The sequence below is a fragment of the Pinus tabuliformis genome, chromosome 1_1 (genome assembly GCF_031772625.1).
Source record: "Pinus tabuliformis cultivar Carrire ecotype Pingquan chromosome 1_1, CPIR1, whole genome shotgun sequence".
Lineage (NCBI taxonomy): Eukaryota > Viridiplantae > Streptophyta > Pinopsida > Pinales > Pinaceae > Pinus > Pinus tabuliformis.
This window is the reverse complement of record NC_142297.1, coordinates 695,262,019-695,406,197: the sequence shown is the minus strand read 5'-3', so window position 1 is coordinate 695,406,197 and position 144,179 is coordinate 695,262,019. Positions and strand designations below refer to the sequence as shown.

The window sequence follows — 144,179 nt, the reverse complement described above, 5'->3', positions numbered from 1 at the left end:
ATAGTAAACTAATGAAGGTTCCTATCCCTGTAGGTGTGAAGTTATCTGTTGAACAATGTCCCAAGATACAAGAAGAGGACGAGGACATGTCCCATGTTCCATAGGCAAGTGTAGTCAGTAGCCTGATGTATGCAATAGTCTGCACTAAACCAGACATTGCACATGCAATGGGAGTATTGAGCAGGTTTATGTCAAAACCATGAAAGGAGCATTGGACAGTAGTGAAGCGGGTTTTTAGGTATTTGCGTGGCACTAGTGATTATGGTTTGTGCTACTAAGGAAGACCAAGATTGGACAGAGTTTTGGATATCCGTGGCTTTGTTGATGCAGACTAGGCTGGATATCTGGATTAGAGAAGATCTACAAGTGGGTATGTTTTTAGCCTATTTTGAGGTGCAGTCAGCTGGATGAGTAAGAAACAACTTGTAGTAGCATTATCAACTACAGAGGCAGAATACATGGTAGCCACTCATGCAAGCAAGGAAGCAGTTTTGTTGCAGAGAATGTGTTCAAGTATGGGTTTAGTACAGAGAGCTATAAAGATAGACTGTGGTAGCGAAAATGCAATTTTCTTAGCAAAGAACCCTGCTTATCATTCAAAGACAAAGCACATTGATGTTCCGTATCACTTTGTGAGGGATATGATGGAAGACAAAAAGGTGTTGCTGGTAAAGGTGGACACTTTGAAGAATACTGCAGATGCATTGAAAAAATCTGTGAGCTCAAAGAAGTTCTCTTAGTGTAGAGAAACAATGGGTGTTTCAAGGCTAGATAAATGACTAAGCTCTCTTGTGGCCCCATGTGGAAAGAAAAAAACAAGTGGGAGAATGTTGGGTTGTGTTATATTCTTTCCACGACTAGCCCACGTAGTTTACGAGGAGGTTAGAAGGGCGGGGGGGGGGGAGCGAAGGCCCCCCTTCGTTGCGCGAACTGTGCAGTGGTGGGGTAGTAGCCCCCCCCTATACAGGGGGTTTGAGGGGGGCGGTTAGCCCCCCTCTACGGGGTCCAAGGCAGTGCCCCGGGGAAATTTTTTTGGACCCTATATTAGGTTGGGCAAACCTACCTATGGTTTTGTTCATGGTTTTTGCACATGGTTTTGGACGCGATGGTTTTCGGTCCATGGTTTTGGACACAATAGTTTTTGGTCCATGGCATCCGATGCTTCGGCATGTATAAATATGTACTGTAACATTGAAATGAACATAATGAAAAATCAAGCTGGTAGTCCCGTTTTGAGATCCAAGGGAAAATATATGTGTATATGTGTTTTATGTGTTATGCTCTCGCATTGTTTATTTTCTGTGTTTTAGAATTCGTATGCAGGTAATTTTTGTACGGGGTTAAAACCTACAACAGGTTGAAAAAGAAGAAATGAATCTAACCCTATCTTGTAATGCATTGGCAGGAATTAATCCTCAAACTCTCAAGAAAGAAGGATATATCAAGAAGAAAAAATTAATAGTGTTGATTGATTCAAGTAGTACTCATAATTTTATTCTTTGTAAGGTTGCCATGGATTTGAAATTCTTTCTATAACCAACACCAAAGTGTCAAGTCATGGTTGCAAATGGAGGAACCATAAATTGCTTAGGAAAGTGTCATAATATCAATCTAACCATGGGGAAATATGTATTGAATATTCTAAAGCTCGTTATTCCAATGGGTTGTGCAGATGTTGTATTAAGAGTCCAATGGTTACAACCCTTACGGATGATAACTTTTAATTTTCAAGAACATTTCTTGAAGTTTCTTCTCGAAAGGAAATGAAATTGAAATAAGGGGCATTGTAGGGAAACCTAAGAAGACAATAATCTCTAATGGCATGAAAAAACTTTTGAAGAAGGAAAAACGAGGGGAAAATGCAAACTTATGTTCAATGTTGAAACATCTAAGTCATCCATTTCTCTAGAGTCTCCAAAGAGTCCTTAACAATCATTCCAAGGTATTTGAGACTCCTGAAGATCTCCCACCCTTTTATGATCATGATCATGTTATTCACTTGATTCCAAGAAATGTTCCTCCAAACATTAGACCTTACAAACATCCTTGATGCCCAAAAGAATGAAATTGAATATATGGTTGCAAAAATGTTAGAGCTAGGTATAATTCAATCGAGCCAAAGTTCATTATCTTCTTTAGTAATATTGTTGCACAATAAATATGGATCATGGCGTATGTTTCTAGATTATAGAGAGTTCAACAAGCTCACTATTAAAGATGTGTTTCCCATTCATGTCATTGATGAATTGTTGGATGAACTACATGGAGAAATTTACTTCATGAAGTTGGATCCTCATTCAAGATATCATCAAATTAGAATGAAGAAAGAAGACATTCTGAAAACAACATTTAGAACTCATGAAGGTCATTATGAATTTTTGGTCATGCCTTTTGGCCTTACAAATTCACCTTCCACATTTTAAGGTTTAATGAATTCCACTTTCAAACCCTTCCTTAAAAAAAATTTGCTAGTATTTTTTGATGATATACTAATCTATAATAGCCTTGGAAAGATAACAGTGTGCTCAAACTATTGGAGGAGAAACAATTGTATGCAAAATCTTCCAAATGTTTCTTTGGGGTACAGGGAGTGGAATATTTGGGTCATATCGCAAGTTTGCTAAGAATTATGGGAAGATAACAACACCTCTAGCAACATTATTGAAGAGAGATGATTTTTTTTGGACTCCAGATGCAAATAAGGCCTTTGAACATCTTAAAGAAGTAATGTGTCGAGCTTTGGTATTAGCTACACCAAACTTCACAAAAACCTTTATTGTTGATTGTGATTCCTGAGGAAATGGCATTGATGTTGTTTTAATGCAAGAAGGAAGACCCATTGCTTTTGAAAGTTGTCCAATCAAGGGAAAGTATTTACATAAACTTATTTATGAGAAGGAAATGTTGGCAATCCTACATTCATTGAAGAAATGGCACCCTTAACTAATGGGAAGATACTTCAAGGTAAAAGCAGATCATGATAGTCCTAAATACTTCTTGGAACAAATATTATCTTCAAAAGAGCAGCAAAAATGGGTCACAAATATGTTGGGTTATGACTTTGAAATAATATGCAAGAAAGAGAAGCAAAATGTTGTTGCAGATACACTCAAAATAAGGGATGAGGATGTAGAAGAATTTCTTGTGCCATTTCTATTATCCAACCTTATTGGATAACTAGCGCAAGGGATGAATTGAAGAATGATGAAGAGGTATGGACACTCATTCAAAAGTTGCAACAAGATCCCAGTGCATCTGATTCATTTATTTGGAAAAGTGATTCACCGTAGTACAAAGATCACTTATATCTATGTAATAACTCCCAAATTAAAGAAAATGCTCTTTTTGAATTGCACACCTCTCCTATAAGAGGGAACTAAGGATTTTTAAAAACTTACCACATGGTCAAGACTTTAATTTTTGGGGGATGGAATTAAATCTGATATTTAGAAGTTTGTGGCGGAATGTTTGGTTTTCCAACAAAATAAAGTTGAGACAATTAAGATCCAAGGTCTTTTAAAACCATTAGCCATTCCAAGTCAACATTGGGAAGAGATCTTGATCAGGTGCTCAAGTTTATGCTCAAAAACCAAAGTGTCAAAATTTTGTTAAACTTAGCTTCAGATCGAAGAGCTCGTCATTCTGATTCTAACGGTGTGAATGGAACTCAAATCCGAGCTCATATGCAGAAGTTAGAGCAAGTCAAAGTTCAGGTTTGACTTAGACACATGGCAAGATTGGATGACGTGGCAGGCCCTTCAGCAAATGAGGAGGCGTCAAGTGGCAGGCCACCATTGGCCACCTTATATCGCAAATCACATGTCACGGGCGGATCGTGCTAAATAATCAACCCCAAGCAAGGCCAGGGTTGTGATGCGATAAATCGCAATCACACTTCGCAATAGGGAAGGCATTGCAAAAATTGGCCCCAGCAGGTATTGGGTTGTGATCTGATAAATCGCAATTGCACTTCACAACAGGGAAGGCATTGCAGAAATCAACCCCAATAGGTATTGGGTTGTGATGTGATATCGCAATCGCAAATCACAATACGTCAAAGTCGTGCAACCTTAAAACCACCGGAACTCCACCGATTAAGATATCTCGAATGTGATTTGTTTATGGATTCCACTTTATAATTTGGTCAAGTTTGCCACATCGCAGTTGCACAATCACTGCTGCATTCACAAATCTTAAGCCCAATGGTCCTTACCGATTGTGATTTTTGTACCCGTCGGGAAGTATGGCTTCGGTGGCCGAAATGTGGCAAATTTGGCGGATTTCAAGCCAAATTTGATGGTTAGTGGCCAGAAAAGTGGAATTTGTTGAACAAATTATGGGAGAACTGGGAGAGGTCATAACTTCTTTAATTCTTGTCCAAATTAGGTGCAAAAAGAGTCAATTCTAGCAGTTTTGGCTATTCTGAACTCATTGAGATAGGTTTCAGAGGAATTTGAGCATTGTAAACACACTTTTGTTGTAATTTTGAGCATAATAGAGAGGCCCAAGCATTGGAAGCTGGACCAAGGAGATGTATCCCAGGAGGGGTGAACTCCTCATCAAATATTTGTGTTGTGTGTTGTATTTTGATGTTCTTTGTTGTTATTTGTTGTTGTCTAGCATATATTTTATGTTAAATTGTTTATAGCATTTTCATAAGAAACTCTCATGGGAAACAGTTAAAACTCAAAAGAGGAGAAGGAAATATGGTTGGAAGCTCTGAAATTGGGTAAAGGGGAAGAAGAGCAAGGTTTCCACAATCTCCAACACTAGTTCAGCCTCAAGTTGCAGTTGAGACTCTAGATATCATGTATCATGAAGGAGAACCTACAAACATGAAAGAGGATGAAAAGACCTTTAGAAAGGATTTTTTTGATACGACAGAGATGGTGAAGGTCCTCTATGAAGAGAGGAAAAGCATGTTGCAAGAAGAAAGTTCCAAACCTCCCAAAGGAGAAGGCTCTTCAGGAGGAGGTAATGGAAAAGGAGGTAATCGGAATGGAGACAAACCTCCACCCTCTCCACCATATTCTTCATATTCTTGTTCACGAGCATCTTCACACTCTTCCACTAATACAACCCTTACTCATACTCATCATCATTCTTCAAAAGGAGTTGGAAAATCACCTCTACTTAAACTTGATGTTAAATTCAAGTTGCCCATGTATAATGGTGAAGTGAATTTAGAGAAGCTTGATAATTGGATTCGTCATTTGGAGGTGTATTGTAGAATTCAAAACTTTCAAGAGGACGACATAATGATTCATTTAGCTTCCTTGAGAATGGAGGGTGTAGCACTTGTATGGTGGGAATCAAGGACTCAAAACGAGATCAAAAAACATGGTAATTACTTGGTCTGATTTTATTTTTGCTATAAAAAGACAATTCTACTCTTTAGCTCATATGCAAAACGATACCATGAATTGGCAAAATTTCAAACAGTTAAAAGGTCAAAATGTGCAAGAGTATACTCAGGAGTTTAGGAGATGAGCTCTTATGCTAGGAGTAGATTTGCAGTCACAAGATACTTTGCCAAAATAAATAGGAGGTTTGCATAGCTATCTTCGACACATCATTTTTATGTTTAATCCCACGAACCTTGATGAGGTCTATGTTCAAGCTACACACCTCGAAGCAAGAGGTAAAAATGTACAAGAAGAAGCAATTCTAGATTGGTGTAAAAGGAAATAAATCTAAAGGAAAGCAGAAGAAAAATGCTTATGTTAAGAAAGAAGGGGAGAAACCCATGTGCAAGAATTGTTCCAAAGAGGGCCATGAGGAAGTGCATTGTTGGAAGCTTCATCCTAAATTAAGACCGAAGAAATTTAACAATAAAGGGAAACAGAAGACAAACGTTGTTGTACAACAAGACTTGGGTTCTGACTCAGGTGATGAAACAAAGATTGCAGCCACAGTCACTAAAGGAAAATCCATGGCAAAAACAAGCAAAGAGGAAGTTGTGGCAAGAACTAACACAAAAAATAACTCCAACAATGCTTCAAATGAAGAAAACAAAATTGAGTTGTGTCATATCAGAGTTATTTCCAAACACACCAAGATTGATATGTTGTTTGACAGTGGATCACAGGCAAATTTAATTTCTACAAACTTGGTCAAGAAGTTGAATCTGGAAACCGTGCCTCATCATAAACCATATTCGTTGGGTTGGATAACCAAGGATACAAATCTTCAAGTCACAAGGAAATGCATTTTCAGGTTTGCTATTACTGCCAATTTCATTGATGAAGTCGAATTAGATGTAGTGTCACTGGATATTTCTGGAATTGTGTTGGGAAGCCCGTATCTGTATGATCGGAAAGTTGTTTTCCATATATTTGAGAACAAATATAATTTGTTCAAAGATAGAGTGGAGTATATTGTGAGAGCCCATCATAGAAAGATTAATATGTCTTTAGTAAGAGCAGGGCAAATGAAGCGACTAGTCAATTCCAGCAAGAATATCGTGCTCCTTATGATCAAGCAGAAGAATGACACAGAGCATGAATCCTTTGCAGGTTGTGATGTGAAGCTGAAAGCCGAATTGGTTGATGTGGTCAATCAATATGGAGATGTGTTTCAAAAACCAAAGGGATTGCCACCAAAAAGGGGAATTTAGTACGAAATTCAGCTACAACAAGATTTTCTACTCCCAAATATCAGTATGTATCAAATGTCAATTCTGGAAAGTTTAGAAATTAAGAAACAAGTCCAGGAATTGTTAGATAAAGGTGTAATTCGTCCCTCTACTTCGCCATGTGGTTCACGAATTGTTTTGGTACCCAACAAAGATGGAACCTGGCGCATGTGTAGATTATCAAGATTTGAATAAAATTACCATAAAGAATCGATACCCACTACCCAGAATAGATGATTTGCTAGATCAGTTGAAGAATGCAAAATGTTTCACTAAATTAGACTTGAGAAGTGGATATCGTCAAGTTAGAATAGTTGAGGAGGATATTTGGAAGACTGCTTTTATTACCAAACAGGGATAGTTTGAGTGGCTGGTTATGCCTTTCGGTCTTTGCAATGCTCCAGCTACATTCATGAGAGTTATGAATGATGTTTTAAGATCCTTTCTTGATGAGTTTGTAATTTTCTATTTAGATTATATTTTGATATTCAGCAAATCACAAGAAGAGCATGTCAAGCATGTGAGGAAAGTGTTGGATGTCTTGAAAAAAGAACAATTATTTCTGAAGATGTCTAAGTGTGAATTCGGGAAAACTTCCTTAGTATATTTGGGCCACATAATCGGAGGAGATAAGCTGAAGATTGAACTCTCTAAAGTTTCGTTCATTGTGAATTGGCCAATACCCAAATCAGTCACAGAAGTAAGGAGTTTTTTGGGAGCAACGCAGTACAGGAAAAAGTTCATTGCCAATTTCTCTTCCATAGCAGCTCCACTACATGATTTGACCGGCGTGAAGGTTGTCTTCCAGTGGGGAGGCAAACAGCAAAAAGCATTCAATGCTTTAAAACAAAAGATCAGTTCAGCCCCAATTTTAGCATTGCCGAATTTGAAACAACCATTTGAAATACAAATAGATGCAAGTGACTACGCAATGGGTGCAATTCTTTTACAGCATGGTAAACCCATTTCATTTCATTCTGATATTTTTAATGGTATTTTTATTAACTATCCTACATATGATAAAGAGCTTTACGCATTGGTGCAAAGTGTGAAGAAAAGGAAGCATTACTTAATGCGGAAAGAAACCATTATTCACAGCGACCAGCAACCTTTGCAATATATGCAATCTCAAAAAAAATTGCATCAATCAAAGCACTTTCGTTGGATGGGATTCTTACAGCAATTCCACTTGGTAATCATGTACAAGAAAGGTATTTATAATAGAGTTGTTGATATGCTTTCTAGACTAGTTGTTAATGTAGCCATTTTACTCAAGAATCATTATGTTTTGCCTGAAAGTTATGTTGAACAATATGCACATGATGTTGACTTTCAATAGGTATATTCAAACTTGATTCAAGACCACCAAGTTGAGGAATTAGACTACCATGTACATGATAAGTTGTTGTATCATTTGGGAAAACTTTGTGTTCCATCGGGAGAGAGAGTAAATGTCACAAGGGAAGCGCACACTTCTCTTATTGTTGGACATTTCGGTGTAATTAAAACAGTGGAAAATCTTCAGAGGTGTTTTTACTAGCCTCGTATGCTTGAAAGTGTGTCACATTTTATCGAAGGTTGTTCATTGTGTGTAGTCAGTAAGCCTAGTAATAGGAAACTAGGATTGTACACACCACTTCCAGTGCCTTCACATCCATGGGAGAGTGTTTCTATGGATTTTGTACGAGGTCTTCCTTTATCAAGAAAAAGTCATGATTATTTGTACGTAGTTGTGGATAGGTTTAGCAAGATGTGCATATTAATGCCTTGTAAAAAACAAATTACAACTGAACAAACAGCTCAACTTTCCTTTCAAAATGTATGGGTTCATTTTGAATTACCTACTTCTATTGTAAGTGATCGTGATTCCCGATTTGTTGGGAATTTTTGGTCAAATTTATGGAACTTGATGGACACCAAGTTGAAGAAAAGTACAGCCTTCCATCCACAAACAGATGGTCAAACTAAAGTGGTTAACAAGATAGTTATTCATTTGCTAAAATGATATTGCAGCAAACATCCTAAGTTGTGGGATGAACAGTTGCATTATATTCAACATGCTTAAAACTGAGAAAAACACTCTTCTACTCTAACTTCGCCTTTCGAGGCATGTCTTGGTTATTTGCCTAAATCGCCTTTGGATTTCATCTTTGAGAAAGATGTAGTTGTAGATGGACATAGCGACATAGACAGAGAAAAGAAATTCATTGAGAAAATTCAGTTGATTCACCAAACAGTTCAAGAACAACTAGAAAAGAGTCAAGGCAAGTATAAGGCAAGGCATGATAAGCATCATGTGGATCATCAGTTTCAAGTAGGTGATGAAGTTTGGATTTACATTAGCAAGGAAAGGCTTCAAGGTGAAGGTAAAAAGTTGAAACCAATCCGTTATGGTCCATTTAAAATTCTGGAAAAGATTGGTAATAATGCTTTCAAGCTTGATTTGCCTTCATATATGCAAATTTATTCCATTGTTAATGTTGAAAATTTGAGATTGTATGAGCCTCCTTTGATTGGAGATCAAGGAGAAAGTGTACAGATTCCATCAATTGAATATTTTTCTCCAGAATTTCTTGATGAGCTTCAGCAAGACACCATACTTGACAGAAGAACGAGGTCATCAAAGAGGGGAAATGTTGATTATCTTTGAGTGGGTCTCAAAGGTACAAATCCATCAAAGGCCAAATGGATTGAAGAGGGGAAGGTGAGGGAATAGTACCCTCATCTGTTCAATAACTGAATATAATATTTTGGGGTCCAAAAACTTCTAGTGGGGAGGAGTGATTAGGTGCTCAAGTTTATGCTCAAAAATAAAAGTGCCATATTTTTGTTAAACTCGGCTTCATATCAAAGATCTCGTCATTCTTATTCCAACGGTGCAAACGAAACTCAAATCTAAGCTCGTATGCAGAATTTAGAGCAAGTCAAAGTTTAGGTTTGACTTAGACACATGGCAGGATTGGATGACGTGGCAGGCCCTTCAGTGAATGAGGAGGCACCAAGTGGCAGGCCTCCATTGGCCCTCGCATATCACAAATCACATGTCGCAGGCAAATCATGTTAAAGAATTGGCCCCAAGCAAGGCCAGGGTTGCAATGTGATAAATCACAATCATACTTCAAAACAGGGAAGACATTGCAGAAATCGGCCCCGAAAAGTATCGGGTTGTGATGCGATAAATCACAATTACACTTCGCAACAGGGAAGGCATTGCAGAAATTTCCCCCGACAGGTACTGGGTTGCGATGCGATATCGCAATCACAACAGGGCAGAGCCCCACGGACCTTAAGACCACTGGAACTCTGTCGATTGCGATATCCCAAATGTGATTTGTTTATGAATTCCAGTTTACAATTTTGTCGGGTCTGCCACATCGTAGTCGCACAATCGCCGTAACGTTCACAAATCTTAACCCCGCTAGTCCCTACCGATTGCGATTTCTAAACCCGCAAGGAATTATGGCTTCAGTGGCCGAAATGTGGCAAACTTGGAGGATTTCAGGCCGAATTTGATGGTTAGTGGCCGGAAAAGGGGAATTTGTTGAGAAAATTATGGGAGAACTGGGAGAGGTCATAACTTCCTCAGTTCTTATCCAAATTAGGTGCAAAAAGAGTCAATTTTAGCAGCTTTGGCCATTCTAAACTCATTGAGACATGTTTCATATCAATTTGAGAATTGTAAACACACTTTTTTTGTAATTTTGAGCATAATAGAGAGGCCCAAGCATTGGAAGTTGGAGCAAGGAGACGTAACTCAGGAGGGGTGAACTCCTCATCAAATCTCTATGTTGTGTGTTGTATTTTCATGTTCTTTGTTGTTATTTTGTTATTGTTCAGCATATATATTATGTTAAATTGTTTATAACATTTTCATAAGATAAGCATCTTGTGTTTTATTCTGAATGGGGAATTAGCACAACATTACTAATCTTCTCCATTTAAGATCAGGTCTCAATTGATTTTATCACAAGTTTACCCAAGTATGAAGGAAAGAGTGTCATCATGGTGGTAGTTGATAGACCTACCATGTATGCACAACTTTGTGCACCATATCGTCCTTTCAAAGTCAGTATAGTCGCTAATGTGTTTGTGAAAATAGTTCAAAATCTACATGGAAACCCAAAGATTATTGTAACTGAAAGAGATCCCATTTTCACTGGAATTTTTTGGACAAAATTGTTTTCTTGTCTTAGTACTCAATTGGCTCATAGCTCATCTTATCATCCTTAATCTGATGGGAAAACTGAGATAGTGAATAAATGTTTGGAATGATGTATTCGTTGCTTTGTATCTAATAAACAAACACAATGGATCAAGTGGTTACCCCTGGCAGAATGGTGGTGTAATAATATCTTCCATACCATAGAAAAAATGATCCCATTTATGGAGTTTTATGGATATTATCCACCATCCATCACGTCATATTTAGGAGACAATTCTAAGTTTCGATCACTGGAAGATCACATCAAGCATCAACAACTAGTTCTCCAAGTCTTAAAGGATAACTTGACTCTAGCGCAAAATCGAATGAAACAACAAGTAGATCAACATTGCAGTGAAAGAAGTTTTAATGTGGGCGATTGGGTATTTTTACGACTACAACCATAAAAATAGATGTCCCTCGAGAAATTTAAGAAGGATAATAAACTATAACCCAAGTATTATGGCCCTTACAAGGTGTTGCAAAAGATTGGTACTATGACATACAAATTGGAGTTGTATGAATCTTCGCGAGTACACCTAGTTTTCCATGTTTCATGCTTAAAGAAAGTTATGGGTGACAAGCTTCTAGTTCAAACTATATTTCCAGAACTTGACAAGGAAGGAAAAATCATATTGGAGCCTGAAGCAATCATAGAAACAAGAATCCGACAGCCGTAGAATAAATCTATTTCAAAGTCTCTCATTAACTGGAAAAACTTACCTGTTGAAGACTCCATGTGGGAGGATGAGTATTTTATTCAGAAGCATCCATAACTACTCAAGCGTTGAGGACAACAATTTTTAGAAGGAGAGGGGCATGTTAGGTCTCTATAATACTAGTGTAGCCCCCATATTGTTATTATTGTGCCCCATAAAAGCCCAATATTGTTATTGTTGTGCCCTTATATTATCCGTGTTATGTAGCCCTACTTACATTTTGACCCCTTAGACTTCTATATATACCAAGGAAGTTTTTTCATTTGGATCATCCAAGAATTGTTCATTTATGTGATGTAAAAGGAGGTTTCCCCCTCGTAGAGGCTTATTTACAAGTCATTTATGTATTTCTTCTTTTGTTTTTGTGATTTGGTTACATAACAAATTTCATTTATGGGAAATGTTGTATCAGGGTAATGCCTTACTAATCTTGTAGAAATTTTGAATAATAAACACTTATTCAAAAGAGATTATCCTGATCATGCACTATTGCGGAATACATGCACAATACATAAGCTCCTCTACTTTGATCATCAATTTAGCAGCATCAATAACAATGAAACATCAACAGCATGCACACATTAACACAGTATGTAACCCGGGGAAAGCTTATAGCTGAAAACCCCACACTATCTGTATATTAATGATTGAGAACATGTAACATTACATAGTACAATACTCCTCACAAGTACGCAGTACTATCTCCACCTGTTACACACAATACAACTCAGATCTGATCTCCAAATCTCCTCCACTGCTTGCCTGCCTCCACTGCACAATCTTGCAAGAGAATGAATTGAATCCAACTCATTCCAAGTTCTTTTTAGCCTTGGAGAATCACTCACACTGGAAATCACATGAGCACATGCTATATCACTGGGCATATGCAATTCTCATGCGCATACTCAATCCTTTGATTGTGGAAAATCTCATGCACAACTATAGTCACAACTGATAGCAATCTAAACCTCTAACACCTGTCTCCACTGAACTGTACATGCACTGAGTTAACTGATGTATTCTTCAGTTGCATTATGAGTTAATAATTAGTGAATTAATTGATAACTAATTCACACAACTCATCACTTAGTCTATTGGCCAGTTAGACTAAATACAACTAGTTCAACTAAGTCAAACTGAACACAACTCCATTAACTGCTCATCCAACTCCACAGAACTCAACCACATGAGTTCTAACTGATGTCCTGCATGCAATAGCTCAACTGACCCACAAAGAAAGCGTATTTCCTTCTGACAGCTGCATGTGCCACATCTGTAGCTCAAACTGAAGTGCTCCAAGAGGATAAGATAAAGTTTATAGTCTAAATATTATTATGAGACAATAATATTTGACTTTTCTATTTTTGACTAGCAGTCTAAAAATAAACTCTGATCACTCATGCTGTGATCCAAAAATAGAAGTCCATCTATTTTTCCCAACATGACCAATCATCCATAAACAGCATCCTGCAACTCATAGACCATGATCCATATGTCTAAAAATAGACTTTGCGCCAAAACTTGCCTGCGGGACCACTTAGTGAAGGCAACTCCTTTCCACTAAGCTCCATCATCTTGTTGCATTCTCAACAAGCATTTCTTGTTGCACACTTTTCAACAAATCCTCTGTAGTATCTTGTATGCCTCAAAAATATTTTGATCTACTTCTGATTTACTGGGGGTTTTATGTTGAAATGCGCAACAAGAAATGCTAAAAATAGCACTGTTATAAATAGCCGGGATATAAATAGCAGTTCAGCCATTGGTGATCTTAGCAACAATGGGGGAAAAGTGAAAGTACTAAAAATAGCTTTTCTAAAAATAGCATTTCGAGATCCCTTCTTATTTTAGTCAATCCCTAGACTAAACATAGGAAGTAAAATTGGAATTTGATATCAACAGCAGTTTCGAAATTAATTAATTAATTCATCTTGAGTTAATTAGTTAAGGAAAATCAAACTTGAAGTCTATGTGAGAACATGCAACAGTTTCACCATTAATTGAGGAATTTAACCTTTAGTTAAAGAGATAAGGATGAGTTGTAATATTGAGTTGTAATCAGTTGACTTAGTTTAACTTGGTCAAGTCCAGTTAGATTAATTTAACAATTTGTTAAATTAATGAGATTTCAATTAGTTAATGCTTGAATGCATGTAACTACTGTATTTCAGATAACTGAGTATTCACTCATGGATAACTCATGCATGTCAGTTCAGTCAGAGACCCAGTTGAGATCAAATGGAGGGACATTTCACTATCTGTTGCTAGGATATTCCTTTGTGAATATTCCTTGCATGCAGAAGGAATATTATTCCTTATGGATTGCGCAGTTGGACCTGAGGTTACAGTGAGTGTGATGAGGCCAATTCACACATGTGATATCATTGGACCCCAATCAAAATTGTGCCAGGAAATAGGAGGCTTGGAGGGCTTAAGGAAGATATATTCTATGTCTATTGAGTCTGTGAGTTGTATTGTTTGAGTACAGAGAGAGTAGGATAGCTTGAGAGCTGATTCTTTTTGTAACTTGAACAAGATTTGCACTTGTATGATAATACAAAACTGGGGTTTTAGGCTAGTTATTTCCCCAGTGATATATCTTCTGTGTTATGGTTGATTACTTCTCATTCTCAGTTATATCTGTTCATGCTTGATGTTGCTCATGTTTGATTAAGATTCTACTAAATTGTTCGTAGAAGTAGATCAAGTGTTTTTCTTTAGTACATTGATCAAGGAAGAATAGTATACAAGCAGGAGAAGTATGAAGTTTGGTTTCTAGATATTGAATTGAGTTCTTATCACATCTATTTCACTAATGGCGTTTAGTGGTTTAAGACTTGAATATGCCCTTGATGGCAGTTTGAATTATATAGCCTGGAAGGATCGCATGGAGGCAGTATTAGAAGATAACGGCCTAAAGGACTTCATTGATCAAGAAGTCTAGAAGCCGGCTGATGCTACTCAAGTGGTGGAATGGAAAAAGTGTGTGGCTAGAGCAAGGAGAATCCTCCTGGAGGGAGTTCGAGATCACATTGTCTCGAGCCTCCATGGGAAGGAGACTTCGTTTTTGATGTGGAAAACATTGAAAGATATTTATCATAATAGCAACGATCAGAGGAAGCTGGCACTGAAGGAGAAACTTCGAAAGCTCAAGTGCGAAAAGGGCGACACAATCTCTACGTTCCTGAACAAGCTCACCACCTGCAGGGATGAGCTTGCAAGTGTAGGGGTTGTGACTGCTAATGACAACCTGGTGAGTCTAGCACTCCTCGGTCTTCCAAAGAGCTGGCATAGATACCAGAACTTGGTTAATGGAAGAGAGACTACCAGATTGGGAACAACTTTGGTCGGACCTAGTGTATGAGAAGATAAGGCGGAGCACCAAGGATGGATCTTCATCAAAACAAGATGATGAAGAAAATCTAGCTTTAGCGAGTAAAACTAAGAAAGGGAAAGGGAAGACGTCCCAATCCAAATCTTCTCATGGTGGGAAGAAGGTTGACAAGTCGAAGGTGCGATGCTTTCACTGTCATGAAGTGGGCCATTATGCTATGAATTGTCCACACAAGAAAGCCAAGAAGGGTTCCTCAAAGGGATCTGATGGTGATGCACTAGCTTCACAGTTTGAGCTGGATTTCTCACTTATCACATGCATGGTTTCATCCATGGTGTGATGTGTTTGGTACCTAGACAGTGGATCTTCTTTCCACATGTCGGGTGACAAGAATCTTTTTAGTACATTGGAGGAGAAGGATCTCCAAATGCGGATCGAGATGGGCAATGATGGAAAGTACTGTGTCTGCGATGAAGGTACAATTGTGTTTCAGAGGGAGCATGGTGCTCCTCTCACCCTGTCTGATGTTAAGTATGTACTAGGTTTAAAAAAGAATCTTGTGTTTGTTGCTATGTTGGAAGATAAAGGCTATGATGTAGTCTTTAGTAAAGGAAAAGTTTTCCTGAGGCATATCGGCACCGGACAAACCAAACGAATTGGATTCGAGTAAAGAATCTCTACAAACTGGAGGTAGATGACTGTGCTGCACTAAGTTCCAAAGCAGAGGTGGTGCAAAGCCAAGATGTTGGCGAGCTGTGGCATAGAAGACTGGGCCACTTGCATCACGGGGCCTTGAAGATCATGCAACAAATTTCTACCGGCTTACCCAAGGGAAAACTGGAGCAAACAGATACATGCAAAGGATGCACCCTGGGTAAGTATGCGAAAGCTTCCTTTCAAGATCGAGATAGTAGAGCTGGAGAAATCCTAGAGCGAGTTCACTCAGATGTATGTGGACCATTCTCTACAGCCTCCACCGCTAAGCAAAGGTACTATGTTATTTTTATTGATGATTTTTCTCGTAGATGTTGGATCTACTTTATGCAAAAGAAGGATCAAACCTTCTTGAGGTTTTGTGAGTTTAAAGCCTCGGTAGAGAAAGAATCTGGGAAGAAAGTAAAAGCCTTGCGTAGCAACAATGGTGGAGAGTATGTTTCCCAGCAGTTTAAAGACTTATGTGCCGTAGAAGGAATTAAACGAGAACTGACGGCACCTCATAACCCACAACAAAATGGGGTGGCCGAAAGGAAGAATAGATCTATTGTGGGAGCAGCTCGAGCGATGTTGCATGACCAAGGCCTACCACTTCATCTGTGGGCTGAGGCATGCAATACAGCAGTGTACCTTCAAAACAGAAGTCCTCATCGTATTTTGGGGATGAAGACACCTATGGAGGCTTTTTCGGGGAAGTGACCAGATGTGAGTCACTTCCGCATCTTTGGATCACCAGTTTTCTGTCATGTGACCAAAGATGCTCGGAAGAAGCTAGACCCAACAGCTGAGTTGGGGATACTTGTGGGGTACATAGATACACCCCACAACTATCGTGTGTTTCTGCCTTCCAGTCAAAGGATCGTAGTGCGCAGGGATCTGAAGTTCAACGAGTAGAGAGCCATGCAAGTGTCACTTGAGAGGGAGCTCAAGTTGCATGGTGATGAGGAACTTTTAGTTCCAAAGGAGGAGGAGCCTCCTAATGATGTGGATCAGCCACATGCAAAGGATACAGTAATGGACACCACCACTCTTGGAGAGTCTTCCAGAGACGGGCGGAAATGCTCGCGGGAAGCTGACAGATTGATGCTAGATGCGAGAGAGAATGTGGGGCAGCCATCCTCTCAGCGCAGATAGAGGAGATCTCCCAAGAGATACACTGGCTACATGGCCCTGGTTGGGGAGTGTGTAGCGACCAAACCTTCTTCTTTTCAGGAGGCAGTGCAACAACCAGTCTGGGTTGATGCAATGGTAGAAGAGTACGATTCTATCATACGGAACAGTGTGTGGGATGTTGTCCCTAGACCTGGGGACAAGTCAGTGGTTAGTTCTCAATGGCTTTACAAGGTAAAGTAGGCATTTTATGGCAATGTTGAGAAACACAAGGCAACGTTTGTTGCCCGAGGTTTCTCACAAGTTGAGGGGATCGACTACGATGAGACCTTTGCTCCCGTAGCAAGGTACTCATCTATAATATCGATGCTAGCTCTATCATCTCAGATGGGCTAGAAGATCCATCAGATGGATGTGAAGACGACGTTCTTCAATGGGAAGATTGAGGAAGAGTTATACATTGAGCAACCCGAAGGATTTGAGACCTTCGATCGCGAGTCACATGTTTGCCGACTCAAGCGAGCACTGTATGGGCTGAAGAAAGCACCCCGTGCTTGGTATACTAGGATCGACAACTATTTCACCGGATTGGGCTTCACCAAGAGTGAAGCAGATGCGAACCTTTACCACATCATGGTAGAAGGTAAGCCATTGATTATTGTACTTTATGTCGATGATTTGATTTTGACAGGTGATGACCAGCTGATACAATCTTGCAAGGAGGACCTTGCAAGAGAGTTCGAGATGAAGGACATGGGCCTCATGCACTACTTTCTAGGCATGGAAGTGTGGCAGAAAGATGGGGAAGTATTTGTGTCTCAAGGCAAGTATGCCAATGAGATACTCGGGCGCTTTCACATGGAGAAGTGCAAGCCCATGCAGACTCCTCTAGCTGGGAACTGGAGGAAGGAGGATGCTACTTCAGGTGAGGTATTAGCTGCTGTTTATCGGCAGCTGGTGGGTTCACTTATGTATTTAGTGAACACACGACCCAACTTATGCTTTGCAGTGAACCAGCTGAGTCAAGCTATGGTTCAGCCTACCAAGCTGTTTTGGAAGGCAGTGAAGCATGTGCTGAGATATCTCATAGGCACTACACAGTACGGATTATGGTACAGACGGACAGAGGGAGTGAAGCTGCAAGGCTTCACGGATGCGGATTGGGCTGGTAGTCCATGAGACCGGAAGAGCACTTTTGGAGAAATCTTCAACCTTGGTTCAGCTATAGTTTCTTGGTATATCAGGAAACAGAGATCAGTTGCACTCAGCTCAACAGAGGTTGAATACATGGCTGCCAGTCAAGCAGCATGCAAGGCCATTTGGATGCGAAAGATTCTAGTGGGATTGTTTGGTCAGATGATGGATCTTACAGTGATAAACTGTGATAATCAGAGTTGCATAAAATTCTTTGAGAATCCAGTGTTTCATGACAAGTCCAAGCATATAGATATCCGTTACCATCATCTACGGGACTGTGTGGTCAAGAGGATCATGAGGTTGTAGTATGTTTTGACCGAGGAGAAAGATGCAGATATTTTGACTAAGGCATTGTCAAAATGCAAGTTCGAGTTCCATAGAGACAGGATTGGGGTTACTGATAATCCCTTTCTTATTGAGAGGGAGTGTTGAAATGTGCAACAAGAAATGCTAAAAATAGAAGATGCTAAAAATAACACTGTTATAAATAGTCGGGCTATAAATAGCAGTTTAGCCATTGGTGATCTTAGCAACAATGGGTGAAAAGTGAAAGTGCTAAAAATAGCTTTTCTAAAAATAGTGCTTCGGGATCCCTTCTTATTTTAGTCAGTCCCTGGACTAAACATAGGAAGTAAAATTCGAATTTGATATCAACAGCAGTTTGGAAATTAATTAATTAATTCATCTTGAGTTAATTAGTGAAGGAAAATCAAACTTGAAGTTTATGTGAGGACAAGCAACAATTTCTCCATTAATTGAGGAATTTAACCTTCAGTTAAACAGATAAGGATGAGTTGTAATTAGTTGACTTAGTTTAACTTAGTCAAGTCCAGTTAGATTAATTTAACAGTTTGTTAAATTAATGAGAGTTCAGTTAGTTAATGCTTGCATGCATATAACTACTGTATTTCAGATAACTGAGTATTCATTCATGGATAACTCATGCATGTCAATTCAGTCAGAGACCCAGTTAAGATTAGATGGAGGGACATTTTACTATCAGTTGCTAGGATATTCCTTTGTGAATATTCCTTGCATGCAGAAGGAATATTATTCCTTATGGATTGCGTAGTTGGACCTGAGGTTACAGTGAGTGTGATGAGGCTAATTCACACATGTGATATCATTGGACCCCAATCAAAACTACACAAGGAAATAGGAGTCTTGAAGGGCTTGAGGAAGATATATTCTATGTATATTAAGTCTGTGAGCTGTATTGTTTGAGTACAGAGAAAGCAGGATAGCTTGAGCGTTGATTCTTTTTGTAACTTGAACAAGATTTCCACTTGTATGATAATACAGAGTTGGGGTTTTAGGCTGGTGCTTTCCCCAGTGATATATCTTTTGTGTTATGGTTGATTACCTCTCATTCTCAGTTATATCTGTTCATGATTAATGTTGCTCATGTTCGATTAAGCTTCCGCTAAATTGTTTTAGAAGTAGATCAAGTGTTTTGCTTTAGTACATTGCATTACCAGGTGATCTACAGTGGGAATTTCTACATTTCAGATATAGACTTACTTTGATTTTTGCCATGTCAACTTTTATTTCGTCCTACGATACTACATATCCTAGTGGTATACCTATTTGTGCTACAAAGATACATTTTTTTTTTTTATGTTTAATGATAAACAAATTTTCCTACATCTCTCCAACGTCAGTCTAAGCCATTGTATATGATATTTAAGCAATGTATAGACCATCCAGTCATCAAAGTAGATTGTATTTTTTTTATAAATATATTCCTGAAAAATATTTGACGACGGTCCTTGAAAACATTGTTCTTGCATTTTTTAGTCCAAAAGGCATTACCCGATGATATGCAAAAGATCCAAATTTAATGACAAACGTTGTTTTCTCCCGATCTTATTTTATGATTGGCACTTGATTGTACCTTGAGAAACCATCTGTAAAATAATTGCATTTGTGACCTACAACCTCATTTATAATTTTGTCGGTGAATGGAGTGGGAAATGGGTCGGTTATTGTAAATCTATTCAACTGACAATAATCGACACATATGAACAACTTGGTTGGGTGATGCTTTTTAGGTTGCACAACCATAAGACTTACTTATTATGGTATTTCAATTAGGTAGATGATGTTGGCGGCAAGCATCCCCTCTATTTCTTTCTGGACAATGGGTTTGTATTTGTGAGCAAGCTTATAGGGTCTATTTTTAATTGGCTTAGCTCTAAGAATGAGGTTGATCTTCATATGCCTTGTTTCCTTTACAAGTCTATTCAAGTATTTATAGTCATGGGCGAACACATCTTGATATTCTTTGAGTAGGTCGATGAACTTTGTTATTTGTTTGTTTGACCAATAGTCACTGACTCTTAGATCTGTCGTCGATCATCATTTGATATGTTGACTTCTCTTATCTTTATTTTTGCATCCATCTAGTTAGGTGCCTTTGACTCATCAAGTCGTTGGTCCCCAACTTTTATCTCTTGATATGCAGGTGGAAAATATGGTTTCTCAAGTTTCTCAATATCCTTCTTTTCAAGTTTGTACATTGATTTTAATCTTTTGTGATTCTCTGGATGATCCTTTTTCCAACAAAAACTTTGGCCAAGAACAAGAGCTTCTTCCATTTCTAAACAACTGGCCATTTTATGTTCTGATGTACACGACACATAATTACAAGTCGATGAGACATCGACTACTGATTTTTTATTAAGATTATCGGTTGATTTTTCCTTTATAAAATCCTTTATTCATTGAACTGCATCAAACAATTCTTGTTCCTCTAGTCTAAACTCAAAATCCTTAATGAAATTTTCTTTCAACTCTTTCCATTGTAGATATTTCCCTCTATCATCTTATAGTTTATACCATTTGTTGGGAAAGTTGTATAAAGTATTTGGAAACATGTGAGGCCAGACTTCTCATCTTTATATCCAATCCTGCGCCACTCTAACTCAGTTCTGTATTTGAAGGATGGGGTCCTATCCAGGGCTAAATATAGGTATATCTACTTGTGCTAAAGGTTACGACCTTTAAAGCATTCAATAAAATATGTTGATGCCATCATCTATGTTTACAGTCAAGATGAATGGGTGTCCCACCATCTTGTTGCTTGACTTGTAAAGGTTTGCACCAAACTTTGCATCATCCTTCCTTATTCTCTAATAGATTTAGTTACTTGTTTGACATGGTTGACATGGGAAGCTTATTCCTTGAATTGAATCATGAAGTTGTAATATTGCTTTAAATAAGTCATTTGTAGTGATGGTGTTCCTTTGCAATTTCTCTCTCTAAGCATAGGCATAGCTTTAATATAATAATAGGGTCAGATTTTTGTTGTTGGGATTGCTTCGAGCATCCAACATTCCTTTGTTTTTTGCTCATAATTTTCAAATTGCCACTCGTAAAGGTCTATATAAGAGTTTTGACCAATGGAAAGAGGTGATCCTCTTAAAAGTTCATAACAAAATCATTAGGTTCCACATTGTCCTGATCTTCATGTAGCACTTGATACAATCTTCTTGTTTTTTATTCTCGTTCACAAGGTCCAACCCAATGTTTTCCTTTACGGGTGTCCAAAGGAATGATGATTTTCTTACCATTACCCTTAAGCTTAATGTTGTATTTTTCTAATGAGATTGTCGCTTTCATCCTTTGACCCCATGGTCTACCGACTAAGTCAATGGCTACAAAATTGACTAAGTCAATGACTGCAAAATTGACTAAGTCAATGACTATAAAATTAGCTATCCTCAGGATTCCCATAACTGAAGTTCTTACAATGCCCCAATGGTTCAATAAATCTTTGATCAACAAGCTTGAGATAGTTAGTTGTCATATGTAGATTTGGTCTTCCCATACTAATTCATGTTTCACGGGGAAGTATATTAACTTGCGACCCAAAGTCAACAACAAATTGTCTTACCATATAGCCATTTATTTCCAAGTCGACTTGTGGATCATGATCTTCCATTTGCTTTCCTTGTGAGCAGTGTCGTACATTTTTACATTTTTCTGAACTTTCATTACAGTTTTTTAACATGTTTAAAAGTTCTATTAGGCGACCAACTGAATGTTCTTATTCTAAAAGCTCCATAAATTCTTCCAGAATAACATCCTTCGACAGACTTTGTTCATCACTTCCTTTGTAAAAAATTCAACCGTTGTTGTCATTGTATTGTTTTGCAACTACATATTTGGATGCCTAGTCGTGTTCTTTGTTGGTTGAATGACTTGTTTATTGCTATTTTATCTTCCAACCCCTAACCTTGTAACAACATGAAGATTTTTTGAATTCAAAATATCTTTCTTTGGGACAGTTTGAAGCAAGTTCACAACTCTTTTAGTCAACATTTTTTCAATGATCTCGGGGCAATCTTCCAAGGAATGATCCCCTGAGATGCACATGTTACAAAAGCGCAGTTCAGTCTTGTCTTTTAAAGGGTAATTATGAGTAGTATGTCCTTCTTGCCAACAAGTAAAGAAATAAAATATTCCTCCACCTCTACCATGACCTTGACCTTTATCATTGTATCATCCTCGTCGGCCACCATATCCTCCTCAAAAATTTCCTCTTCCACTGTGCATTAGCAGCTCGTTATAGTGATCCATTATTTTTGTATGATAGACAACATGATAATTCATCCTTTTATTCCCATTGGGTTGGCATTCTTGCGTTGAATGGGTATTGTCTTCACAAATGACACACCATTTAGGTTTAGAATTTTGAATATTATACTAACAATCTTTAGTGGTTATAATGTCCCCTAATAATAATAAAAATAATAAACAATAAATAATATAATATTAAAATATTTAAAAAAATGATAAACAATAAAGAAAATATAATAATAGTAAATAAATAGTAAATAACGAACAAAATATAACAATAATAAAAAAATAAAATAGTAAATAACAATACTAGAGTTCTAAATAAATATAAATATAAATAAACTATAAAAATAGTAAAAATAAGTAAAGTTAACAAAAAGTAAAATAAAATAAGAAAGAGTTAAATTAAGAGAACTATAAAAATAAGTAAAATTATCAAAAAGTAAAAAGGAATAAAATAAGAAAGAATTATATTAAGAGAATTATTAAATTAAGTTAAATTTAAAATAAAAAAATAAAAGTTGCATGTTAACAGATGGAGTGTGTGCATGCGGTCCCCTTTCCATTGTTTGGTTTATTCAATAGACAAAGAGGAAGATGAGATTCATCATTCCATCATCCATTCTCTAAGGAGAAAAGTGTGGTGAGATAAAGGATTCTCTAGCAGTAATACGTTGATTGAGGGTTCGGGGGTGGCTAGCTATAGAAAGATTATGTGCAGCTGAGCCTAAAGTTGGGTGGAGAGTCGTCCCCAAACTTTGTTGCGGCTAGCGGGATTCCAATAGCATTCAAATCCGAAATTACAAGTAAGGAATATCATAACTTTAGGACTTTGCTCCCATTTCTCAAAAATTCTATGCTATTTAATTAAATAGAGACGTGTTGATTGTAAATCGCATAATTGATCTAATTAGTTGCATGTTTTAATTTCAGGGTTGTTACAGTAGTATCATTTGAAGCAAGTTGACATATATCACAGTATATATCAAATTATACACGTTGAACATCTTGGTCAAAATAATCAACAAATTTACAATTATCCTTAGTATGTCCTTCAATTTGACAATTTATGCACCATAAATTATTCCTTTGAAGGGTTAATGCCAACAACGAATTTTGCAATTGCTCAATTTTGTATTCATGCCTATTGTCAGTCAATGAGTTAGTCGACTTTCCTTCATCGTCAGTTTCAATCCATTGGGCCAACTTGAGAGCTTCTTCACAAGTTGTAACCTTAGGCATTCTCAACGGACTGCAGAGATTTTGAAGGAGACCAACGACATACCACTGGACTAAGAAATTTTCATCAATGATATATGGGATTTGACTCAATAAATCTTTGAATCTTTTATCATATTCATGCACTGTTTCATTGGGTCGTTTCTTGATTTCCTTTAATTTTTGTGCCTACAAGTGCTTTACATCTTGGGCCTTGAAGAAAGTAAGAAAACTGGTTTTGATTTCATCTTTTGATTTTGGTTGATTTTTAGTAAGATTCATGAACCATGTTAATGCACATTTCCTCAAGGTTGTTGTGAATTGTGTCATATGTTTGTCCTCGTCGGTAATATCATTCGAAGAACAAAAATTCTCGCAAACAAACCAATGTTTTTTAGGATCTTCATCACCATCATAGAGGGGTATGTGATTTAATCCCATTTTCTTTTTCAGAGTCCTAGGCATTCTAAATATTCGAGGATTATTGTCTAGTCAATATCGACAGGATTGATGAATGGTCGAGTGTCGAAGGCATGCTACTTCCTTGCTTATCAGCGATGTCTTCAAGAAACAACTCATTGATTTGGCACGCTCTGTCTATATACTCAATAAACTTACTCCAAGTCGCGACACTTTGTTCACCGGATTTGTACATTTGACTTCCTCAACAAATACTAATTGCGGTGGGGAGAGGGGTACGATCATGAGATTTCTAGCCTAGAGAAGTAATTATTCATATTCTTTATTTTCATTTTCCGCTTTATTTTCAATAAGATTTTTTGTTTATGGTTGATTTCTTTGTTCGTCCTCCCTATCCCAAACAATAGGTATTTCTAAGTAAATATGAGATGTTTCCTAAAGGAATTATTTAATGATGGGACTTGATATTGATACAGTTAGTATTCGTCATGTTGTAGGACCAAAGTCATCGAGTTCCATCTCATATACTTGCCCTCTGGGACTTATTTGCAAACCATTATTCTCTGTCATAACAAGTGGTGCTACGCCTCTCAACTCATCTGAGGAGTCTCGTGCATCTTCACTCTCATGCTCTCGAGTTTACATTTTATTCCTATGGTATTCCTCTCTCTTATTTCCTCATGTCATTTTTGTCTTTTGTCTCGAGCTATCTCTTGAATATCGGTCGACTACTTATATTGTCAAGTATGCTTATGTTGGTTGTTAACTTCTAGTTGTTTTTTGGAAATCAACCTCCTTCCTTCTGGCTTTGTTGTTTTTTACTATATTTTATACTTCTCCAATTGTAGTTCTTCTCTTTTCTTTTTCTTTCTCTATTTGTCGCACATCGTTACACCCCCCTCCCCACGCATGTCATCCTGACCTAGTGTTGGAAGGCAAGAGAATATACAACAACCTTGTATATTTACTTAAAAATCAATCCCACTCTTCCTTCGTATTTTTACATTGGGTGTCGATGAAGTTTTCCAATCAATTTGCCTTTGTTGGTGGTCGATTTTATCAGAGTCTACAAAAGTGGATGATATTCGACAATATGTCCAACACCCTTGTCGAGGAGGAACTTATGCAACAAGGTGGGAATCAATCAAAAGAAATTGTTGTGAAGATCGTCAAAGAGCCTAGTTTTGATACACTCAATGGAGGTTCTTTCTTCTACTACTCGTTCTTCACAAAAGTCATCCAGGATCGTCTCAAGTCACTCAAGTAGATTCGTTCAATTGTCGTTTGACAATTTTAGTAATAGTCAAGCATTTATTTCGATTTTTGGTTTTTTCATGAGCAACTTATAGAAATTTCCCACTGTAGATCAATAGATTATGCAATATACTAAAGCAAAATACAAGATCTACTTCTACAACAAACTTACGTAAGCTTAATCGATTTTGAGCAAGATCAAATAGAACACATATAACTGAGAATGAGAAAGCAATCACACATGAACACAGAAGAATACTCTGGGGAAAGCCTCAGCTAAAAACCCCGATCTCTGTATTATCATACAAGTGGAAATATGTTCAGATTACACAAAGCATTAGCTCAAAAGCTATCCTGCTCTCTTTACAATCCAACAATACAGCTCACAGACTGAATAGACACAACATATGCCTTCCCTCAGCCCTCCAAGCCTCCTATTTCCTTGCGCAGTTTCTCTTGGGGTCCAATGTTGCCACCTGTGTGAATTGGCCTCATCACACACTCATCAAACTCAAAAGTAACTGCGCAATCTCCAAGGAATGAATTCCTTCTGCATGCAAGAGATATCCTCCATGGAATATTCTTGCAACTGATAGTACATTGTCCCATCATCTGATCTCAACTGGGTCTCTGACTGAACTGACATGCATGAGTTATTTATGAGAGAATATTCAGTTATCTGAAGTGCAGCAGTTACATGCATGCATGCATTAACTAACTGAACTCACAATTAGTTCAACAAACTATTTGAACTAATATAACTAGACTTAACTTAGTTAACTGAACTAACTAATTACAACTCAAACTACAACTCATTCGGATCTCCTTTAATCAAGGGATAACTTCCTCAATCAATGGAGAAACTTTTGCATGTCTTCACATAGACTTCATGTTTGATTTTCTACAACTAATTAACTCAAGATGAATTAATTAATTATTTTACAAACAACTGCTAAAGATCAAATTCAAATTTTAATTTTCAATTTTAGTTTAGGGACTAACTAAAATTGGAATGTATCCCGAAATGCTATTTATAGCAGTGCTATTTTTAGCGCTTCTATTTTTAGCATTTCTTGTTGCTATTTTCAACATTCCTTCTCAACAAGAAAGGGATTATCAGTCACCCCAATCATGTCTCTGTGGAACTTGAACTTGCATTTTGACAATGCCTTAGTCAAAATATATGCATCATGTTCCTCGGTCAAAACATACAGCAACAACATGATCCTCTTCACCACACAGTATCAAAGATGATGGTACCGGATATCAATGTGCTTGGACCTGTTATGAAATACTGGATTCTCAGAGAGTTTGATACAACTCTAATTATCGTAGTAGATCACAATTGGATACATCCTTTGACCGAACAATCCCACTAGAATCTTCCGCATCCAAATGACCTCACATGCTGCATGACTGGTAGCCATGTATTAAGCCTCTGCTGAGCTAAGTGCAACTGGCCTCTATTTCCTGCTGTACTAGGAAACTGCAACTGAACCAATGTTGAAGATTCCTCCAGAAGTGCTCTTCCGGTCCGATGGACTACTTGCCCAATCTGCATCTGTGAAACCTTGAAGCTTCACTCCCTTTGTCCGTATGTACCACAATCCATATTCAGATGTGCCTCTGAGGTATTTCAGCACATGCTTCGCTGCCTTCCAAAACAGCTTGATAGGTTGAACCATAGCTTGACTCAGTTGGTTCACCGCAAAGCATAAGTCTCGTCATGTGTTCACTAGATACATAAGTGAACCCACAAGCTGCCGATAAACAATAGTAGCTACTACCTCACCTGAAGTAGCATCCTCCCTCTAGTTCCCATCTAAAGGAGTCTGCATGGGCTTGGACTTCGAATTTTAATTCTCAATTTTAGTTTAGGGACTAACTACAATTGGAATGTATCCTGAAATGCTATTTATAGTAGTGCTATTTTTAGCACTTCTATTTTTAGCATTTCTTGTTGTTATTTTCAACACTCCTTCTCAACAAGAAAGGGATTATCAGTCACCCCAATCATGTTTCTGTGGAACTTGAACTTGCATTTTGACAATGCCTTAGTCAAAATATATGCATCTTGTTACTCGGTCGAAACATACAGCAACAACATGATCCTCTTCACCACACAGTCTCGAAGATGATGGTACCAGATATCAATGTGCTTGGACTTGTCATGAAATACTAGATTCTCAGAGAGTTTGATACAACTCTGATTATCGTAGTAGATCACAGTTGGATACATCCTTTGATCGAACAATCCCACTAGAATCTTCCGCATCTAAATGGTCTCACATGCTGCCTGACTGGCAACCATGTATTAAGCCTCTGTTGAGCTAAGTGCAACTGACCTATGTTTCCTGCTGTACCAGGAAACTGCAACTGAACCAAGGTTGAAGATTCTTCCAGAAGTGCTCTTCCGGTCTGATGGACTCCTTGCCCAATCTGCATCTATGAAGCCTTGAAGCTTCACTCCCTTTGTCCATATGTACCACAATCCATACTGAGATGTGCCTCTGAGGTATCTCAGCATATGCTTCGCTGCCTTCCAAAACAACTTGATAGGTTGAACCATAGCTTGACTCAGTTGGTTCATCGCAAAGCATAAGTCTCGTCATGTGTTCACTAGATACATAAGTGAACCCACAAGCTGCCGATAAACAGTAGCAGCGACTACCTCACCTGAAGTAGCATCCTCCCTCTAGTTCCCATCTAAAGGAGTCTGCATGGGCTTGGACTTCTCCATGTGGAAGCGCCTGAGTATCTCATTGGCATACTTGCCTTGAGACACAAATACTTCCCCATATTTCTACCACACTTCCATGCCTAGAAAGTAGTGCATAAGACCCATGTCTTTCATCTCGAACTCTCTTGCAAGGTCCTCCTTGCAAGACTTGATCAACTGATCATCACCTGTCAAAATCAAATCATCCACATAAAGAACAATGATCAATGGTTTACCTTCTACCATGATTTGATAAAGGTTCGCATCTGCTTCACTCTTGGTGAAGCCCAACCCGGTGAAATAGCTGTCGATCCTAGTGTACCAAGCATGAGGTGCTTGCTTCAGCCCGTACAAAGCTCTCTTGAGTCGGCACACATGCGACTCACAATCGAAGGTCTCAAAACCTTCCGGCTGCTCAATGTACACCTCTTCCTCAATCTTCCCATTGAGAAATGTTGTCTTCACATCCATCTGATGGATCTTCCAACCCATCTGAGCTGATAGTGCCAACATTAATCTGAGAGATAGAATTTTCCCAATGGAGGAAAGCGATGTGTGATTCCAGAAATGTAAGGGAAGGTTTATAAGCCTTACTCAAATTAGCGCTGTGGAGATTGAATCGTTACCAGGTTAAAAGAGAGAGTGAAGGGCTGCATGAAGAGGCCAACACTCTCCCAAAACCACAACCCAACTTCACAAATGGCCTTGTTGTCCTCAATATTATCAAGACCCACAGTGAAGAAACATCATGCCATAGTGTAAATAGTCAACTTGTCCATCAAATGGGGCTTCCATGTCTTAGAGATCCATTTATGCAGATCGACCAGCTGTGACCAGTACATATCAAAGCTGCAAACCAAACCATTATCAAAAAAATATTTTTCACAACAAAAAGCTTCGTCATCCACATGAACATTGAGGGAAGAAATTTCTTGTACCACCAGAAGACCAGAACCAAATTTCAACATAGAGATGTACGAAATCGAAGAAGAGTTAGCTTGACTGACAACCATACCTGCAAAAGAAACAATTTTTTCAACCAAATCACAAGGATTCATCATTGAAAGATCTGCAAAAAATCTATGCAAACAAAGCAAAGATTAGATGACTAAAGCAAAACCCTAACCACCACAAAAATTTCTAAAACTCCTTCCGCTTACAACTCTAAAATTTTATAATAAAATTCTTAACTCTAAATATTTATCCCACATTCAAAAATTTCATATTTTAAATTAAAAAAAAAAATCATTAATTTTATTCAAAATTTTATTATTTCCCTTGAATAAAATTTTATAAGCATCATTCTCTTTCCTAAGTTAGTTTCACGCAATTTTGACGCTTTCTTTATTTTTGGAAATTTTATCATTCTCCGTGGATAAAATTAATTACAAGAATAAACACAAACCCAAAAAAATATCAATTTTGAAGCTCACGCCACTCTGGCTATGCACAGACGCTTGGCTGGGTACATTCTTTAAACTCGAATATTTATAATCATCATTCACATATAAAAAAAAGGCTCACGCAACCGTTTTCTTTCACTGACACTTTCTATACTTGTAAAAAATAAAAACATTTTTTACATTTTTAGTAAAAGTAGTTTTCGTTAACTTTCCTAATTTACCATTGGAATGTAATTATATCTCCGTGGACCGAATCCGATAGGAACTTCTTGCTATAAGTGTATAATTTTTTTTAATACAAAAGCATTACCCGATAGGAATTAAATTTAGTAAATTGCAATAAACATTATCAATTCGAAATTAAACCTGGTAAAATGTAAAAGTACCATCCGTAATGAATTAAACTTAATCAAGTTGCAAAATGCAAGAAACATTACCCATTCTAAATTAAACCTTATCAAAATGTAAAAGCACTATCCATTAGGGATTGAATTGGACTTAAGTTGCGGAGAACTTTATTATAAATTTATTGAATTGTTTTTTGTGGAAGTGATAAAATTATATTGTTTGGGTGTAGAGTATGCTTTAAAATTGTTTTTGTTTGGTTAAGAGTTTGTTTTCTTTGCATATAAAGAAATAGGTTAACAATCTAAGAAGAAGCAGGTTAATGACCTAAGACCAAGAGGCATTTGACATGAGTGAAAGCTTGCCCCCTTATGGATCACCAACAAGTTATTCCAAGTGGCGTGGTTTTCTTTGAATAACGGTGATGAGCCAGGTTAACGATCCAAGACCCAGAGGCATCTGACATGAGTGAAAGCTTGCCCCCTTACGGATCACCAACAAGTTATTCCAAGTGGCGTGGTTTTCCTTGAATAACGATGATGAGCCAGCGTGCATTTGTTGTTAGTAACCAGAGATGGCTGTCCTCACTGTTGGTTTGCCAACTAAGTTATGATAGGTTTCCCACCTTTGAAAAAAAAGTTATATTGATTTTGATTCGTCAATATTCATTCATAAATTTTTTTGTCATTTTATCAATAATTTATAAAAAAATATGATTAAATTTTTTTATAAAGAAGTTTTAAATCAAAATATTTAAAATTATAAGTTATTTAAAATATGTTTTTGAATGTGTTTCTGGGTGCAATTTAGTTGGCAATCGTCTTGATATGAAGTATTGTGTCAACTAAAAGATCCAAGGTTCAAATCCCCCATAAGTAACCCGAATGGTATTGTGTCAACTAAAAGATCCAAGAGTCAAATCCCCCAAAAGTAACCCAAAATTATCTTTCTTTGGTAACCAATGCTAAGAAGAAAATGGACATTCCCAAGATAAGAACTAACTCTCATGAGCTTCAAAGTGAAACCTAGCAATGGACATTGCCAAGATAAGAACTAACTCTCATGAGCTTCAAAGTGAAACCTAGCATTGAACATTGCCAAGATAAGAACTAACTCTCATGAGCTTCAAAGAGAAACAGAGCATTGGTCAATTCCCAAAACACCTCATCCTAATGAGCTTCAAAGTGAAACTGGGCATTGGTTAATTAAACACCATGGGAAGAAAGAGCCTTTCACCTTTGCGATAGTAAGAGGGTCCAAAACACCTCATTCTCATGAGCTTCAAAGTGAAACTGGGCATTGTTTAATTAGACACCATGGGAAAAAAGAGAAACACCTCATTCTCATGAGCTTCAAAGTGAAACTGGGCATTGTTTAATTAAACACCATGGGAAAAAAGAGTCTATCACCTTTGCGACAGTAAGAGGGTTGAAGATGAAAAACACTTTCATATGTTATAATTTTCAAAATCTTTGCCACACTACCAACATTACCAACCTTTTTGAATTGTTAAGTCAGCGAACATCTTATTCTCATGAGCTTCAAAGTGAAACAGACATTGGTAATTCCTAAAACACCATGGGAAGAAAGAGTCGGTCACCTTTGTGATAGTAAGAGAGTTGAAGATGAAAAACACTTTCATCTGTGCTAATTTTCAAAATCTTTGCCACACTACCAACACTACCAACCTTCTTGAATTGTTAAGTCAACAAAATTACTCATCTCCCTTCTTTTCGATCATAGAAATAAAATATTAAAGAATCTCAACTAATCTCTTACATTTTGTATGTCTGATAGATCATATTGGTCTCAGTGGACATTAATCATCATGATCATGATCATTATCACATTATTATTATTATTTTTCTTTTAAAAAGATTCATCATTATCATATTTATTAATTCATTATCACATTTGTTAATTAATAATTTGTAAAAAATATAATTAACTCATTTTTTAAATAAATAATATTATCACATTTCAAATCTTATTACATTTTTTAATAAATAATATTATCACATTTCAAATCTTATCAATTATATTATTATAATATATTTTTAAACTTTTTAATAAATAATATTATCACATTTCAAATCTTATCGAATTATATTATTATAATATATTTTTTAAACTTTTTAATAAATACTATTATCACATTTCAAGTCTTATTGAATGATATTATTGTAACATATTTTTTTAAACAAAAATGATTAGTATTAGAGAAAATTTGCGCCTAGTCGTAACAAAATACACATGGATACATCTTCATAATTCTCAACTGGCCATTGTACTAGGTTGCAGAGACCAATTACCCAGACTCACAGACTTCTGAAGTATCACCGAGGTGAACTGAGGACATACGACACTGATACAATATATATACCAAAAAGAGATTATACATCTTTTGATAAACATACATGAACATAACTAACACACTAAAATCTGAAAGCAATTCCTATTTGTTACCCTATAGGAATTTTAATGCGGCCCCATCTTCATAATTCTCAACTGGCCATTGTACTAGGTTGCAAAGACCAATTACCCAGACTCAAAGACTTCTGAAGTATCACCGAGGTGAACTGAGGACATACGACACTGATACAATATATATACCAAAAAGAGATTATACATCTTTTGATAAACATACATGAACATAATTGACACACTAAAATCTGAAAGCAATTCCTATTTGTTACCCTATAGGAATTTTAATGCGGCCTGACATGGGGCCGCATTAAGGCGATACAGCACGCCGCTAAGTGATTTTTCTCTCTCATCACTTAGCGACGTGTTGTATCGCCTTAATGCGGCTCCATGTCAAGCCGCATTAAAATTCCTATAAGTTAAGAAATAAGAATTTCCAAATCTGAAGGACTGTGAGATCGTACAAAAAAAACCTTCCAACAAACTACACAGAGAGTCATTCATTGGCATTCATTGGCAGGAGCAAGCATATTCAAGTCAAAATCTTGAGCCTCCTTTGCTTTCTCGTGCATGTCTGAGGCCGTTGCATTGTTTTTATTCAACCACAAATCAACAATGATACTCCCGAGGGCATTAATTTCATCCACCAGGTGCGAAAGTTGAGATTGGAGAGCCGAAAATTTATCAGTAAGTTCAATTTTAGTAGGGGATATCTGACATAATTTGATTTGCAGGTCAGAGTCAACTTTATGGAGAACATTGTGGGTTTCCAAGCAAATGCGAGCAAGGGTTGTCTGTAGAGTCCAAATTAGAATAAATTGGAGAAAGCCTTGACCTAGAGGCAGGGAGGAGAAACCTCAAACGATCTTTGCGAGGTGCACTGAACCTTAAGGAAATGTACACAATTTTCAACTTACACAAACTCCGAACTCGATAAACCAAGCAATTTGATAATTCCTTCAAAGCAATATCTTGAGCATAATTGTGTCTTAGGGAAAACCTATAATTCCTGACAGAACCTTCCAAACATAGAATTTCATAGATACAAATATAGAAATTTGCTTTAACTTCATTAACTGTTAGGTTGGCATGCACGAGATTGGAGCCTCTCAGAGTTTTGAAAACTCTGTGTGCTCCAACAAGCCTAGAACACCAATTGACCCACAAACTGGTATGCTTGGGTGCCCTTGTCTTTCAAATAAAGAATTGTGAGAGTTTCGAGTGAAACTCTTTGCAAAGCTGCTAGTCAAAAAGTCGTTTAATCACCACCTTTGAGTGCAGAAACACAACCAATAGAAAAGCAAGATGAGCAGGAACCTCATAACAGAGAGAAACCACACTAAGCGAGTCTGCTTGACCTCCAACTAATTAAAAACCTTCTGAACCATCTTTCCACACGAGTTCATCCTTCTGGACATTTAATTTCCCTGCAAATTGATTGGATAGATTCATAATTGATTTGTGAGAATTGCAAGAATTGCAATTCCAATACTCTGAGGGCAAAAAAATGGGAGTTGGAGCATGCAAAAACAAATTTAAGGACCGTGCATGATGCCCGGTGAGATCATCAGACACATTTCACTTATATAAAATGCCACCACACCATCGCAAGTATATTTTACGACGCTCCGTTTCATCATTGCACTGCAGGACGAATTTCAGAGATGGAAATCTCATGATGAGAATATGTTACTACATAGGGATGAAGTGAAAATGCTCCGAAGGCCTTTAATATTCCCCTTCCTTATCACTTAAGGGATTGAGCACATGAATTTATCTTCATTAATTTCAAGATTTGACTCTGTCAAGGAACAAGCATGAGTTTCCCTTGCGTCAGGCTCCCAAAAAAATTCCATTTAATTTTACAAAATCATATCAGAATTTCCATGGTTTTATGAGCAAAAACAACGAGTCATTATTGTTTTAAAAAAGAAAAATAACACTTTAAGAAGCCGTACATAAAAGGAAACCCAACTTACCATTCTACATTCTACCGACAGGTTCCACACCCTATTCCCCCACCCCATTTGTTCATTTATTGATTGGCCCACTTGGTCTGCCTGATGGAATTATTGGCGGGAGAAATCCAAGATAATGAAAACGATTGAATAGTAAAAAATTACGATATTAAATATTAAGTCAAAATTTGAGATCCTTCCTCGACTTTTCCTTCCATCGTTTTTAATACATACAAGACGGTGGCCCAGAGCAGGAGGCTATTAAGGGTTTCAAGATCAATCTATACAGACCCAATTTCCGCGGTTATTATTCCTCAGCTTGGGCTTCTAACAGGTAAAGTATAAATTTCCATTTCAAGATGTGCGCAAGATCTTTTGTAATATTGTTTTTACAGTTATCAGATGGTTGAACTCGAAAGATTTTCGTGACTAAGGTTGAAGGTTCAATTCTGTTAGAGTAATCTGTCTGCGTAGTTGAGGTTTCGGCTGTGCCATTTTCTATCTAGGGTTTTGAATTCTGTACCCGGTCAACATTTTTTGTTTTCTGTTGTGTCGGTTGGCATCTTTTGATATGGCGAAGAGTGCAATTGTCTTCATTTAGGAATAGATATCTGTACAAAGCGTTGCTTTTATTAATGACAATGGGCTTGGGCTGAATTCGCAGTCCAACATTAGGCTAATTGCTTCCAAAGAGAGAATGCTTCAGATGCAGAGGAAGTACCATAATTCAAAACCCAAATCTGATGACCTTTAGGCTATGCTACCTGCCTGTAAATACAAATGGTGTCTCCATGCGCCCTACAAAATGGCGGGACTACATGCCTTACCTGGTTGTGCAATTTGCCCTTAAAGCTACTCCCGATCGCGAGGTGGTTACACCTGGATAAACTCTTTAGCTCCCTTGTCAGTGTTTGTTGGAATATTATTCCCTTGGCTTTGGGGTTGAACGATGTTCCTGTGCCTTGATTAAGTGTGGGTGAGTAGCCAGTGTTTGACGCCCATTTTCACCTGTTAATGGGAATGACTGGTATGTGTCACTTGCGGTTTTTAGAATAGCTGGGCCCTAAATGAGAAATGATTTTTGCTTCACATTTTCAATGGATCCATCGCTTTTAAGGTTTGGGCTGAACGCTTCCTATTAAGCGGTAGTCTAACAATTATCAATTATGCTTTTTCAGTATTAAGTTGTGGTTTAACAATTATGAGTTTTTGCTCTAAAAGTTATGGAAATTTATATTTTGAACAAATTTGGCAGAAATTTTTGTAAATCTAAATAAAAGTTGTCAAATTTCATAATTTTAGGCGCCTTAGAAGTTTTTGATGGCGCTGAATCCATTTCTGCAATAAAAAAACATAATTTTTGTAAATCTAAATAAACGCTGTCAAATTTCATAATTTTAGGCGCCTTAGAAGTTTTTGATGGCGCTGAATCCATTTCCACAATCAAAAACATGATTCAAACACTGTCTTTACAATAACTTTTGAAATTTTTTTGCGCAGATTCGGACTACTTTTAACCGTTTGCGCAATTCCTCCGCCTTAATAGACGACTTCGTATATTAATGGTTACTCTACTCAAACTCAAGCTATTTCTCTTAATTTTTGTTTAGGTAATCATTGAGAGTCGCTAGCCATTAAATGCCCGAAAGGACATTGACTTTCCCAATATTTGCAACATAAAATGTTTCTTGGAGGGTGTAATTGTGCATTTGTAGTATAACATATGGGACGATCCCTTCACAATGAATGAACTTATGATTCAGAGTACTAACAATGAATTTGACCCTAGTATCTACTGCCCATCTATGATCCCAACCATTTTAACAATCTTCTTATCTAGATATTAAGAATGCTACCTAGGTCAACCATGATGAATATCTCCTTTTTCTGATTGGTACATATGTTTTCATTGTATCAAACCTTTTTGGCTTGTATCTAGTATCTACTTTTCTATTGGCAAGAGGATGTCTTGCACGCATTGCTTTCTTTTGAATTTGTTATGTTGACTATGTCTATTGACTTACTTGGATTCTTTAAATTCTTGGGTTGTTGCTTAGTGTTTATAGGATGTCCATTGTTAGCAATCTATGGTCAATTTGGTGCATAAACATGATTTTCTGAACGTGTTCTTTAGTTGGAGTGTCTTTCAAATGACCCTTTTATAATGTTAATCAAGAAGAATCTTTTTAGCCATTTTTTTTCCTCTACCTACCTATCATATTTAATTTCACTTTCCAAAGTAGCTAGAAGAACATTCTCCCTCTGGATCTTATTTTCGATGTAAGATTAGCAATATAGAACTCTCTTGTATATTGACCTTTGGCTCTTATATTTGAAATTTCCTCAACTGTTAGTTCCTTATGAGTGAGTTGAAACTCACTTGGCTTGCCCAATTCGGAACCGTCATTTAGAAAAAGCCATTTTCAAAATTGTCAAAAGCTATGATATCATTCCACTCCTTATGTAACATCTTTGCTTTCTGTGTATTGCAATTTCATCTCCACATTGCTTTGATATGGGTGCAATATTATCATGGGGAGAAAAGATGTTCACATAGAGGAAAACATAAAGGAACAAGTGTGCAAACAATGATAGAATATTGTTGGAACTATACACTTATTTGTATTAACTAGAGCAAGTGTGCAAAGAATGATAGAATATTGTTGGAACTATACACTTATTTGTATTAACTAGAGCAAATGTGCAAAGAATGATAGTATATTGTTGGAACTGTATACTTATTTGTATTAACTATGTATAGTGTACAAAATTGAGTGATCAAAATTTACGAAGTCTCCTATAAAAAACAATAAATTGGGTTAGTGGAACACAAATAAACTAAAATAAAAGAATGGCTGAAATTTACGATGTGTAAAAGATAAAAAATTCACACACAAGAAAGCACTAGAGAGAGAATTTATGCAATTAACTAAAGAAGATAGCTAGAATTTTAGACTCTTTTCTTCAAAATATTTATATTATTTAAAACAATAAAGTGGGTGAGTAATTGATATATTTCACCTATAGAAGTGAGGTGCATGGTCCAATGGTGTATGGATGAGATGTGCAACACAACACTAATAAGATAAAAGGAAAAAAAAGTTAAAATACACAAATATAAAAGTGGAAAAATAAAAAGTTCCCATTATAATATAATGACTATACACCCCATGTTCTTTTGCAATGTGTCATACAAATCATTGCCGAGAGTATCTCCTTTTGTTGTAAAGGCTAATGGGGAAATTCATATCAGAATAAAAAGGAGGTTTCTTTAAGGGTCATTAAATGGGAGAAAATATAAATATGGTTCAAGATGTGCATTGAAGTTGTTTTGTTGGGGAGAGGTGAAGAGCCTTTGAATTGTACATGGCCAATGCATTTATAGAATAATTTGGATTCTCATTGCACTCCATCAATTGGATGAGCTCTTGTATCAATTTTTGGATTGTCTTGTTTGCTAATCATAATTGTTAGTGATCGAAATCACAAATCACCAAGGAAACCTCAGGTGCAACATTGAAAAGGTTAGCTCACTGTCACCTCAACTTACTTTCTCTCGCATTGGACTAGTGCATGCTAACCTTAGGGGGTCATCCTTGGAGATTTTGATTCAGTTAAAAAGAAGAAAATTCCATGGTTTTATGGGGCAAATGGAGTCATAAGAACAAAATTTGCAAGAAATATTTTTTTGAAGATGATTAGAAGATGTTTATAATAGTGAAAATGTTAATTTTCTTTAACCCCAACAATTGTCAAATTTATTTCTTAGTGAATTTCCTTGACATAACATAATTAAAAATTTCAGTGTTGCTAAATAACCAACACTACTAGTATTTTAACAATAAATAAAATAAATCATTGGAAGCAAAAATTAACCAATCTTAACATGCACACACATAAATTCTACCCTTCAACATTGTTGTTCATTAAATAGTATCTTCAACATACAAAGGCTTTTCCAACTGGGAAAATAAACTGTGCACTAAGAAAAATCCAAGTTACAAGAATCTGGAATTAAAGACCCCTCTTCTTTCTCTAGTGAATTATATCCTTCACATCATATTAATAACAATAATGTTAATAATCATATTAATGGTCAAATTATTAATGATCACATTAATAGTAAAATCATTAATGATCCAATTTATAATCAAAACAATTATCACCATATTAATGATCAAATCAATAATCAAATTAATTATCCTCATATTAATGATCAAATCAATTATCATCACAATTAACCCCCCCATGAATTGTCATAAGCCTAATTCTTCCTTGTATTCTTCTTCACCCCCTATCCCTCCAATTGCTCCCCTTGTTAGCTCTAGACCTGCTTTTGTGGTTAATATTTCCTCCATTGGTCTTGATCCCTCCTCTTTTCATCTCCTGGAGAAAGGGTTTAATTTCGCCTTGGACCCACTCTGAATCCCCAAAGAAGAGGTTCTTTCCTCCATTGAGTTTGTATGCCAAAACCAACCATCTCATTGTGTTGAGGAAATTAAGCAAGAATGTGGTAGAGTTCTATGGTAGGTGAAACCTCCCAAACCTAATTTATCTAAAGATGAAGTCCAAGCCATTAAGCGTCTTAATGATAACCTTGATACCTCGAGGAAGATGAAGGCGATGCAATTGTCATCATGAAATCTTATGAATATGAATCCAAGTTGCTTGTTCTTTCTTCAGGTTCCTGTAAAATCTTGCCCAAAAACCCCATTAATTCCATAGTCACTAAAAGCATTAAAACCTCTTCTATAGAAACTTCCATTCAACAACGACTTATTCCCCTGTTGATGTTGCTGGACTTGCTAGCATTCAAGGGGTCTCTCTGATATGTGGTCCCAATTAGACCTCACACCAGTTGGGATAGGAACCCCATCTGGAATATGGCAAAGTTGTTTGTTGTCTTAAAGATATGCCTTGGCTCTAACTATTAGCAAGGGAGAGGAGTGCAAATGTGTCTTCAAAAAGCAAGGGGGTGTGCCTGGTGAGTGTTCGGTCATAAGTGCGCCAAAGTTCCTTTACTGCGGAGGGGAGGGGAAGTGAGTTCTAAGAGAGAGGTAATAGTACCACCCTAGTAGAAACACACAAACAAGAAGAATCCATACAACATCAAGCAAAATAGTCCACAAAGATGCGACGGTCGTTGCAACCAATGTAACCAGAAAGATCTATTTAATATCCAGGGGAATAGTCCACGAGGATTCGACAACGATAATAACACTTACAACACATTCTCAATATGATAAGTATCAAAATAATCGAAATAGTTCAACTACTTTATCATAGATGAAAGCAAACATGAATTACATACATTCACAAAATAGTCTTACAAATATCCATAATCCATGCATGAAGAACGTGCTAGCCATAAGGCTTCTTAAATTAAGTAAAAGTTCCAAGACACGTGTATACAATGAACACCACTAGCTCCAATAGTGGAGCATTGGAGCCACTCCTTGCTCCTCAAAAGAACTAGTTTGTCTCTCTAATGCTTTGCGGGAGGAGCCAAGGTGAAAAGTCATTTTCTCTTACAATGAGGGTGTATATATAACAATGAGGAGGTGATGCTTCACCTTCCTTGTGACTCTTCATCTACCCTCATGACTGTTTGACTTCCTATGACTTTTCAACTTTACATGACTCTTCATATTCCATACACATCTTTTGGACTTTCACTTTACAATACATTTTCGAAACATGAATTACATAATCCACCATAATGGCGTGGCATGTGACAACCCTTGTTGAAGTCCAACTCCACACAAATGTGGGCATAAGTAGTTTTTTTTTTTAAATGACAACGAAGATAGAATTTTCAACGGATTCCCAATGGAGGAAAGCGATGTGTGATTCTAGAAATGCAAGGGAAGGTTCATAAGCCTTACCCAAATTGGCGTTGTGGAGATTGAAGTTGTTACCAGGTCAAAAGGGGGAGTCAAGGGCTACATGAAGAGGCCAACACTCCCCCAAAACCACAACCCAACTTCACAAACGGCCTTCTTGTCCTCAATATTATCAAGACCCACAATGAAGAAACCTCTTGCCATAATGTAAATATTCAGCTTGTCCATCAAAAGGGGCTTCCATGTCTTAGAGATCCATTTATGTAGATCAACTAGCTGCGACCAGTACATATCGAACATGCAAACCAAACCATTATCAGAAAAACATTTTTCACAACAGAAAGCTTCGTCATCCACATGAACATTAAGGGAAGAAATTTCTTGTACCACCAAAAGACTAGAACCAAATTTCAACATAGAGATGTATGAAACCGAAGAAGAGTTAGCTTGACTGACAACCATACTTGCAAAAAAACAATTTTTTTCAGCCAAATCACAAGGATTCATCATTGAACGATCTGCAGAAAATCTATGCAAACAAAACAAAGAGTGGGCGACTAAGGCGAAACCCTAATTGCCACAAAAATTTCTAAAACTCCTTCTGCTACAACTCTAAGATTGTTGAATTTAAGCTTTTGTGATCCATAAATTTAATGAGAAGATTTTTCGGCAAAAATACTATAATGTGGTTTCTACCAAAAAATCTTCTCCTTAAACTGTAAGATTCTATAATAAAATTCTTAACCATAAATATTTATCCCACATTAAAAATTTCCATATTTTAAATAAAAAATCATTAATTTTATTCAAAATTTTATTACTTCCCACATTAAAAAATTTCATATTTTAAATTTAAAAATCATTAATTTTATTCAAAATTTTATTATTTCCCCTTAATAAATGAATTAAAAGAATAAACACAAACCCCAAAAAAATATCAATTTCGAAACTCACCACTTTTGCCGATGGGTTACGCTGGGCTTGGTACATTCTTTAAACTCGAATATTTATAATCATCATTCTCTTTCATAGGTTAGTTTCACGCAATTTTGACGCTTTCTTTATTTTTCGAAATTTTATTACTCTCCGTGAATAAAATTAATTACAATAATAAAACACAAACCCCAAAAAATATCAATTTTGAAGCTCACGCCACTCTGGCTATGCACTGACGCTTGGCTGGGTACATTTTTTAAACTCGAATATTTAGAGTCATCATTCACATATAAAAAAGGCTCACGCAACCGTTTCCTTTCACCGACACTTTCTATACTTCTAAAAAATAGAAACGCTTTTTACATTTTTAGTAAAAGTAGTTTTCGTTAACTTTCCCAATTTACCATTAGAATGTTTGCTATAAGTGTATAATTTTTTAATACAAAAGCATTATCCGATAGGAATTAAATTTAGTAAATTGCAAGAAACATTATCAATTCGAAATTAAACTTGGTAAAATGTAAAAGTACCATCTGTTATGGATTAAACTTAATCAAGTTGCAAAATGCAAGAAACATTATCCATTCTAAATTAAACCTTATCAAAGTGTAAAAGTACTATCCATTAGGGATTGAATTGGACTTAAGTTGTGGAGAACTTTATTATAAATTTATGGAATTGTTTTTTGGGGAGTGGTAAAACTTATTTTAATTTCATTGTTAATTAATAATCAAAAAGTTATATATGTTCTAAAATTGTTTTTGTTTGGTTAAGAGTTCGTTTTTTTGGATGTAAGGAAACAGGGTAATGACTTAAGCTGAAGTAGCTTAACAACCCAAGACCTAGAGGTATCTGACATGAGTGAAAGCTTGCCCCCTTATGGATCGCCAACAAGTTATTCCAAGTGGCGTGGTTTTCTTTGAATAACAGTGATGAGTCAGCCTGCATTCACGGTTAGCAACCAGAGATGGTTGTCCTCAGTGTTGGTTTGCCAACTGAGTTATGATAGTTTTCCCACATTTGAAAAAAAAAGCTATATTGATTTTGATTTGAAAATATTCATTCATAAATTTTTGTGTCATTTTATCAATAATTTATAAAAAAATAGGATTAACTTTTTTAAAAAAAGTTTTAAATCAAAATATTTAAAATAGTAAGTTATTTAAAATAGGTTTTTGAATGTGTTTTTGGGTGCAACTTAGTTGGCGATCGCCTTGATATGAAGTATTATGTCAACTAAAAGTTCCAAGGTTCAAATCCCCGATAAGTAACCCGAAAGGTATTGTATCAACTAAAAGATCCAAGAGTCAAATCCCCCAAAAGTAACCCAAAATTATATTTTTTTTGTAACCAATGCTAAGAAGAAAATGAACATTCCCATGATAAGAACTAACTCTCATGAGCTTCAAAGTGAAACCTAGCAATGGACATTGCCAAGATAAGAACTAACTCTCATGAGCTTCAAAGTGAAACCTTGTACTAAACATTGCCAAGATAAGAACTAACTCTCATGAGCTTCAAAGTGAAATTGGCATTGGTTAATTAAACACCATGGATAGAAAGAGCCTTTCAACTTGGCGATAGTAAGAGGGTCCAAAACACCTCATTCTCATGAGCTTCAAAGTGAAACTGGGCATTGGTTAATTAAACACCATGTGAAGAAAGAGTCTTTCACCTTTGCGATAGTAAGAGGGTCCAAAACACCTCATTCTCATGAGCTTCAAAGTGAAACTGGGTATTGGTTAATTAAACACCATGGGAAAAAAGAGTCTATCACCTTTGCAATAGTAAGAGGGTTGAAGATGAAAATCACTTTCATCTGTTCTAATTTTCAAAATCTTTGCCACACTACCAACGCTACCAACCTTCTTGAATTGTTAAGTCAACAAAATTACTGTCTCCCTCCTTTTCGATCATAGAAATAAAATATTAAAGAATCTCAACTAATCTCTTACATTCTTTAGGTCTAATAGATCATATTGGTCTCACTAGACATTAATCATCATTGTCATCATTATCACATTATTATTATTATTATTTTTCTTTTAAAATGATTCATCATTATCGTATTTATTAGTTCATTATTGCATTTGTTAATTAATAATTTGTTAAAAAATATGATTAACTCATTTTTTTACATTTCTTTAATAAATAATATTATCACATTTCAAATCTTATTGAGTTATATTATTATATCATATATTTTTTTAATAAATAATATTATCACCTTTCAAATTTTATTGCATGATATTATTGTAACATTTTTTTAAAACAAAAATGATTAGTATTAGAGAAAATTTGCACCTAGTCGTAACAAAATACACATGGATACATCTTTATAATTCTCAACTGGCCATTGTACTAGGTTGCAGAGACTAATTACCCAGTCTCACAGACTTTTGAAGTTTAACTGAGGTGAACTGAGGACATACGACACTGATACAATATATATACCAAAAAGAGATTATACATCTTTTGACAAACATACATGGACATAACTGACACAATAAAATTTGAAGGACTGTGAGATCATACAAAAAAACCTTCCAACACACTGGACATAGAGTCATTCACTGGCAGGAGCAAGCATATTCAAGTCAAAATCTCGAGCCTCCTTTGCTTCCTCATTAATTTCAAGATTTGACTCTGTCAAGGAACAAGCATGATTTTCCCTTGCGCCAGTGTCCCAATTGAGAGCTTTAAGGATGTGAAAGAAATCCTTAGAACGAAGCAAAGTCAAAGTCTCTCGTATTCTCTGGAGAATCCTATTCAAAATATTTTCTTTTGGGTTCTTTTCACTCATCAAATACTAAATTGATATCATAGAGTCTCCAAGGATATATAAATCTAGCACACCTTTACCTTTGACGATTAGCAAGCCCTGAAGGAGATCGTACAACTCAACTTGATTATTTGTTCTTTTCCCAAGACCACAAGTATATCTAGTTTCGATAATTCCCTTGGGATTAATGAGAATCCCTCCCCTCTTGCCACCCCTAATATTATTATAACATATTTTTATTAATATGTAATTGTAATGAAAAACAATTAATATAAAATATTAAAAACATTCTTTCACTATTATCTTTTAGAGTTTTTGGTGAGAATTTAATGATTTCTTTTTTGGACAAATCATAACTTTTTTGTTGTTTAAAATGTTTTTTTGTTTGTATATATAGATTCAACACCGTGAAAATCCCCAAGCATTGTGATTGTGAATAGTTCAAAAGTCAAATTCATGATTCCAACAAAGCCATATCATAACTCAAACTTGTGATTCCAATAAATCCATATCATAACTCAAACTTGTGATTTCAATAAATACATATCAAATTCTGGTAAATTCGACCATAAAATATATCCAAAAAAAACTTCCAAAACATATAAACAATAATCTACAACACTATTGAATATTTAATATTAAAATTAAATTTGTTTTTAATCTAATAACACACTTTAATATACCAAATATATAAAACTTAAAAAACAATTACAATATTTTATAAATAAGTTTTTGAAAATATAAAAACCCAACTTACTACTATACATTTTCAAACATATCTTTTTTGTTTTTCTAATTTACATATCTTTTTTGTTTTTCTAATTTTTTAGAATTATTAATGTAAAAAAGTTTTTATAAAAATATTTTAAAAAACATTATTTTATATTTTTTTTAAAAAACACTTCAATCTTATTTTTATGGTAAAATTAGATTCAACCTTGTTAAAAAACTCCGAACACCTAATATCTTGAAACTGTGAAAACTTTCACCGCTGTACTTTAGATATCAAAAAATTTCCATTTAATTTTACAAAATTAAATATCAGAATTTCCATTATTTTATAGGCAAAAACAACTAGTCATTATTGTTTTAAAGAAAAATAACACTTTAGAAGCGTACATAAAAGGAAACCCACCTTACCATTCTACATTCTACCGACAGGACCCAGGGGCCAGGCCCTATTCCACGACCCCATTTGTTCATTTATTCATTGGCCCACTTGGTCTGCCTGATGAATTATTGGCGGGAGAAATCCAAGATAATAAAAACAATTAAATAGTAAAAAAATCGATATTAAATAGTAAGTCAAAATTTGAGATCCTTCCTCGACTTTTCCTTCACAAGACGGTGGCCCAGAGCATGAGGCTATTAAGGGTTTCAAGATCAATCTATACATACCCAATTTCCGCGGTTCTTGTTCCTCAGCTTGGGCTTCTAACAGGTAAATTATAAATTTCCATTTCAAGATGTGCGCAAAATCTTTTGTAATATTGTTTTTACAGTTATCAGATGGTTGAACTCGAAAGATTTTCGTGCCTAAGGTTGAAGGTTCGATTCTGTTAGTAACCTGTCTGCGTAGTTGAGGTTTCGGCTGTGCCATTTTCTATCTAGGGTTTCGAATTCTGTCCCCGGTCAACATTTTGTGTTTTCTGTTGTGTCGGTTGGCATCTTCTGATATGGCGAAGAGTGCAATTGTCTTCATTTAGGAATAGATATCTGTATAAAGCGTTGCTTTTATTAATGATAATCGGCTTGGGCTGAATTCGCAGTCCAATATTAGGCTAACTTGCGATGAGCACTTGCAATACAAAGAAATAACGTCCACACCAGTTTTATGTAGGGAGAGACAAATATTTGCCAGATAAACCCAAATGGCGCACATAAATGCAAATAAATTTTCGATGACACATGAATAGAAATTAATTACAATGGACAGCAGATTCGTAACTATCGATATTAGGGAAGCTAATTGCTTCCAAAAAGAGAATGCTTCAGATGCAGAGGAAGTACCATTATTCAAAACCCAAATCTTAGGACCTTTAGGCTATGCTACCTGCCTGTAAATACAAATGTTGTCTCCATGCGCCCTACAAAATGGCGGGACTACATGCCTTACCTGCTTATGCAATTTGCCCTTAAAGCTACTCCCGATCGCGAGGTGGTTACACCTGGATAAACTCTTTAGCTCCCTTGGCAGTGTTTGTTGGATGATTATTCCCTTGGCTTCGGGATTGAACGATGTTCCTGTGCCTCGATTTAGTGGGTGAGTAGCCAGTATTTGACGTCCATTTTCACCTGCTAATGGGAATGACTGGTATGTGTCACTTGCGGTCTTTACATAGAATAGCTGGGCCCTAAATGAGAAGTGATTTTTGCTTCACATTTTCAATGGATCCATCGCTTTTGAAGGTTTGAGCTGAACGCTAATAACTGTATATTAATGGTTACTCTACTCAAACTCGAGGTAGTTCTCGTAATTTTTTGTTGGGTAATCATTGAGAGTCGCTAGCCATTAAATGCCCGAAAGGACATCGACTTTCCCAATATTTGCCACAAAATGTTTCTTGGAGGGTATAATTGTGCATTTGTAGTATAACATATGGGAAGATCCCTTCACAAGGAATGAACTTATGATTCAGAGTACTAACAGCAAATTTGACCTTAGTATAAACTGCCCATCTATGATGCCAACCATTTTAACAATCTTCTTATCTAGATATTAAGAGTGCCACCTAGGTCAACCATGACCAATACCTCCTTTTTCTGATTGGTCCATATGTTTTCATTCTATCAAACATTTTTGGCTTGTATCGACCTTTCTGATTGGCAAGAGGATGTCTTGCTCATTGCTTTCTTTTGAATTTGTTATGTTGACTATGTCTATTGACTTACCTGGATTCTTTAAATTCTTGGGTTGTTGCATAGTGTTTATAGGATATCCAATGTTAGCCATCTATGGTCAATTTGGTGCACAAACATGATTTTCTGAACGTGTTCTTTAGTTGGAGTGTCCTTCAAATGACCTTTTTATAATGTCACCCGGGAAGAATCTTTTGAGCCATTTTTTTTTTCCCTCTACCAACCTATCATATTTAAGTTCACATTCCAAAGTAGCTAGAAGAACATTCTCCCTCTAGATCTTATTTTCGATGTAAGATTAGCAATTTAGAACTCTCTTGTATCACATCGTTATTGGCCTTTGGTTCCTATATTTGAAATTTCCTCAGTTGTTAGTTCCTTTGAAAATATGAGTGAGTTGAAACACACTTGGCTTGCCCAATTTGGAACTGTCCTTTGGAAAAAACCATTTGCAAAATTGTCAAAAGCTAAGATATCATCCCACTCCTCATGTAACAACTTTGCTTTCTGTGTATTGCAATTTCATCTCCACATTGCTTTGATTATTATTTGATATGGGTGCAATACTATCACAGGAAGAAAAGATGCCCACATAGAGGAAAACATAAAGGAGCAAGTGTGCAAGGAATGATAGAATATTGTTGGAACTGTACAGTTATTTGTATTAACTCTGTATAGTGTACAAAATTGAGTGATCAAAATTAGCGAAGTCTCCTATAAAAAACAATAAAGTGGGTTAGTGATCACTTTAATGCATCAAGAGAAGTGAGATGTGGTGTACAATGCTACATGGATTAGATATATAGTGCAACACGAATAAACTAAAATAAAAGAATGGTTGAAATTTTCAATGTAAAAGTAAAAAGTCAAAAAATTGCACACAAGAAAGCATCAGAGAGAGAAATTATGCAATTAACTAAAGAAGATTGCTAGAATTGTAGACTCTCTACAAATTATTTATAGTATTCAAAACATAAAGTGGGTGAGTAATTGATATATTGCACCTATAGAAGTGAGGTGCATTGTCCAATATTGTATGGATGGGATATGCAACATAACACTAATAAGTTAAAAGGAAAGAAAAGTTGAAATACACAACGTAAAAGTGGAAAAATAAAAATATCCCATAATAATATAATGAATATTCACCCTATATTCTTTTGCAGTGTGTCATACAAAATCATCGCCGAGAGTATCTCCTTTTGTTGCAAAGGCTAATTGGGAAATTCGTATCAGAATAACAAGGAGGTTTCTTTAACGGTCATTAAATGGGAGAAAATATAAATATGGTTCAAGATGTGCATTGAAGTTGTTTTGTTGGGGAGAGACGAAGAGCCTTTGAACTGGACATGGCCAATGCATTTATAGAATAATTTGGATTCTCATTGCACTTCATCAATTGGATGAGCTCTTGTATCAGTTCTTGGATTGTCCTGTTTGTCAATCATAGCTGTTAGTGATCGAAATTATTCAGTGCTTCACCACAAAATCACCGAGGAAACCTCAGGTGCAACATTGAAAAGTTAGCTCACTGTCACCTCAACTTACTTTCTCTCACATTGGACTAGTGCATGCTAGCCTCAGGGGGATATCCCTGGAGAGTTTGATTCAGTTAAAAAGATGACAATTGCCTGGTTCTATGGGGCAAATTGAGTCATAAGAACAAAATTTGCAGGAAATATTTGTTGGAAGATGATTAGAAGATGTTTATAATAGTGAAATTGTTAATTTTCTTTAACCCAAACAACTGGCAAATTTATTTCGTAGTGAATTTCCTTGCTGTAACATAATTAAAAATTTCAGCGTTGCTAAATAACCAACACTGCTAGTATTTTAACAATAAATAAAATAAATCAGCGTAAGCAAAAGTTAACCAATCTTACACATGCACACACATAAATTCTACCCTTCAAAGCTGTTGTTCATTAAATAGTATCTTCAGCATATAAGGGCTTCCCCAATTGGAAAAATAAACTGTGCACTGAGAAAAATCCAAGTCACAACAAATCTGGAATTCAAGCCCCCTCTTCTTTCTCTAATGAATTATATCCTTCACATCATATTAATAACAATAATGTTAATAATCTAGTCAATAATCATATTAATGGTCAAATTATTAATGATCAAGTTAATAGTCAAATCATTAATGATCCAATTTATAATCAAAACAATTATCACCATATTAATGATCAAATCAATAATCAAATCAATTATCCTCGTATTAATGATCAAATCAATGATCATCACAATTTCACCCCCATGAATTGTCATAAGCCTAATTCTTCCTTGTATTCTTCTTCTCCTCCTATCCCTTCGCTTGCTCCCCTTTTTAGCTCTAGACCTGCTTCTGTGGTTAATATTTCCTCCATTGGTCTTGATCCCTCCTCTCTTCATCTCTTGAAGAAAGGGTTTAATTTTGCCTTAGCCCCCAACCAATACCCAAAGAAGAGATTCTTTGTTCCATTGAGTTTGTATGCCAAAACCAACCATCTGATGTTGTTGAGGAAAATAAACAAAATGTAGTAGAGTTCTAAGGGAAGTGAAACCTGCCAAACTTAATTTATCCAAAGATGAAGTCCAAGCCATTAAGTGTCTTAATGCTAACCCTGACATCCTAGTCCTCAAGGAAGATAAAGGCAATGCAATTGTCACCATGAACTCTTCTGAATATGAATCTAAGTTGTTTGATTTTCTTTCTTAAGGTTCCTATAAAATCCAGCCCCAAAACCCCATTAATTCCATAGTCACTAAAGCCATTAAAATCTCCTTTATAGAAACCTCCATTCAATAATGACTTATTCCCCATACCCCCAAAACTCCCAAAATCTATGGGCTTCCAAAGATTCACAAACTTGGGGTCCCCCTTAGACCCATTGTTAGTGCCATTGGGGCTCTAACCCATGCTCTTGGTCGATACCTAACCTCTAAGCTTCAACAATTTGTGGGATTGTCCTCCTTTTACATTAAAGGTTATGCTAATTTTATTCTTAAAACCAAAGATATTTGTGTTGATAATCACGATATTTTAGTTAGCTTTGACGTTGTGTCTCTATTCACTAAAATTTTGATTCTTGAAGCCATTTATCTAATCTCTAAGATTGTTGATTTTGAAACTCTCAACCTTTTTAACCTTTGCCTCTCATCCACTTTCTATTCTTTCAAAGGAACCATTTATGAGAAAATTGTAGGTACAACAATAGGTTCATCCCCATCTCCCGTCGTCGCAAACTTATTGGAATACTTTGAAACCAAAGCTCTCGACTCTTAGCATCAAAAGCCGAAGTGTTGGTTCTGGTTTGTGGATAACACCATTTTCATTTGACAACACGACATGACTGCACTTAATGCCTCTCTCTCATCTCAACAACATTTCTCCTCATATTCAGTTTAACATGGAGATTGAATCTAATAAATCTCTCCCCTTCCTTGATGTCCTCATTTCTCGGCAATCTGATGGTTCCCTAACCCATCAAGTCTACCGCAAAAAGCCCTGCATTAATTGGTATCTCCATTCCCATTCTCACAACCACCCATCCATCTCCATTCCCATTCTCACCACCACCCATCCCAGAAATCAGTTGTTCTCAAAACTCTCATCTCTTGAGCCCTTAAAATCTCTGCCCCTCAATTCCTACCCTCAGAAAAACCCACTTTTTCCAAGCTTTTAAAGCCAATGGCTATACCTCATCTCAAATCTGTAAAGCCTTTCTTGATATCGTCAATTTTAAATCCCCCTTCGTTTCCCCCTCTCCTTCCCAAGGCCTTCTTCCCTATATTAAAGGGGCCACTGACCTCATTTCTAAAATCTTATAAAAAATGAACATTAAAACCACCTTTAGACCTCAAAAAACTTTGAAGCAAATGTTTTGGTCAACCAAAGATAAGTCTGACCCCATGCTATGTTCAGGGGTTTACCAAATTCCCTATTCATGTGGGAAGTCTTATATTGGACATACATGCCATCCCTTCAAACCTTGCCTGAAGGAGCATATAGGTGATACCAACCATCTCCGTTTATCAAAGTTAGCCATTGTTGAACACTCATTTAATTCAAAACACCTTATTTGTTTTGATCAATCCAAAATCTTAGCCCTTGTTCATTTTCACAACGCTCATATCATCAAGGAAGCTCTCGAAATCTAAAAGCAACCCAATAATTTTGTTGGAATTTGAGTAGCCATGGTCATTTTTATCATGTGAAGAAATAGAAAATTTGAATTTAAATTTTGTCTCCTAAATAGCTCAATTCGGCCTCCTATTGTTTAAGTTTGTTGGGCTCCTTGTAGACACCCATTCGACCCCCCTTTGAAGGCTTTATAAAGAGACCACTTCTCATTTTACACATCGAATTATGTCTCGACTATCTTTGATCCAGAGAAGTTAGAAGAAGAAGAAGGGCGTCGAAAATCGAAAATCAGAAGGAGGGCTTGGCACTTCATCTTGTTCTCGGTCACTGGTTTGGCTATTATCTTGATGTTGCTATTTTTGATGTATTGATGAACTCTGAACTCTTTCTTTCATAAGGAAAGATTTATGGGTTTTCCCCTTGTGTTTTGCCTTGGCCTGAGGCCAAATTTTTGTGTCTTTTGTCTCATGGTTGCTTTCTACTACTCTTTCATGTTATTGGTTGAAATTTTCTTCTGTATAATTGCTTGATGATACTATGTGGAATTAATGCTAATTAAATCATCAGAAGTAGTTATCATTTTGAAAAAAATTGTTCTACCTTGTGACCTAGAAATATCAACAAATTTCAATAGAGAAGATGGATTTAAATTCAACCAATCTTGGAAGTTTGTTATCCATCAACTTCCTCATTAAATTAATTCTCGATCCCCCCTCCCCCTTTCGTCCTTCTCTTTTCATTATCCTTATTGGTTAATCCATTCATTCATTCTTGATTTATTTCTCCTTCTTATCTATATTGATCATCTTGTCCTTTATAATTTAATCTAACTTCCAATTATTTCCATTTTGGTTTTCATCCTTATTCAAATTTTGAATTTTCATAACCTCATGATTCTAGTCTCATAGATATTATCCTTTTCTAGAGCTAGGTCATCATACTTCTATAATACTGTCATCATAAGTCAACAAGAGTGGGTTGTTACCATCACCCAAGAGTATTCATCATAGTCATATAGTATACATTCAGGTCACGATTTAGTCTCTTCTTTCTTATATTGAATTACAAGCCTTAGAAATGTATGTTGGTATCATACGATGTCTTGGGTTATCTAACAGAGATGCCACTATACAATAATACGATACCACACAAAGCTATGCTAGAATAACGATGTTAATACATAGTGAGCCAGGGTATATATGATCCGTTATTTACAACATAGTGAGCTTGTCAAGTAATGCGAATATACCATATGCAAAAGATTATGTCTCAGCAATGCGATGTGATTTGATGCCTTTGAACATTTGTGCAAACCACTATCCGAGCTGTTGGACATAAATAACAATCTCAATTTTCGAAAATATTAACTCATAGGTGACATCATTGTGCCTCTATTCGATCCCACTGTTATGTGTTCCATTTTATATCAATGCCAAAGCTAAGTGATCCACTATATATGATATATCGAGCCCAAAAAAATTAATGCGAGCCCTAATTGTACATAACTGCAAGCCACTGTACACAACCTTCGAGGTACGGGCTTCAGATGCAAGAGTGAGCCATTTAAAAAAACAATGCCACAGAGCATGTTCATGCCAACTTCTGAGGTTATATGGAAGTCATACGAACTTCTGTGATTAACCATTGCCATGTATGTGAACTTTATAACATATACATCGACCCTTAGATATAGTGTGTCAAATGATATAGATATAGGTCAATGCGAACTTTAGAGCGAGACAAGATTTTAGTCAGCGGTTAACCACACGGACATTGATGTTAGGATATTCCGACACATAGGAAATAGTTAAGTACAACTTGGTCTAGTATAGAGTTAGGTAAAGTGTGTTTCTTTACCTTGTACATTTTGTAACTTACAATTCGACGGTCACGATATGTAGTGATCCGACGGTTCATTCTCTCCTCGGTATTACCGACACTTGATTCGTGGCTTGACACCCGATTGGTCCATGATTTCTATTTAAAGCGCATGGAGGGTCATTTGTAGGGTAATCCGTCTATGAGAGAAGCATATGTAAATTTTCATTCTTTTATTAATAAATTCCCTGAAGTGGCTGCGTTGGCTCAGGCCGTGGACTGTTTCCCTCTTTGAGGGTTTTAACCACGTCAAAATACTGGTGTATTGATCTGTGATCTGTTTGTGAACGGTGTCCTTTGGTGTTCTGTCTAAGGAACTTACCCTGCAAATTCCTACATGGTATCAGAGCTATTTGAGGGCCGCGTCCGTTGGTGATCCAAATCTGAAGCTGGTAGAACTGCATCCGACTGTTGTTTCCCAGATCTACTGTTTCTGACTACTTTCGGGCCGAGAGGACTGCTCTATTGTGTTGGGAGCATCTGTTCCAGTGAGGAACCCCTTTTGTTTCATGCGAAAAGGTTTCTGGTAGCCCTTGCTGCGTCATTTTTAAGATCTGGAGGTATACAATGTTTATTTGCAATTTACAGTTATTTTCTCTCTGTTTATTTCGGTTTCGGTTTATTTAGCTTTTTTTATTACCGGATCTATACTTTTCATTTCTGCGTATGCTCTTTGCCCTGTGACTCTGTGCGATCTGGGCAAATCAGAAACAGAAAGGAAGGATTTTTCTCATGCGTATGCTCGTTTCCCTGCGCCTTAGTGTGATCTCGGAAAATTAGAAACATTGAGGAAAATATTTAGTTTTCGGCTAAAGCTAACTTTGAGTCGCAAGGTTCATTTTTGAAAATATTTAGTTTTTCGGCTAAAACTAACTTCGAGCCGTAAGGTTCGTTTTCTTTGCATGTCTGTGTTGGGTTTTGTGTTTTTTGTTTTGTAGGGAAAAAGAGTTTTCTCAAAGCAAGCACGCAACCCAAAGCATCAACCCCCCCTCTCTCTCTCTCAAATTTTTGGTATAGCTCAATTGGTTCAAAGCTATTTTAAGAGAGTAGAGGTCTTGGGTTCAAATCTCCTTTTTGTGAGGGCGGATTTTTCATTTCCGCACATTCTCGCACTTTGTCGGCATTTTCAACAACCTTTTTTTAAAAAGCCATAACTTCTTCATCCGGAAGCCGTTTTTAGAGCCGTTTTTTTTAAACCAGCTTAATTTTTCGAGATCTATCCATTGGAACACTTAGTTTCAGCATCTTTAGCTTCAGTTTCCGTTGAGATGGAAAGTCAATACCAAGTTACCCTTGATAGCACCAACTACTTCCAATGGTTGTCCTACATTGAGGATTTACTTAGAAGTAAAGGTCTCTACAGAATAGTCTCAGGCCAAGAAAAGAAACCGAAGGATGAAGATAAGGCTGCTAAATGGGAAAATAGGCAAGATCAAGCACGTGGATTGATAGGGATGTCTATTTCTCCAGATCTTAGATTCCATATTGCAGAACTTGATACTCCTGATGAAGCAATGAAACAAATCAATAAAGTCTTTGGGATTAAAAATGAACTTAGAGCCCATCAACTTGAAAAGCTTACATTGGACCCTAATAATTTTTCTTGCATTGAAGATTTCTTGTCCAAGTTCAAGACCCTTAGATATCTCTTGGAAGCTGTTAAGGTTAAGAAAGAAGATAGTAACTTTATCTATTCCATTCTTACTAAGTTGAGACCAACCTACTCTGTGTTTGTTTCTACCTTCCATTCTACAAGAGAAGCCTTCATTTCTCAAGGAATAGACTACAAGTCCCCTTCCTTTGACTCTTTTTGTGATTCTTTAATAAGAGAACAAGAAAAACTCTTACACCTTGGTCTTCTTAATCTTGGAAACTCTTCCAAGAAAGCTTAGCCGCCCAGCAACAACCAAATTCAAAGAATCCTAAGAAGTCATATCCTAGAAAGAATGGTCCTAAACCAAACAAGGGTCCTAAGCAATCTCAGCCTCAAAATGAAAATTTACATATGCTTCTCTCATAGACGGATTACCCTACAAATGACCCTCCATGCGCTTTAAATAGAAATCATGGACCAATCGGGTGTCAAGCCACGGATCAAGTGTCGGTAATACCGAGGAGAGAATGAACCGTCTTACAAAATGTACAAGGTAAAGAAACACACTTTACCTAACTCTATACCTAACTCTATACTAGACCAAGTTGTACTTAACTATTTCTTATGTGTCGGAATATCCTAACATTGGGGGGCATTCCGAGAACTTGTAGGAAAACTTCTGTATCTAACCCATACTCGACCTGACCTTTCCTTTGCCGTTGGCCTTGTTGCTCGGTTTATGCAAAACCCACGTGAAAGTCATGGGAAAGCAGCTAAAAGAATACTTCGTTATGTTCGAGGTACATTTCAGTTTGGGATTCATTACAGTGCCGAAGCATCTCCTCTATTGGTTGGTTTCACTGATTTTGATTGGGCTGGTGACCCTGATGATCGGAAGTCTACTGCAGGTTATGTGTTCACTCTTGGTTCAGGACCTATTACATGGGCCTGCAAGAAACAGGGTGCCATTTCTCTTTCTTCAGCAGAAGCAGAGTATCGTGGTGCCGTAGAAGCTAGTAAGGAAGCCTTGTGGCTTCGTCAGATCCTGTTAGAGTTTGGCTTTTAGCAGCAGCATCCGACTACACTTTGGTGTGATAATCAAAGTGCCTTTAGCTATCTTTAGAAATCTTTAGCGAAACTTCTTCCATAGAGAGACCATACGAATTCTTCCAAATCTCTAACGAATGCATCAGATTTTGATTCAAATGCCAGCAGTGTGATCTTCAAGCTGCCAACCATAACTCTGATAACTTGTTGGAGAAATAGGGAGTCTGTAAGATTAATGTAATTTCTCCTTTCTTGTTAATTACTTGTGAATTTGTTGGCATTATTTTATTATGTATTTCTTCTCTCTTCAAGCAAGTACCAAATATAAAAACATGAAGATCACAAGAACACAAGATACAAGCTCTAAGCCAGGGCGAAACTCCTCCAAAGGGAAAACCTAGAAAATTCTCTTCTTTTAGAATCAGATCAAATGAGATATCCAAGACCCATCACCAACTCTCTAGATGCCAAGTCAATCCTTCCTTTTGCACAACAAATCCATCCTCAAGAGACCAGCAACAACTCTTCAACAAGGCAAAACTTTTATAGTTCAGATTTCAAGAGAAAATCTTCTTCAATCTCAGAGTTCGGCCCTCCTCTTCTTTTCTATGCCTCTGCGATATTTTTCAGAACCCAACATGTGAAGTGTGTGTCACCAAATGAGCTCTAACTTCCCTTTATTTATACTTGTCCAGAGGGGTGCGAATAGACATGTCCATTGGGGCAGGGCCAACTTAATAGGTAGGCTGACTTGGCATTTAGAGGTTGTTTTAACTCAATTTACTTCTTTTTCCTTTTTCTTTACAATAGGTCCAAGTAGGACTCTGACTCTTTGACTTTATCAAATCCTAGAAGCATGAAGAACATGCTTAACTAATAAAATAATAATTTCTTTGAGCAAGAAACCGGTGCTTGAAAATAATTTTTTTCTTTTTGTTTTTTTACATAAAATTCATTTTGATATAATTATGAAGACCGAACTTAGTTACATTCTCCAACAGTCATATGATCCATCAAATTTTGAATCTTAAGTGGAGTCAATCTCAACTGCTTCAATGTAATCCATCATGCCATGTCTCTAATAGCATACTTCCCTTAACAACGAAGTCCTCATCACCAATCTTAAGATGATGATCATCTGGGTTTAGAGGTCAGCTCCCTCTGGCACTGAATACTAAGATGATCTGAGCAACTGTTGAGAAGATATGCGAACCACAAAATAGTATATGAGTGAGCCATACAAATACAAGTCACTGTGATAGAATGCGAACTACAGAAGCTCGAATTGATGTGTCAAATGGAGGATTATTGACGCCAATTTATAGTTGATCCAATGAGTGAAAGGACACAACCATTGGGGGAAGGCTGACTTGTGATTGAGGCCGATTTATGGAGGGAACCATAAAAATTCAAATTAACATTAAATATGTTTTTCACATGATTTGAAAATCGCTTCCCAAGTGGATTTGAGCCATATATAAATAAGATAAGAGCCAAACCAAATAACAATAATATTTTTCCTTTGACTAATTCGAATTCTTCCTTTGGGGCAAGATAGATTTTCCTTGGGGTAGTAGGGTTTATCATTAGAAATTCATCCCATAGTTGCCCCTAAATTTCAACAAGTAATAGATCTCATATATATTGAGGGTCACTCACTTGACATTTTTGATCCTCACACTTGTGTTTTGACCTCTTCTTGAGAGCTCAACGTAGCCTTGTGTAATTCATTACTTGTAGAGATGTGATATGCTAGGGCTTTTTTCTATTGGAGAATGGCATATGTCTTGGAGATGTTTTTTTGGGATGGGAAGAAAGTCTTTTCATGGAAGAATTGTAAGTTTATTACAAATATTTTTATTTTTTTAGATGTAACTAAATTATTGCTAAGGTTTTTCTGTGATCCATGTCTAAATGTAAAATATTTATGGAGAATCTTGCTTAATTATTGCATGTAGTCAACAAAATCCATAAGGAAACTCCTAGTGTGCATTTCCTATTTAATTTCTCCCCTCACACAAAAGATAGTTAGGGTTTATTTAAGTGGAAACAAGAATTCCCCCCCTTTCCCCAAATATTTGTCTTTTATGAAAAACTAAATATTTTCCTCCATTTCTATCTTCCTAAACCTTTTAAAGCAAGCCACTAGGTTTTTTCCTAGGGCCAAACTAGTGTAGGGCATTTGTGGACGAGTGCTTGTGGTATAAAAACCTAAGTTCTGTCTTGGTAATCCTTTTTAATGCAAAATCTAGCCTTTTCATGGTAAAATTCCCCCTTGGAGGGTTGACGTCATCTTTCTCTAGACGAGACTGTGCATTGGAAACCATAACCCTAGCCTAGCTTCAACTTGAGGCTTATCTTGAGGGTTTGCTCTATTATTGCATTGACCTTACCTTTTAGTAAACCCTTTCTTTGACTCATGTGTCCGGGTATTCCATTGTTGCTACACATCAATAAACCCTAGTTCATATTGTCCTCGCTAGTCGAGGTGCATGATTCGCTATTCCTTATTGAAAAAATATTGCAAAGTATTGGGCCTTTATCCATCATTGAGTGTCTTCATCTAGTCTATACCTTCATAACCTTGAACCCTATAAGTTAGAATATCCTCATAGGTGATCACTGGGAAGCTGCCCTTGTGGTGAAATTCCACTAAAGAGCAGCGGGAGGATTGCTGAGGTGACGGTGAGAATATACCTCATTGTTGCAACGGGACCTGGGCCTTGCCTTGTGAGTCGTCTTGCAAGGCTTGCTAGATTTTGAGGCAACAATCCCTATGAGATCTAGAAGGGATTAATTCTTGGTGGATGTAAAGGATCAAATTAAGGTGGACTTGGAAGTGTGTGCCCCCAACTTGTGGGAAGAATGGGTTATTTGGAAATCTCACCTAAGGTAACTTGAACAACTCAAAGGTGCACGGTCCTTCTTGATCCATCGTTGAAAGGGTGTATCTCTGATTTCTTGACATGTCCAAGGATATCAGGGTTGCAAGACAAAGTATTCTCATTACACACTCAAAGGGGGATATCATCCCCACAGTAAGGGAGGAGGGAAATCTTCCCTCCAAAACTCTACCTTTAGTTCCTTGGGATGTCTGCATTATGCCCAAGAATGAAGGTAATTTTGTCTTGATTGGTAGCACCTCTTATGGAAATGTCTCAACAACTAAGTAGGTGGTGTGGTATTTGAAGGGTTTAGTGCTTTGGCAGGTTCTTTTTTAGAATCAGGTGAGGTTTGCACTACATCTTAGTGGAGATTGGGGGTCTTTTGATCTTTGTGACATTATTTTCACTCACCACTCATTTCAAGTTTTGAGCTCACTCATATTTGGGAACATTTGGTTTTGCTTGGAGAGTTGTTGTGGGGTTTGTTCAGTGGCATTCAAAGGGAAGCTAGGCAAGGTGGGACTTATAGCTTGTTGGTCTATTTGGAGTTGGAGAGAGCAATGGGCGTGCTTTGTGGTGAAGCCATGCTTTTAGGCATGTAAACTGAGTTAATAAGGCTTTCTTTTCTGGCATGATTGATGGGTTCTAGGTACTCATGCCTGGAATGAGAGGAGATCTCTTCTTTAGGAGCATAGACTTCTTTTTTTGACAGAGTCTTGGTTAGAGAGTTGTGTGCCATTATTGGTATGTCAGAGTCCTTTTGTAGAGATTGGGGATGGAGTTTTGGTTGACCATTGTTGTAATGTGGTTCCAAGTGCTTGTATTCAATTATTCATTTGTGATGTCCTTTCTTTGAGATTATTAACACTTAATGGGTATCAAAATATCGAGAGGAGTGATGGATGAGGCATTTGCATAATATTTGGACTATATGGTTATTTTATAAGTTGAGAATGTTTGCATGGCTTGCCATTTATCAGGGGTTTCTGTCTTAAGGTTGTTGGATGGGCTTTGTGTACTTTTTTAGTGCTCAAAGAAAATTAGGCTTTTTTTTTGGGATTGTCGATTTGCCAAGTGTTGCTGGAGTTGGCTTGAGGATTTACATTAGAATCTTCTTTAGGATAGGGTTCACTGGTGAGTAGTATTGTTTGGTAATGGTTGAGCTTTTATTCATACTGCTTTTTATGGGCTTTGACATTAGGATACTAGTTTTTGTTTTATGGAAGTTGTGTTAAATTGTTATTGATCGTTAGGCTATCTCTTAGTTCGCCTTCAATTTGGTTTGGTAGGAAGAGGTTCTTCATAAGCGGTTGGAAAAAGGAGTATTGTTGATAAAAGGTGCTCAATCTTTGGATCATATTGACTATTCAATTTTTATTTTTGACTTAGAAGCTCTTCATAAGAGGTTATGATTTTCATTGCATGTGCCCTTCCAATTTTTAGTTTTTTGATTGTAAAGACTTTTTTTGTAAATATAAGATATAGTTTTCAGACAAAAAAGAAGAGGGGCATCTAGGGGTCACATGCTGTGTTCTTTACAGACGTGTTGAGGAGAAGAACTCCTATCTATCTTTGGATTGTTATAGGTGAAGACGGTTTGGAACATTGCATCTGGACATTTGCAAATTGAAATCATGCATTGAAAGACTTGAAGTCATTTTTTTATTACCTGGGAAGATAGTATCATCACCCTCTTAAAGATAACCCATCTGTATTATCCTTTCACTTGTTGATAGATCTTATTGGAAAGTTTAGTATGCGAAGTTTGCCTTCTTGAATGGAGATTTTTGTGAGGAGATTTATATGTGACAACCCCTTGGTTTTTATTGATATTGGAAATTCTAAACTTGTTCTCAAGTTGAAGAAGTTTCTTTATCAATTGAAATGAGTTCCTAGGAGATGGTATGAGATATTGATCCTTTCATTGTTGCTAGTAGCTTTACATGTTGTGGGTCTAATCCAAGTGTTGATGTAAAACATGTCTATGTTCTCGTACTCATCCTAAATGTAGATGATTCTATTCTTATGGGCGATGGTACAAAGAAACTAATGAAAAGTTCTTAAATGATTGACCTAGGTTGCTTGTACTATATTCATGGCATTCAAATATCGCAACTTGATGATGGCATTTCCATTAATAAGATCTCCTAACCTAAGTATATGCTTGATCTTTTGGAAAGGTTTCAGGGGAGTAGAGTGTAAGCATCCTACCCCTTTCTAGTGTAAGGCTAAATTAACAACGAGATGTATATTCAGTTGAGAACTCGAAATGTTGACCATTTTGGAAGATGAATATTGTGGGAAATTCTTTGAGAAACCTATAATTAAACAGTCCATCCCACATGAATCTTAATGTTGAGATGTATATCTTTGAAAGTAGATGCCACTCAATAGATATTAGGAAGTCTCCTATATTTCACTTGTAGGAAATTGGATATCACTTTTGTTGTCAATCTTGTTTTGAGATATGTGCAAAAGCTAAAATAAAGTCATTGTAGCATTGAAGGAATTCCTTAGATATATACTTGTTGGTTTGGTATTCAATACTCTTATTCAGGTAGGGCTCCCTTGGTTGGATACATCGACTTAGATTGGGTTTGGAGATCAAGATGAGGGAAAGTCTACTTGTTATGCTAGTCTCATTGCTTGGTCTAGTAATAAGGAAACTAGGACGAGTTAAGGTCTTCCCCTGGAACCAAATACAATGTTTCTTTCCTAGTGGGATGTGGAGCAAGTGATTGCAGTTTAGTGTGAAAATCAAGGTGATATTCAACTTGATTACCATCCGATGTACCATCGAAGACTAAACACATTGAGGTTCATTAATATCGTATTCAACAACTGATTAAAGATTAGAAGATTAGAGGATTCATCTAGAGTATTGTGTCTTGAAGGAGCACATTATAGACATCTTTGCCAAATCTTTGACAAAGGTCAAATATATCAACTTTCATGCTCTATTTATGTGAAAGAAGTTGTCTTGTCATTCATGGGAGATAATTGTAATTTCACTTCCTTGCTACCATGTCAAGCTTAAGGGATCTCGGTGGACTAGATTGAATGATTTACTTCTTTGAGCTTCATGCAGGAAGTCTCAGGGTCAATCCCTTTGGGTGTTTGCCTCTATTGTGCACCTTGCTAGATGTTCTTGCCGAGTTAGGCATTGTGCGCAAGTGCTGATGGGCTTCATTGGATGCCATCTGTCAAATGTAGGGAATTGTGTGAGCGTTTCACACTAGGTTTTCCTTGGAAAAATAGTCAAGCTTAAGGTGGGATGTTAATGTTAATATTTAATCTTTGTTGAGTACTGAGTAGCCTTTAGTAGTCATAATTGGCATTAATACATATTATTGATGAGCGGTTACATCTTTTAATGTGTTTTTAAATGAGGTCAGAGTTTATAGGTACATATTAATTGTATAATATATATAGTATTGTGTGTGTGTATGCACACGTGCGTTTGTGTGTCCACAAAAGACAAAATAGAAATGTGGATAAACGATTATGTAAGAATTAGGATGGAAAAGTACAAGACCTATAAAATGAAAGGCGGAGAACAAATTATTTTGTATATATGCATGGCCAACATTTGACTGTATAACATGATAGTTCTCTAATAAAATTCTTCTTTCACACTCTGTGTCTCAATATTCTACTGATTTTGTCATTTTTGAATCTCATATTTCTACCAGTGAGACAATTATGATAAATGTTTGACAGGCTTCGAAAATTTTGTTTGGCGACATTAAGTTATTTTCCAATTTGATCATAAATGAAATGTATAGTACAGAGTTTTACAGTTTCATCACTTTGTGTTCTTGTGATATCTTGAAGATTACTAGTGTTTTCTTGCCATAGTATTTTTTATTGATTGATGTGAAAATTATTCCAGGAATTTTTGCTGCAAGAACGTGCCACAAAGTTTGAAGGGACAATTGCAGGTTGGACTCATGCCATTCATTGAAGGGGTTGGAGATGAGGTGGTTTGTGTGGCTGTATTTGCTGCATCAGTAGTATTAATTTTTAGAAGTTCTCTTGGGTAAGCTAGCATTTGTTAGTGTTATCTTTTTGTTTTCTTCTTGTTTGCAGCATATCCTTTCTTAGTGTTATCTTTTTGTTTTCTTCTTGTTTGCAGTATATCTTTTTGTTTTCTTCTTGTTTTCCAGCATCACCTCTTACAGTTTACTTCTTTCTGGACGACAGTTCAATTTAATCGCCTGATCATTGTTACTCAAGATGATAGCTCTAGTACTGTTATTTGTCTTATAGAATCTTTTGTAATATCTGTCAAGTCAATCAATGTTCAACTGTATATTTTTTTTATACAGTGGGAAAACCTATCATATATATATATATATATATGTTATGATTTATATTAGAAAATGTTGTGGCTGATTTGCATCTTTGTGTCATACAAAAATTGTCGAGAGTAAATATTGTCACGACGAGATGTCCAAAAAACTAGAGGTTTGTCTATGTGTTTATATTCTATCAGTCCTATGCCATCCGCTAAATAGTTTGTAAATATACAAGACATAGAAAATAAAGAGAGAAATTACTATATTTTCAACCCTTGATGGGCATGCTATCTTTACCTCAAGCTCCAGGTGCTACCTCCAACAAACTCCCATAAATGTCTACTCTTCTTTTTCCTAGCGTCTAGTCCTGCGATCTGCCCTATTGAGTCCATTGCATGGGCAACTCATGCACTATTTTCCTTCTTAAGATGACTTTCAAACTCATCCTTCCAGTGATTGCACCCACGAGTCCACTTCGTAATACTATGTTTCATTTTTGCAGATTCCTTTTTGTAGTGTTTGATACTACGTTTGTCGTCGTTCAATGCACACAATGCACAGCATCGCACCTGGTAGTGATAATGGGCCATTAGAGACAACACACTCTTGTGATGCTCAATAGAGCACACACCAGATAGCTTGTCTAGGCCTCTCAATTCATAGGTGAGATCAACCTTCAACAACAAGAGTAGGCTCAAACCTCACCCTACACACCTACCATTCACCTTGGAAACTACTAGTTCATAAATGAAAGGGCCAAGAATATGGGTGCTTTTGTGCTTGGTTTCACTCACTTAACACAGAGCTTGGTGCTCAATAACACAAGTGCATGCTTCCTTTGAGTCAAATGGACCAAGCTAAAGGTTGAATTTTGAACAGAAATCCCTGTTACTTTTGCAGGTGTAGTCAAATCTGACGGAAAATAACATGCTTTGGCATTCAAACTTAGTGATTAATAGTTGATATTCACCTGTTTCCACCACCATCATACGATATATAAATTTATAGACTAGAGCTGAAGGCATATGATAGAGTGGGGTGATGTTGGAACTTTAAATTGCTACCCCAACCGAAGTGCATGTCATGCTATCTGTTGGCATGCCTCGTTCATCATTATGACAATATGCATCATGGAGGTGGTGGGATTGTAAACCCCCCATTTAAATCACACATTGCTTCCTCTAGTCTTGCCTCCTTGTTGGCCTCCTAATTGACAAGTTTGTTTTGCTCTTAGAGGATATGGAAATAGTTCTCCTCTAAGTATTGAATATCTAAGATGGCCCTTTTTATTTTTATTTTTCCTGCAAAAAGAAACCCATACTTCTATTCATATTTGAAAGAAAATACATTTTGCATATACACACGGAGATGTGTGCATTCACGTGGATCTGCCCAGATCCATGATTGGCTAAGTAAATATTACAGATACATATGCTTATAAAGCATAACAAAAAGTTCGTCCCACAAGGAACCAGAAAATAGAAATAAAAACTAAAAAATAAAGTGTAACTATAATATATGGGGGAAGATCAAGTCGTGGAGTTGCTTATCTTCCCCTTCTTTCCTTTCTTTTTCTGAACCTGTTGCCAATCCCCAGCTTTGGGCTCCACTGGAACCAAAGCCATATCGTTAACATATCTCTCTGGGGGGAGCTCTTTGTCTGAATTAGAGCTATCTGAGTTGTGTGCACACTTTGTTCCCACCACGCCATCCACTTTGTATACCAAATTTATCTGTTGATCTGTCTCCTGATTTTCTGCTAAAACTGTCCCACCCTGATTTTACAGTATTCTTCACATTGTCTTCATCTTCTTCATGAGATGAATGTGGATCTGAGAACTGCATCCCTTTGGCTTGTACACCTTTTTTTTGGGTTCTTTTTAACCTGTGGGCAAGAGTTCTGAAGATGTCCTGTTTGAAAACAAAAACGGCATCTAAATGCTGTATTCTCATAGTCTAAAAATTGAGACCATTGGAAATTTTGATATTTCAAGATTATATGATCTGGTAAGCCTTTGATCAGGTCAATCTCTACACATATTCTAGCAAGGGTAAATATACCTTTTTCTGTTCTTTCCATGTCACTCCTTTTGAAGATGGCTCTTTGTATTAATCTGCATAGAATTGGATTTTTAGGAGGCTTTTTATAGTAGAGTGCTGTTATAATTAATGCTGAGTACCCCCAGCACTGTATCTTGTCTAACAACCTCTGCATTTCATAATCAATAAGACTTTGTATGCTGCTAATGCACCGTCCCAAGTAACGGTATTTTATCAGATGTGATTGCTATTTGTTGATGAGAGTAGCTCGGGCAGGTACTCTGCACAGGCCTAAGTGTCTTGGCATGTGGAAGTTGCCTAATTGATGCTTAACCTTAAAAATTGTTTATTTATTAAAGTAATTGACTCTTATAAGATAAAGTGAGTTAATCTAATAAAATGTGAATGTTATTTGGATTTGTGAATTAGATGAATCTCAATCATTGATCTAAAGTGATGTTGAGATTTAATCTCAGCTGTCAATAACTTTGGAGATTAGGATTGTGGATTCGTCAATAGCTCAAACTTATAAAAGAAAGGCTAAGGGAGAAGACGACATCTTGAGCATAAGACATAGTGAGAGTGAGATTTCAGTGATTAGGTGGAGAATGAGAACAAGGTTTCAAGGAAGAGTGCAAGGGGCAGTGAAGGAGACAGATCCAGATCAAAGGACAGATCTGCAGAGAGGTTTGATCAGTTGGGATAACTCCAAGTTTGTTGTTGTATTTATATTTTTCTCAATGTTCCATTATTTTAGGAAGGGAGCCCGTGTAAGTTCTGAAGTTATTTGAATGAACTGGTTTTAAAGGCAGAATGTGTGAATGTGTATGAGATGGGTATAATTAATATGCTTTCATTGTTATATTTTCCTAAGTGTTATAATCTTAGCGGTGTTTTTTTTGTAGACCTGCATAATGATTAATCATTAAATTGTACTATAAGGAATTTGCGATATAGTAACTGGCCAGGTTGTTGGGGTTAAGGAAAATTTAACATAATGTCAGAGCATTTTCTGTGAGAGGAACTAGTCTCTGGGAATTGCACACTGCATAATACTTACAAGGCTGACTGTTTGGAGGTTGAACGTATGGAGGTATGGTATGGTCTGTAAAACGAAACAACATAAACTGGGTGCATGTAGGTTATCCCAAAGTTGAAAATCCGTGGAAAGAAGAGGAAATCCAGTGAGGAAAGAAAGCCTGGACAGGAGTGTTGTTACAACCAGGATAGGAAGGTGCAAGCCCTGGTCATCCTCTGAATCAAGAATGTGGATGTCTATACCCAGTGCCTGATGGATGATGTTTATGAGAGTGGCCTCGTCTGGCAGGGCCTTGGGGTGTAATCGTGATGGCATGATCATCAGCCTACTATCCCATTGACGGAGGAAGAGGGAGAGGAACTCCTAACATCTGAACTGAAAATTTGTTTCACAAAATATTTTAAGACCATAATATCATGCTATTTATGGAAATTTACTTTGCCATCTTGTGACCATCGATTCTTAAGATCCAGCAAAGCTAACCGCAAGCAAGTTATGTTGGATCAAAATGGTGTTGCTGAAGAAGCCATTATGATCTTGCTACCTGATATTTATATTCTAATTTCAACTTTAGTCTTCATACTTGCTTTTCTATGTTTATGATGTTTAATTAAATCTGCACTAGTTTATAATTAGATGTTTGCTTATGATTATAACAATTGTTTATGCAGGTATTATTCTTTGAATCTTGGTAGGCTGGGAGGGAATGTGATCCGAAGGTGTTTTCAAAAGACATGGAATTGTATCAGTGCATTTTGTTCGTCAAATAATATGGACTCATCTAGGGCTACTTCATCACAGCAGGAAGGGTTTCTCGCGGGAATGGATTCTCCCCCAGAAAATGACTGTTGTTCGGTCTGTCATGACAATTTTGACTTGCCTTGTCAGGCAAACTGTGCTCATTGGTTTTGTGGTATGTGGTGGTGAACCCATCATACTTACTAAGTAGAATCTTTCAATTTTATACAAAATTTGAATCTTTTTACGCTTTGTTGTTGATGCAGTTGATTTTTTGATCTAAATTATGTTTTCTGGTCAGGAATTGTTTAGGTACTTTTAAAAGGGTAGGCTTAGAAGATAGTTGGGTTTTAAAGTAGACAAAGAGAGCATGCACATCTTTGATCTTATTGCTTAGAAGACGTCTATATTTCAAACTATACCAAGAGATCATGTCCATGTTCTTTCCGTGCTGTGATAAAAATTGTGAAGGTTGCTTTTAAGTTTTCTGAAATCAGGTGTTGAAATTCTCTAACTGTTGCTAGAAAAGCGACCATGTATGTTAACATTGCAGAGTCAAATAATTTGTTGATCCTCGGATATGTATTTTTGCATATTTCTCTGACAAGTTTGTTTGCTTTTTCTATAGATATGGAGAGAAGAATTTTAATTTTTGTAGAGAAATGAATGTAACTATTCTGCCTGACATGTATCTCTACTTTCAGCTGCTAGAAGATATGCCATCATAAAGCATTTCATCCTTTTCAATATCATCTCAATATTTAAACTTTCTAGATTCATTGTTTTCAATTTTGTTTGCTTTTGAACCCTGCGAAATGACACGACATTTGTGCAGTGGTAATCTTGTTGGATTTTACAGACTGTTTATAAAAATGTGAAGATTGCACCTGTCCAAGTCGAGGCAGGGCTTGGTGTATTCTGTCCTGTCTTGTTTGTCCATCGGGCATTCTAATTGTATTCACAGTTCTAAGGCTAACACTTTTCTAATGTTGAAAATATGGCAATTCTAAGATCATAAGAGCTCTATTATTTCTGCTTGAGTATTTGTGTGTGGGGCTCTGCAAAACATGGGTTTTCATAGTTACGAAGCTTGGGTTGGGTGGAAAAATTCGAGGCTGCAAATTAAAGGAATTACTCGACTTGGCAAGAAATCAGGAAACACTTGGATAATACAAAAAAGTGAAAAATACTATCATTTCTTTCAGCAAAACTTGGGAACTACTTAATCTTGGCTGACCCGCAAGTACTCATGGGTGAAACTTGCTACCGGCAAGTCAGTTGGGCTCTTTTTATGCACCAAGCCGAGTTTGAGTTGCAAGTCTGAGTCAAATTCATTTAGTTTTGTAACACTTATGTGGAGCTGTTGACATTCTGTTTTTTCCTATTTGCACACCATGTAAAACACTAGATCACATACTGGGACATTTACCATGAATGTTTTCTTGCAGAATCACGTTAACCTGTAACATATGTAGTAGTTTATTACATTTAAAACACCCTATTCTATTCCTTGACAAATAGAGTAAATAATGACCAGCAATGTAAGTTCAGTGTCCACAGTTGCTGATCAGGTGCCAATGGGGAAAGCCTCGAAAAACTGCTATAAATCATTTCAAATGTAAGTCTTATGGAAGTGAATGAAGAATATGTCCATATGCCAAGGGCCGAAAATGATGTTCTTAATACTGTACTCACATTCAAATCTTTGATAAAATTTGAAGAAAATTCAGATACATGCTGTGATATTGATAATGGTTGACTTCAAGTCGCACTTGCAATTACAAAATGTTTCCTCAGAGAAGTAAACTACCCATGAAGAGATAAGAATCTAATTATCTTTGAGGGATCATTCTTCTCCATAGCAGGAAGAAGAGTTCCCCTTCCCATCTCCAACATAAGTATTTGATATTTTCCCATATACTCAATAAACCTTATAAAAGTTTTATAGTCTTTCATAACTTTAGATTAGCATTTAGAGGAGAAAGGAGCTCATGTTTCTCTCCACCATCACAGCTGGCTGGAAATATGCATGTCTCCCAGTACCATTGCCTGCTTTTGGGCATTGATAAAATCTCTCTGTTTCTCTCTATATATCTCACTTCCAGCATCTTTTATCTTCATTGTTATTTTACTTGTTAATCTCATTCAGTGGTGCAAGTTTCTTATCATTCTTCATTCTTATTTGACTCTGTTAATTTGCATTCAATGGTGCAAGGTTCTCTTTTATCATCAGGAATAGACATAATTTCACATGTTTGGTTTTCCATGTTGCATGTTGTACATGCTCTTCTACTATGGGCCATCATCAGGTGGAGAAGTTGGTGTCTGTGATGTTCTTTTCTAGGAGTGGCTTCTTTTATGCGTTTACTAGAATATCTGGAAGTTCTTATTGGCAATTGTTTTTCATTTGATGAAACAATTCATACTGTTACTTTTATCATTATGTGTTTTAGAACATTATTTAGTGCTTTCATTCTTTGGTTAATCTATCAGTTGTATTTTTCAAGTAGGAGATGCAGTCAGGAGGAGTTATCTGGTAGTGTGGAATCTTTGTGCCACACTTGTGACTTTTTTATAGACCATCAGTCATGAGTTAAGTGCTAGGAAAACAGGCAAACTTCGGCAATTAATAGAAATCTACAACGAACTGGATGGATTCTGGACGTGAGGAATAATTGGGATAATATTTTCGACAGAGTTAATTTTCAATTTTATAACTCTGAAGTATAGAAAAGATTATCCGTTACTGAGTCATAGAAGCTTAGAAGTAGATGTCTTGTGCTTGAGAATTTAAAGGAATTTTTTTTACCAGTGGGCATAGTTATGTAACACGTGGCTTCGGGCTGGTCTCAACCAGTGTTGCAAACATTGGCATTGGGATAAAATTGGCAATGGTCCGGAAAACCAAAAAATCGTAAAAAATCGAGAAAATATCGGTAAAAATCGGCAAACATCGGCTAGACCAAAAAATCGTGAAATGGGTTAAAATCGTGATAAAATTGTGATAAAATCGGGATGTTTGTAACATTGCTCTCAATGATATTTATTGTTTTCATTCATGGGAGGTCTCATCTCTATTAATATGTACCAGGCACATTCAGTTGCGACCTTTTCCTTGGGTCTTGAGATTTTGACAGGATTCCTTTCTTATCTGGGACTCCCAACTTTTGTACTTTCTATATTTAAATGACAGGCTTTAGATTGTAGGCTAGGTCTTTGACCGAGATTAGTTATGCCTTTATAGTAGCTGCACTCCCACTCCCACTGTGTCCTGATTCTGATGTCCCTAGTAGTACCTTTGACCTATTTGTAGTCATTAGTCAGACATTAATGAAATTATCTTATTTTATCTTATGAATCTGAAAAAGGCTCATGGAATGACAAGGTGGTGAGGTATGTTGTTTTTTTCTTTCCCGAAAAATAAATAATACTTGTTTAGGTCTCACAAACTTACCCCACACCCAGAGTTCCATCTCCAGGTTCTTTTGGACAGCCTTGAGTGTGGACAGTTTCAACAGATGGTCGATGCCTGTCCAGGATCACACAACCTAGTTCCTGCAGCTCAGGATTCTTGAAAGAGACCATTATCAACATTGTATGGACTGTATGATTCTGGTGGGGCATCATTTTCATCTTCCTCTCATTCCATTTGTAGCTCCTGACATTTCTTGATACTTACCCTTTGAGTGGAGATGGGTTTCCATTTTGTCATCCTGTTATTATGAATCTGAAATAGGGTCATGGAATGACAATATGATGAGGTATGTTTCTTTTTCTTTCCTGGAAAATAAGTAATAATTATTTAGGTCTCATGAACTTACCGCCCCTCTTGAGCATGCAGAGTTCCATCAACAGGTTCTTTCAGACAGCTTTGAGTGTGGACAGTTTCCACAGATGGTCGATGCTTCCCAGGATCAAACAACCTGGTTCCTGTAGCTCAGGATTCTTGACAGAGACCATATTCAACCGTGTAATGACTTGATGATTCTGTTGGGGCATCATTTTCCTTTCCTCTCATTCCATTTCTAGCCCCTGACATGCCTTGAGATGCCTCCCTTTGGTGTGGAGATGCATTGCCATTTTGTCATCATCATTATTATGCTTGACACTGACACTGTATTTGTATTGATTATGGTTACTATTATTTAGCCATTTTGGTTTTTGTAGATCAGTGATAGGTGTTGCTTTTTCACTCCAACTACACATTTGCACTGAATTATAATTCTCATTCCCATTTACCTACTTGTGTGGTCGTTTATTTGACATGCATAGAATTATCTTATCTTTGTCTCATTGATAACAAGTTGTTGAATAAAATACACAATAGTGATTTGTTGTTGGTGTTGTACTGTACCAGGAGATTGTATACTTCGTGTTTGGCATCATAGCTCTGCTCTGCAGCCTTGCAAGTGCCCAATTTGTCGGCGACCTATAAATCTCTTGATACCATGTGAGTCGGCAACTCAACGACGTGATGAGCCTGCAGTGGATTCTGTTCTTCAAAATATTGAGAAATATAACCGTATATTTGGTGGAGGCTCTGTTGGCTTTTTCCAGGTAGTTTATTTATTTGTGTGTCTATAATTCATATCCTTCTTCTTAAAATTGGATTATACCATATTTAAGTTATGTAGGTGTTACATGTTCATAAAATAATTTTAATCTAAGCTGCATAAGATTTTGGAATGTGGGGATGGGGAGGACGATTTTAGTGGATGGCTAGAGTGCAGCCCTAAATTTCATATGTTGGGCAAATGGGGGATAGCAAAAAAATATTAGAATAATTCAAAAATTAAAAAAAAAGTTCTTCATAGAAATTGTATAAATCAAACCTTGATGAGGAAACAAAACATAAATATAAATCATAAGCTAAATAAATTGCTGTTCTTGTTCCATAAAATGTTATTCTAATTAGAAATGTACTTGTCCAATTTCCAAACTGAAATATGCCAAAGGGAAAAAACAATTTAAATGCCATAGTCAAAACTGGCAAAATGGCCAAAATTATTCTTATCAATTACATTCTAAAGTACGAGTTTCGTAAAGCCTGAAGGATTTCAGATTTCTGCTCAGCTCAACATGTATGGGCTTTAATTTCATATGCAGATGTGTGCAATGGATGATGATATGTTCTTTGGAAGTTCCATTAAAAGTTAAAACAGATAGATTTTGCATGTTGCAATGAAACAGCACTCTCTCTTCCTGCAAAAAGTGTAAAAACAAAACACAGTTTCTTGCTTTTAACAACACACTTACTATCAACTTCGAAAAAAGACATCATCAATGTCCTACGAAAGACTGCATTCATACAAGCATCATCATCAAGGGTTCCAAGCATCAATGTGTGACCATTCAACGTACATACAAGAGTCATTGCTACATAAAAAGTGATTCATGTACAATGTAAAATCACTTGGTAGATTACATTAGGTATCTACTTCAAAAACATACTAGCTTATTACTTTTTGCAATTTTCAAAGTTTAGGAATGGGAGGATCATCATCAACCCCTATTAGGTGTGGTAGTACCTAGAGGAAAAGAATATTTTCTAAGAAACCAACTACTTCGTAGGAGTAAATGACCATGTTATGACTTATTTCCACTTTACAATCTTACATTGCTAATTTAATGAATTTATTACTAATGAAAGAAACGTTACAATATCAAATATATTAGGGTTTATATCTCTAGAATCCCTAGAGAACACATAGAAGATATGATCAACGAACCCTAGTTCCGCACTCGAGCAAAGGTGCTTCTAGTTGGTGGTTTTCAGATCAGCCACAGAATTGAGAGAATAAGGTTAATATTCGTTGCGATACCATGCTGAGATTTATAAGGGTCAACAAAAGAATTGATGGAACTAAAATCTCACCGAAATAGTGAAATAGCCTCCTCACAAGTGCACCGCAAATAGACGTCCAATGCGCTGGAAAGGGTGCAAAAGCCAAGCACTAGTACTGAAAGATCCAACAAGTGTGCCAAAGAGAATGATGCGAATGAAACACCAAAATTAAGTATGTTTAATCTTTAACATTTTGTATTTTAGATCAAGGAGATCACTAAATGAGATGCTACAAATGAGAGCTTGAGTTGTGTATTCATATACCACTCAAATGAGACACCTTTCCAAGAGGCGTAATTGGCCCACATAACAAGGGGCACACACCTCAAGAGGGCTATTCAGGCTAGATGTCAAGTTTGTTTAGGTTGGGCTTAACCACAAACCAAGTATTCAATAATAAGTGAAATAAATATGGCCTTAGCCATAATTTGAATTACAAAATGATACATCTGAATGGGCTGTGGTGACATGTACAGATACACCATTAATTTGAACAACTGTGTAGTCTCATTTTGGCTTGGCTTCGAGATTATGATACCTTGCAATGTTGTGATTTGCTGGAAATAAGCATTACAAACGAAGGGTAGAGAGTGATTTTACAATGACGACCAAAGTAACCCAGGTCAGGTTTTGCTTTGCTGAAACATAACCAACCATGAGGGTAATTAGAATGAAGTATTATATTGTTGCACACATAGAAAATATGGAATTCCCTTTTGCATAGGACAAAGGAAAAATTGATCTAGATCCATTTCAGTTTTTAGCCTATGACATGCTAACTTTGGATATGTTCTAGAAAAGAATTACAACAATCAAACAAATTAGGATGCATTTATTATATGGTTACAAGGACAGTCCAGTGATATTGTTCTTTTGCATTATGGTGTCTACTTTGGAAAAAGCTAACTAGAAAATGCTACGTTTATATTATGTGCATAATGCCTTAGAATAAACCTGACTGTTTACTTTTTCTGTTAAACACCACCAGGCTCTTTCTCTGTTCATAAATTTTCATTCTTCTCCAAATTATTGAGTACCATGGATGTAGCTTATAACAGATGAATTTTTGTTGCTGAGATAATGTACCATAGAAGTTCGATAACAACAAGGAGTAGGTTTGTGAATGAAGAAATGTCACTTTCAAAGTATAAACCCAGTTGTTTCCTTTGTATGTAAAACACCAATTTTTTTTTTTTTTTTTTTTAAATCATTATCTGTTGACATGTTTTTCTTTTGCTCCAAAAAATTGAGTCCCATGGAAGCAGCTTATAGGGGGAAATGTTTGTTGCAAAGATCAAGTAACATAGAATTTTTAGAACAAGGTTTAGGTTTGTGAATGGTGAAATGCCACTTTTGTTCTCTCTCGAGGGACCATATTGAACTATGAAAGAATTCTCTTGCATCTCTTTCTTGGTCTGTTCTTCACTTTTGTTGGGATTTCTCACCAAGGTATTGTTGCTTTCGGTTTATTATCTAAATTTGAAAGCATATGATCATAGCTTTCAGCTTCCTGTTATTTCAGGAATTTATTATCATAATTATTTAAATGAATTAGAAAGCCTAATTATTTTACCGCTTTTGGCTGAACAGAGGCTTCGGGACATGCCACTTCTACTTCGCAGATTATTAAGGGAGTTGATGGATCCTCAGAGGGCACTTCCTCTCGTGTTTAGGGCCCGCATTGTTTGCTTCGTAAGTAGTCTCTTTACAAGCTGTTGCGATCTTTAAGAAAAGCATACTTAGTACATTATGGAAGAACCAGATCACAATTCTGTTAATTAAATGTTCTGTCACTAAGTACTTATGATATTATGAATGAAGCCCAGAATTTGAGTTCTATCTCAATATATTTATATTATAAAAGTAATTTGGTCTAGAGGCTTATACAACAAATGACCATTCATAGGTCAATGACACAAAAGTCTGAGATACAATTTCAGAGCACAAAAGTCATTCCTAGAGGGTGAAAGCCAATTTGCTTGTCCAATGTCTCGATCAGGGAGAAAATAACCCTGCCCTGAAGTAGGTAATAAAGTCACAGTTCATAATTGAAAAACAGAAAATGCCTTGCAGGGGATGTGGAATTCACAATAAAAGCAGCATCTATATATTTCTCAGAAGTAATGACAGCAATGCCATAGTACCAGTGTTGACACCCACCGACGCGTGCACCCCCTAATGTTAGCTCAAAAAGCAAGGATTCAAGACTCTTACTCTCATGACAACAACGATTCAGGATTTGCTCATGATGTTTCTTTCGACCATTCTGCCTTGTTCTATCACATTATGAGCCCAGAACATAAAAATTTAATATTTTTGGATACTCCGAGAGGGACAACCCTTAAATGTGGTGTGTCAAAATTGAATCATGCGATTATTCCATTTATAGTCATCTGTAACACTTGACTAACATTGCCTTATTCCATTTATAATCATCTATAGCCATTTTTTTAAAATTATTTTATAAAAGGAACAGGTAGCATTTTTATATTAATACAAGCTGGGTTATGGGCCAGAACCCTTACACAGAATTTCTGATACAAAATTACTAATATCACCAGTCCAACAAAATAGTTGCCAGATCTAGGGCTGCAGATCCTTCTTATGCGAAAAACATGGCAACTATAAACTCTACAAAAAGACCCAGGAATAAAGCAGCATTTACATAATAGCATAGAGAAACACTAGCCAGAAAAACATTCTCCAACAAAGACCATGACCAACAGCGCCAGACCCCCTCGAGTGACGGGTTCTCTTCCTTTCCATGGCAATGCTAGAGCCAGCTCCACCCAAGTCCTGTTGCATGTCGCCAGCCTTGGTGATCTCCAATGCTGATACCCGAGCACTTAGACAATGAACCTCCTCAGACAGACCTTCCAGCAATTCCTCCATATCAGAGTGGTGCCTGAGCAACTTAGCCTTGAGAAAGAGCTGAACTCCTTTAACCAACCATTTTTTTTGAATAAGAAAACAGTCTAGCCTAGCCGCTAAATGCTCTGAGCCACTTCTCTGGTTGGACCAGGTGTATTTTCCTTTTTTCAGGCAATATCTAGGAGATCCCATTCACTAATGAGATCTTCCAGCCTTTTCGGAGGGGATCTATAACAACATTTCCTCCACGTTTTCTGTAGAGAGAAGAACAATATTGAAGTCTCCACCAACTCTACAGTCGATATGCCATCACTCCTCCTTCAATCTGATTAGGGAATCCCAGAAATCACCCTTCTCACTATAGTTGACCGTGGCATAAATATTTACAAAGGAGAAAACTTCATTTGTGTTTTTATCTTCCAATCTTACAGCCACCCAGAACCTTGTCTTGGAACTGGCTTTTAGTATAAAACAAGAGTCTAACCAAAAGGTACTTAGCCCTCTAGAGGCTCCATAAGAGTTTTGGGCTATACCAAAACTGTTCGTCCAAAATGACCTAGATGGGACTAAGGTCTCCTCATCTGCGAGTTTTGTTTCTTGCAAACATAAAACTTGCAGTTTTTCCATTCTTACTAAATCTCTAACTGCATGGGATTTCCCAGTCCCCTGATATTCCAGGATACAACTTTCATTTAAACTTAGAGGTATTAGACTTACCCCCGCCAGATTGGTACTCCCATGTTCTCTGTTGCTTACATTCTTAAGGATTTCAGTGATTTGGGGATGGTTGCCGAGCTTGATGTTTTGTTCTGCTTTCGCTTCCCTTGCCTCTTTCTTGGAAGATCTACCTTTATTTTTATGATTTTCTAGCTCATGATTGGTAGAATCACTTGCCTAGTTGAGCCTTTTCTTGGCACTTCTCGTAAGAACCTTCCCTGAGTCTTCCTCTATTTCTTGAAGTTCTAGAGTTGCGCCTTCTGGACTTTTATCTCTCTTGCCAGAGTTTAGCAGAGTTGTGGAGCTGTGTTGAATATGGGATTGGACATTGTTGATGGGGGGTGTTTCCTTTGTCGACTCTTTTTCTCAAGTCTTCCCATCTTTTTCTTCTCCCTTATCTTCTTTAAAACCTGGGGCTTCATTGCCTGCAACTGGCTCCATCTGCTCATTTCCTTCCTGGGACATAATTTCATAGGGGTTCGCTGAAGTTGAGGCGACATTCAAAGCTAGGGTTTCTTTTAGCTCCACTTTTCCCTTTATTAGTCCCCTTTTCTGTGTGTGCCATTGTTCATCCTGTGCTGGAGCTGAACTATCTCCACTTCCAGACTTGGCTTTCTTGTAGTCACGGGCAAAATGCCCATATTCATGGCAACTTTTACATTTAAATGACAACTGATCGTAGTCAAGTGATTGTATGAAGCTCCGCTCCTCTTGGGTTAGGTCCTAGGACTATCTTTGAAGGAAGACATTTCTCAAGGTCCACTACCATGCAGATTTTGGCACACACAAAAACATTGGCCTTTCAGTTTTGCATGATCAAGGAACTGTCCGACTCCATTTCTGATAGCTTTCAAGCACTCATTGCTCCAACATGAGGGGCAAATGACGGAGTTTGACCCAAATGGGTACAATAGTTGTGTTAAACTTGGAAACTAGGGCCAAATTCCACTTTGGACAGCTCCTACGGGGAAGATTATTGCAGCGTTGAATTCCTCTCTTCGAGAGGACCAAAATCGATATAAAAATTGTCTCATTTGGTCAAGCGAAAGTATGATTTTGAGTTATTGTTTTCTCTTATGCAAATTATCAAGCTCGGCCTCCAGCTCATAAGGCCCAACCGACATGTCTCTTGACCCTCCCCAAATTGTATATATAGAGGTGTCATCTATCCTCATTTGATCATCCATGGGCTCCAAAGATATGTCTGCGATAGCCAAGCACTCAAAGAAGGATGTAGGACACGAGATATCTCAGATAGGACAGTCGTTGGGCCCTGGGAGAATTCTAGTCTTGTTGTGTGGGTATATCTGTCATTGCACCTCTGTCATATAGAATAGAATGATGAGCCGAATTTATGGGTTGACTTGTGAACTGTATGAGGTAGAATATCTCTTGGTATAGCTACACTACAGTCCTATAACTTCAGAAAGGGTTGCAGGCATAACTAGGGTTCAGAACAGTCTATAAAGTCAGCAAAGGGCACCTTGATGTTTGTCTTGGAAGGCCGCAACTGATATGAAGTGTTTTGGGACCAGTCAAGTTGGACAACATTGATCTTCAAGAAGCTCTAACCAGACCTTGCTTCATGAAATGCATGGATCAGAATTTCAGGGTATGATAGAGTCATTTAATTGCTTAGGGCAGCGATATTGGATCCACACAATTTGGCAAGTCATTTTGATTATTGTACTCTCTCCGGTGAATACTTGATATTTATAGTAAGAAGATTTGATCAAAGGTTTTCCCCATCTTGGGGTTTCTCCCTGGCTTGATCCAATTTCAGTGTTCTCTTGTTGTGGCTTGTCTTCTGCATGTGATCACTTATGTTCTTTCGATAATTACTGTCAATGAATAATAGTTTATGCAATTGCTATAAATAGAATTAATCTTGGGCTCATCTGAAGCATTGAACTAATTGTCCTAAGCAAAGAACATGTTAACCAAAATTTAACATGGTATCAGAGCTGAGGTGAGGACAACCTCAAGGAAGAGAAAGCAATCACTAAGGGAAATTGTTGAACAAATCTCCATTTTCTCCTCTCTCTGCAAGTTTTAAGTGTTCAACTATAACAATACCAAGACAAGTATCGTTTTTCTAAGAAGGAAAACTATCTTTGAAAGCTGAGATCTCTATCGAGACCTATAGATAACCCTGAGGAGCTGTAACGCAAGCATCAACAGAGGAATAGGGTTTTTATTTATTTTGGTCACCTGAAAGTTCGGTCTTATTGCAGGGTGCTAAATCTAGCACAATTCCTTGGCCTTCATTACCTTTGGTCTTTGATCTGAGTCTTCTATCCATCTTCAGACCTCTGGCATAAGAATGGAGGACAATCACTAGTTCGCTTCAACAACTCTGTGCTTATTTAGGAGGACCGAGTCTCCTCATTTCTAGCCGAATTTGACTCTTTTGTGCATTTGTTTGTGGTAGAATATTTTGCTTTGAAAATCGGAATCTACTATGGTACCTTGTTTGAAGGATTCAAGTACCTATTTTGGAGGACTGCATCATCAGTGATGTAACTGGAATGAGGCCATAAGGGATAATGCAGGAGATTTTTTTTTTCTTTTTCGTTTCATTATGAGATTCTCGCACTTCATGGAACCATGTTTTATATGTCATCCATCAATTGACACAATCAAAAGGTATAACCTAATCTCATATAGTTCGGTCTTTTTTTGTACATGATTTGATTCAGTTGACTTATTCTCCCTATAGATGACTTTGCATAGTTGGCACGGTTCTATAGCTTACATTTTAGAGATAATCCTGTCATCGTTTAGCATCCTATATGGTTCTAACTTCTGCACCTACCTTTGGGACTGTCAACAATGTTTTGTTTGTTACTGGGCTAGAACTTCTACCTACAGTTGTAAGTCCAGAGCTATTGATATCAAGATCCCACATGGATGTAGATCCTAATGTCTTTTAGAAGGTGGAGCCAGCCCAAAAGGATATCAAATGCTGAGATAGAGGTTTTTCGATGCCAAATTGCAGATATTTTATCTACATGCACTGCTTATGATTTGCTTCCTGAGTCAGGAAAGGTAGTGGCTCTGGATATTAATTTGCCTATGAAGCAAGCTTTCCATGCACTTTATCAATAGGGTATTTCTGTGGCTCCTCTATGGGATTTCAACAAGGGAGAGTTTGCAGGTATGCTCAGTACTGCAGGCTTTATCACAATCCTAAGAGCGCTTGGAATTATGGAGCAATTCTCTCAGAGGAAGAGCTTGAGACATATACCATTGCTGCTTGGAAAGATCAATAGATGTTTCATAGTTCATTTGCTTCTTGGAGAGATGCGTGGTTTCTTTGTGCAATTTGCCATATGACCTTTGGGAAAAACTTCTTTGAAGACCTTGGTGACAATGTAGATGTAGTGTACTTTGTAGACAAGTAAAGTCTCAAGCCATTTGGACTTGGCATCATTAGGCTTAAACTACCCAAACTTCTTGATTTTCTTTTGCATGATGTACTCTACCTTCTAGAACTATGGAGAAACGTGTTGTCCCTTGTGCACATTCGTTAACAAGGCTACTGCATTCACATGTTTGATGGGAAAATAGAGATAAGGAAAGCATCTGACAACACAATTGTCATGATTGGAGTAGAGGAGGAAAGACTGCTAAAGCTGTATGGAACATCTGCTTGTGTACATAACTTTGAATGCATTTCTCAGTACAATTTAGGTACATTGCCATCCAAATCATCTATGGCATTCAAGATTTGGACATCTTAATTATCACAATCTTCTTTTGTTGAAAAAGAATGGTGTTTTTTGGTTTACCAACTATTCCAAGAAAATTGAAGCAATGTGATGGTTGTATCCTAGGAAAACATAAGAAACCACCATTTCATGATTCTACTTCTAGAGCACAGAGAAAACTTGCACTGATTCATTCTGATTTGTGTGGCCATCACATGTTCCTTTTGTAAATGGAAATCGATATATGATGACTTTTATTGGTGATTACACTAGGATGTGTTGGGTATATTTGTTGAAAAGTAAATAAAAAAGCTTTTGAAACTTTCATAAATTTTCATGCATGGATTGGAAATGATGCACAATCACATATTGGCTCACTTCATATTGATAATGGAAATGAATATACTTCCAATGAATTTGAAAACTATCTTCGCCAACATGGGATTCAACATCAAACTACTATTCAATACAATCCTCAACAAAATGGTGTAGCTAAAAGAATAAACCAGACTATTTTGAATATGGTTCCCTCCATGATGCTTTTCAAAGATGTAAACTTGATTTTTTGGGCTGATGCAATTTTGTGCACTATACATCAAAAGCACATGTCCATCTCATTCCCTCAGAAATAAGACTCCTTATGAGATGCTGTACAACCTCATTTGTGTTGAATTTTTAACTTGGTTGATCTTCATAATGTATATTTGGGCACGTGATGAACTTGTATTGATTATTGTAAAGCATACTTTAAATGCTGAAGTTAAAAGAAAAATTATTTTGAGCCAAAGTCCAATTGCGACTTTTAAAAGGAGAAAATTTGAAATATCTTTGACTTGTGCCTTAGTCAAAGAGACCAAGAAGCAAGTTAACTTAACATGCACTAGCTCCTAAAAGTTAGGATGAGTTCCTAAAATTTAGGACAAATTTCCTAAATATTAGGGCAAGTTCCTAGAAGTTTGGACAATCCATGAAGCAATTTGACTTGTGCGTGGAAATAGAAGGCTCAATTTGTTGTCTTCTAGTGCAAGTTATTTTTGGGTAAAGACAAACGAGGGAGCCTCAAGTTCTAAATTGAGGCAAGGCGAGTTGCATGAGTTAGTTAACTCATCAATAACTAGTTGGAGTTCCAAAAACAAAACTTGAGGCAAGATGAGTTGCATGAGTTAGTTAACTCATCAATCACTAGTTTGAGTTCCAAAATATAACTTGCCAAAATTAGCTAATTCGAAGTGCTTATAAGGAGATTGAAAGGCACAATTGTATTTATTGTTTTGTTAGCACGGGTTGCTGAGACAAAGCAATAGATAGCACAAGTTTGTGTGTGTGAGCTCGTGAGAGGAAAATCGTGCAAGAGAAGCTTGTGTGCAGATTTGAGGAGGAATTTTCATTGGGGTTTGCGCAAGGATTTAGGGAGAGTTCCCTAAATAATAAGAGCAACCTATGCGCATAGAAATAGGGAGCCAAGATCAGGCTACTTGTAGGTAGTCTTAGTATTGGAGGCTTGGAACATTCCTTTAGTTTACCATATGAAGGAGGCTTGTAAAGGGAGGGTTATACAGGGTTTTATGGAGGTTTAGAAGCAGAGTTGTGGAGGAATGGTGCACTATGTTCAAGTGCACTAATAAAAGGCCGAGGAATCTCAAAGGAATGCCCATAACCATGACCTAAGAAGAGCATAAGAAGTTTGCTAGTTGAGTTATGTTTTGTGTTCTTCAGTGATTGATGCATTGCTAGGTTGTGTAGGGTTGTTCTACAATTTGTTTGAGCAAAGTTTGTTGACAACTTAAGTACAATATTGGAGGGTTATTAGCAGTTGTCTATTGTGCCCTATGTACAGTCTCTTGTGAAGGATTACAAGACTATTAGTGGGCAAGTGTTGGAGAGCTCTCTAGGGAAGCAGGATGGCATACCAAGGGTTGAGAGGAGATCATTGTTTATAGGGAGCATCAAACTTCGTTCCATGGAAAGGGAGGATCACGATAGTGCTGGAAGATAATGGGGTGGGAGAGTTCATCAAGCAGGCGATAGCGCCACCTCAAGATCCCCAACAATTGGCCCAACATAATAAGAATGATATCAAGGCAAGGAGGATTATTCTAGAAGGGGTCAAAGATCATATAGTACCTCATATCCATGAGAAGAAGACAACATATGAGATGTTTGATGCCATCTTAAAACTATATCAGAGTACTGGTGATACTAGGAAGCTTTCTTTTAAGGAGAAGCTGAGGAGTAAGGATGAGCCCATCGTCACATATTTCTGAAGGTTCACTTAGGCACGAGATGGATTGGTTGGTGTGGGCGTGATTGTATCTAATCATGACCCTGTGAGTTTTGCCTTACTTGGACTTCACAAGTCTTGGTAGGGATTTTGGGATGTTGTTAGTGGGAGAGAGAATTTTCCCAATTGGGAAAGAGGGCAAGAAGGGCCAAGGAGAGGTTGAGTCCAGTCAGAAGGGAAAGAAGAAGGATCTAAGCAAGATCAAGTGCTTCCATTTCCATGAGTTTGGACATTATGCCAGTAAGTTTCCTAAGTGGAAGGAGTCCAATAAGGATCATGTCGCTGCATCAGTGGAGGTAGATGCATTTTCTACCTAGTTCGAGAAATATTTCTCATTGATTGCTTGCATGGCGAGCTCAACAGATAGCAGTATATGGTATATTGATTCAGGAGCATCCTTCCACATGAACGAGAACAAGAAGAGTTTTAGCCACCCGAAGGAGAAGGACATGCAGTTTCATAATGAGCTAGGATGTGATGGTAAGTATGCAACTAGAGAAGCTGGTACTATTAGTTTTCAGAGGGAGTCAGGGAATCCTCTTCATCTCAGGGACGTTCTCTATGTTTCAGGATTGAGGTAGAATCTTGTTTCGGTTGCTACCCTCGAGGACAAGGGATATGATATCATCTCCAGCAGAGGTAAGGTGTATCTCTTCAGGATGTAAGAAGTAGTTAGGTGTGAGGGTGAAAAATCTCTACAAGTTGCAGGTAGAGAGTCGAGACAGGTGCATCCTTGAGAAAAAAGGCAAGGAAAACTTAGAGTAGTGAAGTGGTGGTTGAGCGAGAGCAGAATATAGCACTCAAGATGGAGCCTCAACCGATATCTTAGTTTTAGTCTAAGGTAGTTGGCAGTTGGGTTGACTAGCAGGATGACGAAGAGCATAGCCTAGGGAAAGTGGAGGCATCCACTCAGTTAGAGACTCCCATAATAGGGAGATTTTGAGCCAAGTGGGCAAAGGAATTGTTTAAGGGAGATCAAAAGAGAGTTGAATCTTCCAACATCACTTCCATCCTGAGGAAGTAACCATATAGGTACACAACGCACATGGCACTAATGACCAAAGTGATAGACTCATAGGACATGGTGGGAAAGAAAAAGTCTTCAGATCATGTTCCGTAGAAGAAAGTAGGGAAGTCTTGTAGTTCAGAGGGAGCAACTGCAATAATAGAGAACTTGGTGGTGTTGGAGACAAATCTAGGTGGACGAGGTTCTTCCAAAAGCACCTTCCTCACTAAGAGGGAGTGTTTAGAATAGTAGTGAGAAAGGTCCTTCTTTGACTTGTGCCTTAGTCGAAGAGACCAAAAGCAATTTTCCTTGGCATGCACGAGTTCCTAAAAGTTATGATGAGTTCCTAAAATTCAGGACAAATTCCTAAAAATTTGGGCAAGTTCCAAAAGTTAGGACGATTCACAAAGCAATTTGACTTATGCGTGGAAATAGAAGGTTCAATTTGTTGTCTTCTAGTGCAAGTTATTTTTAGGAAAAGACAAACGAGTGAGCCTCAAGTTCTAAATTGAGATAGGATGAGTTGCATGCGTTAGTTAACCCATCAATCACTAGTTTGAGTTCCAAAAATTAGCTAATTCGAAGTGCTTATAAGGAGATCGAAGGGCACAATTGTATTCATTGTTTTGTGAGCTTGAGTTGGTGAGACAAAGCAATAGAGAGAACATGTTTGTGTGTGTGAGCTTGTGAGAGGAAAAGCGTGCAAGAGAAGCTTGTTCACAAATTTGAGGAGGAATTTCCATTTGGATTTGTGCAAGGATTTTGGGAGAATTCCCTAAATAATAGGAGCAACCTATGTGCATAGAAACAGGGAGGCATGCTCAGGCTACTTGCAGGGATTTCAAGCCTAGTTTAGGCAGGGTGAACCATTTTGTTTTCTGATAATACAATATTGTATTGTAAGAGATCCATTGCTCTAAATTTCTATCAATATTTTTCTCAATCAAGTAGAGGGTTTTCCCTGTTGGGTTCCTTAGAAAAAGAATGTGCTTTGCTATTGTGTGACTATGTTATTTTTGTTCCTATTCCGCTGTAAATAAGTAGAGAAAACTATGTCCTAATGAAAGGAAAATAACATTCAAATTGTTCATTAGTGCAGTTGCATATTTTCACGGATTTTCTACACTTGATGTACTTGTATTCATTAATGTAAAACATATTTCAAATGCTAAAGTCAAGAAAATTTATTTTGAGCCAAAGTTCGATTGCGACATTTAAAAGAAGAAAATTTGAATTTTTGAATTGTAATTTTTGGCTCCAGAAGTTGTCAATTTGGCCTCCCTCCAAGTCAAGTCGACCTAGGGTAAGGTCACACCCCTTTGACCTAGCAAATCATTATATAAAGGTAGCTCCAGTTCATTTCTTGGTACTAATTTGCATTTTCACAAGAAGACAGTTTATGGGCATCATAGTGAAGATCAAGGACAGGGAGGACGAAAAAGAAGATGAATTGCATCTCTTTCTCTCTCTCTCAAGCTCGCATGTGTGGATAGATTCTCTCTCTTCCGGTTCGCAATTTTTCTAGGTAGTTTTGTTGCTGGGGCCGAAATTTTGGGGTAACTGGCAGCTATAGGAGGGCAGAAATTCTGGGTCAGATCAGGTAGAGCGAAATTTTGGATTAGATTGGGAGGCTTGGCTTGAACATGTGTGTCTCTTTTTGAACAAAATAATTTCTCTATTGAAAAGGTTGTTGGGGTTTTCCCACGGTAAATCTTGTCTTCTTCTTGTGCATTGTGATCTTTACTGTTCAACTATTCTTGCATGGTTGAATTTCTGAAGTATAATTACTGAATGATATATTGGAATAATTATCAACATCAAAAGTAATTATCAGTATTTCAGAAATATTGTGCTAGTCTACACTGCACTTAGAAAATCAACATGGAATCAAAGCTTTGGTGAAGGAAGGGACACTGAGATCACCTTTTGAAGAAACCCTACTTTGAGATTCTATTGTTGAAGTTCTTGTTGATTCACATCCATGGCTTCCTCTATGAAATCTGAGAACAAGTTGGAAGGAGCCTCAAACTTCAGAGCTTGGAAACTTAGGATTGATCTTATTCTTGCAAAGAACAAAGTTTTGGATATCATGACAGGGAAAGTTGTAGAACCAACAGATATTGCAAGAAAGGAGAAGTTTAAGGAGGATGACATTACTGCTATGAGTCTTATTGTGGACTCCATCAGAGATCATCTTATTCCCTACATTGCAAAGCTTGATACTTCCAAGAATATGTATGAAGCCCTAACCAATCTATTCACTATCAAGAATGTTGGTCAAGCCATGAGTTTGAAGAATGAACTTCGTGATGTGACAATGACGAATAATGATACCGTAGCTTCATACTTTATAAGGATTTCTGAAATAATAGACCAAATTCAAGCAATTTGAGAAACTATCTTTGAGAATGAACTTGTGACTACAACACTCAATGGTCTACATAGATCATGGGATGCATTTGCAAAAGGTATAAGCAATTAGAAGGAAGATCGTTCATTTGAACAACAATGGACCTCTTGTGCTAAAGAAGAATCAATGATTATGTCAAGAGATAAGAAGGAAGAAGCCTCTCAAGCATTTGCAACTCGCTTCAAGAACAAAGGAAAGAAGTTTGGTTCTCAACACAAGAAGTCAAGAAAAAGACCTCCTCCCCAAGGGAAGAAGGACATGTCAAAGATTCAATGTTATGGTTGTCAGAAATTTGGACACTTTAAGAGAGATTGTCTAGAAATATCTAATAACAAGAAGAGAAAGGGAAAACAACATGCTTCCGTAGTCGATGTTGAAGATGAACATCCAAAGAAGCCTAAAGGTGACAAAGACTTCTTTTACTTTTCTTCTCTAATAGGTTCTATTGCAGATGATGATGACATGTGGCTGATAGATAGTGGTGCATCAAGACACATGACTGGAGATCGTGGCAATCTCTCTAGTATGATGGAAAAGAGGTTGTCCCAAAGGGTAGAGCTTGGAGACAACCACAACTTTGCAATCAAAGGAGTTGGAAAGGCATCCTAGAGCTGGAATGTGGTAACAACGAGCATCTATGCAATGTTCTATATGTACTAGGTTTGAAAAAGAACCTTGTCTTTATTTCATGTTTAGAAGATAAAGGAGATAATGCAACTTCTATGGATGGAAAAGTACTTGTATGGTCCAAGGGCTCTAGTATAGATAGTGCTAGGGATATTGGGATTCGTGAAGGAAGATTGTATTGACTTGTGAGTCAACCAACTCAAGCCCCCTAGCACATGATGAAATCAATCCAGGTGAGCTATGGCATAGAAGGCATGGTCATCTTCATTATAGAGCATTACCTGAACTGAATCAAATAGTTTCAAGTGTTCCTGAATTGCAGATAGAACATGAAGGTGTATGTGAAGGTTGTGCTTTTGGAAAGAATTTCAAGAAACCATTTCCAAGTAGTGACTATAGATCTAAAGAAGTTTTAGATTTGATGCACTCTGATGTGTGTGGTTCGATGCCTATAAGATTGCTTGGAGGTTCATTGTACTATGTGACATTTATTGTTGACTTCTCTTGCAAGACATCGATTTATATTATGAAGACCAAGGATGAAGTCTTTACAAAATTTTAGGAATTTAAAGCTGAAGTGGAGAACTTGATAGGTAAGAAAATCAAGATTCTGAGATCTGAAAATGGAGGAGAATACACCTCAAAGGAACTTGTTGCGTTTAGTAAGCAGGTTAGGATTAAGAGGGAGTTGATTGTCCCCTAGAATCCTTAACAAAATGGTGTAGCAGAATGGAAGAAGAGGTCCATTGAAGAATTTTTCAAGGCCATGATGCATGATTAAGATTTACTGTTGTTCTTATGGGGAAAAGCATTGTTGACAATTGTATATATTCAAAATAGAAGTCTGCATCGAATGTTAAAAGATATGACTCCTAAAGAAGCATTATCTAGAAGGAAGCTAGAGGTTGGACATATGAGAATCTTTGGTTGTTCTGTCTACATCCATGTTCATAAGGAGTAAACAGGTTAGGATTAAAAGGGAGTTGATTGTCCCCTAGAATCCTTAACAAAATGGTGTAGCAGAATGGAAGAAGAGGTCCATTGAAGAATTTTTCAAGGCCATGATGCATGATCAAGATTTACTGTTGTTCTTATGGGGAGAAGCATTGTTGACAATTGTATATATTCAAAATAGAAGTCTGCATCGAATGTTAAAAGATATGACTCCTAAAGAAGCATTATCTAGAAGGAAGCTAGAGGTTGGACATATGAGAATCTTTGGTTGTTCTGTTTACATCCATGTTCATAAGGATGAGAGGAACAAGCTTGAACCTTTAGGAAAGAAATGCTTATTTTTTGTTTACATTGAATCTTCAAAAGGCCTATGGAGTCTACATTCCAGAGCAGCAGGGATTGAAGTTAGCGGGGATGTCATTTTTGATGAGAAAGTGGCATATTGGAAGTCAAAGGAAGTTTCGATGTATTCGTATGTTGGAGTAAAGCATGAGGATGAGCATTTTGTTAGAGAATGTAAGTAAGTTTGGTCTTCATAATTTGTACCATTATGTATTTTATGTAAAAAGCAAAATCAAAAAAAAAGAAAAAGAAAAAATACTATTATTTTTCTAGAAAAGCATGTTCTTCATGCTTCTAGGTTTTTGTTATGCAACCGGCTCACAAAATAGAAGAAAAGATAAAGCAACGACTTCAAAATTAGCCTCTTCGAGGGGGCAACCTCCTTTACATTACATAAATGAACAATTCGTGGATGATACAAATGACAAAACCTCATTTCTATATATAGGAGTCTAAGGGGTCACAATATAATCAAAGCTGACATAACAATAGTAATATAAGGGTTAGCTAATAATATAAGGCTAGATATTAGTTAGAAGCACGCATTACGGTGAACTGTGGTTCAGGTTTAACTGTGGCACATAAGTTTTGGTGACTACACAATTTTTATGGATCATTTAACAAATCTCGCACTCTGCGGAATTGATATCATTCGTATTAATACACTGTGGTCTCGAATATTTTGCATCAACTCGTTAACTTACCACGATGATTCGTCGGGACGCATCTTGAGGATCACATTATAAGATCCGTGCTTACATGACTCACACCTTCGGATCTACTCGATGGCTTGGTATGCATATGACAAATAGATTGGGCCTGGAAGACAATGATATATATATATATATATATATATATATAGATATATATATATATAGATATATATAACACAATGATGTTTTGGCAATAATTTTTATGGCAAAAAATGACTTGAAAGTATACTATATTATCATGGCTCGCATTTAAATTGAAGCCTGATTCAATTCTTGGCATTGCTCATATCAAGACTCGCATAAATTGATAGTATGATTGTGGTTGACCATAAGACTTTGTTGACAATAATACAAGTGACAAAGCCGACTATGACTTGTAAAGGCTCATATTTTTCTCATGTGTGGTTTGGTCTTAGTGGATAACAATGGTATCGTAGCTCGCTCTTGCATCTGTAGCCCGTAGCTTGAATGTTTTGGCTCATATGCAACCAGAACTCACAATAGCATGTGATGACTACCTGCGTATGAAAATTCGTGTTACTAGATCTTGAAATGAATCGTTGATGCCATTTTTGAGGTTCGCTTGACAGGGATAGTGTATTTGTATGGCTTTGTGGATCTTGCTATACACAATGATCACATCATGTGTTTTTGCATCACTTCATTGGCATGTACAATTAAAATAGAGGCTCATACAATATTCCTGAGGTTCAAATTTGATTTGGACTTGGAGGAATGGCGGAAATTTACATAACCATGATGGCAGAGACCATTATAGTGACTTTGTTGACAAAGTGAAAACAATGAGGCAATGCTATGAGACGAGTCTTACCATAAAGCCGAGCAATGAAAGACAAAGGACTTTCTCTCTAAGGTTCAAGGTATCCTTGATGAAAGTAAGTCATAATAAGTCATGACAAAGGATCTCTGCTGACAAAGAAGAGGAGTTATGATGAAATTGCAGATGTATGTATGGCCGTTGCATGAATTTTATAGATCGGTCTATGTATAAAATAGAGACAGTAACATGTAAAGAATAGGTCTTGGATAAAAGGTGTTAGGGTTTTGCATTGCTTGGATAACGTTGTTTGATGATGATGAATTTTCTAGGGTGTGCATAGAATTTGCATGATAGATCTTGAAGACCTTGAAATCTAAGGTTTTGCAACTAACTTTTGTGTGTGGTTGTAGAACTTTATAATTTGCAAGTGATAGGTCTTGGCATCTAGGGTTTGCAAACCCTAGCAAAGTGTGGAATAAAAGGAGAAACCCTAGAGATGGAAACCCTAACTGATTGTTTCTGCTATGAAAGGAAAAAGGACCTAGTTCTTAAGCATGGCAGGTACTACGTCATGTTGATGTGAAGACTAGGTATGATGAAAAATGGTCCAAGTATTTAGTTGAATGTGAAGATTAGATCCTAAGATCTAGAAATGAAATGTTTTCGGGTTTTGTAGCATACTTGTAGACAGTTTTGCAAAAAATCTAGGGTTTGTAAGATTGTTTAGATTTTGATGTCTAGGGTATGTAAACCTTAGATAGCACTTGAATTGGAAAACCATAGTAAAATCTAATTAATTGTTCCCTCTAAGGAATCCCTAGCTCTTGGGAAATGGTATCTAGGGTTTGTCGGCTGAGTATTCTTTGATATCTTGAAACCCTAGCGTAAAGGAGTTTTAAGAGGAAGTCTCTAGGGTATGTGTTAAAACCCTAGAAAAAATTGAATTGAGACATTACCCTAAGAATGGGTATTCTCACTAAAGGTAGAAACTCTTATAAGAGTTTGGTCAAGGAATATATAGGGTTTGTAACTAAAAACCTAGATATGCACTTTTAAGAAATCATGGAATCCTAGACTAATAAAATTAATATAATGCTCGTCTTTGTATATCTTGCTTGGTTGTACTTGCTACCGAGAATTGCAGGTACATAATGAAGGTTGTCAAAATTATGAAAGTGAGATGAGAAGGATGGAAGAACAAGCAAATCAACATGTATGCTTATTGCTGTCTCCTTGAAAATGATGAGCATGATGGAAATAAGGATCTGTAAGGACCTTGATGGACATGATGTTGAAGCTTCCAGCTGATGAGTTCAATCCAAAACACATTGATGATTAAAAGATGAAGCAGAACCTTGTTGCAATATGAAGATAAAACAAGCAAAGGAATGCTAACTTCAGAGGAAGCAAGTAGTAGTTTTTAAAATGACACTTTCCATAGAGGATGTTATAATTTGGCAAATTTGATATTGATGATCTGTATGGGATATGACTTGGCTCCTTGGTAAGGCATATTGCAAAAGCATGTGAAGAGGCTGGAAGGAGAGTTCGTTTGATGATATTGATCAACATCAGATATGAAGAAAGAGAGAGTTGACAATGACAACTCCAAGGAAGAAGATATTGTAGCTTGTTGATTAGTTTGTTCCATGGGAAAAGTGAAAGCGTGGAGCAAGTTTTTTTTTGTACAATACAGAGATGGACCATGCACAAGGATGTTGATTTCAAAAGAAACAAGTAAACAAAATTTGACAAGAGGCCATCATGTTGAGGTAATCATGATATTTTGTTGGAAAATCAAGGATATTATATTAGGGTTTGATTCTCCTTTCTTGATAATTACTAGTGAGTGTGTTGGCTGCTTTTGCTTCTTATCATTCATCAAGCAATTATACATACATGAAGATCACAAAACAAGAGACACAAGATATAGGCACATGCCAGGGCAAAACCCCCTCTCGAGGGGAAAACCTAGTCAAGATAATTCTTCCTTTCAATAGTATTCTTTGAGACTCTTTACCCTAGACCAAGACCAGACTTTCCCTCTACACCATGTCAGTGTCCAAGATCTTAGACCCCCTCTAGCAACTTCGACTAGGCAACAACTTCCAGCAACATGCAGCTTATGGCAACAACGAAATCTTAGGAGACTTCGATCTCCCAAACCAGACCATGAAACAAAAGAGAGAGAGAGGCACCAAAAGTTCGATTTTTCTCTTCTGTAGAGACTCCCCCAAACTCACACTTCTTTCGTCTTGCCAACAACAAACTTCACACTTCACCAGCTCGTCTTGAGATATCGAACTTGCTTGAGAGTGAGTGCTCCGAATGATTCCAACCTCCTTCAATATATAGGCTTCTTGTGGGTCGAATGGGGGTCCCTAGTCCGACTTGATCTTCCTTAGGCTGACATGACATGGAGGACACATAATTTATATTTGACTTGATACAAAACCTTTTTACATGATCAGAAAGCCCAAGAAGGGTCTCTTCAAATGTTGAATGACTCTATAAACTCAATATTAATCCTAGGAGTCCACAATGGGGACTTTGACTAATATAATGATGACCCAAGCATGAAACCCATGCTTTAATAAGTCATTGTTACAATAATAAAAAATCTTTTCTTTATTCTTTTGACAAGTACATTACATAATGACTCAAGTACATTATTGAAGACCAAACATTGTTAATTTTTCCAATACTCCCTCTTAACTAGGGAGGTATTCATAATGTACAAATACAATGGGAGATCTCAAACTATATGAAAACATGAAGAACCTTTAGGCACCACAATGCCATGGACTAGATTCTTGACCAGGGCAATCTATCCAACCAGTCACTCAGCAATTTAGGCACCGCAATGCCATGGACTAGATTCTTGACCAGGGCAACTAGTCACTCAACAATTTAGGCACCGCAATGCCATGGACTAGATTCTTGACCAGGGCAATCTATCCAAGTGGGACTAAGGTGGACTTAAGCTTTCAGCCCCTCTAGGTACCATCAGGCTTACTTGCTATCCACCAACCCAAACGTATAGGTATGTATCCAAAACCAATCAATAAACAACACTACCTTTTCAATTTCGGGATTCTTGACATCAACACAGAGTGCCGACTTGATGTCTCCCCAGGCAATGCTTCACTCACAAAGCCTCAACAAATCTCTTCCATCAATACAATCACCAATATCTACCAAAACTACCAGGTTCCTTAGATATTCGAACTTCTTATTAGGAAGAGTCTTTGCCAGTGTGTCTGGTACCTATGTGTCTGTCGGAACATATTTTAACTTCATGATCCCATCCTGCACCAAGTTCCTAATAAAGTGGAACTTATTATTGATATGTTTTGTCCTCGAATGAAACACGAGATCTCCAAACATCTTGATACAACTTTGATTATCACAGTAGGACCCAAAGATTTTTTGAACAAATCTGTCAGAAGCTTCCTTAACCAAACAACCTCTTTTGCTACTTCACATGCAGCCACATATTCTGTCTCAACACTATTCCTCATAAACTTGGATTTGTGGGTAGTGGAGAAGCCCAGATCTGCATAATCTATGTTCTAGGCTATTAATCCGAGCTTCTACAGTTGACTTGTCCACAGGTCCAAACCCCCATAGATGAATAATCCAAATGCTGGTTAAGAGATGAGCTCCACACCCCACTGTCCAACTACCTCTCCACAGATTCGAGCCTTCACCAAGATTTTGTCACTAAGTCTGAGCCTTTGTAGTAGTAACTGTCCACTGTTATGGGCTATAATGGTGACTATACGGATAACTGAGCTTCAATCTTCCCTAAGGTCGGATTTACTGAGGCTAGCTGCTATAGGGCCAGGTTTATGTAGATCTGGGCTTCTCCACTACCCACAAATTTGAGTTTATGAGGTATGAGGTATGGTCTTCTCTTTACAGAGCTAAGGTGTTATGGTAACTGTAGAGGTCTGTAAACATGCTAGTGTATTTTTCACAGGTTTGCAAGCTCTTTATATCACTTCACAGGTCTTGAGAAATTATGAATAAATTCCTCCACTGATCTTCGTTTTGCATCCCAAATAGGTTTATAATATTTCAAGTGCGTATTTTAGACTTCATTTATGACTTCGTTACCCATAGGTCTGCAAGTATCTTCACAAAGGTTGTACAGAGGTTTCAAATTTATTTTTGCATCTCTTCAAGAGTTCACGAGATATGAATTACTCTTAAGTGATCCTCGCTTTTCTTGCAAATGTATTTTTGCTATGCGGTAATGCGTTTTACGAATCCATGTAACATATACATATTATACCAATGTGAATTAGAGAGAGACGATAATTGGCTATATAGGTAGCCGACTTTTGCTGGTGGAGTCGACCTACATATTGGTGGAGCCACGTAATGCGTCCAACGTCCAACGTCTACACGACCAACATCCAATGTGTACCTTGGAAATATTTGGTTGTCCGATATTATTTATGTAGCGTCCCTTTTCTAAAAGTATGCATGTCGTTGAGGTAGTAATATAATGTATTTAAATTAATAAATTTATTATGATAGAATGTTAAGGGATGGGTAACTAAATAAGTGTTTTGAGGTTTTTTTAAATAATAATTATTTTTGAGTAACTTTTTAGAGTTTCATGATTTTTATTAGGATTTAATTGAAGGAAGGATAAGAATAGGATTTAAGGAATTATGGAATTTAGGAGTTAGGGTTTAATAATTTATGAATTAGGGAATTGTTTCCAACGACAAGATTAGGGTTTCTTAGAATGATTTTTTGACTATAGAGAGATGGGAATAGTAATAAATAGGAATATGAAATTAGGTCATCATGAAAAATAGGAATTATGATGAAGGGTTTGCTAGGATTAGGGTTAGGGTTTCTTCAAATGAAAAAGGTTTTCTGATGTATGGTTGCACAACCTCTAGGGTTAGGGTTCATCAACAAGTAATGCTAGATTAGGCTAGGGCTTAATTGTTCATCATTAGATCATGCATCATAAATATAGCTAGGGAATATATGCATCATGTGACTTGAACATCATGCTTAAGGTTTTCTCCTAGGGTTTGGATGAGGTTAGGGAAACATCTCAAAAGGGTTATTCAAGCATCACAAGAATTTTTCCGTCTCCAATAATGACAAATTGATATCAATGACAACCTTGACCAACAATTACCAAATTGTTGGACATTGGATAAACCAGCGCTCCCCGTGTGTTTCGTGACATGGAATATCCACTTCTCGTGGATCCTTATCTCTAGCGATGCAATCATTGGCTAACACTTGCGTGTTTTGGTTTAACGACGATAGTGATTCCCAACAAGTGGTATCAGAGTGTAGGTCACGAGCTTGATACACATTTGTCTTGCATTGGGTTGGAAATTGTTGGACATTGGAAAACCAACTCTCCCCGTGTGTTTCGTGACATGGACTAACCATCTCTCGTGGATCCTTATCTCTGGCGATGCGATCATTGACTAACACCTGCAGGTTTTGGTTTAACGACAATCGTGATTCCCAACAAATCTACACCGTCGAAAACCTTTATTTTTGAGGAATTTTCGAATTTCTCATAAAAACCATTTTTAATTTGCTAAAAAATAATTATATTGAGCTAATTTCCCCAAAAAATTGACTTTGACTTAACCACCAAGGCCCAAGGGTCCTATTTTTTTGAAATTTCCAATACTTCCTTGGTGGGGGACTTTCAAAAATTAATTTCTTTGATACCCACGATTTTTTCCACTTGGAGAATTTAATTTCTCTAGGATTTTAATTTTGACTATAATTAATTAAATTTATGACTTGGGATTTTAATTTATTTTTTGCCAGAAAATTTAATTAATTAACACTTGAGGGGATTTAATATTTTTCCGCCCTCTAATACTTTAGCCATGGTGTCTAAGTATGAGGGACCATTCACTAAAATATTTTTACATAAGATAATTACATTTCAACCCTCAAAGGGGGAACACCCGTTCGTTATAGACCCTCAATTTATCACCCAATTCTGCAACTCAATATGATTTAGTAGATCAAGTGATTTATAATAAAATAATTTAGCCAATTATCTTAAATTATTCCCAAATCACTTTACAAAAGACTCTACTAAAACATTGAGACTCACCTAATACCTTGACGATAAATTCCACCCTAGCTTTGGGGTGAGGCTGGAGGGAAAAAATTTGCCGATCATCCGTGTTTAGAAACACAAATGAATTAGTGAGACGAAAAACTTCTTAGGATGAAATTCGTTGCCAAAATAATAGGCTTACCTAGGTTGTTACATACATATATGGTCTTACTAGCATCATTTACATTAAAATTTTGCAGAATGGGTTTACAACTTTGACAAACTGACGATTGATGATGATGAATCCAGGATAATCTGAATGCTCAAGCATGATGGAATCCCTTTGCGAAAAAGTGTACTGCTATAGGTTGACACAGAGTGGTCAACATTGACAACACGGTAGGGTGGAAACTTGATCGTTTGGATAGATTTAATCGTTCAAAAACTTATTATGAATTTGATAATGAGATTCCACTTATTGAAGGGGGGATCCCTATCTTGGATCAATATGGAATGTACTTCTGAAGCATTGTCTCCCCCTCATAAAATTTCAACCACTTCTTTAGATCAGGAAGACCCTTTGATTGATGTGATTGAGAGGATTGGAAGGATAAACCTTGATGCAACCCCATCTCAATCAATAGAGCAACTTGGACCATCTCAGAATGGTCGCTTAAGCTGAATCACCGAAACACTTGAAAAGATTCATCTTGACAAGGTCAGAAAGACGAGAACCAAAAATTCCACCAGACAAATTAGAGGTGATGTAGATGATCTTGTTTTAGTTGATGATATGGATGTTTCAGATGATTGTCTATTGAATTCATCTACCAAGTTTGAACCAACTTCCTTTAAGAAGTTGCTGCTCATGATAAATGGAAAGAAGTGAGGCAAAGGGAGTATGATTCCATTCATAAAGAATGGAACATGGAAGTTGGTGGACCCTCCATTTGGAACCAAACCAATCAAATGCAAGTTGTTCTATAAGGACAAGTCAGATGGCTCACTTGACAACCACAAAGCGAGGCTCGTGGCAAAAGGATTTGCACAAAGTGTGGTGTCGATTATGAAGAGATCTTCGCCCTCTCCCCCCAATAGAAAAACGGGCCACCATTCAAAGTCTTTTTGCCTGTGGCAACTCAAAATGGATGGAGATTTCACCAAATGGATGCGATGACTACTTTCTTGAATGGAGACTTGAAAGAAAATGTTTCATTTTTGAGCTAGGTTTTGTTGTGAAGACACCAGAACAAAAAGTATGCTAACTCATCAAATCCTTATATGGCATAAAGTAATCACTGTGAGCCTGGCATGAAAAATTCACTGAGCATCTTTTGAAATTATACTTCAAGCACTTTAATCTTGATGATGCAACACTATTTGTCAAGAAAATTGGCAAAACTATTGTCTATCTTTGTGGTTTATGTATATGATCTCTTGATAACAGGGAACAATGAAAACTATATTGCATCCATAAAATAAATAGTTGAAGGAAGGATTTGAAATGATAGGTTTGGGACACCTTGGACACCTTCACTACTACTTGGGCATTGAAGTGACAAAGTCCACTTGAAGATGCAATTATTGGCGCCTCTTCATCAGACAAAGTCATATGAGACATGGCATTCAATGTCATATCCGAGTTAGGAAACTCTGGAAATCGATCCAAAATCCTTAAAAATGCTTGAAACATTTCAGAAATAAGATCCCGTGTTTCTAAAAAATCAGAAATGTTTCAAAAATAGGATCTTGTGTTTCCAAAAAATTGAAATGTTTCCATGCTGTTTCCATGTCGTTTCGCACCTATTTCCGTTTTTGAAGCGCCGAACAACGTTTCTGGGGTTTGGGAGTGATGTTTCCAGTAACTTATATATATATATATATATATATATATATATATATATTCTACCAACATAGATCCATCTTAACTCCGAATCTACTGAGCGTCAAGAGGGATCAAATCTCCTGAGGTGCAAACCTCTTTTAGAGTGAAGAGAGGTTTGATCCCTCTTGGCACTTGGTAGATCCAAAGTTAAGATGGATCTAGGCTAGTTTATTTATTATTACGGTAAAATCTTTGATTTGGGAGATGGTTGTAATCCAGTTAAGATTTCCAGTTGGAGGGCGTGTCAAACTTCATTCTTTAGAAGGCTATGGTTTCATTGATTCTCATGGGGAATGGCATAAAGTAGTTTGCTAATGATAGACTCAGCCAGCTTATGTTGTAGGATTGGTTGCCTATAACCAAAAGGATGTGAAAGTCAGAGGGATTATTTTGGCTGTAATGAAGGATCATATGATTCCTCACCTATTCGAGAAGAATACAATAGGAGAGATGTGGGAGGCTTTGACAAAGCTATATCAAAGCGATGACACAAATAGGGAGATAGTGTTGAGAGAGAAACTCAGGGGCACCAAGATGATTGGATTAGATACTGTGAGCTATTATCTCACCAGGATCACATAGTCTCGTGAGAGATGGTAAGGATGGCCTTGAATGGTTTCACTAAGCCATGGGCTCCTTTCATTAAGGGTATTGTGGCATGAGAGAAACTCCCTAGTTGGGACATAGTGTGGGTTGATTTCATCTAGGAAGAGATTTGGGAGGAATCTTTGTCAGGAGGTCAACACAGTGTTGATAAAATCGCCAATTTTGGGTGATGAGCTAGAAAATCACATTTTTTATTTTTATTTTTTCTTGATTCTTCTTGATTTTTGAAAAATGAAGATAATTTGTATTTTTTAATGTTTGCCATGATTTGCTTATTTTTGCTGATTCTTTTTCCGTTTTTTGGATCCTCGTTGATTTTTTGCTATGACATTTTTTTCAACATTGGGTGCAATAAGTATCACCAAACTGGCGAATTATTCAAGAGAAATACTGGCAAAAATTATTTGAGGGATTTTACCCTCTCTTTGAGCAATCCTGACACTGTTTGACCTCTGAAAAGCGAGCCATCCAAGTGATCTGTGCAAAGCTTGCGTCACCCTAGCATTGCCTGCGGCATACACTGCTTGAATCGACTGCTAATGTAACTGTCCTGCGTACTGTTGATTGGGGAAATGCTTCTCCGACCTTTTGGAAAATATTCCTAGCATTTGGAACTCAAAAACGTCTTCCCCTTCAGCTGGATTGAATTGCTCTTTTGAAGCAATTGCGTAGTCCTTGTGCTTCTTCCTGAAGAAAATCTAGGCCTCCTCTTTTTGACTCTCCGTAACTGGAAAACTTCCTTTGGACTCACTGTCTTTGCATCTCTCTATCTTTGTTTCCCTTCTTTGGCTCGAACTCTTCTGACAATTGCTCCTGCTTTTTGGGTAATCAAATTGCCCAAGGAAATTGATCTCAAGTGTGTTCATCCATCTACCCATCAACTTCTTCTTATAATCTCACTGTGGGACTTCAATGACCAAGATTAAAACTTAATCACGACTGAGATTATTTCCTAGTTGATTTGTGAGAGTTCCTAGAGAAATCTCACATTCATGAATTAATTACTGTTAATTAATCATTTTCCTTAAGTTAGACTTACGAAAAATTTAATTATTGATTAATTAACTTAAGGCATTTCTAGGTGGATTTTCCCGAAACCTTTTCTGGGTTATGGAGTCCTGGTGTTTCTTAGCCTCTCTGACAACTGTCGAAACTAGAACACCATCTGATGCTACAAAAACTAACACTGTAGATGGGTCTTTAAAATCAAGTATACTGCGAATGGCAACATCGAGAAGTACAAGGCGAGGTTTGTGGTGAGTGGGTTCTCCCAGAAAGAGGGGAGTGGATTATGAGGAGACGTTTGCTCCTGTTGCCAAGTATACTTCTTTTCGAGCTATTATGTCTATTGCTTTAGATATGGGGTGGAGGATACATTAGATGGATGTGATGAGATCCTTCCTCAATGGAGTTACGTGGATGGCCCATTTCTCATAGGGTTGAAGAAGCTCATTGAGATGTGCAAATAGGCTTTGGCTTCAAAGTTCAAGATGAATGACATCAACATTATGCATTTCTTTTTGGGATTGGAGATGTGGCAGCGACTAGGTGAGATTTTCCTTTGGTAAGGAAAATATGTAGTCAATAGTTTGAGGAGGTTCAGGATGGCGGACTTTAGGCTTATGACTACACTTATGATCACTAATTGGTTCTTTGATGTATCTGGTCAATAGTAGGCCGAATATATGCTTTGCTGTGAACACCTTGAGCTAAATCATGGTGGAATTGAGGCAAGTGCAATGGATTTTAGCGAAGCATGTGCTCATGTATTTGCATGGTACAATGGAGTATGGGGTGAGATATGTTAGAAGTGATGGAGTGCTGTTGCAAGTGTACACAAACTCAGATTGGGCTGGAACGGTAGTGGAAAAGAAAAGGACCTCAAGGTGCTGCTTCAGCTTGAGATCAACCATGATTTCGTAGTTTAGTAGGAAGCAAACTTTTGTGGCACTCAGTTCAATAGAGGCAAAGTATACGACAAGAAGTTTGGTGAGTTGTGATGCTATTTGGCTTTGAAAATTGCGGACAAGATTATTTGGTCAAGATTTGGATCCTGCTATATGGTACACTATGATAATCGGAGTTGCATTAGAGAATCCAATGTTCCATGATAGGTCCACGCATATTGAGATCATATATCTCTTCATCAGAGAGAGGGTCCAAAGGGGAGCAATGAAGCTTCTTTATATCTCCATGAATGAGCTAGTTGCAAATATTCTCACCAAGCCCCTGGTGAAAGGGAAGTTTGGCTTTTGGAGAGATAAGCTAGGAGCTGTGTAGAGTACCCTCCTCACTAAGAGAGTGTTATGATTGTAACAATGAACAAGTACTTCTGCATTGGCTAGGTGTCAAGCATGTGGGAGTCGTGCAAAGTTTCCATAGGATACTTGCTCAATTTATTTAGTAAGTTGTTTTTTTAAGTTAGCCTAAGTCTAACGTACGAAAAACATATAATGAATTATGTTGGTTGTTGAGCTAAAGAAACTAAGGGAAAGTAATTTATTTACTTTAGTGAACTTGCTTTAATATTAATCATTGATCTCCAATGTGTTAGGATTTAATCCTATCAATCCATCACTTAGGGATCTAGCTCAATGAAAAATTATAAAAGCAAGGCTAAAGAGAGGAGAGAGACACGAGAGAGTATAATACTCAGAGCTGAAGAGAAAGGAAGTGTTGTAGTAATGGAGAAAAATCCAAAGAAGGAAGATTGAGTGGAGGTTGTGGCTTTACTAATTTTTTAAGCACTAGTTTTGCAGAGGGCTTCACATGTGGATTAGTATGTCAAGGGAAATCACAATGCAGTAGCAAATGTCAAGGGAAAACACAATGCAGTAGCACATGCTCTCTCGAAGATGCCATCCACTCATAACTAGGTTTGGTCTTCATGATTGTCCTAATTTTCATTTTGTATATGATGTAAAGAATAAAAGAAAAATTACTTATTTTTTAAGCATGGGTTTCATGTTTGTGTCATAGGTCAAGGCATCCATTGCATGCCTTTAGGGAGAGTAAAAATTATTTGTAAGCCCCTTTGGGATATTGTGTTACTTTGTCCACAAGTCTAAAAACCTTTAGCTATAAGTTGACCTCCAGTTCAACTACAAGTCGGACTTGTGACCTGTCTGTTCATTGGGCATAAAAGCCTATATATAAAGGATCTCAGATCCTCTTGAAGAACACGCATCTGTAGTTTGATAAGACAAGAAATTGTGACTAATAAGGAAAGCGAAGAAGACCTTAAAAGGAAATCAGTATTCTCCTTAATCGTGACATCCAAATCTCCCCACAACGAAGGTACAATAACACCTTAATAGCCCGAAGACTGCAATAAGAAGCATCGCTTGAGTATTTGAAGAAGGAGACCGAAGCTACAGTAATCCGAGATTGTAGTTTGACATCTAAAGACATAGTAATCTGCCCATCCGAAGCTACAAAAGTATCATTCGAAGTTCTGAAGTTGCAGGGGTATCATTCTAAGGTTTGTCATCCATCACAATGATCTGAAGTTTCAAGAGTATCTTAGAAACATGAAAATCTACAGTCAGAAACAAAGGTACGATAAGGTTGCAGGTCTAATAGAAGGTCCAAAAGTGGTAGAGGTCTAATCATTACAGTGATCCAAAATTGCAGAAGTTTGTAAGAAGGTGGCATTCCTTTCTTAAGAAGAAGAGTTGACTTGTAGCTAGTAGGTTTGGTCATTGGTTTCTAAAGTTGTCTCACTTTTGATCTAAATTCTATAAGGAGATTGTTTGGGTTTTCCCCAAGAGGTGGGGTTTTACCCTGGCGTGGAGCCTACATTGGTGTCTTTATCTCTTATATTTGTCATTTTGGTAATTGCTTGATGAAAAAGAACTAAAGTAAGTAATAAGAAGACATAAATTTCACAAGTAATTATCAAGCCAAGGAAAATCACTCTTGACCTTCAACTACTTTGATTTTCCAACATGTTATCAGAGCTAAGGTGAAGGAAAGACACCTCATCTAGGGAGTAGAAAGAAGATCATCAGTGTAATGGTCACTTTTGCAGACTTATTTGAAGGCACCTCTTAATAAGCAGTTCACCTCCATAACCAATGGCTTATGCGTGCAAGGAAAGCATTAAGTTAGAAGGAGCATCCAACTACAAGGCATGTAAAAAGATAATTAACTTGGAAGGGCCTTAAGGTGGATGTGTTGAATTTTGTGAAGGGATGTAACATTTCCCTGCAAAACAAGGTAGAACACATTCATCCAACAAGTTTACTGCAACCACTCCCTATCCCGGAGCAAATGTGGGAGAACATTTCCATGGAATTTATTACTTGGCTACCCTCGACACAGGGCAAAGACTATATATATGTGGTGGTAGATTGGCTCACAAAATTCGCTCATTTCTTTGCCATACCATCAAAATACTCAGCAGTGCAGGTGGCCGAACTATTCTTTAAGGAGGTCTTCAGATTACATGGGTTGTCGAAGACCATCGTCAGTGACCAGAAATAGGTTCATGGGTGGCTTCTGGAAGGTGCTATTCAGACTTGTGTGGACTGAGTTGACACCGAGCACCAGCTAGCATCCACATACGGATGGGCATATAGAGATAGTCAAGAATTGCTGGAGGGCTATCCCTAGAATTATGTAACCTACCAACAAAGGCATGGGTAAAGTGGTTACATTTGGGGGAGCATTGCTACAACACCACTTTCCACATTTCCATCGATATGCCATCTTTCAAAGCATTATATGGTTATGATGCTCCAACATTTACATATAGGATATTTAGGGATAGTCGTGCACCTGTAGCCAAGGACCGGATTTAGGAAAGCGAAGATATTTTAAAGGTCTTCAAGGACAATTTACAGAGGCCTTAGAATCAACTGAAATTATAAGCAGACAGACACAGCGTAGAGCACAACTTTGAAGTGGGAGATATGGTATAACTCTGTCTTTATCCCCATAGGCAGTCGTCACTCAAAATAAATGGGGCAGGAAAGTTGAAACCCAAGCTCTACAGGCCATACAAAATCGTGAGACGAGTAGAAGTGGCCTATGAACATGAGCTTCCTTAAGGATGTAAGATTCACAACGTTTTTCATGTCACTGGGATAACATGTTGTCACTTCCACATAACTCCTGCCATTGGATGAGGAAGGAGAGTTGATTTTGGTTCCAGAGAAGATCCTAGAAACAAGGGAGAGGAAGCTGCGAAATAGGACAGTGAAGGAGTACTTGGTAAAATGGAAGGATTTACCTGTGGAGGATGCCACTTGGGAAGGTGAGTAGGTGCTCAAACATCCTGAGTTAAAATTGCTTGAGGACAAGCAATCTTTGGCGGGGAGGACTGTAATGTCCCTGACCACTTAGGAAGCAAATGACAGAATCTGCGAGGCTAACATGGTTCCCGTATGCTAAGGCGGGGAAAATTTAACAAGGGGACTTGATTCCCTTAGGGGAAAATTATAAAAGTCTAGGGGGTGAAAATGGGGACACTTTCTAGGCAAATGGAAAGTCACTTTAATTTTATACATTGAAAAGATTATAAACTGAATTATAAAAGTTAAAAACGTAAAATGGCAGCAAAAGTGGCACAAGTTATATAAAAGAAAAAGTGAGGAGCCCCTCCTCATTCTTTCACTTGCATTTTGAGAAAATGAGTTGTTGGAGAGTTTTGAAGACGCTTATGGTTTGAGAAACCCTAGCCGCCATAGATATCTCCGTTGTTGAAATTAGACAGCCTAGTTGGTTTAATAGAGTGAGATCACTCAGATTTCACTACGAAGCTTTAATGGAGTAAAGGATTTGCAGAGGTTTTCGAGGTAAAGAGGTTTTATCAATTGATTTTAACTTCTGAAATAATTTTCTCTATATATTTATATGTAGGGAGCAACTGTTGGGAGAGAAGGATTGCATTTGGGTCATTTTTTCCATTGATTTGAAGGACATGTTGAGAAATCCAAGGAATTAGAATGAATTAATTTCTCTTTTATTGGTGACTGTCTTTGTTTAGATTAGGATTTTTTTTATATGATTTCTTAGTTTTCTTCTTCATCAAACAGTAACCAATGCATGAACATAAAAGTCAAGAGACAGAACATGTAGGCTATGAGCCAGGGCCAAAACCTCTCACTCTTTGAGAGGAAAACCCACACAAATTCTTCTTATAGAGATTCCAATTGACGAATACCAAGACCAAGACTGTTGACCTAGTAGCCTTTCCAAGATCAAGACACAAGTTCTCTTGACAGTTAACCTTCTCCTTCGCTCCTTTTCCACTTAGATCTTCTCCGTATCTATACCTTCTTCATGAGATAGTACCGAGACCTTGTAACATACTAGTGATCTTATTCCAAGATCATCACTGTGGTATAGCACCGAGACAGTGAGGGGATGTCACTGTGATATCACAGAAATCTTGCCAAGCTTCTCTGCTTCAATCCGAAATATGACCTCTGCAATTACACCGAAAGAGAAAGAGACCCTTCTTGTACTTATACCGAACTGTGATTACTGCGGTCTTCACTAAATTTACTCCTTGCTGTAACGAGACAGAGTTTCACCTATGTCACTGTAATCCGAACTTGCTGTTATTCTTTGTCACTGTGATGTATCACTCCGAACTCAGAAAAAGGATCTGAACTTCTGTTGACTGAGATTAGCCTTCTTCATCTCTTTGCTGTCCCTTTCATCTGAACCTGTCTTCTGTGATACCCATCCGAAAAACTCAGAGACATCTGACTAAAATTCTGTATCTGTGGAATTGGTCGAGGTGCCTATTTATAGTGGTTTGTTCGTCATATTAAGCAGACATGCACCTATGAATAGGTGTGTCTTCAAACTATGAGTTGACATTAGTTTGTTACTCTTTTTTGAAGCCGACATGAATGGGAGGACATGTGCTTATCGTTGGAGGGCTATTTGACAATGCTATTGTCTCATACAATTGACACATGCCCAAGAAGGTCTCTTCATACATAACATTGACTCTTTGACTTTAATGACAAATCCTAAGGCTCTCAATGGGAGCCATCTAAAATAAAATCACTTGCTCATGAAACCCATGAAGCAAGGCTTATAGTAATAATTTTATTTTCTTCATTACACCATTTACAAAAGTCACAATTACATGTCACTATGAAGGCTGAACCTAGTTACACTTTTCAACTGGACACACTACCTGGAGGGAAGAATTGCCATAATTGATCCTTTATGGCTTGATTTTTCTTGTGAAGAGTGCGACGTATTTCCACACTACCATCCTGGACGAGTTTTGCTACTAAATAGATCGAGCTGCCTTAAACAAGAGGTCAAAATCAGTGAAAGAGCTGTTGGTTGGGAATCGGGATTTATACAAGTGGTGGGTGAGTTCTGAGTGTGGAGGATCTGATTCTCTTGTCACCAGTGACCACAGAGGCCGTGGTATTTTCCCTTTGAGCTGGACGAATTCTGGGCATTGTGACAACAAGTATACCTTCATTCATCAAGCCATTAAGGGTGCACACAGTGAAATTTCTTACCAGTCTATGAACAACGTATAGAGGGCCATCTCTTCCTTCAACAGGGGTCGTATTTCATCCACATGCCTGAACATTTCTTGAGGGAACAAACTACTGATATGTGGCGCTGATTCTTCCTGTAGATGAGCTCGAGTTAACTAAAGTTTGGTACTCCTGTGGCAACATGTATTTCTCTATACATACCAGGTTCTGTCTCTCTGTGTGCATTGTATTTTCCAAGCAGATTTGAAGACTAATAACGATGGACTTATATAATTTATTGGTTTGCTATATGAAGAGTTTGATGTCTATGTAGTAGCCAACTTACCTTGTGATAATGTATGCCAATGGTTACTTATTATTTTTTAGTTTAATACATGATATAGATACTAGCATAATGACTGGTTTCTACTTTTTTCACCACTGTATATTGCATGTGAGACCGTGAAAACAAATTTGCACCTACAACAGTATATTCAAGAAGTGTTTGATAAAATACAACAGAAAAAAAACATACTAAACTCAGAAGAACTTGGTGACACTTTGGATATTTTCTATTTGGGAATTTTACGGAGAGAGATAGTGTATGGGCCACACATATGATGGCAGGGAGAGTGTGAGGATGCACATGTGAGTGAGTTGCAAGTACCCATTTCTGGAGGGCCACATGAGTGGAGAAAAGTCATCAAAGGTGTAGAGCGTTTTCTCAGCCGCTGATAAGCCAAGTTCTAAATTGCTGTCAATTTTCTAATATTTTATTTGTGCACCATTTTTCCTAGTAATGGAGCCCTCATTATTTAGATAATAAAAGTGAAGAGTAATTGGAGGGTTATTTACTATGCAAAAGATTTCCTCTGTGTGCTTCTGGTATTTAATTTTTTGTTGAAAATTTGAATTTGTTTTGTATTCAACAATTGCAGAAATATTGTTGGGTATAAAAAATCTCTAGGAATAAAACTAGATCTAGAATAAAAAAATTAGCTGGAGTTGCAAAATATGCTTAATTGCATACGGGGTGCAGAAAAGTCTCTTTTGGAATCCCTATTTTATATGCAACAGATTCTAATGTGACATTTGATACAAGGATGGGCACTGTTTTCTTATCAACCACAACTGTTCATGGTTCTAGAGTCTTAGATTACTGCACCCTTGTATCGGAAAAATACTTAGTATGCACATTGTCAATAAAGGGAGATGAGTTGTGAATGATGACATTACAACCTTCCTTTTCCACAGTCTAGTGACATCATCTAGTGTGTAGAGTTGAGACTTTGTGTACTACTTATGCCGATAAATAGTAACAACAATGGACTTACTTCAATGATTGTTATGAATAAAATATATATAAAAATAATTGAAATAATATAAATTGTAATAGTCATAAATAATGATTAATTAACTAGTAATTAGTATTGAAGAGGCATGTCTCTAAGGACATGACTGTTTGTGAAGAGGTACCTGCCTAGGTATATAAGCAGGCCCTCACCCTCATTTGTAATCATCTCACTTGTATTCAAATATTCTTATATATATTTATTTGTCTTACAATATATGTCTTTGTCTTCGAAGTATTCTAAAAGATTATTGTAGTATGCGAACTTTGTTCTTATGTTGGTATTAGAGCATTCCTCTAAGTATACGAACTTTGTTCGTTACATTGGTATCAGAGCATTCCTATGGGTATACGAACCTGATTTGTTACATTAGTATCAAAGTTGTTCAATCATCTGGCCGCTCAACCGTTACATAGAGACAGTCTGATCAAGGCCTTTGGCCATCAAACTTTTGTCAACCTTGTTGTCGTGTAATTGAAGTGTTTCGCTCAGAGTTTGGAGTTTCTCCATTTCGCAGTTGTCATTCGGACCTTTGGTTATTAAAAAAAGGATATATATATATATATATATATATAAGAGTCAAGATAAAAAGAAAAAATATTAAAAAAAGATTAAGAAAAAAAGCACTTTAAAAAAACCATTATATAAAAATAAAGGGGACAAAGCAACAAAACGACATCCTAGTAACACCGCTACCTCAGTCGCCGATTGGCCTGCCACCACCGTCCATTACATTCATTGCTGCTTCAAATTCTTTTTCACTGCAACTTCAACAACCTAGCTGCCAAGCCGTCTACTACCACTGCGTCACCATCGATATGCACAGTCCACCATACGAACAACCGTCAGTTCCCTCGTCCAGTGCATTTGACCGTCTCATCGCCAATCCGTTAGCCCCTGATTCCACCCCTCAGTTTCTCATTGCATCGATCCGTACCCTCTACACTGAAGGGTTATCCACCTTGCTGCTGCACATTGCTGCATTCGTCCACCTTTGCCACTGTTCCCTTCTTTTGTTCCTTGTGACCAACAATAGTTGTCCTTTCGACAACACATAACCCATACATGCTCATTGTACCTCAGTAGGCACGACATCAAATTCATATTTTGTCCAGTGAGTACAAAAACAACAAATCTTATTTGTGGTCATATTAAATATATTTATTCGTGCAATTCATTACTATAATAACATCAATTATACAATTGTATAATTGAAATTCCATTCGATTCGTTCTTACCTTTAAATCGCGGTGTGACTCGTTTGAATAGGCACCTCTTCTCATAACAATTTTGTTAACTTTTAAAGTAGTCAGATTACACGAGAATAATCCTGACATTAAATTTATATTTATATTTATATTAAGTTACTTCTAGAATTAAAACAAGAAAAAAAGGGTGCCACATGTATCTCATGAAGTAAAAAAAGTGTCACTCCACGATACCATAATTAATTATTAATTTTGAAAAAGTCAAAAAAGAAAATATATATTATTATATTTTCAAGGTCTTTATAAAAAGGTTTTTTTTTAAGAGAGGAATCATAAAGGTCATTCAAGGTGAAATATTATCAATTTATTTTCACCAAAGTACAAAATTACAAAAGGAAGGTATTATTGTAAAAGGAGGGAGTTTATTTATACAAGTTTGAAAAAAAAAGAAATAATATTTTTTAACCAATAGGGTAAAAATCACATTATATGAGTGGACTCCAATTAGATATCAAGGAAATATACTTCAAGAAAATAAAGAAAGAACAAAGGGTGGGTTCCACATATAAGTCAATCGCTGAAAAAAAGAATGGAGTCTGTAGCCGCAGCAAATGTCTAGGCACCACGATAACGGCTCAGATTGGGGGCTGTCACCCTGATCCCCAATTTTTCCGTTTAAGCTGTCTCTCTACAATAGGCTATAAGGGGGGTAGACCCTACGAAAATGGAATGAAAAAGAACTAGCTGGGAACCAACTAGTTCGGGAGACACAATGAAGCGACCAAGTACTTGATTAAGATTTAGCAAGACTTATAAGATTTGATTAAATTTAAATGATTGATACTAGTGCCTTATGGACTCAATGATCTTGCGAGAGAAATTAAGACCAAGTAATTGATTAACAATTGTTGCTTGGATGAATAACTATTTTATATGAAATGTAGATCCTAAAGCTAATGTGAGATGCATGAATTTTGGTAAATTCTAGTTAAATGTCTATCTATGTTTAAGCCCTTCAATCCTTTTTATATTGAGCCTGATTTCGTAGTAATTAGCGGAGAGAATATAAGGTGAAGCTCGCTGAGGCGTGATTAACAATATCTCTCGTGAAAATCTAACATACCTGGTAAAAGCGCTGTCGCTTTGACAACTGCAAGGTCAGCCTTTTAAGTACTATTTAAAGCATGCTTCTCACATAAAGATGGGTGGGTACCTATTTCTCTATCGACCAAACTTATGCTTGGAAGTAATTCTTAGCTATGAAAAACTAACTTAACACGCAAATGCACGAGATGAGGAGATGAAGCCAGATTCAAGGATTAGAAAGGCTTATGCCGCAGAAGCCCTTAATCACCAAAATGAAATTTTCACTTCACTAGACAAAGATTTAAAGATAAACCCCTTAAAATATTAAAATTATACCACAAACTTATTTCAAATCTTTTTGTTACAATTATAACTCAAAGAGAACAAAATCTTCTTTACAATTTAATATCAAAGTTATTTCAAATCTTTTTGTTACAATTATAACTCAAAGAGAACAAAAACTCCTTTACAATTTAACATCAATGCCAACAGATGCTTAAAAAATACTCAGCGTAGGAAACAAAAGATATGTAATTTATTACAATTCCATGACAAATTATTTTAATAATTACTCGAAATATTCACAAAATATTAACTTCCAACAAACATTAAATAATTCAAGTAATTAGGTCATGCTTAGAGTCAATTCAACAATGAACTATATCAATAGATGTCAAGCAAAAAAAAAAAACCTTTAGCATGCAAAATATTCCAGCAATTAAATTTCGAAAATTTAAATACCATGAAGAATTATGAAATTTAAATGCTAAGAAATTTTAAACAATTCCAGAATTAAAATGATTGTTCTTTACTGACTCAAATCTAGAAAAAAATTATCTCTTTACTATAGTCTATCTTTAGAGACAATTTAAAAAGTGTTAAGCATGTTTGAGTATAGGGAAATTAAAAATTTTAATACCACAAAAGTTTCCCTTTAAATTTTGAAGTCCAAAAATCACCTAACACAAATAAAAGACCCAAGAAGGAACTTTAGATTAAAAATTTAATTTCTCTTAGGCAAATTTTTTTTTTTTCTCCGTAAAAGCTATCTAATTCATATATTAACTGTACAAGTGAAAATTACAAACTGTGAGGCGAGTCTTCCAGGGCTTCTGATAGCTCGCTGGGAACCAAAAACAAAATTCTGAGGTCTCCCTCTCCGGGAAAGCTTTCACAAAACAAAACAGACCAAGCACTGATATAACGCTCCCACGCAGGGGCAGCACCAGACCATATAAGCAGAACCAGAAATAAACATCAGCGGGCTCCCATTGGAGCCTCAGGAGGAGGATTCAAAAACATTACTGCCCACGCAGGGGCGAATTGCCAGATGGGATTGACTTAATAACCAGGGGCGAATTACCAGATGGGATTGATTGAGCAACCCGACAAAATTGAAATTGAGAATTGACCCATTGAAAATGAGACCCGACCAGCTTCCAAACAAAATTACAGCAGGCGAATGGGTAGGCAACCACTTCCAGCCATCAAAACGAAAGCGCAAGAGAGAATTACCCGTGTCAATTTTGATCCTCTCGATGTGTTGAGGAAGAAGGAAGGGACGCGAAGAAGGCATCAGCTTCTTCGGCAAAGCTGTTGTCCTCCACGATGTACGCCCAGCCTTCTCCCTCTGGTTTACCCTTCCACATCTTGCGCCATGTCTCGTCATCAATACCCTGAGGAGCAGGCCCCATCGGAGGAAACGATTCATGCTGACCAGCCTCAGACGCTGGTGGCTCCAAAGCGGAGCTATGTTCCCCTGCCTCCGGTAATCCATGGACAATTTCTTTGCCTTTGCCCTCCGCTTGCTTCTTCTGCGGGTCTTGAGGGGCAGATTCCCCATTTCCTTCCAGAGTTCTGGTGAACATAATTGAGATGTGGGCACTGAGCCCTGGGAAGCTCTCAGCCCTCGGCAATGTGAAAACCACTGAGCCAAAGGAGGGAAGTTCTGATTTGTCCTCTTCAGCACTTCCAACCTCCAAAAACTGGCTGATTGGAAGTGGAGTGGCTTTGGCTCTTCGATGGCAGTAGCAGCAACAACAGTGGTGATGTTCATCCACTGCTGGAGCTCGCGAGGAAGAGCCTCTAGCTGGACCTCTTCTACACGGCTGTCGCTGACGGAGTTTAGCCATGGTGAAACTGATTCTGCTCTTGTGTGTGTGCAGGTGAGCTTGGAGTCGAAGACTGAACCAATTACCTCCCAAATCTTTCTCTGGTGCCCAATTTCCTCTCTGAGACCCGTTCCTTGGTGGCAAGGTGGACCAATTCCGGTTCTCACCCAGCAATTGAGCCAAGTGCTTCCGGCTACAGGACCAGTAACCAGAGAGGCTATGGCAGCAATAGTAACCACCAGACACCCGACGATGAAGTGGATGGAGCTGCCACCGCCTCGGCTCTCTGCAATTCCTTCTTTCCCCAAATTCGCCCGACATACATTCCCTGCACCCTCCATTGCTCTTGTTATGCTCTGCCTCATGCTCTCGATACAGGCGCGCATTAAGTGCCCTGTACAGCCCCATAAACCTACCGCCCTCACCATTAACTCCATTAAACGCAGCAGTGGGTTCAGGTGCTGGTTGACGGCCTTCATATGGAGGCCGTATTGTCTACACGGGGCAGCCCATGCATAGCATGTGGCATGCCCATTGTTGCCGTCCCGCCACCCGCATCCGGGGTCTCTTTGTCCCTATGGATGAGACTCTCACATTCCAGCTTCCTTTGATTAGTTGGGATGATGTTCAGGTGTCCCTCAAGGAAGGCCTTATCTGAATCAACCCCTATGTTGGCAAGAAGATCAGCCACTTTATTACCTTCCCTTTTAGTGTGATTGAAAGAGATAGCATTGTAGTTGCCTATTTCCTCCGCCATGCTACTGAGTCTGGCCTCTAGTCTCCAACTATTGGCTATTTTCCTAGCTTTCGACCCATTCTGGATCCGAATAGCCATGTTTATGAGTATTTGGGAGTCCCCCTCCACTATCAGTGGTTGAAGATTGTGTCTCCTTGCAGTAAGAAGTCCTTGCCACATGCCCTCCAGCTCTGCTGAATTATTGGTATCCCAACCTAGATTGCCAAAGTAGAGTTGTTGCAGAGTTCCTAGGTGATCTCTGATGACTCCTCCAAATCCTGCAGGTCCCGGATTGCCCTTGGAAGCGCCATCAAAGTTTAGTTTGTATGAATGGATAGGCGGGGCTTCCCAATTTACCTTTCCCTTATCATTGTTATTTGCTGCCCGCTGAGAGGTTGGTTCTTGAGTCAGTTGCAGTCCCCAGTTAGATAATATGTTTTTCTCATTATCATCCGTTGGGAGATCTTGTTGGGTCCAGGATTTCAGTAACATGGTTTCTTGGATGTTGGCGTGCATGCTGTTCCATATGTCCTCCCTATTCAAGCTGCTGTTTTTGAAGATGCGCCTATTCCGTTCCTTCCAAATATTCCATAGGAGAAAACCTGGAATTAGATTCCACAGATGATTAAGCAAGCCACTTTTGTAAGGGCTTTTAGACCATTGCCTAATGGTGTTTATTATGCTTCCCATTTCTCTGCAACGCCTTTGACTCCTAAATTCTATCTTCTCCCATAGTTGAGTAGCAAGCGGACATGAGTCTAGAAGATGCTGTAATGTTTCCTCATTCTGAAAGCAATTGTGGCAGACTGAGGGCCCATGGAAGTTGCGTTTTTGCAATTTATCCCATGTGAGAATTTTTTTGTGTCCCACTAGCCATAGAAAGTGATTGATTTTGGGCCAAGTTTTGAAACTCCAAATCCTGGACCATAGAGGATCAGGTTTGACGGGAGGGTCTTCCAAAAGATTGTAGGCTTCAGAGGTGGAGTAAGCGCCCTTGGGGAGGTAGCCCCATCTGAGGATGTCGTCACTGATGTTGTGCTTAATTCTTCTTTTTGCCAATTCAGTGCTAAGGGCTTCTGCTTCCTGCGGTCTATTGGTGGTTATTATTTGGCTGCTAGCAAGCCATTTCCTGAAGCCGCTTCCCGTGTCCGAATTCCAGAATTGGTGGACTTTGGCGTGCTGTTGCTCTTGCCCTTCTGGAATAATAGCTGCTGGTAGTGCATTGGATAGTTTGGGAAGTTGGTTCCATGCATCTTGCCAGAATCTGGCATGTTGACCATTCCTTATTTCCCAGAAACTGTGTTTCTGAATCAATTGGTGGTGCTGCTTGGCCGCATTCCAAATGAGTGAACCTGGACTTGTGGGGGTGAATCGTATAAGCTCTGCATGCGGCATATTGTTGGTGTACTTGGCATTCCAAATTCTGGCCCATGGTTTGTCCGGATTTGTTAACCATTGCCACCAGATTTTAGCGGTCATGATGATATTACTGTGTTCAGGGTCTCGGAGTCCAATTCCACCTTTGTGCTTGGGCTTGCTGGTGGTATCCCATTTGACAAGCGCCCATTTATGATTGGTAGCTGAACTTCCCCAAAGAAAATTGCGCTGTAAGTTTCTCAGCCTTTTCAGGACCCATTTTGGAGCAGCTAGGATGGAGAACAAGTATAGGGGCATGGCTTGAAGGATGGCTTTGAGGAGCACTGCTCTACTTGCTAAGTTGAGGGAGCGGTGAGTCCATTGATTCAATTTGCCTTCCATTTTCTCAATAAGTCGTCTCCAAGCTGGTTGCTTTATGGCGGAGGCGGTGAGAGGCGCTCCTAGGTAAGTGGAAGGGAGAGAGGCCGATTGAAAACCCAGAATGCGAGAGACAGCCCGCTTGACAGAGGGAGGGGTATGGAAGAAGAAAATTTCGGATTTTGTGCTGTTGATTTGGGTGCCTGAAGCATTGGAGAAGTCATTAAGCAAAGATTTCAGACAAGAGGCTTCCTGAGCAGAGGGATGGCCATACAGCATGGTATCATCCACAAACTGCTGGTGGGTGGAAGCAGGGGAGTTGTGGATTGAGATACCCCGAATATGATTATCTTGCCTAGCTTGCTTGATGTGCCGACCTAGGCCCTCCGCCATTATAACAAATAAGAAGGGGGATAAAGGATCCCCTTGCCTGATGCCTCTGGAGGGCTTGAAGGGGTGGGAAGGCAGCCCATTGACAAGAATGGAAAAGTGAGAGGAGGAGATGAGGCTCATTATCCATCTTACCCAAGTGGCACAGAAGCCAAAGGCTCTCAGCATGTTCTGAATATAGGCCCAGCTGAGTTTGTCAAATGCCTTGGATAGGTCAAGCTTGAGTAACATGCCCGCTTTTTTGGAGAGCTTGAGAGAGTGAAGGATCTCATGGGAGAGCATTATACCATCCATTATTTGACGGCCTTCCACATAGCCTGATTGCTCAGGTGAGATGATTTGAGGGAGAAGGGGCTTGAGCCTGTTGGCTATGACTTTGGTAATGACTTTATAGAGAACATTGCATAGGGCTATGGGCCTGAATTTGTCAGGGGTGATGGAGTTCTCTTCTTTGGGAATAAGAGTGATGAAGGTAGAGTTTAGAGAGGGCAGCATCCATCGAAGGGCTCGAGATTCCTCCACAATTTGCCAGACCTCTACCTTAATCATGTCCCAGAAAGCATGAAAAAAATCAGTGGTAAAGCCATCAGGACCAGGAGCCTTACCTTCTTTAAGTTGCGCCATTGCTTCGTCCACCTCGTGGCTGAGAATCGGGCTCATGAGCAGATCGTTTTGCTCCTCCGTTATTAACCTGGGAATATTGCTTGTGATTTTCTCTATAGCTGCCGTCCGATCCCCTGTTTGTTCTTGGTGGACTTGTTTGAAATGATTGAGGAGGGTTTCCTCAATTTTCTCATGCTCCTCCTCTTTACCTCCTGCCTGGTTCTGGATGAATGAGATCTTGTTGTGCATTCTTCGTTGCACTGTGGTGTTGTGGAAGAATTTGGTATTACGCTCTCCTTCTTTGAGCCATCTCACCCTTGATTTCTGTTTCCAATAAATTTCTTCTTGTTTTCTTCTTTCCTCAAGTTGATTGTAGATGCGCTTTTCTTCTTCTAGTGTAGCCTCTGTATGCCCTGAATTGATGACCTCCTGGTGGAGAAGCTTGAGCTCCTGATTGAGCTGTTGTTGGGCTTCGAAGATGTTCCCAAAGGTCTCCTTATTCCATTGTTTGAGGTGACTTTTTAGGTACCTTAGCTTCTGCTGGAGAATGAACATTTTGGTGCCTTCTGGAGGAACAAAGGAGGCCCAAGTAGTTTTGACGAAGTCCTTGAATGCCGGGTGGGTAAGCCAGAATTTTTCAAATCGAAATGGCTTCCTGGTGCTGCTCCCTGGTCTTTGCCATTGAAGGGCAATTGGCCAGTGATCCGACCCAGAGTGAGCCAGAATCTCCGCATTGAAATCTCCCCCGATGTGCACTGCGTTGTCCGATATCAGGAATCGGTCCAACTTGGAGGCAATCTGATGCTTCCCTTTCCTGTGATTGCTCCAAGTGTAGATACCATTACAAAAGGGCAGATCAATAAGGGAGGCATTTAGGATGAAATCCTTGAAGTGTTCCACTTCAGGTTCCAATCTGGTTCTTCCCCCAATTTTATCCTCTAGTCGGGTGATCATGTTAAAATCTCCCGCCACAATCCAGAGAGGATGTTGTCTGCTGTTACTGAGTGCCTCGATGGTGTCGAGGAGTATTTTTTTACTGCCTCCATCCTGTGGGAAGTAAACATTGGATAAGTTCCCATGTACCTGAGTGCCTATAATGTGAAAGGCTGCCTGAATGAGATGGTGGCCTGCATGGAAATCCGTTAGAGTTATAGCTTGAGTGTTCCAGGCTATGGCAAGTCCTCCCGAGGCTCCAGTCGCATCCACGGCCACAGAATGGCAGCCCGGCCAGGCTTTGGAGAGTATTCGTCCCAGAGTATCGCTATTACATTTGGTTTCTTGAAAAAAGCATATGTGCGGCTTCTCCATTTTTATCATGTTTTTGAGCATTCTATATTTTGCAGGGCCGTTAAGGCCTCTAAGATTCCAGGAGATGAGCTTCATTGATAACTAGGTTGAGAGGGGCTGAAGTATTTCGTAAGCTTCGCATAGTGGCCTGAATCCACTAGGACTTCTCCAAGCTCTATTGTTCTTTGCAGAACTGTTTTCCTTCCTCTTTTTTTAAAATCCTTTGGACGCAATCTACCATCCCAGGTGCTTCCTGCTTGAATCCCTAACTGCTGTTGTTGGTAGACTTTGGAGATGACCATCTCCAACTTTTCTAGGTCAGTTTCAGCGATGGATTCAAAGGCCCTTTTCCTGCATGCTAACTCTAGTTCATTAATGTCCAGTCCGTGAAGATCCACGTTTTCAGCTTCTTCCTCCATTATTTCTATGACACTGTTGTCTTCCTGTGCAGGCTCTGAAGTCTGGGTAGATTTTTGTTTCCCGTCTATCTCCATATTCTTGGGTGTGATCACCAGATCCTCCTGATTTCTAGATAAAATGGTGGGAATAATGATAGGGGTTTTCGAGATGGGGGGGGGGGGAGGAGGGAGGGGGGCGGCTTGAGGAGGATGGATGGTCAGATTTGCTGGGATTTTCCATGGGTCGATCTTCCGGAATGTTGTTGAGGATTTCAAAACTATTCTTGGATGCTTGGTCTTTGTGGTTGTTCGGTTGAGACTTTTGCCCACTGGCATTTTTCCGGTGCGATCGCCTTCTGCTGGTTACTTTGGTGAACCCATCATGATTTGGCTTGGTAGTGGGATTCTGAGACAGATCTGGGGCATTTAGCGGACAATCCCTGAATAAGTGCCCTAGAGCATGGCATCTTCTACATCGGAAGGGCACCTGTTCGTAGTCCAGGGGCTGAATCCATTCCTCATCCCAGTGGGAGAGTGTTATCGACTCTGGCAGCGCTTCATTCAACCTTATAAAGACACATATGCGAGCATATGAAATGAATTTGCGGGATTTGGTTTCTTCAGCTGTCCTGATGTATTCTCCCACACCATTTCCAATTCTTCTGAGTGAATCTTCGTCCCAATATTCATCAGGAAGTCCATATAGCCGGATCCAAACTGGTGCCCAGGTTAGGTCTTCTTTATCTGGGTTGAATCTGGGTTTCCAGTCTCGCATGTACAGCCCTGCAGCATTGAAGAAGTGTGGGCCTGTACCTAGCACCCTGAGTTTGTCTTCCACACAATAGAAGATGACTGTGAAGAAGCCCTTCGGTCCTAGTTGTAGCAGCACATCTCCCTTTGGTTTCCATTTGGCTGCTATCCAACCGTTGAGGGCTTTTTCTGTTGGCCATAAGCCTATAAATTTTCCTATGATTGCATGCTCTTTCATAAATTCTATCCTAGCATTTACCAGGTGCCCTTGTAGTTCGATTCTGGGCCTCTCTGCAGCAACAGGTTTGCAGGTGGCTGAGGTGGCCTTTGGCGTTTCTTCTTTGTCATTTTTCCTTTTGTCCTGTGGTCCTTTTTCCTGACCTGGCTGATCTTCTGTATTGCTATTCCCTTGCTCTGTGGCGTGTTCATTGTTTATTACTTCTTTGCTAATCGAACCGAACAGGAGATACGAATCCTTCTCCGTCTGCATTGGGGAGGGCCCTGGCGCCCCCCCCTGTGGTGTTTCCATAGCGCCTGGCCTGCGCAGTGCTGAGGCGATGCGGTTACCGTGCCTGGAATGGGTCAGGGATTGCAGTAAGCGCTTCAGTCTGAGGCGCCGTCACGGGTTTCAGAGGAACCCTAAACTCTTGCAGAGCTCCTTCGTCACACTCGAGGGAGCTGATTAACATTCTTCTCTTAGGCAAATTTTAATGTGCTAAGTTTTATGAGAAAAATTTAATGTGGCAAATGATTAATTAAGTTTTTTAATGTGAAAAATGTAATGAAATCAAAAGGCTTTAGTAAGTTAAATTTATAATGGGCCAAATGCCACATAAAAATATAATTTTTTAATGTGAAAACGCACAGTCCTATTTTGATTTAATTTTCTAGAAATACCAGTCACATTAATGAAAATGGATTTTTTTTTGTAATGTTTTGTTGTTTAAATTGTTTTGTTGTAAATTTTTGTTTTTATATCAAACAAAATCAAAGTGTCATAAAGAAATCAAAACAAAAAGAAAAGTAAAAATTAAAAAAAAATGAAATCTAACTTCTAGAAAAAATCAAAGTCGCAAAAGAAAATTAAAATCAAACAAAAAATAAAAACGTGAAAAAAACCTTAAAAAAATAAATCGAATTATGTTATTAAAACTAAACCCTAAACAAAGTTTAAAAAAATAAAATAAAAAGAAGAAAGGAAATCGAATGGGCTTTGTTTGTATGGAGGCTCGGACAACGACAAGGGAATGAAGCTCAAGCTTGGATGCAGGTTGTAGGCCAAGGGTCGAGGGAGAAACCCACGTGGATGAGCACGAAGGGCATCGAGGAGGAATGACGCTGTGAATCAGAAGGATGTGGAGCTTGCAGGTTGAAGGGAATGTTGAGAAGATGTAACGAGAAATATATTGCTGGGAGGCGGCGAGATGAGTAGGGGACATCGAGCTCAAAGGAGATGAGATTGTAGGTTTGAAGAGAAAGGGAATTCGGGCAACAAAACGCAAGTAAAAGAGCAAGGTAATGAGGAAGAGGAGACACAACAGAAGAGAAGATTAGGGCCGCAGAAGGAAAAAAGCGAGGGGGATAAGCCACCAAGAAAAAAAACGCAACAGACAAAGGACGTTTAGCAGTGGAGAAAAACGTAGGGAGAAAAACACAAAAAAATAAGAGAAAAACAAGAATGTAGTAGAAGATGGTAGCCCCAAAAAAACCTTAGGAAAATTTCCCAGTTTTTTTTATTAAAATGATATATTCTTCTGCTTCAGATTGATACTCGAAACACTTATAAAATTCTCAAATCAAAATTATGAAACCCTCAAACTAGAAAAAATTTGGAATAATGCCCCTGCAAAATTTGATATTGAGGCCAAATCTTACCCTCCAGGGCCTAAATTTGGCTTCAAAAAAATTTCTCTTTCAAATATGCACTTGCAAAAGATGAAAACAAAACACCAAGAATCGAGATATACAACAATAAATAAAACCCCAGAAACCCAAATCAGAAAACTATTTTTTTTTACAGATCTCTGCATAGATGGTAGATCTATCAAATCTAAAGAGTATCAGTTCAATTCTGCTTTTAGATCTGATAATCTAAGGTTCTCAACAACTAGATTTATCAATTTTCCACAAATATTTAAAAATTAATTTTTGAAAATTTTGGAGAGGTGCTAGCGCAGAAACACCCTGCAGGAAAGATAATTTAATCTTAAGATAAGTCCCAGAGCTTATTTGAAATAGGCTCTTAAGAAAATATATGCTGAGATTTGGATGGTCCAACCGAGAACTATCCCCAAACACTCAACGAAAACTCGAAAGATCTCCTCAAACACTAGATCAACCATCAAACCGAGTAGAGAAATAGAACAACAATGAAATTTTGAAGAAATAGAGATACTTGCTACTTCGATCAAAATTAAGAATGTTACCAAACTGAATAAGATAATTGTATTCAGATTATTCTAAAAGAGCTATTGATTGATAGTTTTCACATAACATTAAGCTGAAACTGAAATAATGTTACCATAAGTTCATGAAGAGGAACACCACAACACCTTGAAACTCCAAAGACTATTGCATTAATTCAAAAAGTATACAAGAGAGCTTAAGAGCTTAGTACACGATTCAGAGATCGGATGAAAGACAAACTGACATTGACCTTTAATTTATAGGTAAAATCTCCAATGATTAGTTGGCTTGATCCCTGTCAGATTAATCTCGATCGTTCATAAAGATTTAACTAATATTTAGTCATCATCGTTGAAATTATTTAATTTTTGAGGAAAAATCGAATTTATCATTTAATTGATTTTTAATTAACTCAAAATTAATTATTTCGAGTTAATTTTCCAAAAAAATTGAATTTCACTTAACCACCAATCCCCAAGGGTCCAAAATTCCTTGATTTCTTCAATATAACCTTGGCTAGGGACCTCCAAAAATTAACTTCTTTAAAACCTGCGAATTTCACCTTTGGAGATATTAATTTTACTTAAGACACAAAATTTTTGCTGAAGCAAGAGACTTTCCTTCTATTTCAATAACCCAAAAGTAAAGTTACAATAAGTAAAAAAGCCCTGAATATCTCAAGGCCTGCGAAACCAACGAGATCGTACTATCAAGGATGTGACCCACTAAACAAACTAAAGGACAAGCTAACCGAACAAATTGCCCCCGTGATTACAAGTTGACCCAAGGTCAAAGTCTGCCATACCTCCCATCATTAACTCGCAAAGATTAAACAAACTCGCGTCCCCCCCAACTAGCCCGAACAGATCTAATCGTCGATTTCCTTCACCAAAAAGGACGACGCGGAGAGAGATCGGAGAGCCGAGATGCAAGGTTTTTAAGGCGCGATGAAGGGTGGTAAGGCGATCCCCACCCCTGCCACGTGTTGAGAGCCGAGTGGAATTGCTTTCAACGAATTAAAACCACTTACTATTTGAGAGCCTTGCGATCATAGAAAACCGCTTAACGCTTTGTTTTTCGAACCGAAAGAAAAGTGTCGAGGAATTTCCTTTGTGGGAGCGATCCAACCTATCAAACTGTTGAAACTGACAATGGAGTTCGCCGCCGAGACATTCTGTAACTGTAAATGTAACCTTGTGTCGCCATTCAAGAAACGAAGGCAATAAGTTCCCTTGCCCCAAAGGAAGTTATCACCATGCAGAGAAAGCCCTTTTTCAAAGAGCTGACCACCGAAATGAGTGAGAACAGGCATCAAGAGCTTTAAGCATAGCCTGCCCCTGGAGCCCAATAATTGAAAATTTCCTTGTCCTCTGTGGCTTGAGCATCACAGAGAGCTTTTAGCCTGCTTGGAGGCATCCCCTGCCAATTCATTTCAATTCTACAATCTGGATTAGTCACTCCTTGGTTGGCCAGTAGATCTGCAAGTTTATTGGCCTTCCTCCGAACATGATTGAAGCTAACCGTTCACAGACTCTGGAGATGTTTTTGGATTCTCTGGTACACTTGTATGAGTCTCCAATGTTTTGAGACCCTTTCAGGCGCTGTTCCATAGCTGATTTTCTTAACTGCATTTATAGAAATCTTGGAGTCTGCTTCGATGAGAACATTTGAGCTGTGATTGAGTTTAAGAAGCTCTAGACATTGTTCCAAAGCCATTAATTCAGCCATGTTGTTGGTGGCTTTGCCTAAATGACAGTGGAAGATAAAAATTATTTTTCCTTCTTCATCTCTTAACACACCTCCATAACCTGCAGTCCCCGGGTTGCTTTTTGAAGCCCCATCAATGTTGCATTTCAGATAACCTTGTGGTGGAGGATGCCAGTACTCCTTTTCCCTTTCCAACACTCTTTCTTTTTTGTTAAGACCCTTGAGGATGATCTCATGCATTCCCAGCTGCTTGAGAGTTCTCAATTCAAGTGTAGTGGGAGGACTCAGGAGTCGAGGGATAACTGTGCATAGTGGTGGAAACAGTGTCCTTAATCTGTTTTAAGATCAATTCCATCAGGCAAAGAGGAGTAGTTTTTCCATCCTTGAAAATTCTCTTATTCCTTTCCTTCCAAACATTCCAGATAATGAAGCTTGGTGTCAAGGTCCAGGCTAAATTAAGGATCTCATACTCTGAAAAGTTTTTTCTCCACTTGTTCAGGGTGTTAATAATGCTTCCTATATCTCGTCTGTCTGTTGAAAAATGATGTTGAAAGAATCCCATAACCAGGTGGTAGAGGTGCAATTGTTGAGAATATGCTCCATTGTCTCCTCTTGAGCCTCACATAATTGGCATCTAGAAGGCCCCATAACCCCGGTCTTTTGAATGTTCTCCCAAGTTAATATTTTCTTGTGATGAACTAACCACATAAACAGTTTGATCTTCATCCATCCTTGGTGGCTCCAAAGTTTTTGCCAGGACTTAGCCAAAACGCAAGGATCGAGGTTAAGGGTAATTCTTTTTGCTTCTTTGATATTAAAGATGCCTTCTTTGTTTTGGCCCCATCTTAACTGATCCTGCCCATCTGTAACCAAGATCTTCCTCTGTTCTAATATTTTCATGAGTTCTTCTGTTTTTGCTTTTATGGGGCCGTCCCCTCTGCATTCTATTTTCCTCCAGCTTCTCCATTTCTCAGTGTCATGAGGAAGATTCCAGAAATCCCTAACATTTATAAGTCCTTGGAAATCAGTTTCTTGCTTGATGCTCATAAAGTCCTCCCTTAACAACATTGGTTCTTGTTGCCATTTATCTTCCCAGAAGAGAGCTTGTTCTCTTGCTCTGATTTCCCAAAAGCTGTTGTTTTGTACTAGGCTCCTGTTATCCTAGGCTTTATTCCAGATGTGAGAGCCTTTTAAGTTCCCTGACATTCTGATAAGATCACTTGTTTGCCAGGAGCTTGCATATTTTTCTTTCCAGGTTTTAGCCCAATGCGCCCTTGGTTCTTTAACCCATCTCCACCAGAGTTTGGCTCCTAAAACATTACTTAGAATCTCCTAATCGTCTAATCCTAGGCCTCCATGACTTTTGGGTTTACATATTTTATCCCAAGAAACCAGGGCCCATTTCTTTTTGGTTTCCTCCTTGCCCCAGAGAAAGTCTCTCTGAATGTTCCTGAATTGCTGTAAGACCCCTTTGGGAGCTGGCAGGGCTGATAAAAAGAAAATAGGGATAGATTGAAGAACTGCCTTCGTCAAAATCAATCTGCCAGGAAGGTTCAACGCTCTAAAAGTCCATCTTTTGATCTTGTCTTGCATCTTGTTGAGCACCGGTTCCCAGATACTTTTGTGCATTGGTTTATTCGTGAGGGGGATTCCCAAATACTTTGAAGGGAGGACCTCCCTTTGGAAGCCTAGAATTCTGGAGATGTTCCTTTGAATAGCAATGTTAGTGTTAAAGAATTTTTTTTTTTGATTTGGAGAGATTGACTTCCATACCTGAGGCCGAGGCAAAGTCATTTAAGATTTTTTTGTATGCTGTAGCTTCCTTGACTGTGGGGATACCCTGCAGCATGGTGTCATCCACAAATTGTTGATGAGTCAAGGCTTGGCCGTTCTCCGTTAATTGTAGGCCCTTGATCTTTCCTAAGACTTTGGCATTTTTAATGGTTCGGCCCAATCCTTCCATCATGAGGATAAAAAGAAAGGGAGAGAGTGGGTCTCCCTGCCTGAGGCCTCTGGAAGGAGTGAAGATCTTCGAGGGCGAGCCATTCACCAGAATTGAAAAGCTGGGTGAAGTAACCAAAGCCATAACCCATCTGATCCAGTCATGGTCAAACCCAAAGGCGGAAAGGACCTTTTTGATATAGATCCAGTTCACCTTGTCATATGCTTTTGCAATGTCTAATTGCATGATCATACCGGCTTGCTTTTTACTAGTGAGAGAGTGAACAACCTCGTGGGCCTAAATAATATTATCCAGGATTTGCCTTCCTTCCACATAACCAGATTGTTCCCCAGAAATCAATGAAGGAAGAAGAGGTTTGAGTCTGTTGGCCAAGATCTTGGAAATAATTTTGTAAACAACATTGCATAAAGCAATGGGTCTGAACTTATCAGGAGTCAGGGCTAAGTCCTGTTTGGGGATCAGGGAGATGAAGGAGGTGTTGAGGGCTTTTAGAATGGATCTGCTTCTTCTGGAGTCCTCTACCACATCCAAAATATCCTGTTTGACAACATTCTAGCAGGCCTTGAAAAAGTCCACATTAAAACTGTCTGGACCTGGAGCTTTGCCATTCTGCATAACTTTGATCACCGTACTGAACTCTGATTCAGTTATTGGTTTGTTCAGGTTAAAGTTAGCTTCTCTGGTCATCATCCTGGGAATATTCTTTATAATTTCCTTGATGTGTTGGTCTTTGTCTAGATTATTTTCATTTGTGATGCCTCTGAAATGTTGAACCATCACAACTTCAATATTCTTGTGAGAAGTCTGAAGCTCCCCATCTTTATTCAAATTTGAGGAGATTCTATTGTGCGTTCTATTGGCTATGGTGGAACGGTGGAAAAAACGAGTGTTTCGTTCACCTTCTTTGAGCCATTGAACTCTTGATTTTTGTCTCCAAAAGATTTCCTCCTGTTTGCATAAATTCTCCCAGTCAAGGTTGTGTTTTTCAGCTTGTTCACTTTTGGTTTTATCAAAACCATCTGTGATCATTGCTTGATTTAGTTCTTGCATTTTGATCTCTACTGATTTTTTGTTTACAAAAATGTTACCAAAATCCTTCTTGTTCCAATCTTTGAGTTTGATTTTTATGTGCTTTAGTCTTTTATGGAGGAACATTTTGGAGCCCTGAATCTGTAGATCTTCGGACCACCATTTTTCAATGTTGCTGATGAAATCTGGGTGGGAGAGCCAGATATTCTCAAATCTAAAGGGTCTGTTTCTGGGAGCATCAATTCCCTTAATTTCTAATTGAATCGGCCAGTGGTCTGAGCCTCCAAATGGGAGAACACTTGCAGATATTTCTGTATTTGTGAGCATCAGATTCTCAGAGATCAAAAATCTGTCTAACTTGGAGGCAACCTGAGCATTACCTCCTCTTTTGTTGTTCCAAGTAAAAAGACCGTTATGCGTTTCAGAGTCAACCATTTTCATGTCTTCTGTGAAAGAATGGAATCCTACTGAATCTCTATTGAGGATTCTGGTGCCTCTTTTTTTTTTTTTTTTCCGAAAGAGATTTAATCATGTTAAAGTCTCCTCCAATGACCCAAGGGATTTCTTTATGTCTGCTTCTGAGATTTACTAGGGAGTTCAGAAATCTAAGCTTCTCATCTATTCTCTGAGGACCATAGACATTTGTAACCAAGAAGGTCTCAGACATCCCCATTGGTTGAATGATAGCTGATAAGTAATTTCTCATTGCCTCCGCATCTACAATGCTGACTTTTTGGGGGTTCCAAAGAGTGAGTATGCCTCCCGTTGTGTTCTTTGCTTTGACTTCTAGAAACTCAAATTTACTGAGCCATTTGTTATGGATTTGTTTTATTTTCTGAATGGAGCATTTCGTTTCTTGAATGAAGATTATGTCCGGCATTGCTAGTTTCATTCTGTTACTTAGCATTCTTTGTTTTCTTTTACTACCTAGACCTCTGATATTCCAGGATATGAACTTCATAATTAAAGATTTGTAAAGGAGTAACTGGTTAGATCTTTCATCTTACCCGAATCTATCATTAGCTTTCCACACTCCATCAGGAGCTCATTTTGCTTTTTTCTGCCTCTCTTCTTCCCTGGATTTCTGGTGGCTAATCTTGGAATTAGTTTCATTGTTTTCACCCCTTTGTTCTCCTGTTTGTGGATGTTTTTACCTTTCTCCAGTCCTCGTTCCTGCGTTTTCCATAAAAACAACTGCTGTCTTTAGTTGCAATCTTCTTGAGGTAGAAAATCTATTCCTCCTTTGTTTCCTTGCATCAGGAATCCTTCCAGATCCAAGGTTTCCTTGTCGAGTATTTCTTGTAGTTCGCGATCTTCTGGATCTGTTTCACTTTGGGTCATTTCCTGGTCCATTTCCATTTTTGTTTCATTTCTCCTGGCTTCTTTTTGGGAGTCAATGTCCGGAGAATGATTTGTGTCCTCTTTTTTTTCTTTAGCATCTTCCTCCTGATATTGATTCTTTCTTGTGATTTCTTCAGGCTCTTCTAGCACTTGAAACTTATTTTGACTACCCTTTTGCCCCTCAGTATGTTGTTGCTTTGATCCCTTTTTTCCTCCCCTTCCTCTACTAGCCACTTTCTGAAAGCTTTCAGTGTCCTTTGATGTATTATGTTTTTGTTTTTTATCTTCTTTGCTGAGAGGGCAGTGTCTTAACAGATGCCCATGTTCGTGGCATCTTCGGCATCTGAAGGGGATATGTTTGTAGTCTACTGTCTGCACCCACTCCTCATCAAAAACTTCAAAGATAACTTCATCCGGAAGTGCTCTTGATAGATCAATTTCCACACAGATCCTGGCAAAGGAGGTATATTTTCACCTTCTTGTGGCTTCAGAAGCTTTGACATAGCGTCCTAGTTTATTGCCAATGGCAGCCAACGATTCCGTTTGCCAATAATCAAGAGGTAGAGAGTAGAGCCTTATCCACACAGGAACCGAAAAGAAATTCTCCCTTTCTAGGACAAAGTTCATTCTCCAAGGTCTCATATAGAGACCTGCAGCGGCAAAAATATAGGGTCCTCCTTCGAATATTCTGTCTTTATCTTCAATGTTAGAGAACACTACTGTGAAGAATCCTTTTGACCCAAGATGTAGGTCAATGCTTCCTTTGGGCTTCCAATGATACTTGATCCACGTCTGTAAAGCCTTTTCAGTGGGCCATAGTCCCATGAATTTATAGATAATGGCGTAGGTTCCCATATGTTTCCTGTGCTCCTGCAGAGCAGGGTCATTTAATATTACTCGAGGAGTGATTTTTGCTTTTGGTTTGCAAGGTCCTTTTTGTTTTTTTCTTCTTGCACCCAGACTTTTGTCTTCTTCCTCTTTGTCCTTTGTGCTGCTGTTTTTTTTTGTTCTGGTCCCATCTGTTTCCTTGTCATTGCCCTTGTTTCTGTAGTTCCTACCGTCTTCACTATTTCCAGGTGGTGATTTACTTTTGTTGGCCACTACATCTTTGTGGGAGGGAGCCAAGCTCCCTCCCTTGCCACTCTCCATTAGAATCGAACTCTGCTCGCTATGGAAAATCTAGCCGCTTCTTTTCTCCCGCCATCGCTCCTCTCCCAACCCAATCAGGTCCACATGATTTTCGCCTTTTTCTACTTAAGACACAAAATTAATTAAATTTTTGGCTTAGGATTTAATTTAAATTTTCCAAAAAATTTAATTAATTGACTTATGAGAGGATTAATATTTATTCCAACTCTCTAATATTTAGCCATGGTGTCTAACTATGAGAGACAATGCACTAAATATTTTTTACATCAAGATTTTACAATTTAATACATGAGGAGGGAACACCCATTCGTTATAGACCCTCAACATTTACCCACTTCTGCAACACAAAATATGATCCAGTAGACCAAGTAATTTGTAATAAAATAATGTAGCCAATTAGTTAGGATTATTTCCAAATTATTTTTACGACTCGATAAAAAACACTAGAACTCACTTAATATCTTGCCGATAAAATCCACGTTAGCTTGGGAGTGAGGTTGAAGGGAAAAACTCTGCCGATCATTTGTGTTTAGAAACACAGATGAATCAGTGAGACAAAAAACCTTCTAATTTAGAAATTGTTGTCAAAATATTATGCTTACTTAGGTTGTTACATACATGATGGTTTTACTAAGATCATTTACATTATAATCATGCAGAATGGGTTTACATCTTTAACAAAACTGTCCACTGATGATGAAATATGAAAGATGCGAACACTCAAACATGATAGATCCCTTTTGCCAGAAAAAGAGTGTACTGCTATGGGGTTGTTGACACAAAGTGGTCAACAGAGTCTAATTCAGAAATGAAGGAATATTTATAGAAACTTCACATAACTATCCTTCAGTGCTATTTAGAATTAAAGGGTCTATCGCAGGAAAATATGTTACTATTTCTATCTTGTCGACCTAAAATAAAAATTAAATAAACCCTAAAATCACAAATCAATTAGTGATCCCCGAGTCAAATATGATCGAAAAATTAGATTGTTTTGACAACAAAAAATATGACAACCAATTTGCAATTAAACATTGGGGATTATACATTTATATTACAATTCTCAATTCAATCCCTATGGAACGATCAAGGTGACATTATTTTGGGTTCACCCTGGATGGAAACTCTAGGGTCTTTCATCCTAAATACGAAAAGTAAGTCTTTAACGCTTTCATGCAAAAAGAAAAAATAACATTATAAGATGTTACATTGAAGCCAAATTCAGTAACACTAGAAGACATACAAGATATTTCGAAAGTAATTTTTTAAGAAGGTAAAAAAATACTACAAAATATGTAAAGAAAAGTTGAAAAAATTATTTTTGACAAGCATGAAGAAGGTTCTCGGCTTAAAAACCATATTGCAAAATTACCACCGCAAATTAAGAAGCTTAAGAAGGGCAAAAAGTTTGTGGAATCCAAGGTAGAACATTTTATAAAGACGGAAACATCGAAATCCTCAAATGTAGAAATTGAAGTTGAAGAGAAAGGCATGAATACCGATCCAGTGAATATCACAACTCAAGAAGAAGACAAGGCAATTGAAGAAAAAACACATTCAAATGTTGTAGTTCAAACGATGGAAAATCCAAATGAAGATTTTGTAACCAATTCAACAACAACAATACCTGAAGTAAATCAAAAAGATGTCACTTGCATGATAGGGGAGAATCAAACCATAATAACTCCTTATCGACATCTGAATCACAAGAGCAGACAACTCAATCAGTCTGCATATTTGTGTTTACATAGAATAAAAACAACAAACTTATGTTCCGAAGAACACTGAAGTGTGCCCATGTCAGTTCGGTGATAAGAAGTCATCACAAGTTTCCACTAATCGAAAGATTCCACAGAAGATTGATTTAGAATTGTCAAATCCTTTCTCAGTGCAACAATTTTGTTTATCACTCGGAGGATCCTATCATCATTTATCAACAAAGATGACAATTCAAAGAGTTTTGAAAAATACAAAAACATTAGAAGACAAAGAAACAGATGACATGCCTTGTCAGCGATAAGCTTTGAGAACAAAGCTTTTTGAAGAAGAAGACAATGTTATGAATAAAATATATATAAAAATAATTAAAATAATATAAATTGTAATAGTCATAAATAATGATTAAGTAACTAGTAATTGGTATTGAAGAGGCATGTCTCTAAGGACATGACCGTTTGTGAAGAGGTACCTACCTAGGTATATAAGCAGACCCTCACCCTCATTTGTAATTATCATCCCACTTGTATTAAAATATTCTTATATATATTTTTTTGTCATACAATGGATGTCTGTCCTTGAAGTATTCTGAAGATTATTGCAGTATACGAACTTTGTTCGTTACATTGATATCAAAACATTCATTTGAGTATATGAACTTTGTTCATTACATTGGTATTAGAACATTCCTATGAGTGTACGAACCTGGTTCGTTACAATGATGATCAACATGTTTCTCAAATTCCAGCAGAACTTGTGCCCTTCTAGATAATTGGGACAAAATAAATGTTAAATCTGAAACTACTGTGATTTTCTTTTGTGCTAATTTTTAATGATGACATGGCGAGGAACACCCCACCCTTCACAACATATAGCCTGGATGTGCAACATATACTAGACTAAAAATAAAGTGTAAATTCCTAGCCTATTGGTACAATAGATGATCAATAATGCCACCCGATATTCCAAGAAATAATGAGTTATAAAATGTAAGTCCTAGACTTCTAAATTAACCTTCACAGGAAGACCATGCCTCTGAACCTCTAAATTGATACTCTTCCCAACATTATCATCCAGCACTCCCTCGAACTTCAAGAATTGTGTTATAATCTTACCACTCACATGTACAAGTAAATTCCTGGCCTTCAAATGTATCTTGTGAATAGGATCTCCCAGGACATGGCAACAAGTGTATTAGCAATCTGTCATTGAAGTGGTATATTTGAGACTCATGGCCATGCCACATTTCATTTTTGCAGTCCAAACATCATTTCATTGGGTTTGTTTTGAGAGTCCCATGGCTCAATATCACAGCCCATTTGAAAGTTTATGACAAAATCTTCCAGAGGTGGCCTAATAATTTTCAGTTTTGTTATAGTGTTCCTTTGTTCCCTTTGCCTATATGGCTGTTTGAGCCCAGTTTGTCTCCTTAATATGTCTCTCTAAACCATGGTAGCAGAAACGCACCATGTGCTTTGATGGTTTTGACAGAGATGTATCTGCAGCATCTTCGTTTTTACCATACAGGAACTCTTCAAATTGATGCTTTAAGGATATCTCACCTGCCAGAAGAACTCTCAGATGAAAGGACATTTTGAGAATATTTACTGTCTTGAAGGGCAGTTTGGATCGTTTACAGTCAATCTCATCCAATATCTCACTAGCCCTGGATGAAAACAAGGACACAGGGTCTTCTTCCTTATCATTCATATCTCTGGATAACTTTTAGTGTATAACAGAATACTCACTGCTGTGGAGAGAATTTTGATTCAAATGGATCCTCATTAATTTCTTTTCTTTTGCTCCTTTTGAACATTATATTCTCCTCTGTTTAAGACTTTGAATTTTTCAAATCAGCACACAGTTCACTGTACACCATCTCCCAAGATTGAACATGCACCTTTAAATAATCATCAATCCTTAAACTACATATACTTTTGGGAAAACAAATAAACCACTTTTTTTTCTCATTGCCATATAGTTCTGCAAATCTGCGGTAACCATACTATTTAACAGCATCAATTATGTGGATGTGATTTTTACACCAATTGTCCCCATGAACCCCATGGTGATCTGTGTTCTTGTGCCATGGCTAACAAATCTAAGCTTTCTCCTCTAGAAACTCATCATTGAACTTTAGCTTAGTACCTAATAACGGAATATATTTAATTTATTTCTTTATAATATTGCTTGGGCCGCGCACACATCCCTGCCCCGCTCCCTTTTTCTCTCTTTTGCAATATATTCACCAGTAACAAAAAATTTCCTTTTTTATTCACGACACCTCTAACCAAATCATATCACAACGAATGCAGTGCTTGCATCTCTATTTGTTTCACATTAATTGACTTCATGACAAATTATAAAAGGTTGGCCTTCTGTTGATTATGACTTCATCAGACCAATTTTACCTCGGAATTTACTTAAACTGCCCCTATATATTAACAGTTCATTTGACATAGAATATGTGATGTTAATAAGTAAGTTCTTAATGCTTTTTCGTAGGAATGGTGAGATAAAATAAAAAAACTCTTTGAATTGCGATTTTTCAAATTCATGTTCATGGTCCAACAACAACATGTCCCTTAAAGACTGTCTAAGATGTGCAGGAAAACTTATTTATATAATTTTTTTAGACCTCAAGCATGATCCTTACCAATGATTCAAAATGCTTGCTTTCGCAGTTGGCATTGCTAGCAATCTATGTTTTCAGTCCTGTGGATATTCTTCCAGAAGGTAGGACTCACTTTATTTCAGTTTGTTAAATTTGAATGTGTCCAAGTTAATATTACGTTTTCACTTATTTTAATTGCTTATGGTAGGCATCAAGATATATTTCTTCTCTTTTTCGTCCATAATCTTCCACCATTTCAAATTATAATAACATGGCCTTTGAATGTGACAGGGATCCTAGGCATTGTAGGTCTACTGGATGACCTTTTGGTAATACTTGTTGTGTTTTTCCATGTGGCTACATTGTATCGTTCAGCTCTTTTTAGTCGACATGGTGGCCGATCATGATAGCTATGGATTTTTGAGGACACATTTCATTCGTTCTATTGGCTTTGTCTCGTAGATTTGTTAAGAATTTTGAGATCTCATGGAGGCTTCATTGTTGTACATATAATGTAAATCCTCTTTATTTTCTCAGAAAAAAGAATGTATTATGTATTGAGCATATCTATTCCACGAAATTGTTGCCTATATTCCATATTTTTATGTAGGTTGTTGCATCTCTTTTATACATGATAAGTGCCAACAATTAGGAGTGAAAAATTTCTAAATTTTCATACATAGGAGAGAACTCTCCTTTATTCAAGTAATATTGTCATATGTATTATTTAAGGGTCATTTAAAAATCTTTAGTTAGTTTGGATGGTTTCCTTTTCTGTTTTCAGTTAGCTATTATTTCATTTTAGAATCATCGCCTTGTAATCTCTATATCTTTTTCTGCTTTCAGTTAACGATTGTTTCTTTTTAGAAACATTGTCTTGTAATCTCTATTTATGGTGTCTTTCATCCCCATTGTAATTCATTTGATTACCATTTCATGGTATCAGAGGACAGGTTTTTATTTTTTAATTTCTTATTTTTATGCAAGTTTTTTTTTTCCTTGACAAAAATCCGTTGCTAACCTGGTTTTTCTTTTAGAAGCTTATTTTGTTTTTTTCCCAATTTTTTCAAAATACAAAATCTTGTTTTTATCTGCTGTAGTCACAGAAGGTTTATGCTCCAAATCTAAAGGGTGAATTTCGAAAGAAGAATATTGTGCTGAACCTGGATTTTTTTGCCACAATTTGTTCGAGGTTCTTGGTTTTTAACTAGCGGCAGTGTTCACCAGTCGGATTTCCTATCACATTGGCTCCTGGTGATTTTTTTGTGTGCCAGGTTTGGCCTGTCTTCTGTTAGACCTGTCTGCGACCCTGCAGTGGACTTGGCTTTTACTGATTTCTTTTAACACAAATTAGAATTTGTTTTTTTTTTTATTATTTTTTTCTTCTGATTTTTAAATAAAAAATCAGCGTCTCTTTTCGGTGGGCGCCTTCCTAGACTATGTCATCTTTCTCTGCTGAGCCTGATTTAAAAATAATAAATAAAAAAATCAAAGGCTTATTTTTTTTTCGTGGATATCAGTGCCAGCAAGTTCCAAGATGGCGCCGTTGACAAACATAGTGCTGGAAAATAGTCAGAAGTTCAATGACAAACATTACAACACGTGGAAACAACATATGCTCACAATCTTTGAATACCAGTCTCTAGACCAAGTTATTTTGGGTACTACTCAACCCACAATGGTGGGAAAAGAACAGGGCAAACACGATGAGTGCAATCAAGAAGTGTTCTGCTCATTATCAGTTACATATGACATGTTTCCACCAGTGTCGTCTGGCAAGACAGTTGTGGAGATCTGGAAACATCTGAAAGAAGTGCATGAAATGTCAGACAAGGGTAGAGCATTCCTTGTGAAGAACATGTTTTCATTATGATGGACGAAAATATATCTATGCAAGAACATATTATGATGATAAATGATATTGGAGTTGTCTATAATGCGACTTTTTGGAGATTCCGGTGACGGAATCCGGCGGAAGAATTTGAGGTTAAATCTTTGATTTGTTGCAGTTAAAATGGTTTTTTAATTGCATATTTGGATTCAGCACCCTGGAAAACTCCTGGGATGCTTTGATTGTGCAGAAACTAGCTATCAAACTTGCGATTCCAATAAATTGCTGCCGGATTTTGACTGGAAAAACCCACCGGAAAGGCTTCCAAAAAGTCGCATTATAGACAACTGCAATGATATTTGTGATCAACTGGAGGTCATTGGTCGCAAGATGGAAGATGATATTGATTTTCAAGTGCTAAGATAACAAGTACAATTTTCTGCTACTGAATTATTTCTAATGATATTTTTGTACTTTACAAATTATCATTAAGCAATTACACTTCAGATAATTCAACCATAAATGCAATAGAATAGTAGAACAATAGAGATCACAATAGTACAATATACACAAGCTTTTCATTTGAGAAACCCAACTTTGGGAGAAAACCCAACAAATTTTTTTTCGAAGAAATTATAGTTCAATTTAACAAATGGTACAGTCTGATTTTTCAGTCAAACATGGTCAATCTGAACATACAAACTAGCTAGGTCAAATCTGGTCCAAATTGCCCAGAATATCAGTCAAGCTTCTGCCCAAGAATCTCAGTCAACTCTGTCCAAACTTCAGTCAAACACTGCCCATAAATCTCAGTCAATCTGCCTTAGAAAGTCTCGATCAATTGCGGCCAAATCTGCCTCAGAAGTTTCAGTCAAACTGCCTTAGCTTGGGGTCAACTCATAATTTTGGTCATCAATATTCCTCAAAATTTCAGTCAACTCTGCGGTCAACACAACAAGAAATAAATTTGGTCAACCCTCCAAAATATTGGTCAACAGAGCAGTCAAAGATGTGGTCAAACAGGGTGGATAAGACTTGGTCAATGTTGGTCAACATTAGATCTCCTTCCTCCTTTGCACGTGTGAACATAAGACTTCTTTGATTGATGATTTGAACTAGATTGGATGCCAAATGGGGGAGGTTGAGTGGTCTTTTTCATAGTGGTCAAAACATGAGGGTTTTGACCAAGGGTCAATCCTGGTCAACTGGTGGGGCTGACCTATCCTCTTGGAGCCAACATGAACTCAAGAAAACGTGTTTCTTCCTTTTTGAATACCGATCATAGCTACAAAAATCAACACTCTTAGCTAGGGAGTTCATCTTGACTTTTTCAGAGGTCCATCTTGTTGAAAAATTTATCCTTCTTTAGATAAGATTGAAATGGCTAGCTATGTTGATGTATCCATCCACTAATGTGGAAAACATTGCATCAACATCATGCTCAACAAGTCGTCAGTTGGAGCAAAGTCACTGATTATCCAATTCGTCACTTGCAACTTGGTTAACACCTGTGACCTATGGTGAAACCCTGGGCTATTACCATTCCTACATGCCAATTGAATGGCAACATACCTGCTCGATGCTAAAGGCACTCACTCTACCCACTAGCCAAGTACCTCTTAGCAATCTAGGGGAACACTCTGGGCCTCGATATTCCTTGAGCCATTCTCCCTAGCCATATTACATGGCTTCTACTCAATACCTTTGACCTGTCAATATTATGACATAGTGATAATGTTTGCCCCTTGATGCTATAACAACACTCCCTCTCAACGAGGGTGTTCATTGAAGTTAGAGATGGAAGGGTTCTACTAAATTTAGTAGTGCACTATATTTGGAAGAACTTGCATGTGATGCCAAGGCGCTGTATTCTTTCTGTTAGTTTTGACTTAGGAAAATTCTCTAATTTTCCTATAATAAAAAATAGTAGATCGAACTGTGCATGCATGGAGATTTAATTTCAGTTCGACTTGAGTTCAGTGAGGCAGTTCAACTTGAGTTCAATGAGACAGTTTGACTCAAGTTCAAAAGGCCAGTTCGCTTGAGTTCTAGAAGTCAATTAGATTCGAGTTTAGCGAGGTAGTTTGAGTTGGGTTCAAGGAGCTAGTTCACTTGAGTTGAAGAGGGGTTCGATCCTATTAAGAGAAGAGCACAAACTTGGTGAATCATATGATTATGCACTAGCGATAATTTGTGTTTTGAGCTCGGGAAAACAGTGCTAGATTAGCGCGTGAGATCAGGGGGAGCACATCACTTAAGGAGGCCAAGATAGCTTGTGTGAGGAGGCAGTTCAACCTGTACAGTTGGTACAACTGCACAAGAGAGGCCAAATTGGTCTAGGGTGTGTGGGATATTGTGTTGAGAAAAATAGAGTAAGAAGGGATTTTTTCCCAAGTGATTTGTAATTAATTACTGAGATTTTTTTGAGCATATTAATAAAAACACAAATTGGAAGGTTTTCCCCAGTTGGGGTTTCTTGGGTATTTCTGGTGTTTTATTAGTTGTATGCTTGTGTCTTTATGAATTTAATTTTTTGTTGCAAATACATTAGAATACTTTGTATATTTGATCATTGAATTTTGCAGTTCAGAATTCTAGTTCTTACATCTCATAATATTATTCAAATTATTTTTTGGGTATTAGAAAACTAACAAAGAGAGACATTCTCAACCACTCCAATCTTGTCCGTGAGGTATGCAAGCAAACTTTTCTATGGGCAGAGGCTTGGTGAGAATGCAACCTGCTCATCTATAGAATTATATTGGAGCTTCACTGCTTCCTTTTGTACCATGTCCCATATGTAATGATACTTGATCTTAATGTGCTTCGACTTGTCATGGAGAACTGGGTTTTCTAAAAGCTTCACACAATGTTGATTGTTAGAATGTATCACAGTCAGATCTTGCAATTAATCAAGCAATCTTGCAAGTAGCTTTTGAAGCCATACTTCTTCAATACTCGCCAAACTAGTTGCAATATACTCGACCTTTGTAGTGTTCAGTGCAACAGATGTCTGCTTTTTGCTCATCCAATATATCATAGTAGAACCCAAATTGAAACAACTTCCGGATGTGATCTTCTTGTCTTCGACCCTCCATGCCCAATTGTTATCTAAGAATCCCTGTTGTTGTACTCCACCGTTTGAGACTTCTCAAACCATAATCCATTGTGCCACGCAGATATATCCACACATACTCTGCTACAATCTAATGTACATGCTTTGGTTCCACCTGAAACTGACTCATCGTTCACTGCAAAACAAATATCCGTTGTATCAACCAGATACATCAATGGGCCAATCAATTGTCGATCCATAGAGAGATCCACCAAATTTGAATCAGAGTCTCAGCTTCTTCAAGTTCGTCCCCACGGGAGTAGACATGGACTTGCATTCCATCATCCCAAATCTCTGAAGGATCGTAATGATATACTTCCCTTGACCAAGGAAGATCTCTCTTGGCTTTTGCCATACTTCCAATCCCAAGTAGTAATGCATCAAGCCTAGATCCTTCATCTCGAATTCAGAAGTCAACTCCCTCTTACATTGATCAATGAGATTCTCTGCTCTTGTCAGAAACAAGTCATCAACATATAATAACAAAATCACAAGCTCACCTCTAGCAACCTTGTAGTAAAGGTTGGGATCAATGTCACTCTTGGTGAAACCAAGACTCATCGGGTATCCATCAATCCGAGAATACCAAGCTCGAGGTGTTTGCTTGAGTCTGTACAAGGATTTCTTCAATCTGCAAACATGAGTCTCCCTCTCATGTACCTCAAAACATTGAGGTTGTTCCATGTACACATCTTCCTCAATCACTACATTGAGGAAATCTATCTTCACATCCATTTGATGCAATTTCTAAACCATAACAAAATTAATAGAAATAATTGTTCTAATATAAGTATGCCTAGCAATTGGAGCAAATGTCTCTTCATGGTCCTCTCCCTCTTTCTAGGAGAACACTCTTGCCATGAAACTTGCTTTTTACTTCTCTACGTTGCCATCCACTTCATGTTTGATCTTGTAGATCCACTTGAAAGTCACCATTGAGTTCCCTTAAGGTCTTTACACAATATCTCACACATCATTTTTCATGATGGAATGATATTCTTTTGTCATGGCATCCTTCCAAACTTATTGACTTTTTACCTCTTCATAGTTGGATGGCTCAGAATCAATGATGCGACTTATCAACGCTGCATATCTTGAATAGGTCTTGGGACGTTTGCTTTCTCTAGAGTTGCCATGGGGAGTTGCATGTACCTTTGCTTCTTGCAATGTACTTTGAAGCCAAGCTAGTCTCTTCTTGGGTTTTGGAGCGATAACCCTAGGTGTGTCCACTGGATCATTTGGCCCTTTTGGCTCTTCTTGATGACTCGAAGGATGCCCCATAGGCTTAGATAGTCCCAAACCTACATCCTTGGTAGCTTCATGCTTTTCATCATCATCATCTTTAGATTTTTTGAAGGCTGCATCATCATCAAAGGTAATGTCTTTGTTGACTTCAATCTTCGGTTGTCCTGGAATATAAATTTTGTAAGCCTTTCCTTGGTAGCTTCATGCTTTTCATCATCATCATCTTTAGATTTTTTGAAGGCTGCATCATCATCAAAGGTAACGTCTTTGTTAACTTCAATCTTCTGTTGTCCTGGAATATAAATTTTGGAAGCCTTTGTTGATTCACTTTACACAACAAATGTTCCTTTTTTCCAAAAGACTCTAGCTTCGTCCTCTTCTCCTTGGGTACATGAATGTTGACATGACAACCAAATATTCTCAAATGTCCAACCTCTAATTTCTCACCTATGAAAACTTCTTCAGGAGTCTTGAATTCCAAAATCTGGTGAGGAAATTTGTTTTGAACATAAACTGATGTTTTGGATGCTTCTCCCCATAAGAACATGGACAAATTGTGATCATGGATCATTGCCTCAGAATTTTCCACACTATTCTTATTCTTCATTTTGACAACCCCATTCTGTTGAGGGTTGTAAGGGACTATCAACTCTTTAATCCTAACGTCTTTTCAAAAAGCAATGAGTTCTTTTGAAGTCTATTCTCCTCCATTATGTGATCTTAGTCTTGATCTTCTTCCATGTTGAGTTCTCCAGTTGAGCCTTAAATTCTTGAAACCTGCTAAAGACCTCTTTTTTGTCTTCATGAAGTGTTAAATTGTAGAAAGAAACAGATTCATTTGACTTGTGCCTTAGTCAAATGGAGAAATTTGAAATTCGACAGCAGTAGGATGACTTGAGTTGCAGTGAGCAAGAGTGACATGGCCAAATCACTCAGTTAAATAAGTGAATTCCAGTTTGTAGGCTAGAAGTAGAGTTGTGCATGACTTGATTGCTAAAATCTAGAAATCTAGTGGACATATAGTTAGTTAAACTTAGTTATTTGAGCTCTAGTCTAGAATAGAGTCAGTAGGAGCTCAATTAAGTAGTATAATTGTTGTTAACTCATCGATTTCTCAGTTTTCTGATCAATTTACTAAAACTAGTCCTAGTCATGCATGGAATTTGAATTTCCTAGTTGAGGTGGAGGAAAAGGTACATTGTAATTGTCAATTGTATACTAGTTGAGTGTACAAGTTTTGTATTGGAACAGGTCATCAATTCCTTCAGGATTTGCGCAAGGAAATAGGGAATTCTCCGATTTTTTAGGAGGTAATTTCCTAGAGGATTGCACAAAGAAATAGGAGGAAGGCAGAGGCCTATTTTGGCTAAGTGTTGGTCAGAGTAGGTCAATGAGTAGGAGATCATTATTGCAGTGCAGGTGTAGCTTCAAGGATTGAAGCAGACATTGTAATAGATCCATATTCTCATCTAATTCAATACAAAACAGAGGAGGGGTTTTCTTGTTGGAAATATTGAGAGGGTGCCCGGGGAGGGTGGATGAATCAATACTTATTAGCAATTAGCACTTTATTGATCATTTTCAGAGCATTAGTTAATATTCAATTATAATTATTCAGTAAAAGCAATAAACAACAATGCAAAAGATAGAGATAGTGGGCACAAGATTTTTAGGTGGGAATTCCAATTCGGGTCAAAAACCATGGAACACTTTTTTAATAAGTTTTTAAATCTCCAGCCCCAATTGAAAAGAAAGATACAACTTCTTAGAACTCTAGAAAATCATTCTTTTCCAACTCCCACTAGAAGGATGCCCCATTGCCTTGGTTTTATCAACAATCACCTAGAAAGATGCCCTAACACTCTAGCGAGCCACAACTCGCCCTAGCATCATGTTAAATTTGGAAACTAGGGCCAAATTCCACCTTGGGACAACTCATTTGATGAAGATGATGATTGCATTACATTCCTCTTTTCGAGAGGACCAAAATTAATATAAATATCATCCAATTTGGACAAGCAGAAGCGTGTTTTTGAATTTATGCCCACATGTGCTAATTGTTCAGGACAACCACATCACCATGTAGGCTCATGAAGTCGAATGGACATGACTCTTCACCCTCCACGACTTGTATAAATACAAGTGCCCTCTCACCTCATTTGGCATCATCATCACACACATTTCTTCTCTCTCCTTTCATTGGTTTGTACAACTATTGGGCAAATCTTCTCTCTCTCACGTGTGTCAAAATGACAATTTTTTTTGCAAATTGCAGGGTCAAATTCCAGGATTGTTGGAGGATTTTGACCAGTGTTGACCATGCACTTTGACACATCCTTTAAATAGGATTTTTATGGGAAAATTTCATTTTTGGCAGGCCGTACAGTTTGGCACAAGAAATAAGATTCTCTGGGCACTTTGACAGCAAGGTTGACTGCAAACCTGGCTGCAGAGTTGACCAAGTTTGATCACAAATTTTAGGATTGTTTTGGGTTGTCTTTGGCCACCTTATCGGGTGTTGAGTTTGATTGGGTATGACTGAGCTCCAAAAAGGAAGATTTGCTATTGTGTTGACCATCTCTGACTTTCTGGTTAGGGTTGAATTTGATTGCAGATTTGAAAGCGTTGTTTTGACTGTGATTTGGCAAGTCAAAATTTCACTTATGTACTCTCTATCCCTATTGAATATTTAATATAATAAGAAGATGAATTTATCAAAGGGTTTTCCTCACATTGGGGTTTTTCCCTAGCATCTGCGAAATTTGGTGTCCTCTTGTTTTGGCTTATCTTCTGCATTTTATTTTATGGTCTATCTACGTTTACTGTTAATGTGATTGCTATTGGAAACTAATTTGGAAATTGTCATTGGTTTGCTTAAAGTGCATTAAAGTTATTGTGCTAAGCATAGAACATACCATTGTTACTTAAATTAAAATGGTATCAGAGCCTAGGTGAAAACAAAGCCCAAGCAAGAGAGAGAAAAGCAATCACCAAGAAAGGTTTATTGGATAAGTTTCAATGGCTTCTTCATCTTACTTCAAGACTAAGGACAAACTCAATGAAAAATCTGACTATATCGCATGGAAAATGACTTTGGACCTGACTTTGGAGGAGCATGAAGTATTGGACTATGTGCAGGGAAAAGTGGTGGAGCTTCCTTCAAATGCACCAGCCGCTGCTAAGATGAAGTATAGAAAAGGTGAGGCCAAAGCAAATAAAATTTTGGTTCACTGTTGATGAGCCTCATCATTGAGTAATTATATGGGTCTTAATTGACCTTAATTCACCTCCTAGCTTAGTCAAACCAACCATTCTCACAACTTACTGCACACTTTTGATTATATTTTTCTTATGAGATGAGTTAGAGTTGGATATTTTGCTTTGTGGTTTAATGTGTATGTAATGTAGGAATAAATGATAAAAGCAAAGGAAATGCAGGGATAAAAGGTAAAAGCAAGGAACTATGGTAAAATACTTTGGTAAAAAATCAGATGGGATAAGGGAGAGGAATTACAAGAGGTAAATCCTCCTCATTTACTGCCCATCCATTCGAATATCCCTCCATTAGCTGAAAGTACAAACAACCAAATTAGGAGTACTAAAAGACAACCAAGCAAGTGGAAGTACAAGCAACCTCCCTACTAGAAGGCAACCGAGCTAGTGAAAGTGAAAGGACAAGTTACCATTAAGTTGGGAGCTGTACCTCCCTAATTTTGAGGGAAGTTGTTGAGACTCCAGATGTATAAATAAAGAGGCTTAAGACCTCAGTTTTTTTAGCTGGTTACTAGTCAACTAGATAGTCAGTTAATCAGTTAACAGGGATTCGAACTTCTACTTTGTAACAGTTTGGATGTAATACAGTTCTTTGATAATGAAATTGAGTTTTGATTCGAGCCAACACTGAGTTAACTCAGAGGGCTGAAGCTCTTGGGTTAAGGTCCGACCCTAGCAGCGAAAGCTCCTCTTTATTGTATTGTTAAGTAGCATAACTTCTTGCTTTTTGTCCATTTGTTTAATCAGATGCATTCTCATTACAACAACAATATAGATTCATGTTTTCTGTGCATTTGCTCAAGCAGTTCATTTCCATTACAGCAGTAGCATAGATGCATGGTTTGATTGTCCATTTGGTTAAGTAGATGCATGCTCATTCTAGTGGTTCAGCACATATTCATGGCTTTCCTGCTCATTGACTTAAGTTGCGTCCTGTTTATTTGTTTGAATAGCTGCGGTTTCATTATAGTGGTGCAGAACATAGCAATTGTGTTTTAGTTTGTTCCATTCATGCTTTCATCGAAGCAGTAGGTAGGCAAAGAAAATGATCCACAAGGTTGCTCACAGGTGTCTCGGCCTCACCTCCTCCCTCTGGGACTATGGTGTGAGGAAGAAACCTTGCAGCAACCCCAAAAACACAGGGTTTTGATTTTCATGGAGTTTTGTCGTTTAATACAGTCACTGAAGTCATTTCATAGTGCTTTGCCCCTTTAATGGTCATCAACTTGTTCGCTCTCCTTCTGTCATTCAGGCCTCACTCACGTACCCATGTCATTCTTCTTCAGCTTAAAATTCTCAATGAGAGCTATTAATTCACGTTCAAACGGTTTTTAATCGTCGATCACCTTTCACACACAAAACCTACCAATCGCTGCCCAATCCACTTTTCACGTTTGACTTTTTTTTGCCCTTTAAATCCCCACCATCGGTCTGCCTTGTTAGATCCGACAACTGTCGCACACCCGCTCACCAACCTGCTCAATCACATCCCTGCTGTAGATCTGCGTTGCTAGATCCGACGGCCATTGTGTGATATCACGTGGATTTCTGTTTGACCGTTATCATGCTGGGGGCACGCGATATGGGCGGTTTCCGCGTGCTACATGTCGGGCGGGGAGGCTAATCGCGCAAAATTCTACAAGACCATTTACCGCTTTGAGGGCGTGCGATATCCTGCTTACTGCCCTCCAAACCTGCTCGTCATTTCTGCACGTTTTCTTTTGCTTGCTTCAATCTCAAACGTCGATTTGCCTTGCCAGATCTGACGGTTGTCGCTCCACCTGATCGCCAACTAGCATGGTCGATCTCCGCTGTTCAGCTGCCGATTGCCTCCGCAATATAATCACAGTCGTCCATCCTGTTAGTCCACCATGTCCGCCCATTTGCCTACGTACCCTCCTACTATTCGATCTCAACCGTTCATTTACCCTTCACCTGCCTGATCTAGTGGTCCTCATGCATTATTGCTCATTACATCTTCTTTTCACCATTTTGACCTCTGATCGCTTCTTTCGCTTATACATAGACTTAGCCTAGTTCCATTTCTGACCCCTTAGTCTAGTTTTGCTGCTTTACTCCTACAACTTAGACAATTAGCATTAGATTAATGTTGCTTAACAATTTTGCTTAGTCTAGCTGTTTTCATGATTAATTAGGTTATGGTGATTTAGGTTTGCATGTTGTTTTCTTCATTTCTACAGTAGAATAACTCTCCCCTAGAATAGGTTTGCTCTCCTTCCATCAAAATCAAGTTTCATCTGACCCTATAGAAGTCTGGCTTGGAACCCCTGGGGTCTCTTGCCAGATGAGCAGTGACAACATGCAGTACCTTCACTTCTACTTGTGTATGTAGTACAATCACTTCCAAGTTTGTACAAACCCCGAGTTGATAAGTAAAGTTGGTAGCCTTGGGAGTTGCAGCATTCTCGCTGCAATACCTAGGCTCATCACTTTTTAGTGCCGTTTCCAGGGAGGTGTCAGAGTACTAGTGATTACTGTTCTTTTCTTCTATTTTCGAGTTTCCAACTTTCTTCCATTAGTTTATTTTATTTCTGCAAAAGTAATCTAGTTTATTTCTTTCATTTTGTCATTTTGTCTGCTTTCCTTTCCATTTTACAGGTTAATCTAGTTTCCTTTTGTTAGTGTTTTTCATTCAATTCAACAATTTCCTGTGGGAAGCTGACAAATTGATGCAGGATGTGAGAGAGAATGTGGGGCAGCCATCCTCTCATCGCAGACAGAGGAGATCTCCCGAGAGATACACTGGCTACATGGCCCTGGTTGGGGAGTGTGTAGCGACCAAACCTTCTTCTTTTCAAGAGGCAGTGCAGCAACCAGTCTGGGTTGATGCAATGGTAGAAGAGTATGATTCTACCATATGGAACAGTGTGTATGATTCTATCATACGGAACAGTGTGTGGGATGCTGTCCCTAGACCTGTGGAAAAGTCAGTGGTTAGTTCTTGATGGCTTTACAAGGTAAAGCAGGCAGCTGATGGCAGTTTTGAGAAACACAAGGTAAGGTTTGTTGGCTGAGGTTTCTCACATGTTGAGGGGACGACTACGATGAGACCTTTGCTCCCGTAGCAAGGTACTCATCTATCAGATCGATGCTAGCTCTATCAGCTCAGATGGGTTGGATGATCCATCAAATGGATGTGAAGACGACGTTACAACGAGTAGCCCGAAGGATTTGAGACCTTCGATTGTGAGTCACATGTTTACCGGCTCAAGTGAGCACTGTATGGGCTGAAGCAAGCACCCCGTGCTTGGTATACCAGGATCGACAACTATTTCACCGGGTTGGGCTTCACCAAGAGTGAAGCAGATGCGAACCTATACCACATCATGGTAGATGGTAAGCCCTTGATTATTTTACTTTATGTTGATGATCTGGTTTTGACAAGTGATGAGCAGGGACCTTGCAAGAGAGTTTGAGATGAAGGACATGAGCCTCATGCACTACTTTATAGGCATGGAAGTGTGGCAGAAAGATGGGGAAGTATTTGTGTCTCAAGGGAAGTATGCCAATGAAATACTCAGGCGCTTTCACATGGAGAAGTGCAAGCCCATGCAGACTCCTCTAGCTGGGAACTGGAGGAAGGAGGATGTTACTTCAGGTGAGGTAGTAGCTGCTATTGTTTATCGACATATGGTGGGTTCACTTATGTATTTGGTGAACACACGACCCGACTTATGCTTTGCAGTGAACCTGATGAGTCAAGCTATGGTTCAGCCTACCAAGCTATTTTGGAAGGGAGTGAAGCATGTGCTGAGATATCTTAGAGGCACTACATAGTACAGATTATGGTACAAACGGATAGAGGGAGTGAAGCTACAAGGCTTCACGGATGCAAATTGGGCAAGTAGTCCATCAGACTGCAAGAGCACTTTTGGAGGAATCTTCGACCTTAGTTCAGCTGCAGTTTCTTGGTATAGCATGAAACATAAATCAGTTGCACTTGGCTTAGCAGAGGTTGAATACATTGCTGCTAGTCAGGCAGCATATGAGGCCATTTGGATGCGAAAGATTCTAGTGGGATTGTTTGGTCAGATGATGGATCCTACAATGATATACTGTGATAATCAGAGTTGCATAAAACTCTCTGAGAATCCAGTGTTTCATGACAGGTCCAAGCATATAGATATCTGTTACCATCATCTATGGGACTGTGTGGTCAAGAGGATCATGATGTTGCAGTATGTTTCGACCGAGGAGCAGGATGTAGATATTTTGACAAAGGCATTGTCAAAATGCAAGTTCGAGTTCCACAGAGACAGGATCGGGGTTGCTGATAATCCCTTTCTTGTTGAGAGGGAGTGTTGAAAAGTGTGCAACAAGAAATGCTAAAAATAGAAATTGCTAAAAATAGCACTGCTATAAATAGCAGTTCAGCCATTGGAGGTCTTAGCAACAATGGGTGAAAAGTGAAAGTGCTAAAAATAACTTTTCTAAAAATAGCATTTCGGGATCCCTTCTTATTTTAGTCAGTCCCTAGACTAAACATAGGAAGTAAAATTCGAATTTGATATCAACAACAGTTTGGAAATTAATTAATTAATTCATCTTG

The 144,179-nt window shown here is 37.7% G+C and overlaps 1 protein-coding gene across 5 annotated transcripts; it reads left to right on the top strand.

The window, feature by feature from the left end:
* Positions 1 to 34,458: 34,458 nt before the first annotated feature.
* LOC149215350 (uncharacterized) lies at positions 34,459 to 130,735 on the top strand. Of its 5 annotated transcripts, none has more exons than XM_089392599.1 (7): positions 34,459 to 34,565; positions 62,074 to 62,220; positions 66,230 to 66,471; positions 70,654 to 70,853; positions 73,732 to 73,833; positions 130,216 to 130,267; positions 130,437 to 130,735. In XM_089392599.1, exons 2-7 carry the CDS (start codon positions 62,132 to 62,134, stop codon positions 130,550 to 130,552), a joined length of 801 nt encoding a protein of 266 aa, XP_089248725.1. In that variant the 5' UTR covers positions 34,459 to 34,565; positions 62,074 to 62,131; the 3' UTR covers positions 130,553 to 130,735. The 5 variants fall into 5 exon arrangements, with proteins under 5 accessions (XP_089248725.1, XP_089248727.1, XP_089248728.1 ...); XM_089392601.1 differs by lacking the exon at positions 34,459 to 34,565 and adding an exon at positions 35,776 to 35,796; XM_089392602.1 differs by lacking the exon at positions 34,459 to 34,565 and adding an exon at positions 45,083 to 45,233 and having other exon boundaries at positions 62,074 to 62,122.
* Positions 130,736 to 144,179: the final 13,444 nt, after the last annotated feature.

Bases quoted from the DNA above. Each gene is read 5' to 3' on its own strand.
- LOC149215350 (XM_089392599.1), top strand. From the start codon at position 62,132: ATGCCATTCATTGAAGGGGTTGGAGATGAGGTGGTTTGTGTGGCTGTA. The intron at 70,854-73,731 runs GTAGTTTATTTA...TTGGCTGAACAG, and splicing joins GCTCTGTTGGCTTTTTCCAG to AGGCTTCGGGACATGCCACT. The intron at 130,268-130,436 runs GTAGGACTCACT...TGAATGTGACAG, and splicing joins TGTGGATATTCTTCCAGAAG to GGATCCTAGGCATTGTAGGT.